This window comes from Salvia splendens, chromosome 9 (genome assembly GCF_004379255.2).
Source record: "Salvia splendens isolate huo1 chromosome 9, SspV2, whole genome shotgun sequence".
Classification (NCBI taxonomy): domain Eukaryota; kingdom Viridiplantae; phylum Streptophyta; class Magnoliopsida; order Lamiales; family Lamiaceae; genus Salvia; species Salvia splendens.
Window position 1 is genome coordinate 7,421,457 of NC_056040.1, and position 122,056 is coordinate 7,543,512.

Here is a 122,056-nt window from a genome sequence, read left to right on the forward strand (position 1 = left end):
AAGGGTTTCTCCGTGTAAACACGGAGAGCCTCCCCCTGGGCAGCCACGGCGGCAGCATCCCTCCGTTTCGTCTGCTCTCGCTGGATGACGAGCTGGTTTTTGGCAAACTGAGCTTCATCCTGGGCCGAAATCCTAGCAGCTCTGGCCTTCTCAAAGTTAGCCTCAGCCTGTTCGGCCCGATGACAAGCAGCCGCCAACTTCCTCTGCATCTCAGCATAGTCATTGGACGCTTTGGAGAGTTCGACGGCGACGAGCTTGGAGAGCATATCGTTCCTCTGAAAATGGATAAAGAAAAAAGTCAACAAAGGGGCCACAAAAAATACAGGAAAAAAGCAAGGCCATAAAATCAAGAAGAGAATTCACCTCGGCGAAGTCCGTGGGCCATAAAAACGGCTCACAGATATGTTCCGAAGGAGGCGCCAAGACCACGTCTTTCTCTGGCGCTCTCGGGGGCTTCTGGGCCTTCCCCTTCCCCTTTGCCGAAGTCGACTCCGGCTCCTTCGGATCCGAAGAGGTTTTTTGCCTTTTCGGAGTCCTCTCGGCATCAGACGCCGAGCTGGTGGTTTTCGGCCTCTCCGGCTCCTTGGACTCCGAAGATTTGCGGCTAGCCTTATTCAGCATGTACACTGCCGAAAAGCAAGGAAACAAGGTTAGTTTTCGCTGCTAAAGCAGTAAAGCATAAAAAAGAAATCCTCACCCTCAGTTTCTTCGTCCGAAGACGAGATATTGAACACGAGGTCGCCCTTGACGAGCTCAGTTTCCGAGTATTGTTTCCTAATCATAGGAATCTTATTGAGCTCGCCCTCGAGCTCGGCCAACGGTTCTAACCGAGGATGAGGAATCACGGACTTCGGCCCTCTCCAGGGAAAGCCCGGAGCCGCTGTCCTATTATAAAAAAAGAAGCGGTTTTGCCATTTCGGCCACTTGGTTTTGCAGAATGCCCTAAAAGGCTGTAAGGGGATCAAGTAAAACCAAGATCCCTTCCTTTTAAATTGGAAAAAATTAAGGATTGCCCGCAGAGACAGATCCTTATCTAGCCTACGGAGTTCGGCAGCAAAAGCCGACAAGTGCCTCCAAGAATTCGGAGTCACCTGACCTAAAGGGAGTTGAAAAAAATCAAGAAGCTCTACAAAAGGTGGGGGAAGAGGGAAACGAAGCCCGCATTCTAAGCAGGCTTCGTAAACGGTGGCATAACCCTCCGGCGGGTCGTTAGCCCTATGATCATCGTCGGGAACCACCGCCTTCCCCCCGGGAAGAAGAGTATTTTTCGTGTAGAGATATCACGGTGTCCTTACTCAAGACGCTGTGAAAGTATTCTACAGTCTTCTCTCCGGACTCTTTCCGGCTAGAAGACCCCTTGCCCCCTTTCCTACCGCTACCTAACTCGGAAGAAGAAGAAGAAGAAGACATGGTTCTTACTCTTTGCAAAATCTGAAGAAATTCTGAAGAAATTCTTGAAAGCGGAAGGAAATTTTTACGCAAAGGAGATAGAGTGCAGAAGAAGCAGTCGCAAAAGTGCTTCAATGATGAAGAAAGGAGGTATTTATCAGATTCGGCGAAGATTTCAAAATCGTCGCACCGTTTCGAATCCCACCTTTTCGGGATTCAACGGCCGGATTTTACTGTCGCATTTAATGCAGTCACGTGCAAGGCACGTCCCCTGACGTCAGCCTCCCCCGTACCTTTATCCAGAATGCCGAAGTGACTCGCTTCGCCGAAGTGATTCACTTCGTCTTTCGGGGGGGGTAGTGATGGGGTACGGACTAAACAAGCCCAACAGCAGTGACGGCCCATCAGCCCAAGGAAGAGTATGAGTTCGGCATTACCAAAGAGTTCGGCCTCAGCCTACAACTCGGTAAAAGCCAACCAACCATCACGCTCTCAGGTCGGCATCAAGCTCTACTCTCAGATCGGCAACCAAAGCAGTTCGGTCTCAGTAAGAGTTCGGCCTCAGCCTACAGCTCGGCAAAAGCCAACCAATCAAGCTCTGCTCTCAGGTCGGCATCAAGCTCTACTCTCAGATCGGCAACCAAAGCAGTTCGGTCTCAGTATTCGACCGAACAAGGAGTTAGTGGACCCATTCAGGATTTCCACAACTTCCAACACACCCACTACCACGTGGTGTCAGCTCAGGCCACGATCGTAGGCCATGACCTACGCTACATGCAGGACCTCCACGACATCCACAACCATCATTAGTGGTGATGCAAGCCACGATCTTAGTTCAATGTATAAATAGAACTTAGATCAGATAGAAAAAGGTTAAGCTCTCTAGAGATAAAATATCATATAGCAAGTCTGTATTGTAAGCTGTAGAAAAACAGATCAAGCAATACAACTCTGCCCTCTTTTCTTCCCGTGGACGTAGATTTACCTCAGTAAATCGAACCACGTAAATTCTCTGTGTCGTGATCTGCATTCTCCAGCATTTACTAACATCAGAAATTCGCCCATCCATCACATTGGGATAAAAAAAATATGAAAAACATTATCCTTTTTGGTGTTAAAGAGCTCTAAATTATATTCTAATTATACGCATATTTATTTTGTACGTATTAATTAAAAAACTGAAAAATAACAATTTTCGTTTTTGTAGTAAAAGAATGTATCTGATCTCAAATTCAACGTTGTTATTCAAAGAATTCTTGAATCCCCTGTTTTCTTGTGTCATTCCAAGATTTCTTGATTTTTAGCTTTTGTGAATTTTCCTTTCTCACTTGACTTTCATTACTAGCAATGCTTTGACTTAGCATATTTTTGCAATTCTGTCGATCACCAACAATATTCAGTATATTGAAGAAGATATTTTCACTTGATGGTGTGAAAGTTTGAAACGAAGGCCTTTACCGTTGGAGTGAGGTCTTTGTAATTTACAGTAGACGGTGAAATTATAATTTAAATCTAATTAATCATAAGGTCGCGATCCCTCATTTCACAAAGCATCTTTATTTTGAAGCAAATATATTACTCTAATCACCACACTAGGTTTGAGATTTAATGAGCAATTATATCAAATTTACAGATCAATTATTACTGGGGAACATCATTTTTGGTCCACGAACTTTGCCAAAGTATCATTTTAGGTCTGTGAACTTTGAAAATATCATTTTAGGTCCGTGAACTTTGAGTTAGTATCATTTGAGGTACTTTTTACTATTTCCAAGTTTTTTTGGACGAAAATACCCTCGATACCTTAAAGTGTATATATTTTTAATAAATTTATCATATACTCATATTTTTTTTATAAATATCTTTATAATATATTTTTGACAAATTTTCTAAATATAATTTTACCTTAAATATTATCACTTAATTTTGTGACATGCAAGTAAAATTGCTTCTTCAATTTTTATATTAATTTTTTTTAAATTAAATAAAAAACTTTCTTTAATAATAAAAAATTGAATAAAGATCTTTTTATAAATATCTTTACAATATATTTTTGACAAATTTTCTAAATATAATTTGACCTTCAATATTATCATTTAATTTTATGACATGCAAGAAAATATCTTTATTCAATTTTTTATTATTAAAGAAAAGTTCTTTATTCAATTTAAAAAAAAATTAATATAAAAAATTGAAGAAGCAATTTTACTTGTATGTCACAAAATTAAGTGATAATATTTAATGTCAAATTATATTTAGAAAATTTGTCAAAAATATATTGTAAAGATATTTATAAAAAAATATGAGTATATGATAAATTTATTAAAAATATATACAATTTAAGGTATTGAGGGTATTTTCGTCCAAAAAAACTTAGAAATAGTAAAAAGTACATCAAATGATACTAATTCAAAGTTCACGGACCTAAAATGATATTTTCAAAGTTTACGGACCTAAAATGATACTTTGGCAAAGTTCGTGGACCAAAAATGATGTTCCCACATTATTATTATTATTAAGTCCTTTACTTCCAACACAATTGTGCCTTTGATTTTTTAAGACTAAACTTACCCACATCGAAGATATAACACAAGTAGTGAATGAAATAATTTACAGCCCACTTCTACACTCTTTATACTTTCAATGCCCTATAAAATACATTTTTCATGTCCAATAAAAACATGTCAAATGTCAAAAAAGCGATTGGTTATTCAACTCTGGTTACAACCAAAGTAAGAAACTTTGGTGTAACACTCACTTTATAATGTACTACTACTACTATGCTATTTCAGTAATATTTCTTTTATGAAAGGCTTTAAAATTGAAGAAAGGTGTGTTAGAGAGAGAGAGAGAGAGAGAGAGAGCAGTGAATTAGTGCCTAAAAATGAATATCTCCTTTTAACTTTATCAGCAGTGCAATTCACACGCGTCCCCTTTCCTCTTCCTTCTCCGCTGCCGTTTCACCATTCCGCCACATCGCCTCTCCACAGTCCACGCAGAGCTCCGATTTCCAAAATATTCTGGTTAAGCGATGAGGTTCGGGTAGTCTATTTTCACAAATTTCCGCCCAAACTCTAAGATCTGAGAAGGTTCGATTTTTTTAGACTTCTTCTTCACACTGACGTTGCTGCTTGCAATTGATGACTTGCTTCTATGTTATGTGCTGAAAAGGCTAGGTTTTGGCTGATTTCACATTGTTGCTTTTGCTAGTTAATTTTATTGTCCAAACTTTGAACTTGGTTATTTAAGTTATTTTTAATAATACATGTTTCCGGAACTACTTTTTGGTAAAATAATGAACTGCAATTTATTCATTACATTCGGTTCATCGATGACTAGATTTTTAGTTTATTCAGTGCAACAGGTAAGTAGGAATGCATTTATCACATCACATTTGGACACAATTTGTCAATGTAGTTTCATAAAATTCAAAACAGCTATAAATATAGAAGAAGTAACAGAAATACCTGACACTCTTCCAGATACCCGAGCCAAACTACCCAACATTTCCATTAATGGGTTGGAGCTAGGCTAATATTCTTGTGCATTATAAACAGAGTCAAAATTTGATCCCCCTCTATCTCCAGAGAAATATTAAAACTATATTGTATGGTGTTTATGTTTATCCTATGCTGTAGACAATGGATGAAGTAATTTACATTTATATGGACAATGTTCTTCTTGCCATTACGTGTGGCACACTGACCACATTTCCTTCACTGATTATCTCATTAAATGAAGTTTGTTCTTTTGCAACCTTTTGCATGTATTTAGATAAGGATTGGGATCATGACAAGGAGTGCTGCATCCTAAAATATTGGAGAGGTTGTTCATCACTCATGGAATCTGCTGGCCTAGGACATGGAGGAGCTCGAAGTTCAAGATGTGCTAATAATGGCTCCAAAGTATCTTCTAGTTCAGTTGACTGGCTGGGAAGAGAAATGCTTGAAATGAGACTGAGGGATCGAGTGGACCCTGATGATGATAGGGTAAGTGTGTGGCATCTTCATTGCCAACACTTATTGATTTGTTTAGCCTTGTGTTTGTACTTTTAGTAGCTTAACCTTGATTACCTGCTTCGGTATCTAGTTTGTTTTAAAACTCATGACATATATCCCTTGTTAAGCAGGACAGTGAACCTGATGTAATTGATGGTGTGGGTGCTGAAACAGGGCATGTGATAAGGACCACCATTGGTGGCCGGAATGGTCAATCCAAGCAGGTTGGTTGAAATTACTTTTAGAAGTATCACATTAGGTGCTGAATATAATCCTAGAAGATAATGATGGATTATTTGGGTTGACAGGTGGTAAGCTACATAGCAGAACACGTTGTTGGAACTGGTTCATTTGGGGTGGTCTTTCAAGTATGCCATTTTGCAATAATTCTGAATATTAAGTCTGCAGTGTTTGTGTCATGATACTATGGCCTATGCTTCAGTGTCATGTCTTAGTTGGAACTGTTTTTGACAGGCAAAATGCAGAGAGACTGGAGAAATAGTTGCTATCAAGAAGGTTCTTCAGGACAAACGCTACAAAAATAGAGAGTTGCAGATTATGCAAATGTTGGACCATCCCAATATTGTAGCTCTAAAACATTCGTTTTTTGCCAAATCTGAGAAGGAAGAGCTTTACCTAAATCTCGTTTTGGAATATGTACCTGAAACTGTTAACCGGATTGCACGACAGTACATCAGGATGAACCAGAGAATGCCTTTGATATACGTCAAACTTTACACATATCAGGCATGCAGAAACTATTTGTATTGTGCATTTTTGTGTTTGATTTTATTCCGTTCACTTGGGATATTGATTTAACTTTTTAGGATCTCTTTGTCACAAGCTCTATCTCTTTCTGCAGATATGTCGAGCCCTTGCCTACATACATAATTGCATTGGCATTTGTCACCGTGATATCAAGCCTCAAAATTTACTTGTAAGTATATTCCTTATGGATGACGGGTTGATTATAGCCCTACCACCTTCATTTACGAACAAATTATCAGATTGTTTCTTCAATAATATCCCAGGTTATTAAATATGCTTTTTCGTTAACTGGGACTGTTTTCGAATACAATAACCTTTCTGGAACATTCCCTATGTGCATAAATATTTCTTTAGTTGTGGTCTTATCCATGGTTAGGCAGTTATCTTTATGATTAGAAGATTGAAAATAAGAACATGCAAGATATTAATGATTTAGATGACTTTAAGTTAAAAGACAATAAAGGTTAGGTACTTGTTTGCCAAAAGTCTGGTCAAAATTGCAAATTGGGTTAAAGTTCGTGATTTAAGTAATATATCAATTATCCCTATAGATAGAGTTGTATTGATAATGTTGGTTTCAATAGTTTTGTTTCTCATTCATCACATCGTAATTTACACAATTATATTAAAATAGTATAAGAACTGTGCAAGTGCTTTGAATATCAATTTTAATTAAGATCACCATAAGGTGGTCTAAGTCGAGCTCCATCTTAATTAGCTAACCCACTTTTGTCAAAGCAGTGTCCATTATCCATGATTGTCATGCGTAATGGGATTCTGGATGCACTATAACCATTAAATATGATGTCAAAGATAATTTATTTTGATGTGGATCAAACGGTCAACTCTAAGTTAAACTTTGTTTTCTTTTATGTTCCTTATAGTTGAAAATGCAGTGCTGGGAGTTGATGAAGATTATGAGAAACTAAAAATGTAAATAAGTCTTACCTTATTTATTAATGTAGAAGCAAGCATGGCTTGTTTCCGAGATAATTAATTACTACTGATTTACAATGTAGAGTCTCGTGACTCCTTTGGTTATGGAATGTGAGCTGTATATTCCATATGATTCCATATATCTATAGGACAGGTTTACTCGGGTTCTCTTATATGTAAATGAGTAACTATAAGTTGAGATGTGATCTGATGTGTTAATAATAGCCCCTTGGTCTTGAAAAGAAAAACGATTTACACACCTTTCATATGTTTTGGTGACTGTCAACTCAATTGATCAATAGTGTTTTCTTCAAGAAGCTGAAACTTTTACTGTTTATTTTCAGGTGAATCCGCATACGCATCAACTAAAACTTTGTGACTTTGGAAGTGCCAAAGTTCTGGTAAGCTTTTGTGCAACATCAGTAAAAAGCTATAGTGTGTTATTGTTCATTCCTTTGATCTGCTCATCAGGTTAAAGGAGAACCAAATGTTTCCTATATATGTTCAAGATATTACCGTGCTCCTGAACTCATTTTTGGCGCCACTGAATATACAACTGCAATCGATATATGGTCAACTGGTTGTGTTATGGCTGAACTACTTCTTGGGCAGGTTATACAATTTTGGATAGTTCTTTTCCAAAATTTTGTGTTTCTACAGATGCTCATTAGATATCTCTCTGATAATTAATTCTCAGCCTTTATTTCCTGGAGAGAGTGGAGTTGATCAACTTGTTGAAGTAATTAAGGTAATACAAGTCCTGCTAGAGGTTAAAAGTGAATATTTTGTGTCAGGTTCTTGTAATGGTATATGTAGTAGCATACATGGCAAATGGCTCTATGTTAATTTTGATTTGTAACCTTTAATCTAATTGACCAGAGATGCAAAGACAAATTATGTATTTCCAAACTAGACATCTTTGCTTCAATTGTTTCTTGTAATCTGAATTGTGGTAGGTTTTGGGAACACCTACAAGAGAGGAGATAAAGTGCATGAACCCAAACTACACCAAGTTCAAGTTTCCACAGATCAAGCCCCATCCTTGGCATAAGGTATGCAATCTGTCATTGACACATTGTAAAGATAAATCTTCTAAATCTACTCTTTCTGTTGAAAACCTAAGTACAGTTCAGTTCATACTTCATACATGCTTGTTCCTTTGGTTACGCCAAACGACTTATGCTTCAAATTTACTTTTTGATGTATTTGTATATTGCCATGGAAATCTATTGTAGACAGCTCTTAACTTTTGATTGGAAACTTCTTTCTTACTACTTCCCATGTCTCCCTCTGGCGCTTTGAGAGTTTTTATTTAAATGTAAAACCTATAATTTAATTCAATTTGTTTGTGGGTCACATGACATTATAAATAAACTGCAAAGACTTGCTCCATATTAAGTAATCTGTTTGTGGCTGCACTTTATTTTTTAAGCATGCTGGTTGAAGCTGCATATGTGAAAATTGAATACCATCTCAATGCTCATTCAACTTTGAAGTACAAATATAGCGTGGTTATGTGTTGTCGTATCAGGTCTTCCAGAAGCGTCTGCCTCCAGAGGCAGTGGACCTTGTATGTCGGTTTTTCCAGTACTCACCAAATCTAAGATGCACAGCTGTAAGTTTCACTTTACCTTCAAACCTGCAGTTTGGAAATCAAAAGTGAATTCACCACTGCCTCTTTTGTGGTGCTGCAGTTGGAAGCTTGTATTCATCCTTTCTTTGACGAACTGAGGGATCCCAACACTCGACTTCCAAATGGTCGCCCGCTTCCTCCTCTCTTCAATTTTAAACCTCAAGGTAACTTTTTGCAAAGTAACACAAGTCATAAATAAGTGCATGTTTTGGCTTTGCCTTTTTGAGCTGTTTGTTCAAAATACATGCATACAATGCTGCCATAATGTGGAAGAATACTACTAAGACAGTGAAACCTTGCATTGCAGTAGAATATTTGAGCTTCCAGTTCACTATTTCCTGATCTTATCTAGTTGATTGGATAGTAATTGTTTTCTCGTCCGTTAATGAAATTTGTAACTCCCATGAGTCCAGTTGAAGCATTTGCTAAATGCTTTCCTCCTTAACACCTTTTCTTCTCATACTTGGCTTGGAATCATCATAACACAACTCTTTCCGGTGACAGAGCTTTCTGGTATTCCTCCTGAAACTGTTCACCGCCTCATTCCAGAGCATGCCAGGGGCCAGAACTTGTTCATGGCTTTCAACTCATAGTCAGTGTATCCTGCTGCTATCTGCTTTGGTCTTATTGCACCATATTGCTACTTACATTCATGTACTTGTCTGTTAAGTTTCACCAACTACTTGTTGAGGGAAAGAGTTTTTTTGGTTTGATGAAACTTGTGCGACAGCAATATGGTCTGCAAACTCTTTGCAACCGCCTGCGTAGCAGTCGGACTACATACAAAGAGACTAGAGAATATGTCTATTGTAACAGTGAAAAATGAAGATGCTTATAGGTCTATCAGTTTTGTGTCGCTTGCCTATGTATATGGGTTGTTTATGTTGCCAAAAGCCCTTCTTATTCGACTGTGGTAATATGTATATTGTAAGTTACCACTCGTTTGTGATACACTCAGATTATTTCCAATTGCCATATGCATTCGTCAACCTTATTTCTGGAGAATAGGAAAATTAAGTTTTTTTTTAAGTGCTAATAGCTCTCTATTTTAGCCTAAAATACAGGCAGGTAACAGTAGTAGTAGACTCGCATCCTCAGTTTTCCTTTCTTGTTTTTGTTTTATATTCATTTGTTTTGTTTTGAGTTGGGATGGAGAAGATTAAGATATCTTTCAGTCTTACTAAGAGAATACCAGTAAGCTACACGACTCTTCACTTAATTAAAAGAATAAACTGATGAAATTTGAAGAAGTGAGATCTCTTAAGTCTACATAGAATGAAATGGGTGGAATTTGTAGGCACAACCCAACTTTGAGGACTGAATGTGCAAATTAACACTCTGATGTTATGCGCATAATATAGGCTACATGGTAATCAATATTCCTCATCAGGTTTAGCACTTGAGAGTTAAGACCTTGATCTTATGTTCTAAATGTCTCGACCTTGAATATAGGTTGATATCACACCGATATACCTGCACCATAGTTGTCAATCTTTGATATTGCAACATCACACAACCCCATCCAACACTGGTCGTAGTTCGAGTATCACCTGTTATGTTAACTGAAGTGTCAAAGTACAGAAGGAAATGAACTTTTTCTTCTTTTTGCACAGTCGAATTATTATTACATTTGGAAGTTACATCGTCGGGGACATGTATGATGCTACATTACTAAAGGCATTGTTGCACTTGGGATTATCTCTTAGTGGCGCATGTATCTGCCGCATGAGTTCAATGGTGCTCCAAAAAGAGATATATAGAACAGATGCTGCTATCAAAATGCAAGAGCAAGTTACTAAATCGATTACTCCAGAAATACTTGGATTCTATCCCCCATTGTATCATTGAAGTCAAGTAACTGCTTGCCTCCCTCTTCTAGAGCGGTGGCATCATCTAACAACTCCTTGATGTTTATGCCTCCCAAGGCTGTGAACCAACAGAACACGTAAACATAAGATTCAAACTATTGAAATATTGTACAATTTCATTAGTGTTAACAGTACCTGGAACTACATTTGTTATGCCATCCAGAAAACCAGCCTGAGAAATAAAATACTTTATTGGTTATTTAGAGATACTGAAAACGCTCATTAGAGATTAATAGTAGTTTCTAAAAGCACTGAAGATGCATATAATTGTAATAATATAACATTCATTCTTGTTGAGTATTTGTCTACTTCAAATACAACTATTTGTACTACTTAGGGTTTAGAGTATGAAGCATGTTGAAATTGAAACTAACCAAAACAAGAATGAAAGTGGTCAAACATTTCATAATGTATTACTACTATTATCCATCAGTAATAGAGCAAGTGGGAATCAGAGTTTAATATACATTTCCATATTTAAATCCAAAAACGGATGACGAATTCAAACTTGAAAAGATCAAACCAGCTTCTACCATGATAAAACATCATCAACTACTAAATATATTTAGTCAGGAGGCCAGAAATATATATTCTAGTCTGTATCAGATTCTCTCAAGTTTGAATGTGGCCATAGACATAATCAAGGGCAGCAACTACATCTTTCATGATTCATTTTTTGAAGAGTCAGTTCCAGGGACTTGATGTAGGTGAAACAATCCACCATTGATTTTTCAACTTTTATGGGCACTAGCGTACACAAAAGCAAAATACTCACATATTCATATGATATTTTGTGGAAAGAGAACATAGAACTTACAGGCACTCGGACATCTAGTCTTTCAAACCCATCTCGGCCAGTTATTTTGATTCTCAGTTTTCGTGACCAAATGCCAGAGAATGAACCTTTTGAACTGAATATCTCAGGGATCACTACTTCCACATTGGGATTTTGGGCACCCTGATTATTTTTTTCTGGGTCAATTTGGGTACTCTGTTGTATGCTGTAAGAAGATTTGCTTGCAGAGGAATAACCTGGAATATTATAAAGTTTAGCAATCACAAGTTTCTCCATGTCACCAGGGTTATATGCATCCATTAATAAATGAATGAGAAAAGAACTGTTAAGTTGAATTGGAATATGGTAAACTGCCAATTGAAATCATTTCACAGGTTTAATTGCAGATCATAAAGATATTGATATCACAGTCTCATCAGCTCTTTTGGTAAACTTCTGAAACCTTGTAATAATATAAAAAGGTTCAAGGGATAAGTTTCCCCAAACCATTCTTTGTCTAATTAGAAATAAGTTCAAATTTCAAACACTGGAATGCAAAAGTAAGTTAACCAAATCACCATGCACCACCAGTTATTAGATTTACAGTAGGAGAGATAGTTTTGGCAGACTGAATATCAATGCTTACCCTTTTGTGAGTTAGGTTTGTTAGACTTGGTGCTGTACCGCATCTCTTCTTCATAATATGCATTAAAGCCCAAGATTTCCTTAAGTTCTTCAAAAGAAGGCATACTTCCCGGAGGGGGCATCCGACCTCCTTTGATAGCCAACAAAGCATCCTAAACGCCAATTAAACCACAAGTACACACAAATTTGTTAAATCAAATAAAATAGCCAGTGAAATGAAATGAAACGAAACTCAGGCTAGATTATAACCAAACAAATTGTACCAAACAAATCGTGTTAACAGAGAAAACTAGGAAATAATATTTTACTAGAATATGGATGTTTAAATCTGCCACATCTTGTGAGAAAACTGTGAAATACTGAGTAAATATCATTCATAAATGACAACCATCTAACTCTAAGTCAACTGTGTTCAAAGCTAAGGGAAATGAATCCTTATAACTGGCATATACAGAAGCTATTAGAAGATCCTAAGCTGCCAGAGCAAGAAAAAAAATTATGACTAAAGAATGACCTGGCAACAAGATTGATATTTTCCTAAATGATGTGAAGAGGAGTTTTCAGTTTGCAATTTAGTTCCGTCACATCACAGATACACGGATAAAGTTATAGTAGCATCATTTCAGATCAAGATTTTACAACTAAAATTGAATTAAATATAAATATTACCTGCATTGCACGGATGGAAACACCCATCAGAGACAAAGGATATGCCACAAGTTTGTATCCTATATCAGCCAGCTCATTAGGACTGAGTATAGGTGTCTTCCCACCCCCTTCAAGCATATTGGCCTGAGGATGATATATTACAAAAGAGAGTGCAATTTCATAGCCATTCAAAACTCACTCATTTACTAAAAGAAATGATAAATCTGAACAATAACCAGAGATCAATAATTATACATTGATATGCTTGTTAGGAGAAAAATGGTACAAGTAAGACGGGGTCGCTGAAGTGTGGAAATATTTTAACTTTTAACTGTGTGACCTCTTGATAAATTGGGACTGGGAGGATATAAATAGCAACAGAAAGTTGTACCTAAAAACACATGCCGTAATAAACACTAACTTCAGCACCCCAGAATTTCACAAGAATGTGTGGATGAAGATGAAGAATTCTCCATTACTGATTATGGAACTATGGAAGTCTTCATCATTGTTGATTTTTTGATACGATAGCATTTGAATGTAAAGCAAATTACCATCTTTGGGACTTGGGGACACACTTCACAGAAGGCCTCCATCTCTTCCTTTGAAGCAAGTGCGTCAATAAACAACACATCAGCTCCCGCATTACCAAGAGCACGTGCCCTCCAAAGAGACTCTTCTAAAGACACAGCTTGACGAGAATCCGTTCGTGCCACTATGACAATGTCAGAACCACTCTCCTTTCGAGCATCCACAGCTGCTTTTATTCTCATTATTGCCTCCTCTCTGGATACAACTTGGCGCCCTTGTGTATGACCACATGCTTTTGGAGAAACCTTGAGAACAACAGATAATTCACAGTAAAGGGGGATCTCAGATGAACTCATATAAGAGTATGTAATTATATATCATTGATGCAAAACTATACAAATGAAACATCTATATTAACAAATGCATATGGCACTGGTTATAGATAATATAGTTAATAAATTAATATCAAGCTAAATGTGAAGATGCTCCAAAAGGGGCAACATTACAGTCAGCCCATCAGACAACCACTATTCAGAGACCACCCAGACGGTCAGGCGCCTGTACAAGAATATGCAATAGATAACATGTGAAAAATGAATTTCTTAAGCAATACAAACCTGATCTTCAAGAATTAATCCAGCAAAACCAGCTCGAATGTACCCTCTTACAGTCCTTTTAACATTCATAGGATTACCGTATCCATTGTCTGCATCACCAATGACGGGGATGGGCACAGCCCCAGTTATTTGTTGTCCTTGATCCACCATCTCTCCATAAGACATAAGCCCAGTGTCTGGTAATCCTAACCGAGAAGCTGATATTCCAAACCCTAAGGATTGTTGAAATTGTTACAGAACTTTCTGCTAGTACTAAGAAGGTTACTATAAGTTACTATAATAGAGAAACCAAGCTTGTAAAGTTAAAGGATCAGATAAACAGGAGACTAATTTGTTTATATAAAAAGTAGTGTTAGTTGTTACACGGAAAGATGCAGCCAAATAAGTTTTTATATATCAAGAGTTGTTCTTTCAAATTGTTGATAATAGTAACTACTAAGAAAGATGCAACAACAACAAACAAACAAACAAAATCTCAGAAATGGAAATGTGCAGTGCATACATTACTTTTTTTTATTTTCTTTGATTTTGTCAAAAGAGTGATTATGAGACTAGCATCAGCGCAATGCAGATTTTTAGACAGATGTACAAGATTAGATGAAGTATAAGGCAATCAGCAGCAGACGAGGTTCAATTTGGAATTGGCAACCAATATTTTTGGTGAAGATCATGGTTTTTCCATAAAGATGTCATTTCTCAATGAAGATAAGCACACGCACAGCCAATCCAGATGCAAGAGAAGAGGCATCTTCCTCGCAACCAATCTTCTTGATACGAGTTAACGGCTTACATCAATATCAAGTTCAAATGAAGCTACTGCAGTTAGAGGACAAAAGCCACAAACCACAAGTATGTTTGAACGAATTAAACATGACCGTCAGCATCAAGCCCCAATTTCAGATTCCAGTCACACTGCCATTGTACTAACGAAGCATGATCAAAGGATACTCACCCCACCAATCTACCAACGGTCTATATTAATTATCCTTACTTCCAATCAGTAATAGTCCGAAACAGAGAGAGTATGGTGTATGTACCAGTAGTGAAGCAGAAATCGAAACCAGCACGATGGACGAGCTTTGCGCTCAATGCGTCGAAACAAGCTGGGCCGAGGTGAGCTCCCGGAGCACGAAGAAGTCGCCTGAGGGACTCTGCGGGGGTGGCGCCGTCGTCTCCGGCTGAATTGGGATATGAGAAGGTGATGATTGAGCGAGGATTTGTTGAACAAATTTTAGGATGAAAATTTGTAGATGTGAAATGTAAGGAATGTAGATTGGGGGAAATAGAGAAACTCGTCATATCTCCGGCAGAGTCCTTCTTAGGGCTCGTTTGGTTTCCTTGATAGCCATAGATAGTCATTTGTATCCACCCTCTATTCCATGTTTGGTTGGCATGATAGCAATCACTCTGACCCGCATCTTCAATCTAACGACCCGGCTCGGATTGAGTTATGGATCTCCAAAAAACCGATAACTCCATCGGTGCTTCGACGTGCGATTGTACGCAATCAACAAAGTGAAGATTTCAAATTTTGCATCAATTGACTCCAATACCCCTTCATTTACTCCATCTCCATCTACCTCTTCCACATTTGAGCAACAATTTCCAGAGGTCGCCGAAATCGGTGAGAGGCTGTAAGTGAAGAGTTCACGGTAAGCCTGTTTTTCATATGTTGGTTCCCGAATTGAGATGGTTGAACTACTATTCGAATTTCTCACCGCGCCTGCGTGTATTTGCAGGTTGCAAGTGAGGGTTCGGGCTACATCGGACGACGAAGAGCCATGGCCGACCAAGACGTTGTTCAGAAGGTAAGTTCTTAAAAAATCCGATCCCGAAAAATGTGTACCCAGCCGAGATTGAAATTACTCCAGCCAATTCGGTTAATGATGAGATTGAGTTGAATGTGTTCATTCCCATGGCCTTCTCAATGTGAGCATAAACTGCCGAACGTGTGCTGTTAAATAATTTTGGGTGTTATTGTATTAATTTTGTTGCATAAACTGAATGGAATTTGTTTTGTTCTTAAACGATAATGGAGTTCTGCGTAGACAGATCGGCCTTCACAAATACAGCCTATTATGTTTTGCAGATTTGTTTGTGATAGGGGGTTATTGTATGTTTTTTGTTGCATAAACTTTCATGAATTTGAGGCCAAGTCAAATAGGTTTATGCAATTGATTTATGATTCAATGTTAATGTTTATGTGATGCTTCAGCAGTGATTATTATGTCCAATGTCATGGTGTTGTGGTGTGTATTTCAATCTGAGGAATCTTGTGCATATTGTTCGTGTAGATTGCAAGAACAGAACCAACAGAGCTATTGATCTTACTTGAGGAAATACTGAGAAATCATCGGATGAACATGCTTCTAATCACCATGTTTATCAATTTGGCCAGATCCAAATCACAAAAAAGGAAACGGAGGGTGGGGGGATTAATTACCGAGGCTATGATTGAAGCCATTCCCGCACATGTAAAGCAGGTGGATAGGCTTGTCCGGGTTTCTGATCGTTCCTGCGTGGACAATTTGCGTATGGATAGAAACACTTTCGGTAGATTGTGTCGCATTCTACGGGACCGGGTAGGATTATTCGACCAAAAATTTGTCACCGTTGAGGAACAAGTTGCTATGTTTTTGTCCATTTTGTCCCACCACAAAAAGACACGGGTTGTAGGACACGATTTCATGCGTTCTTCTGAAACAGTTTCTAAGTACACTCATGTTGTGCTACGTGGGGTGCTTACTTTGCATGACATTTTTTTGGTTAAACCGGAACCGGTTGGGGATGACTGCACGGACTCACGATGGAAGTGTTTTAAGGTATGTGTAATCTCGTTGTTGGGTGTATTATACGGTATACTAATGCTATTCCAACTGTTGACATTGTAGGGTTGTCTAGGAGCTTTAGATGGAACATACATACACGTGCGCGTGCCCATAGCTGACGCACCACGTTATCGTAACAGGAAGGGGCAAATATCAACAAATACACTTGCAGTGTGTGATCGCTACCTTCGGTTCGTTTACGTGCTGCCAGGATGGGAAGGTTCAGCTGGTGATTCCCGAATATTACGCGATGCCATTAGCCGGCCCCTCGGGCTTAAAATACCTAAAGGTCAAACTCTTTTTCATTGTTGTATAGTTGGTTGGCTGCTTAATCACCTTTTGACATTTGTTCTCATCGGTAGATTGCTATTACCTCTGCGACAATGCATACGCCAACAGTGAGGGATTCATCACACCGTACAAAGGCGTCCGGTACCATTTGAAGGAGTGGGGTAATGGCGCTCAGGCACCTCAATCGCCCGAGGAATTGTTCAACTTGAAGCACTCTAAAGCTCGGAATGTTATTGAGCGCTCATTTGCAGTACTGAAGATGCGTTGGGGAATACTCCGCAGTCCAAGCTTCTATCCTATTGATGTCCAAACTGGATTGATCATTGCCTGTTTCTTGCTCCACAATTTCATCCGCACGCAGATGGAGGTGGATCCGTATGATGCATTGGTTGGAGAACATTATGAAGATGGGTATGGAAGTGATAGTGATGATCCTGTTGTTCCCACTATAAGTTCGGTCGCACCAACACCGGCGTGGATGAAGAAACGAGACGACTTTGCTTCTACAATGTAGAATGATAGGACAAACATGTGATCGTCGCCGCTGATCTCACCCGTTACCTAACATGTGGCTATGTATCCAGACATTGATTCGTAATGTATCATACTCTTTAACATTATTTAGTTGACTTTGCATTTGTGTTGCGCCATTATATCAAATTCTAGAGCTATCACGTTTTTATTGTTGCTATGTGACTTTGTCCAACTAGCTTGGGTTTTCATTACGGAATTACGGAAGTTTAATACAATACCTACTAGACCAGTCTCAATCTTGTACATCCCAAAATAGATAAAACATGCTAAACCTACATTCAAGTGTAGGCTACTAATTACACGTACACAACAACATATTACTACATCGGCAAAAGTGATCGAGACCGGTCGGGGGCAAGACTTAGGTACTTATGGGGTGGATTTGCGCCCTGGGGCTGCAGGACTCCAAGACGCGCACGAGGAACCTTTCGGCGATGAGTACAATGGCATCAGTGGAAACAACTTAGGAGGATCCATTCGTCTCCCAATGGGGGCAATTCAAGCGGGTGTGCATCTGGTAACGGAAGGGGGGACGTGGCTATGTACACTCAAACACAACTCGAGGAAGATATGGGTTAAGCATGGATGGGGTCGATTCAAACAAGAGAACAATCTGGTTGAAGGGGTTCGTTGCCATTTCAAGCTCGTTGATAACTTTGTGGTCCAATTTGAAGTGTGGTTTGATCGGCCTTAAGGTCGTTGGAATGAAGTACGTAGCTATATGCAGTTGTAGTAACTTCCGTGGCGTAATGTATGTGACAATGTCAGTTGATCGTTTTTAATGGTTGATGTAAGTGCTACGTGGGCTTTAGATGTGGTTAATGTTTCGTATCAATGTCATAATCACTCGTATTTGTATTGCTTTGATGACAACATTCCTACAACATTATGCCACAATATCAACTCGGTAGAGGCCAAAAAAATGCAGTTACAATTGACAGACCTCATCGGGTGATTGCCTGATCCAATATGTAATGGAATATTAGAATAACTTCTCTCCAGCTTTGACAACGGCCGTTCACTTCGATGCATCATTGATTTATTGAATTATAAGTATAATAAACGCGTGTTGTGTTGGAAGTGAAAAAACAAAGGCCAAAAAATGATTCGAAGCAGCTAACATGAACAAGTGCGCCTTATATACGAAATACCTTCTCAACTGCTGGAGTGATAACAGTCATAATCCATAATACAAAATATGGCTATGCATCCCAAAGTAACAAGCCAAAAAAATTAGTTGCCATATTGCAAACTGATGCATGCGCCGTAATAAACATACACAGGCATAAAGTTATAACCCCGATAGTTAACAAAATACATACAAAAGCCACATACTTCACCAATTTCAAATCATTCCATCCGTCTCCAAGAGATCAAGCACAAACGCCGGCCGTGCCCATTCATCCAATCCCCTGAACAGATCCATTAGCTCTGGCTCCTTTACTAACTTCTTTGCCGCATAAAACTGTTGTTTGATGGTGAGCCCGGCCATGCCTTTCAGCTGGTTGAAGACCTCGGTTCTCTTTGTGCTTAAATCAAACTCATAACCAATTCGGTTAGATATGTCCTTCAGCCGCTCATTGGTGTCTTCATGGATGCGATTCATCATAGCAAGGACACTGTCCATCTTGTCCTCGGCCTTCCTCTTTTTTGGATACAATTTGGTTGGTACCCTCGCAGGTAGTCTCGCTGGTGCCGGGGCCGAGGTGCTCTCATCTACCATCTCAGGCACTACACCTCCAGTAAAAACTTCATCTGGGAATAGTTCATCTAAGGTCATCGGTGAAGATTTGGCTGAACTTGAACCAGCATCAGCCTTAGAACCATATATCTTTTGAACAGCCTCCCCGGTGTCCATTACATTAAGCCCATCCGCACGGTCCTTGCCGAAAATCTCCTTCCAGTCATTGAACATTGGCCACGACTTATTCCTCATGTACTTGGCATTAATGTCTTTCTGAAGACACATTCAACAAAAGACACCATAACCATGTGTACAACCAACTGAAAATAAGACTTCAAATACTAATAAAGTTAAAGTTGCAACTTTAACAGGCAGCCACAATTACCAAACTCACTTACTCATGGTATTAATGCGTGAATCATTCAAACGGAAGCTAACCGTGGATAATCAAACACCATAATAACAGATATAGGGGGGGAAAAGTAAAACACACTTGCATAAGCACATACTACTATATCCAAACACAAAATTTGACTAGTTATACCGCCACAACTTGTGTCCATTGTTCATCATCGATGTCTATCTTGAAGTCACCATCCGCATTGAAACCAACTCCACTACGGTCAAGTATTTGCATTAGAGAGTAGTAATTCTTTTTCCAGGTGGTGATTTTTGACTTGATGTGAGGGTGAACACAAATATCAGTTTTTGGAAATTCACGTTTAAGTGCCTCCAGAGCACGAGTCAGATAACCTGAACGAAACCCATTATCGGACTTCCAACCGGTTGCAGCCAACTCTTTCATGGCTGACATAAGAATAGTCTCCTCGCGTTCTGTCCAACAACGTCTTGCACCTGCACCTGCAGCTGCTATTACCCCTTTGTTGGGCACCATATCTGAGCTACCTGCACCGAAAAAAGCAGGGCACTATCACGTCCATAACTCCTACGCACAAGAACGGAGCTTAGATGAAGACATTACCATCTGGTAATGGACTCCCGTCATTGTCATTAGCGCTTCGGTGTTGAGATGCCATAGGATGAAGCAATTGTGATACTTATTTCCTGGTTTTATATGCAACAAAGAAAGCAAATAACAAACACAATAAATGTATGGATGTAGGTTGACACAATACCGAAACCATGAATAAGCTTTCGCCGCCATCGGCTTTCATCAAATATTACGTAACACAGATTGGTAGCAACAGTCACATTGGCAAAACAACCTAACTACTTCTGATAACCGAATAATAGACCTGTGGTGGAGCTTCAACCTTCGTTCGCCGTCGTCGATTCCACAAGGTGATTGAGAAGTCCTTCGGAATCAATTGCGTGGGCGGGAGCTAGGGTATACCGCGTATTAAATTGGCAGTCCCAATTTAGGGATGAAGAGGGCAAATTGGGATTTTAACAAATATTTGAGGACAACACCGTCATTCCGTATTGCCTATCTATACTTTATGCAACCCAAACCAAACAGAGGTGTTACAATCTCGGGATATGAATTTCTTCAACCAAACACGAGGGTGTGATTGTTAACTCCATCCTCCAACATGCTTTTGGAGTCTACTATCTTCAAACCCATGTTTGGCTATCAACGAAACCAAACGAGCCCTTAGTTAAACCTACTCTCGTTTTTGGCTTTCAAACAAGCCAGTTTCACTCCCTATGCTGGAAATATCCAGCTTTCGTCTGCGAAAGTGACAACTTCTTCTCCCTCCGTACAAAATTTAAATTTAAATAAAAATAAAAATATAAATAATAATACTCCTATAACTCATATCCTCCCTCCATTCCACTTTATAGTCTCAGTTGATTAAATATAAATAATAATACTCCTATAACTCATTTCCTCCCTTCGTCCCACTTTAGATTCTCAGTTGATTTCAGCGCGAGTTTTAAGAAATGCAAAAGAAAGTTAATGAAAAAAGATAGTGGAACGTGGGTTCTACTTTTTTATATTAGTTTTATAATAAAATGTTAGTAGAATGTGAGATCTAATATCATTTATGAAATATTTCAATTGAAACTTCTAAAATGAGACACCAAAAAATGGTAAATTGGGACTCCTAAAATGGGGTGGAGAGAGTATGAAAAGAGAAAAAAATAGTACTATGTAGTACAAAGTTTTTACTTGTTTGTGCTCTTACTTTATTTCGATTTTTTTAATTTTAATTTGTTTTACAGTATACTACTCCCTCTATCTCGATTAATTATCACTCTTTGACCGGACACGGATTTTAAGAAATGTAAAGAAAAGTTGGTTGAAAAAGATAGTGGAATGTGAAATCCACTTTTTTATATTGATTTTATAATAAAATGTGAGTGAAGTGAGTTAGAGGAATGTGGGGTCTACTTACCATTTATGGTAAAAATAAAGCATGACAATTATTGAGGGACGGACTGAAATAGAAAAGAGTAACAATTAATTAGGGACGGATGGAGTATTATTTTTCTTTGTTTATCTTTTCTAATAATATGGTTATATTTTTTTTATTATGTGAATAGTATATGAATATTTTATTTTAATTATATAAAAACTAATTTAATTAGATATTTCATATTTTAATTAAATAAAAAAATCAATTTAATTAGAAACACTACACTAAATTTTTTAAAAAAAGATATGAATATAGAATAAAAAAAAGTGGTAAGAAATTTTTATAAAAAGAAATGAACATAGTTTTAATAGATATATCAAAATGAAAAAAATGATACTACTAATTTTTGTGATGAAGATTAATTAATGGAGTATTTGCTGATGCATTGAATGGTTTGACCAATTAAAATTTGTAATTTACAAATGAATCCTTTGAATTTAAAACTACCAGAAATCGGACACACGTCGCGGCACGTGCATACGTCAAGGCAAGCAAAACAAAAAACGTCTCTTTCCACTCACTAGCAGTCTAGCACCACCTTTGATCCAAAGCGGTTCTCTTCATACTATACTATACTATACTATACTATACTATACTCGTATCGCCTGCATCTCTACGTCTGTACGATAACTCAAATTAAAGTTCAAACCTTTGTTTGAAGGCAGCGGTGTGTATGGTGGGGTACTAAGCAAAGGAATTAAACAAGATACCTTTTTTTGCCTTGCTTCTGTAAGTTCTGTTGCCTTTCTCTTTATTTATTCCTTTCTTTTTTTGGAACGAAATCTTTAGTTCAAAAGTCCTAACAAAAGTGGGGAGCAAAAGGCCTTTCCTAATCCTTTTCTGCCTCTTTATCTTCTTCAGCAATACCAGCGAATTTTTGAGGTTTCAGAAAGTTGTTGATTGCGATGCGACATGAAGTCTTCCTGTGTATCTTCTCTCTCTTTCTCTCTCCACAAATACTACAATTTTTTTTTGTTATATTTGAGAAATTTGTTTGAATTTGTGCTGTAAAAGAACCGAAGAAGATAGCTTCCCCCCTTTTTTTTGTTGAACTTTTTGAAAAGGTTTTCTGAAATTTGAGTTGAAACAGTGATTGTAATTTGTGGTCAAAGAGATCTGTAATTTATTAGGTGAAGGAGCTATCTTGGTTTCTTTTGTAGGTTTGTCTCATTGCCTGATAACGACGGCAGTGCTGTCCTAAATTAAATGTGATTTACATTAACATTGACTATTTGTTTCTTTTCCACTACTATTTTTTCTGTTTCATTCAGGTGTTTCTCTTAAATTGGATATCTAATTTATACATTTGCATATACAAATGGACTAGTCATTAATAAGCATTTGAAAATTCATCTTGACCATCATCAATCGTCTACATGGCTATTTAATGCTATTCAATGCTAAGAGAATACTCGTAGTATTATGTATATCCAATATTTTAACAAAGAAAATGTTGTTGTATTGTTGTATTTTCCTGATGGTCGTCTTAGTTGGTTGGGTGTTTTCCCTCCTACTATTAGGTTGGGGTTTCGAGTCACCTAGTGTGCGTGAGGTGTGTATGAATTGTATTTTCCCACAATCTTTAGTTCAATCACAGGTTTGGGAATATTGCCAGTTTTCACACTGACTTGGGATTTTTATTGTTCTCAGACACTTCCCTTATCAGATCCTAAAAGCAGATGGCTAAGCAGCCTTATCATAAGCATCTCTTTGGTTTGTGGTGTTTACTTGGTTAGAAGTGCATGGCTGAGGAAAGATTTCATCAAGGTATACTAAAGAACCTTCATAGCTTCATAAGCCAAAAGTGGTTGGTAAAGACTGTGTTTCAAGATGTTGTAGATAGTGTAGTTTTGGTGTTTTGAGTTTAGAGTTTTTAGTACTCGCGTTAAAATTTAGTCAACAAAACGAGCTTTAGTTAAAAATGTTACGAGAAAGAGCACAAGTTTCAATCAGATTACACTTTGGCAATACTTTAGCTTCTGTGCCAGCCTTATTGGGCTGTAGTGCTATTTGGTTCTGGCCAGTCAGGTGGGATTATTGACATCCCTCATCCGAGTTCTAGTATTGCATTTTTTAAGCCAATGTGGTGCATACTTAAGCTGTATCTAAGTAACCTTGCCGATTAAGTAATCAGTGATTCCCAATTGTTTCAATATCATGTTTTTTACTTCAAATTTTTGCTAATATAGTATATGATCAATGCAGTTTTCACCTGTATTTGGGCAGAAGACAGCAGATCAAGATACAATTTCTCATGAATGCAAGGTAGATCTTTGTGTGATTGGAATGTTTATGAAGGCATCTAAACAGCATGCCAATTGCAAATAACAACTTTAGAAAATAGGAGTAGAAGCATATGCCTTTTTTGCCTGGTATAGCGAGGTGTATGCTTGCAAGCCCTTTAAAGCGGAAACGAAATTCTAGAGAATATGAGTAATGAGTTTATGCAATAATATGTATCTATAATGCCACAAAAATTTTTTGATGCACACCACTCATTGAGATTATAATTTTTATGGTTTTTCCATGTGCTCATTTTCAGTTCCATTCTGAAGAATCTTACCTGACTTTTATTTTCCAACTGTTAGGATAATTGGCGACCCATGGGCACTGAAGCTTTGCCAAAAGGAATTGTTTCAGTTTCGTCAAACTTGGAAATGCATCCGTTGTGGGGACCTGTTTCTGAGAATGTGTGTTGAACTGGCATTACTAATTTTTTTCCTAATATATATAAATGACAGATACCACTAGATTATTGATAACTGAAGTTACAAATCAATAAGAGAGAGTGATGAACTCTTTGTCGGAAGTATACTTGCATGGTTAATTCTTTTGTTAAATTTCGTTTTGATTTTTTGTACAATTTTATTGACTATACATTGTATACTCGTGGCAGAACAAATCACATCAGCCAACAGGTTTGCTGGCCATGGCAGTTGGGATAGATCAAAAGGGAGTAGTAAACCAAATAGTTAAAAAGGTACATATTCTTAAGCTCTTATTAACCCTGATTGAAGTTCATCAGCCGTTCACTTCTTTTTCTTTTAATTTCCTTTTATTATTTTATTTTGAGTATTTGACATGGCATTGGCATCTTGTTATTGGGTTTCTTGCAGTTTCTGGAAAATGATTTTGTTGTGATGCTTTTTCATTACGATGGGGTTGTGGAAAAATGGAATGATTTGGAATGGAGTGACAGGGCCATTCATGTCTCTGTTGTAAACCAAACAAAATGGTATTGGTCTTGGTGCTTTTCCTTACCGAGTAACTCTTCAAGTTGATGAAAATGTGTCCATAATGTATTATGAGTCATTTGATATCCTTTACGTTCTCTTGCAAATAGAGTTAACTCAGGCCTGTCCATTGCTTTAATGAAATAGGTGGTTTGCCAAGCGGTTCCTACATCCGGATATTGTTGATGATTATGAGTATATATTTCTGTGGGATGAGGACCTCAAACTTGACAATTTTCATCCAGCAAGGTATATCCCAATTTCCATTTTCTTTTTATAATTTGGATAAGAATGAGAAAACATATAAAATATTATAGAGATATAAGTACAAGTGTACAAGGAAAATCTCAAATGAAGCAAGAAAGACAACCTATATAACACACCACTTGGAAGTCTAATAGTTTTCTAAATGAAGTGCAGAATTATTGGTCTGAGCTGCATTTGGCAATAAGGGTGTAAAAGTTGATCTTTAGCATGTGTTTTTGATGAAAAATAATACCTCCGTCCCATTTTAGGAGTCCCAGTTGAGTTCGGCACGAGTTTTAAGAAATGTAAAGGAAAGTTGGTGAAAAAAGATTGTGGAATGTGGGTCCTACTTTTTTATATTAGTTTTATAATAAAATGTGAGTGGAAAAAAGTTAGTGGAATGTGGGGCCTAATACCATTTATGGAATATTCCAATCGGGACTCCTAAAGTGGGACACCCAAAAATGGTAAACCGGGACTCCTAAAGTGGGACGGAGGGAGTATGTTTATGAGAGCTGGATTATGTAGGCATATTTTTCCACATGTGGAATGATGCTTAAGTTCTGCAAAGACAACATTTCTGATTGTGATTGATCTCCTAACTTTTTTTTACTGTGCAAAAGAGTGATCTAATTGTTGTACCTGATTTAACAGTTCCATCCCAGATTTACAAAGTAATACAAACAGTTGACGTATGGATCAAATCTTCACATTTAAAATGTCATCCTCATTTGTACTTCCACAGGTATCTATCTATAGTCAAGGAAGAAGGTCTCGAAATATCCCAGCCTGCCCTTGATCCTGGTAAATCTGAGGTGCATCATCCGATTACCGTACGCAGACAGAGGTCAAGGTGTCACAGGTTAGATAAAAGACCTCATGTATAAAATTAAAGAATGAAAAGCTTTCCACACTGTACTCTTCTAATGAAGTAGAGAAAAGGGGGGCATTAGTGCAACTGAACCTTAAATGTTTCGATGAATATATGACAGCCGATGGTCTTAATGATATTTTTAACCATTAACCATAAAATTGCCATGGATGTGGTCATGTATGAAGTTGCTAATCTTTTTAGGGGCGTTAACTTTACATGATTGAGAAGAGGCACAATTGAGTACTCAGTGCTAGGATTTCTCCAATCCTATCCTTTCAATGGGATATGAATCAAGCAATATTAACTTCACTGATCAAATTCATCTTAGTAAACAATGGATTGACCTTTACTGTCATTATCTATCTGGTTAAATCCAAAAAAGTAAATGGGTTCTAGTATTTGAAGAAGGATGTAACTTTGGTTGTGTACTTTTAGATAAAAAAAATGCTCTTGTTTAATGAGACTCTTAAGAGCTCCATCTTTCTGCATGAATAACAGTGATCTAAATTTCTGTATTTGTGTCATGAGTAGGAGATACTATAAGTTTAAAGGTGGTGGAAGGTGTGATGAAAACAGTACAGCTCCCCCGTGTGTTGGGTAAGCTTGAAACACTTATCATTCATTCCTCACACCAAATCACAGGTTCTTTATTTCTATATTCCAATCAGGATTACATATGTGGATGTCGACTTTTGTAGTCTTGGAAGATCATCATTGCTGTCTTGCATCTTGATATTTGCTAGTCAAAATCTTATTTAAATTGTGTTTAATATTCTTAGCTTCAAACATACATGTAGCATTAGCTGTTAATGTCTTGGATGAACACTAATGCTGATAGTGTCGATTAATATATACGATGCAGCTGGGTGGAATTGATGGCACCTGTGTTCTCGAGAGCGGCCTGGCGTTGTGTTTGGCATTTAATACAAGTATTGAATATTTGCCCTTACCATTTTTCAGTAACCTTGTTAGACTAGTCTATTTAGCTTTTTGGCTTACAGGACACAATGAGTTTTTCTCAAATATCTGACCACTTATATACTTTGTTTATTATGGAATACGAGTTAGGAACTGAGTCTTGGATAAGCTATATTAGTCTTAGCCAAATAATGCATTTTCTTAGGCTGCTGATGTGCAGAAGAAATTTACCAAGTTTCTGTTACTTACTCGCATATGATTTTTTACAAATATTTGCTAGTTCATTGTTTGTACGATACTGTTAGTCTGTTGGTCTTAATGTTTTCTAATTGCAGAATGACTTAATCCATGCTTGGGGCCTGGATAGGCAACTTGGTTATTGTGCGCAGGCGAGTTCTTGACTAGGATGTTACTCCGTCTGTTTTTCTACTCACCTCGGTCATATATTGATATTGATGATCTAAATTACAGGGTGATCGGACTGCTAAAGTTGGTGTGGTTGATGAGGAGTATATTGTTCATCTCGGTCTCCCTACTCTTGGTGGCTTTTTGGATAGAAGTAAGGTACGCAAATAACTGCCTCTTCTCAGAGAAAATTTGCTGTGGAACTCACTCAGAATTTAAAAGACTATCTCAAATAACAGTGCCTTTGTTCATTATAAATGCAGGAAAAGGCCGAGTTGGGTGATCAATCTTCTCGTTCTAAGAGTTTGTCAGATTCAGAGTCATTGGTATGAATTGCAATGCTACTTTTATTAAAGTTGTTATATAAGGAGAGAGTTTGTAACAAGTGATTCCTTGTGCCACAAATTGCAGGAAGGTGATATGTACAAATTTGATAACCGGTCTGCAGTAAGTTTTCTTGACACCATACATCCACATATATACAACTCAGGTGATGAGAATTCTTGATTATTCGATTGAAATGCATGCAGGTGCGGCTACGATCCTATATTGAAATGGGTTTGTTTAGGGATAGGTGGAATAAAGCTGTTAATGAAGACGAATGCTGGGTCGACCCGATAAAACAGCCAGCCTGCACAACAAAATGTTAGTTTTGTACAGACCTAGAGTAGAATCATTTTGTGAACATGATTGAACTTTTTCTCCTTGTTTGGTGAGTTGAAAAGAAGTGGTTTTTCCAGCATGTGTTTGTGGTTTTGATTCTGAATGAATGCAAAATCCAAATTACATATAAAAGCGTTGAGTAGCAAGTGGGTGGGAAATTACATCCCAAGGTAGAAGTTGTTTTGCAGTAGGCCTATTTGCAGGATCCATATTGAAACAACTAGCCTAGTCTACATTGACAAATCCATCACTATATTGCCTGCCTGACAGATTCTCCTTGACACCGAAGTATCCAAGAGGAAACTTCCTGTGAGTTAGGATAGTGGCAACCAAATCATCAAATTCCTCTCTCCAAACCAAAATAGATGAGCTCCAAAGCAACCACTCCAACCATCCAAATATCGGACTCGAAGCTCTTGCGACCCTCTGGTGCAGCAGCTAGATGATATATGGCCGACACACGGGGCTGAGCTTCTTGCTAGGGTATAGGTGCTCGTTGTAGTAGTCGAAGACACGCTGAACATTTCGTTTGGCGTCATAGTAGATGTGGGCGGCGCACACCCTCCCGTGGGTGTGGCCTAGCTCGTGAATAGAGGCAAACACGCTGATCAGGCGCTGGAGGATAGCGAGCATTAGTCCCTCTGGCATCATATCGATGTAGTACCTGGCCATGAGCTCGTAAAGTGAATTTCTCCACCTCCGGCATAATGGCGTAGAGATATGGCCCGTCCACGAAATGGTGCGAGTATATGTGGTTGCTCATTGAGTTGGATGCTCATACTTATTTCCCGCTCCAGTGTGGCGGCATCGTCGGGATCCAGGTTCCGGTGAAGCCGTTTAACCAGGAAACGTTTCCTTTCACCTCCCACCATCCTCTACGCTTTGGTCACCGTTGCACTGCCGTCCAGGCTACACCCCACTGCTTGCTTTAATACAAAACCTTGCTTTATCATCTTCCTACAAGTATAAAAATGTATATACTACACTACACATATAAGATTGAATTTTGCAGGTTGGCTGAAGACTAGGTAGGTAGGTTGAGAATAACAAGGATCACCACATATATGTATGCCACCTATAAATATAAAAGTTTTAAACAATGCAATGAATCTAAAATTAATTAAGATGGATGAGGATGACAAGGTCACATTAGACCCCAACATCCTTAAACGAGTTCAGTACAGACGTTCATCCCTGAAATGTTATTTCTTTGATTGGATTTCTCTCGAACTCTACTGGTGCAAATACTACCCAAAGCCGATACACTCTAGGAAAGAAGATAATAACTCCATACCCCGTCTCCTTGTTCACCAAGGAGTGGACGCCTTCCAGCTGATCCATTTCATACCAATCACCTCCTCCGCCTACGTCGCTCGGCTCTGGCTCTGGCTCTGGCTCTGGCTCAGCTCCTCAGTCAGGTAACACAATTAGTATTTAATCTATTTTTATTCTTTTATAAAGGGTTGTTGGTTAATAAGATTAAATCACATGATTAAATATGTATGATTAAATTCACAACTTAATCTTAGAGGGAGGGATATTCCGATAATTAGGCGTTGTATATTCGTGATTAAGTGTGTGAACAGGGAAAAAGACCCTGAGGGCGAGCGACGACTGAAGGCGGATGTGTGGTTGCTAGGAATTACTGCCTTGGAATTGGCTTATGGTGGCCTCAGGATTACCAGCAGGAGAGAGCTAGAATCAATTGTGACAAAGTTAAATGTGGAGGATTATCCACACTTATATAGGCGAGTTAGTATCGTTACCAAGTCAATGTGGGGACAAGAATTATGAATTTTAACACGCCCCTCACGTGTGGGCCGGAATGACACATCGGTCGATGTGGGGACAAGAATTATGAATTTTAACACGCCCCCTCACGTGTGGGCCGGAATGACACATCGGACTTCCATCACGTGGGTAGGCGCCCTCACGTGTGGGCCGGAATGACACATCGGACTTCCATCACGTGGGTAGGCAAGAGAAGAGATAAAGAGATATAATCCATCATCGACTTGGACTCGCTCTGATACCATATTAGAAATAGGTCACTCACCCCTTAAAAGACATTATAAGGGAAGAGTTATCTACACTTATATAGGTGAGTTAGGATCGTTACTAAGTTAATGTGGGACAAGAATTATGAATTTTAACATAGGCTCCCCAAGAAGATTAATGAAACCGACACGAACGCGACATTTTCCTTTGTGCTGCCGTGTGTTACCGGAGCATGTTTCCGGCCAGAAAAGGGTGTTTTCTAAGGGCTTTATGGATTTGGTGGTGAGTTGTCCGGATTTCCGACCGGAAAAAAGGCCTACATCAGCTCAATTATTATGCCACCACGCCTTCAAAAGGGTCCAATCTTGGCACGTTCTACCAGAGGGCCTCTTTCCTGATGATGAGTTTTATTGAACGCCACGGCAAATAGTTAGTAGTAATATTTTCACTTGCTACTGATTAATAACAATTTGTCAAATGCTTCTTCAACAAGCCGAATTGGTTCATCATTCTTCATATTCAGTCATATCCAAATCATACCCAAATCCCTTAGATTATTCACTATAGATATTTTGTATATACTCTATATTTTTTTTTGAGTCATTCTAAAAATGGATTGGAGTTCAGTGAATTAGTGAATTTCTATCTACCAAATAACTTCTACTACTACTTGATAGTCTAAATAAAGATATGAAGATCCTATTTTAAAACCTTTTCACCCTGTAAAACTTTTCATTTGCTCAAATTTATAACACTAAATTCGTTTTTTTATATGTCAGGGATCTTTTTTTGGGTTGACCCACCTAAAAAAGTTTGACTACTTACAAACTTTACTTACAAATGAAATGTAAAAGAAGTTCGAATAGTTGTACCTTGTAGTGGATAAAATTTAAATTGAAGAAAAGTTTGAATTTTTATTTTAGATAGATAGATGACTGTTTTAGCTAACAAATTTACCAGCCAAGGGTCCTCCTCTTCATGTATTTTACAAATGGCTACAAAAACTATGCAGTTGTACAAAATTGTAGAATGTAACAAAATCATAACAAGTATAATCTGACTTCAAAATCCCAATACTTGGGAGGTCAGATTCAGCAAAGGCTCTAAAGAGCTGGGATCAAACTTCCTAGCAAAGAGATGGCAGAGTGACGTATTTCTTGAGTTGTAGGAGCACTGTGTAACGTTGTTCCTAAGTGAGTGTATGAATCCTACAGTTATGTTAGCAGCCACGAAGGTTGCCGGATGCGGGCCCATTTGCGACCAGTCCACATATGTTATTGTTCGGTTTGCATTGAGGGCGCCATAAAACTTGCGTAAATAGGTTGGAATATAATGCTCATCTGGGTAGCAAGAAGGTTTGCAGTACTTCTTGAAGAGCAAGTAATACTTGCTGTCTGCGACTACTCTCACAGCCAAATTACGACGAATCTCAAACCATTGAGACCCTTTCCTCCATTCAGCAAGTCTAATATCTGGTTTCATCCAACGGCTGTAGCGGCCTCGTCCATAACGAGAAGGGTCATCGTATGACTCCACAAAACTATGGTCAGATCCCATGAGATATGAGTAGATTGTGGAGAAGTTGTAAATGGGTATACAACTCTCAGATATAAGCACAAACCGCTCATTTGAGAAGTCAAGAAGGGCATTGGCTAAGAGCCGTTTCTCTGCATCAACCAGCGACACTGATCCCCATTGAACATGCTGCAATATATTAGGGAAACATATATCATCTATCTACATGGATAAATATGAAGACAAATGCCGTATACTAAATCACTGCACAACCCCGGCCACCACCCTTCAATTAGTTTCGAGAGAGCAAATCAACGATGTGGTTCTGAAGAAGTGGAATAACAGTGCCTTACCCTCAAGAGCAGTGCAAATCCAGATGTTCATTAAAAACAATCTAGGGCCTAGCATAAAGATCACAAATATAATGAAATATTTTCCGCCTGAAGACAATTCCATAAAGAACATAAGTTTTAACGCTCATGCGGATCTGGTTTTTAGGCCATCTAACAAATCACGGTCTTAAATGAGAGAACAAGGGAGAGATTCATATCAAGATATTTCACTTAACTATAGGGTAAACTATTATCTGCATTGATACATTTACTGCCAAGAATCTAAAGTGCTCAGACATCGAAGGCCGAAATCAACATAATAACTTCTATTCTCATCTATCTGTCATTATAATTTGACCTTCAACACTTGATAGTCAATTTTGTATGCCCTTTGAAGCATAAAGTCATAGGCTTTCCTTGTAGATTAAAGCCATCATGCAATATGTCTGGTGAAAAACAGCTATGAACTACGAAACAACTCCTAATTATCCAAATGAAATTAACATGAAAAGAAACATCAGTGAAAACAGAACATCTTCCCTAAGTACCACCAAGAAATTATTACTACAAAAAAACAAAAAATCAACACAGAGAGGCATCATCTCAGAATTTATACCTGACTAGGGATCTGGCGCCTGTAAAAGACAGATGAGTTGGACACTTGTAGCTCAAATCCAGGAAGAGCATGCACATATATAGAGTATTTTTCCACATCCTGGCCACTAAAGAACCTCTCCCACAATGGCAACATGGGCAATGGCCCACGGGTCAAGAACATGAACGCCACCCTCGGTGCTCTCCTGAATGGAAACTCTTTCTTTTGGGGCACTAGTGAGGCCCTCCAAAACAACTCCTTATCTGTCATTTGATGGATCAAATTCCCCTGCCTGAGGAATCTGTCCATGCTCAGGCAATCATCTCTTTCGCCATTTACCAACATCATCTCATTATCACGGCTGCTAAATTGCTCAGTTTCAAAGTAAATACTTTTGAAACTAAACTGATCACCCTCAAAACTGAAGTACTTACGGAGATGAAAGCTAGAAACTAGTCCTATAACTATACCCAAAACAAAAATAATCAAAGTAGAGATAACTTTTATAAGGCTAATTGATGTTGAATCCGCAACTGATATCGATACAGGAGGAATCAGTCGAGACTCTGATTCTTCTTTCTCCCTATTCCGCACCATCTCTCTATCCCTCTGCCTTTCCCCTACACCACTACAGCATATAGAAGGTCCTCCAAAATGTGAAAAATCAACCTACCACTTGAGAAACCAAGACTGAATCTTTATATTCTGATTTGCTGGGATATTTTCAAGAACCTTTTATCAGCCTCAAACAAAATTAGAAAACCCCATGAGCAGAAAAGCAATACCCCTCAAATATAACTTTAAAACTTTTTTTTGAAATGCTGAATATCAACCTCGGCCATTCGGGAAATCGAAACCGGATCTTAGTCAATCTACAGCAACTATCTAAAAAAGGTAAATCGGAAAAACACCAAAAAAAGAGGAGTCGACGAAATAACTAAGGAATAAAATAAATAAAATTGTGCGACAGAAAGCAGAAAGAACGATAGGGCAAAACAGCATTAACCAGAATTGCGTTTCGGTTAGGGATCATCCAGCAGCAGCAACGAGAATTTCGATCATTAGATTTTGTTTCTGTTTTTTTTTTGCCTGTATTTCGGCGATCACTGAGGGGGATCGATCAGATTTTGAAGGCGGCAATTATAAAGTTCGGGGAAACGGTGGTTTTACTTTTTAGTTTACACCTTCAGATTAAAGTATTTAAGATTATTTAATTTTATAGGGGCAATCCTATAATATCAAATATTTGTAAATAAATATAAAATATTTTAATTTTCGCAAATGATGCGTAGATTGGACAATAATGAGAATATAATCAACCCACACGATCTTTAAATTCAAAGTAAAGATCATAGTCAAATCCACCAACAAACTCAATCATATTTCTTTTGAAATTCTATTACTACTATATATTAGTTCTAGACGTAAGCACACCCAATTCTAAGCCCATAGGGATTAGGGGGGCGTTTTGATTAAAAAAAAAACAATTCTAAGTTTCTTTTTTCTCTTCGATTTTCGGTTAGTAGTTATGTTATTATTCCTAAGAAATAAAATTATATATATACTGTATTTTATATATAAAGGGATTGTAAAATTTTAAATAAAAAACTGCTAAATCGAATTTAAGCGGGCTGCCTCATAACTCAAAAAATAGGCACCACCAATACGTCGTCGTAACCTCGTTTCCTTCTCCAACAGCGGAGGGCAAAAACCAACCAATTAAACGAATTTATCCTCCGCCGCCCGTCGCTGAGAATTTCTCGCGTTCAAACCTATTGGCTTCCGTCGTCGGCTGCTTGGTGGAGGCCTTTTTTCTCGTTTAGTCATGGTTTCAGTCAAGAGAAAGCCGTTGGGAGATGCGACGGAGGGCTGCGAGTCTCCGCCGATGAAGCAGCGGAGAGAGCACGGGAATGATAATGAGAATGGTTTAATAGATGAAGCGGTAACTTGCCTTCACCAAGTATCGTATCCAGAGGGGTACCAGCCGTCCGCTTCGAGTAATCAGCAACGTGAGGCAAAGCCTGCCAAGGAATTCCCCTTTTCTCTTGATCCTTTTCAGCAGGAAGCTATTAAGTGTCTCGAAAATGGCGAATCCGTCATGGTATGTGTGTGTTGGTACTTCACTTTATGATTGGTTGTTTTAGTTTAATTGAAGAGCTTCAAGTAGTTGGAGCTTATTTTGCAAAACACTTATCTATAATTTATAAGCTTCTACTTAAACAGCATATAAGCTGTTTTAAGGTGCTTATAAGCTTAGCCAAATGCCCCCTCATATATATTGTAGAGACAGCATGTTTGTAATTGTCTGAGAGGTGAGTTTTTGATGGGCACAGAATTTGGTTGTGACATGTTTGTAGGTCTCTGCGCATACATCTGCAGGAAAGACAGTTGTGGGCTTGTATGCCATTGCAATGTCGCTGCTCAACAAGCAACGTGTGATATATACATCTCCAATTAAAGCTCTTAGCAACCAGAAATATAGAGAGTTCAAAGAAGAATTTTCGGATGTTGGGTTGATGACAGGTGATGTAACTATTGATCCCAATGCGTCTTGCTTGGTAAGTTTGCTGATAATTACATGTGCCGATATGCTCAATTTTCGATATGTTCTTTCTTTTAGTTTATTTTGGAATGTCGTTTCAGGTTATGACCACTGAGATTTGGCGAAGCATGCAATACAAAGGGTCAGAAATTACTAGGGAGGTAGCCTGGATTATTTTTGATGAAGTGCATTACATGAGAGACAGAGAGAGAGGGGTCGTGTGGGAAGAGAGCATTGTTATGGCCCCGAGGAACTCCCGATTTGTGTTTCTCTCTGCTACAGTGCCTAACGCAAAGGAGTTTGCTGATTGGGTTGCAAAGGTACTTGACTTGATTCCCCATTTCACTTGATTTTTAATCAATGCTGTTTAAAATGGCTATACATCCTTATGCTTTGCAATATAGTATATGATCATTATCAGGTTAATGTTTAGGCTTATCATGTCATGTTGTGTTTTGTGTCAACCTGTTGAAAATAATAAAACGATAACATGCTAACAACTTAATGCTTAGTATTGTGTGATAACCAGCTAACAATCCTATAATTTTGATAACCACTTGTTAGTGAGTCAGTGAGGCGATAATATGTGGGTTGGTGGGACGGAGGGAGTATATCATTAGAAAACTTTAACTTTAACTATTTTTTGTTAATGTTGTGTTGTGTCGGTGCAAAAAAAATGCTTGTAGTTGCTATTATGCGTATTGTGTTAGCACGAAATTCTGTATTTATGTGAGTGAAGATGTATGCCTTGTTGTGTTTGTGTCGCGATTCGGGGCTTATTGTGTTAAAGCTGCACCAGCATAACAGGAAGTGTGAGACGGCTGGGGTAGCTGGGTTATTTAAATGTCTTATTCCTTTTATTATTTTCTGTAATTGATGTTTCTATTGTAATTTGTTTTGGGCTCTGATTGAATTTGAACCCTTGCACGGACCTAGACCATACTTAGGGTATCAATATGTTATTGAAGGAGTTGGGTAGGTCTAGGTATAATCTCATAATGAGTTACCAGCAAGTAACTGTGGGCAGACAATAGTCATTCATTTATTCCTGAATGTGTTTTGTTTGTGCAATATGTGTGCTCGTGTCAACATGACACATGACATGATTGCACAAATTCCTCAAAACTATAAGAAAATTATGAGTGGATTTAATGATTTCCAATTATATTTGCTTGATGATGAAAGGTTCTTACTTTGGGAATCCTTTGAGAACTTATGCATATGATAGAGATAGCTAAAGACCTTTTTCAACTCTTTGTTTCAAGTTTTTCTCTCTTGCACTGGTGTGCTAATATCATCTTTGTAATGCAGGTGCTTCAGCAACCATGTCATATTGTTTATACCGATTATCGACCAACACCCCTTCAGCATTACATCTTCCCTTGTGGAGGTGATGGCCTTTACTTAGTGGTTGATGAAAAGGGTAAGTTTCGTGAGGATAGCTTTCAGAAAGCTCTAAATGCTCTGATTCCAACCAGTGAAGACAAAAGGAAAGAAAATGGAAAAGTGCCGAAAGGTGTACTTGTTGGTAAATCTGGTGAAGATAGTGATATATTTAAGATGGTGAAAATGATCATTTTGCGACAGTATGATCCTGTCATATGTTTCAGTTTTAGCAAAAGAGAATGTGAATTTCTTGCTATACAGGTACCATTCTTTCTTTACACCTTTTAAGAGCGACTGTTATCCTTTATAATTTCATGAATTGCATGTTTCTCTTAAATATGCAATTGTAATTTCTGGTCATTTTATTGTAAATAGCTGAAACCTAGCAAATCCCGACTTAGATTAAGCCTGGAATTTGTTGTCTTTGTTGTTTAGAGTGCTATGTTTCTTGTAAGACTGCCAACTCTTTTATCTCAGCATTTAGAGGTATCATGCTAAAGCACCATTTTTTTGTGATTGTGTCTAGCCTGTAGCCAAGTGCTGTAAAGATACTCATAGTTATTATTTGGGTTTTTCTACTTAGTAGATAACATATTCTTTTCCCAACAGATGGCGAAAATGGATCTAAGTGACGACGATGAGAAAGTAAACATTGAAACTATCTTCTGGAGTGCTATGGATATGCTGTCTGATGATGATAAGAAGCTTCCACAGGTTAGAGTATTTCATATCACATCCAATATATCATGTAGTAGCTATTATCATGAACATACTTCTTACCATGTTTTATCCATGTCTATGTATGTTAACCAACCCTAGGTTTCAAATATGCTGCCCCTTTTGAAACGAGGCATAGGTGTACATCACTCTGGTTTGCTTCCCATACTGAAGGAAGTCATTGAAATATTGTTCCAGGAAGGATTTATCAAGGTCAGTGTGCATGAGGAGTTGATGAAACCTCATATTACTCATTTGTCGTGCTTCACTGCTCTGCCGCGCTTAAGCCTGCCCTAATATTCGCTCAAGTTTGTATTTTATTGGGTTTGGAAGTGAAAAGGAATTCTTAGCTCAATAAGTTATTTAATGCAGAATTTTATTGTGGTATAGTGACCTACCTTCTAGATATTGCATACTTCCTGTTACCTATATAGTTTTCCCCTGGTTTGGTGCTAATAATATCTATACGGAGTCATATGTATGTTATAAAGGTGCACTATTCTAGTTATGGCTAGGAGGTGCTGATAACCTTAGATCACTTTGGACTTTTGTGCCATCTAATGGTGAAGGCACCTGCATGGCTGCACCCTGCCCTTTTACCATGTCATTTCTCTTCCTCTTATTGTATGTATTGTGACAATAATTTGAACTGGAGCTGTATGTTCTTTTTCTGTCATCATCTCATGCATTTCTCTGATAAGGCTTTTCTACATTTTGTCTAGTGCTTGTTTGCCACAGAGACCTTTAGCATCGGGCTAAACATGCCCGCTAAAACTGTCGTCTTTACTAATGTTCGGAAATTTGACGGAGATAAGTTCAGATGGATATCCAGTGGGGAGTACATACAAATGAGTGGCCGAGCTGGTCGCCGAGGAATTGATGATCGGGGGATTTGTATCCTTATGGTTGATGAGAAGCTAGAGCCTTCAACAGTGAAATTTATGTTGAAAGGAAGTGCAGATTCTTTGAACAGGTTATTTGGCAGAATTGTTATTCAGTGTCATAGTAAAAAGCAAGACCGCATAGTTGTAGTATTGCTCGAAAAAGCTTCATTTTCAACCAGCGTCTTAAGGTTCTTTGTCGCATATTAGCATAAATCTCTTTCGAGAAACTGTTAAAATTTACCTGTCCCAAGTTCTCCCAGGCATGCTGATTGTCTATGAATTCTTGTAGTTAGGGATTATTCATGCTTATGTTTATAAATTAAAAGCATCGATGTATACCTATCACCCATACTGAGTTATTCTCCTGCAGTCCTGCCCAGTCTGAACATATTAGCTGCACCTTTAGGGTGCTTAACCACAGTTTAATAAGTATGGATCCATGTTATAAATGCGGATTTAGACAGGGCTGTAAATTAATGGCTTAAGACAAATTTGTTCTTTTGTATAGATGGATACAATATAGTTATTGCTTCGCCAAATTCAGATTGATTTGGAATTTAGAATGTTTTTACAGCGTGTGAAAAAGATGGAAATATAGACTCGTATCCACTACATCTGGATACTAATTAGTTGCTTCAATATTCATCACTGCAAATAATTGTTATGGAGAAAGACTTATAGATCTGATTGCATATATATGATGGCTTGCTTATCTTAATATCCAGTGCGTTTCACTTGAGCTACAATATGCTTTTAAATCAAATACGAGCTGCAGATGCAGACCCTGAGAATTTGCTTCGAAATTCTTTCTATCAGTTTCAGGCAGATCGTGCCATTCCTGATCTTGAGGTCAGTTGGTATATATGCTCTTTTGAAATGAGTCTAATATATGAGATTAACTATAAGCATATAATTTGAACTTTACAGAAACAAGCAAAGATCCTTGAAGCAGAGAGGGATTCTATTATCATAGAAGAAGAAGATAGCGTGGAAAATTATTACTCCCTTATAAAACAATACAAAACTCTGAAAAAGGAAATCCGTGATACAGTTTTTTCTCCAAAAAATTGTTTGCCTTTTCTACAGCCCGGAAGACTTGTTTCTATACAATGCACAAAGAGTGATGAGGATTCGCCATCATTCTCTCTGCAGGATGAGGTCACATGGGGAGTCATAATAAATTTTGAGAGGGTTAAAGTTGCCTCTGAAGGTGAGATGGGTTTTAAGTTATTTGTGAACTTTCTATGTGTATTTATTCACTAGCCTTAATCTTTTGACTCAGATGATGCAAACAAGAAGCCTGAAGAGGCAAGCTATACAGTGGATATTCTCACGAGGTGCAGAGTGCATAAGGATGAAATTGCTAAAAAAACAATTAGAATTGTTCCCTTAAAAGAGCCTGGAGAGCCTGCTGTTATTTCAGTCCCTATTTCACAGGTAAAATCTTTTCCATGATAACTCGTGGTGGGATTTGTTTTGACATTATGTGATGTGGTTTATTTTGGCATTTACGTTCTTCCTGATGCTGCTGAAATTAAACAAAGGGTGGTGCTACAGTGGAATTAGATCAGTTACCTTGTTGTGTCCTGGCTATGAAATAATTTGCATATTCCATGGCACTCCAATGTGCAGCTTGACTTTGAGCATTCGTAGCTTATGCTGTTAAAGAACAAGTACAATATTTTTTTAGTTTTCTTCTAGTTGTTATAATTGCTGTTGTTTTTTTGCATGTAATTTGCTCTTATCCTTGTGATGACGTTCCTTGTGATGTCATTTTAAGCAGATTGATAGCTTAAGTAGTGTCCGGCTAATAATACCAAAGGATCTTCTCCCATTAGAAGCTCGAGAAAATACTTTGAAGAAAGTGTCTGAAGTTTTGGTAAGATTTGCAAAAGAAGGTGTACCTATTCTAGACCCTGAAGATGACATGAGGGCAAGTTGGAATTCAGTTTTCCATTGTCGTTATGATACTCAAGTATTTTATAGGTTTTTAATTTATATTAACCTGGTTGAATAACGGTCTAAAACTCCAGGTTCAAAGCAGCTCTTACAGGAAGGCGACAAGGCGGATAGAAGCACTTGAGAATCTTTTTGAGAAGCACAAAGTTGCTAGATCTCCTCTGATTGAACAGAAGCTCAAATTCCTGCACACGAAGAAGGAACTTACCGCAAAAATTAGATCTCTTAAGAAAGCAATGAAGTCTTCATCAGTGTTGGCATTCAAAGATGAATTAAAAGCAAGGAAAAGGACTCTTAGGAGACTGGGGTAAGATTTTTTTCTGGTCAAATATGAGTAAACCCTTAAACCCTGCTATTTTCACCTTCATTGAAGGTCAGCCTAATATATCATTTGTTGTTTTTCAGCTAGATATTTATTATTCTTATACACTATTATATTGCCGTGCTGGCTAAAATACTTATTTTTTTAATATAGAATGTCTTCATGAGCATTTCCTAGAAATATTGTCATTCCTCTCTATCTACCTCTGTTAAATTGTTTCTCTGGAAACTGGCTTCAAAATTTATTTGTCTAATCATTGTATCCATTTGAGAACACGACAGCTTGAGAGTTTGTGTTAGATAACCATAATAATGATGGAAGGACAATACATTTGATCTTCAAGAGAACTTCACAAAGATACAGTTGTTTTACCGTGAAATAGTTTCATTAATACGCCTATTGAACATTGCTTTTCTCTATGCTGTTCAATGTCATTTATGGCGAAAAAGTTGGAGCCACATGTTACACTTCTTTTTACGCTCCTTGTGCATAATCTGAATTCTATAAGATTGCATTTGAATGTAACAGAAATTTTATTATTAGCTTGTTTTGGATTGAAAATCAACCACTCTCATTTGAACTATTTCTGAGTTATTTATGTGGGCGGTTTGAATTTCACTAACCGGGTGGAGCTAAGATCCGTTGCCAATTCTTTTGTTGAAGAATTTTTATATGCTATGGCTACTCTTGATTCTTTTTTAGTGATAATTTCTTCATCTACCAGTATTGCTGTATATAATTATCATCAGTCTTAATTCTAAACATCTTCAAAATATACAGATATATTACAAGTGATGATGTTGTTGAGCTGAAGGGAAAAGTTGCTTGTGAAATCAGCAGTGCAGAAGAGTTGACATTGACAGAACTCATGTTTAATGGGGTTCTAAAGGATATAAGGGTGGAGGAGATGATATCTCTTCTGTCATGTTTTGTTTGGCAAGAAAAACTACAGGAAGCCCAAAAGCCTCGTGATGAGCTTGGGTTGCTTTTTACACAAGTACAGGAAACAGCACGTAAGGTGGCTAAGGTTCAGCTTGAGTGCAAGGTACCTGTTCACTTTATTCTTAGTTCTCCTCGTGATTGATTCAAATATTGGTCTCTCTGGATGCTTTTAATGTCAATCTTTCTTTCATTGCTTGCTTATAGTTGTTCGTAAAAAGGATGGAGACTATAATTTATGTTAAAAATATAGTCTGTGACAATGTCCAGTATCCACAAGGAATAGAATTTTGATAGGAGTAGTCTTTATCAAAATTGCGGTTTAGTAGGTGACACGGAGTTAAACTCCGTATGCATAATCTCTAGATGCTAGGTCAATTTTTTCTAACAATAGCTTTACATTTTGAGGGCCTCTCTATTAGTGAAATGGTGGAAACATAATTTCAGTTTTATGCTGATATACACACCCTTTCTCGAGTCATCCATACATATATATTTTGTTATCTGCTTATAGCTTTGGTGGTTTCTGTCATTGTTCAAAATTAACTAAGACTACTTCCACATGTGTCATTTCAAAATTCTATTTACCCCAGGTACAGATAGATATTGATAATTTCGTGAGCTCTTTCAGACCAGATATCATGGAGGCTGTCTATGCTTGGGCTAGAGGATCTAAATTCTACGAAATTATGGAGATGACACCTGTTTTTGAGGGCAGCTTGATCCGAGCAATCAGGAGACTGGAAGAACTCCTCCAGCAGCTGATACAAGCTGCAAAATCAATCGGTGAGAAAGATCTTGAAGTTAAATTCGAGGAAGCTGTCACCAAGATCAAGAGAGATATTGTCTTTGCTGCATCATTGTACCTATAGACTATAGACGACTTGGAGAAATTTTTTTGCCAGCATCCAAGATAGACCGATGGCTCCAGTGTGTTAAAGGTCATGTGAGTAAGAGAAAGAATGCTAGTTCCTCAGCTCTGGACTGTATATCTACACCAGGAAAATTCATTATCTGATGGACCTAGTCCTTTCTCAAAACGATATAGGTTCTGTGGAGAATCTTGATTATAAGCATTGAGGACAACGACGTGAGTTCTGCATTCAAGAGGGAAGGTGCTATGACAGAGTATGCAAAAGGAAGAGAGAGAGTTTAACTTAACTGCTTGCTGCAAAGTTGGGAAGAAAACTGTTGCTTTAAAAGAGAAGCAAGTTATACTTAGTTTCCCTGTAGGTGTAAAAGTAGCTGCTCCCCGTTTCATGGATTATAATTAGTTTTATTTTTTTTGTTTACCTTTTCTTTACATCTTCTGTTGCCAGTTTCGTGATGTGAAACCCTGTTAGAACAGGAAATCAGCTATCGTGAATGACCAATTTTGATGCTATGTTTCCCCATTGTGCTAAACATAACACATACTGCGTATACGCATGCACTGATTATATGAAAAAAAGAAAAGATAAGAGATGGATTTGAAATACTCCTCCGTTCCTAAAAAGAAGAGAACATTTGAAATGGCATGGATTTTTATGCGTAATTAGTAAAATAAGAGAGATAGAACAGAAAGATATTAGAGTATTGCTATTGGAGAATGAAATTCATCTCATTAGAGATAAAAAAAAAAGGTTTATTTAAATAGAATTTGTCTATTTTGGCACGAATCTTGCACAAAGGTAAGTTTTTGTCTTTTGGCATGAGGTATCTTATTGTGAAGTTATGGTCTGTCATATTGCAATGTAGCAATATGCCCCCCACAGAGAAATCAAAATTTGAGAATTCATTTTCTTGGTATTTTTCAGTGTCTACTATTCAGTGTAGATCGAGCTTCCATAAATTATGTGGGATCACGATAGTTTAGGGCAAGTGTGCCGTTCATTGGATGGAAGAGATCAGGTATGAACTATTTGATCACAAGTTAATGCCATCTATAGAAAGTTCGAAACCATTTCAATCATGAACCAACATGGTCATATATGGCTCTGCTAGTGCAACCACAATTTGCACAGAAAACTCAGTTATCTTAAAAATTACACAACAGAGAGAGAGCCCTAACTGGTTTACATTACTCATCTGCACTTTCCATATTTGCTCCTTTGAGATGTAAATGTTTTTCTCTTTTCTGAAACTCAGTCAAACCCTTCCCACTTCCAGTCACTCCAACTTTCCCAAATGGATCATCAGGAGACTTGAATATGCTCTCGCGCTTTCGCCCGGAGAAGAAACCAACCTTTAGGATAAAGCCAAGTTTCAATATAGTACATGAAAAAAGAGAACCTTGTACTTGTTGAAAAGACACGACACGAGAAAAATGCTTGTCTTGTAGATTGCAAAGAAGCCTCATGCATTAGTAATACTTGGTCACTAAATTCCACTGAGTATGGCTTGGAAAGTAGAAAGCAAACAAAAGACGTAAATGGCAGGAAGAAGAAAGAAATAACAGAAATGAGATACATGAAGCTAGTAGGACAGTACACATCTTCCAAGCATCCACGTAACGTCTATACTCCTACTGCATTAGCCATCCAGTCACATGCTGATGTATCATAGAATGCATGTTTGGTGTAGCGCAAGTAGGATATCAAACTTCATTTCAACGATTGATGTGAACCCCACAACTATGATTGTAAGCTTTTTGAGGGAAACCAAAAGGTAAAAATAGTGGAAGACATGATATTACAGCACAAGTGGTGAACAATCCAGCAGGCAACCGAACATGAGGAAAAAGGATTTGATTAATTTTTAGCTCTCGTCAGTAAAAAAGAAGAGGATACTATTCCCAGTTGTAACAAAAAGGGGCTATGACAAGTGAGCAATTAAAGCAAGGTGGTTGAAGATTCTAGATTCCACATACAGTTCATAGCAAAGAATAGCATTGGATGCACTTGTAGGTTATGAGTTATGCACTTAAGCACATTGAGACACAAGGAGAAAAGCAAGAAAAGAAAAATACAAACACACATACCAGCATTGTGCACACAACAGAATGTGTGTGGGTGTGTGTGTGAAAGGCGGATCATGCTCTCTTAAAAAACACACAAAATGGGGGGGGGGCACTGCTTGCTTACAGCAGTATATGACTCAACATAAAGATGTGTGTAACACAAATACAAGCAGGCAGCAAACGTGAACACACCTTTTTAGCTTTGCCTTTCGTGGTCTGGAATTGCTGCCAGGCATTCTGCCTCTTGTTTTGTGTAACTTCTTTTTCTTCCATACGCATTTTGGACTTGAATGCATGTATCTTTTTACGCTTTGTAGCTTTCTGTGTAAAATAAATTTTAAAAAAAATGTAAAAGAACTCAGAATGGTATCCTCAAACCCCATCATTTTTACACAGAATGGCATCCTCAAACCCCATCATGGGTCCTGTCCTCAACCCCGATGGAGGGCATAGAGGGGGTTCCAGGATGCAATTAAACATCAGTAATCAGGTACGAATATTTTAAGATTAGGGGATGAGGCCAGTGCTCTGGAATGACCAATACCCTTCCCAATCTTAGCTCATCTAGTGGAAAATAAAATCAAACATCCCCTTCATATAACAGTTGGATTAAAATTAGCTGACAACTCAGCATATGAGCACTAATTCAATCATAATCACTATAAAATGAGCAGTAAATCCAAACATACCACATCTTCAGGATCATTACGATCAATTTGAAGTTTTGCAGGAACAGTCCAGGCCTCGAAGTCCTTGCTAGCGGATTGGGCAATCTTCCGTTTTAGGGCTTCTTTTGTAGCAACAGCAATCTTTTCAGCTTCCAGCAAAGGGTCTGCAGTGCCTTCTTGGATAGGTCTAACGTTATCGGGATCCACCTGGAATCACCAACCCCTTCTAAATGCAATCTCAAAAATCACATTACAATATGATGCTACATAAGGTTAGGCAGAGCCTTTGCGTGATAAATAAACCAGATTAGGTCAGATAGTAAACCAGGTTGTAAAAACAGTTTTTAAGTTTAACAAGTTCTATAGGGTCCTTTCCTATTTCTGCTATGTCACAGGGTTAAATATTACTAGTAATTTTTTTGTTTTCATTGACCGTTTGATGTTAGAAAAAAGCACTATGCAAGAAGGAAGATAAATTACCTCTTCCTTGTTACCCCATCCATCATAGGTGACATAATACCCATTTGGAGAATGAGACTCAATGGTTGCATCATACCTGAACATTCAATCTAAATCAGCCACATACAAGAGGGAGAAGAGATAAAGAAACTGAAGGCTAGAGACATCTTTACTAATTAATAGACACAAAACCAAGCAAAAACATATATTCACTATATATACCACTCTCCATCTTCGCTCCAGACAGCTTGGACTTTGGTTCCAAGAGGAAATTTATTACCATCAATAGCAGTAGTTCTTGGTTTCTGCATGGGATTACCAATAAAAGTAGTCAGATCAGCATGAGTGGCAGTGAAGCCCAGAACTGGGATTTGTTTAGAAATTAGTTCGATTTAAAACTTTGAATATGTGAGTATATATATATATATCAGTATATATATATGGGTTTTGATCTATGCAAAGCTCATTCTTAATACAAAAATGCAGAACCAAGCATACAAAGGTCATTTTTAAGTCTTCATAAGCTTATTTTTACGTTATTATAGTAATGATGACATAAAATGATCTTAACATGACCTCAAACCCGAATTTTATAATATGACCTAAAACTACTTTATAATGACCCTCCGTGTTTTTATTTAATTATTGACCATTAGATTGTCAAATCTCATGGTCAGGATTTGGTCTGGATTTTATATTGAAATCAATTTTTGTATTGATCATTTTCCTATATATATATATATATATATATAGTTCATCCGTCCCACAAAATAGTGCACGCAACAACACTAGGTTGTGACACAAGTTTTAATAAATATTAGATGGAATGTATTGTGAGTGGAAAAAGAACACACTTTATTAGTTAGAGTGTGTTGCGGCTTATGAGTGGAGAAATGGAGGGCCATGCATGGTAAATTTGTAGATAAATGAAGTTTGCATGGTAAAAAATAAGTACATTGGGTCCAAAATTAGCAAAGATATACTCCCTCCGTCCGCCATTAGGTGTCTCATTTAAGTTCGGCACGGGTTTTAAGAAATGTAAGAGAAAGTGGGTGAGAGAAGATAATGGAATATGGGCCCCATTTTTATATATTAGTTTTATAATAGAATGTGAGTGGAATGAGTTAGTGGAAAGTGATGTGTAACTACCATTTATAGTAAAAGTGAACCGGGACTCCTAATGGCGGACAGACTAAAATAGTAAACCGGGACTCCTAATGGCGGACGGAGGGAGTAAGTGTGAACTAAATTTGACGGGCACCCTAAAATGGCAAAGTGTTCCCTGCTTTGTGGGATGGAGAACTGGCACTAAAATTACGGTACAAAACCTAAGTTGGAAAACATGATTGTTTGAGAAACACAACTCTATATGAGTATTTTGCAAAAATAAACTAATAAAGGCACCTCTTTCAGCACCCCGTGACCCCTGGCCCACCACCCCCTAGTGGCAATCAAAAGTAGGCCAATCGGTGTTCTCTCCACAAAGCCTATTAAAAAAAGCAATGACCATGTGTTAAAGTGGTTTTGTTAGTCTAAGGAGCCCCTTTCCCCCCCAGATCCCTGGACTGCGTACCATAGCTTTTCTATTCACAAACATGGTGATGTTCATATTTCACCACAAAATGACTGATAGCTAAGAAGTTTCCATTATGAATGTACGATCTCCATGATTTCTAGTAACTTAAACATGGCTAAGGAGATGAAAATAATAAGGGACTGAAAAAAGTATATATCCCTTTACTTATTAAAGAAGGGCACTTTAAACTTGATCATGACTGGAGTTCAGAAAAGAATCATTGACAAAGAATATTATCAGATTATGACTCAAGACAACTCATGCACAATAAATACAATGCAGCATGACATCAAAGGCTAAACAACTTATCATGAACTTACTAAAGAAGGGCACTTTAAACTTATCATGAAAGGAGTTCAGAAAAGACTCATTGACAAAGAATATTATCAGATATGACTCAAGACAACTCATGCAAAATAAATACAATGCAGCATGACAACAAAGACTAAACAACTTAACCCTTTTTTACATGAAGAATCAAAATATGTTTTTACCAACATTATTTGCAACTATGCAGTTTCGTTGAATAAGTAGACATAACTCTATTTTGGGTACGTATAGAAGAATAGATAATAAGTAGGGACATGGCTTGGAGGACTACTATAATTCTATTCAATCCTGGAACTTAGTGCCAAAAATAAAGAACATGGGATCGATGCTCAGATATTACCCCAACCACTTATCCAAGATGAGTCCAAATCCCAATGTAAATTACCCAATATTTCCAAGCTAGAGTAACACTATTACACAAATTGAATACCAACTTACCAAGATGTAATGTGTCTTACAACTTACAAGAATATAAGGTCGTTATTCATTGTTAGCTCAAAATCTAAAGACTCGTCAAAAAAATCAAGTCAGAAAAGGACTAACATCAAAGGTGATCCCAGAAAGTTGCAGATCAGGAGATGCTTCACCACTAGTCCCATTAACAAGTTCAGAACTACCATCATTTTGTTTAGCAGTTGTCAGAAGCTCCTCTGTCAATGCAATCACCTTCAGCCACAAATAAATCCAAATTATAATCAGCCAATCATCATAATATAATTAGTGAAAAGATGAAAACATGAACTTCAATCCAGAGTGACAGCCAAAATTCACGAGACAGAGCAGGCCGGCCATCACCACATAGCACACCTGCAATGGAATCAAGACAGAAGTGATGGGCATCTTGACAAAGTCCTAGTGTCTTCTTTCTAAAACCCCGACACTTCTGCACACCATGTATGCTTATTTCTTTTAACAAGATAAGATATTCTCACCTTGACAAACGACAAGGGAAAAAACATCTTTCATCTGTCAGAGGTGGTTTCTTGAAACTGCTTGTTCGAGCAATAGTAATATTTGAGAGAGAGAGAGAGAAAGAGAGATTGAAATTAAACTATAAAGAAAGTAATGACCTTCTAACCTATTATACAACAATGATCGGTGTTCTTAAACATCTCTAACTACTAGCAACTATGATGATATATGTAATGTTAAGCAGAAAGAATAGGAGGATCTCATACTTAGAACTGTGGGATCCACCAGCAACGATGAGAGGAAGGAAGTTTGCAAAAATAAAAATAAAAAATCACCTCCGCAAGTTCTTTCTCCATGTCCAAAAATTCAGAATTCTTCGGATCATCTTTCAACAATTTGCGTACCTTGAATCATATTAAGACACAAATACAGTTGACATAAATACCAAATTTGGAATACTGAAGCAAATGAGTAATATTCAATTTTAAGAGAAACCAAAAATCCAAAAATTAAAAATAGTAGCAGTGAATAGTAAAACTGTACATTGGCCAGGCATCACCCCTTCAATAAGAACAAGATAGGGAATAGGTGAACAGAACACCAACATCTCACTCCTATACTGAAGTATTTGATTCCAAGAGCAATATCCCATTAAATTATACTCCCTCCGTCCCAAGGTAGATGTCACAATTTCCTTTTTAGTTTATCCCACAAAAGATGTCACATTTCTTCTTTTGAAAAAAGTTCCCTCTCACATCAATTATAAAATTATATTTTCTCTCACCACTTAACACACAAAATAACATCTCCTAAAATCTCGTGTCTTCTCCCAAGTGTGACATGAAATCTACCTTGGGCGGAGAGAGTATTTGGTTATAAAATATACAAAGATCATGGTTTAGACTTCACTGCCACAAAGTAAAGTGAATAGCATCAGAATGAGAATTTTGAAGTTGTCAACACACATCACAAATTCAAAAGCCTAACAGAAAGAGGCAAAGTTTAAACTTTAAAGCCTATTTCCTTCCCATACTCGGTAAATATTAGGATATCAAAGCAGCTCAGCACTTCTAGTTAGGTTTGAAGACTAAGGAGAACCTCCAATCTTCGCTGTCAACAATCAACACTAAAATGCGTCGAAGAAGAAACAATTCACACTAAAAAAGACCAAAATCCGTAGCAAAACAGCCAAAAAAGAAGTCTTTGAATCGCTGCGAGAATAATCTACACAAACAAAATCAATTCCCGCACGAAAACGGAAAAGGAAAAGTAAGCACCTGTTGAAGTTGCTCTTGGTAAGTAGAAAGGTTGGCAGCCAATTCTTCGATATTCACCTCTTCGTCTTCCATCTTTTTCTCTACAAATTGTACTCAAATTATTCAAACTGGATCGAAGCAATCCCCAATGATGCTAAGGAACAGGATATTAATAAATTCTAATCGAATATTGGAAAAATAACTTGAAACCCTCGTCTAGGAATGGAGACGTCTGCAGAATACATTTTATATGGGTTATAATATATTATTACCTAATTAAATATCACATTATGCCCCATTGCTTATTTAGTTCATTCAAACATGATTAAAATTATTTTTTATACTGAATATAAATGTTATAACTCATTTATCTACTATTATATTAACAAAATATAATATACATATATATTAAATATAAAATGAAAGATTAAATTATTATAAAATTATATATTATAAAAATTATTTGTATGAATTAATTGTCAAAGATCAGATCAACCCTACTTGGATTGCAGGCTGATCGGATCATAATTTTATTAGACAATAAATTTCCAATACCAACCCTTTGAATTTAATGAGTTTGTTCAGGTAATGTGATTGTGATTTTATCATTAAATTTCCAATCCTAACTCTTTTAATTTAATAGGTTATTCGGACTTATTCATGGATTACAGGCTTTACTGACCTTTCATACTTTGAACAATAATAAGAAAAAGTAGTAAACGCCACAATTGAATTCGATTTTCACATTAGTTCTGGTATGAGTACCAGCAATAAAGACTATAAGGATTTTTTTAAAATTTTAGAGTTCATATAAAATTCTTAATTGAAAAATAAATTTGAGGAACAACTAATAAAGTTATTCAATAACTGACTTAGGGCATTCACAGGCATTCACAATGGTAACCGATCGCGAAGGCCGAGCGATCGGGCACCCCATCGGCGCCGATCGACTCCCATTGTGGAGAGGGAGTCGATCGCCACTCACCAACACCTCTCCCCATGGCCGATCATACACCTCAACCGATCCGCCATCGGCTCTCAATCGGCCCCGAGATAGGCCCCCATTGGGGTGCCAGGCCTGATAATCAATTTTTTAAAAATTACTTTATTAAATTTCTTCTCCTATTATAAATACCTCACAATCATATTCATTTCACACACCCACATCCTTCTCTACTCACTATTTTTTTAATTTACTTTATTAATTTTTTCTCTAATTAAAATGTTTTATTGTAATTTTATTGAAATTTGCTTATCATTGTATTTTTTCCCAGTATTGTAATACACCGAAGAATTAATTTATTATATATTTTAATTTATAGTATTATTTAGATATTGACATTAAAATAAAAGAAAATAGTGATGATGTGGAAATGAGATATGCCCTGTGAGATGAGCTCTGAGATATGCTACTGGAGCGACGTGAGAAAATTGAGATAGACGCTCCGACTTTAAGGCCTCCATTATGAGTGCCAATGACTCGATTAATTCAATCTAATAAACATTTTGGCACATTTAGTAATCAACCAAATTCGATGTATGTCAATTGTGTTCAAGAAAAAGACCATCTTTCAACATTCAACCGTTGTCAAATCTAGGAAAAAAAATAGAATTTGGGGAATTAATTAAGAAAGAGAAGAAAGAAATGACTTGAAATACCTGAATGAGATGCTTAACGGCTCACGCCAATGCTTACATAATCAAGAATCGTCATCACACAGCTCTCTCTCGTTGCGAACAACAACAGCAGCACAGCCACAGTGTGTGTACCGCTATCTCCGCCTCTCTCCTGCCGCCGTTAAACAGTAATGTATTTTATGTTTCAAACATATCTAATTATTTATGTGCATTCAGATATACTGTGTTGTTAAAGTCTCAGTCCAACTTAATCTCACACCAAATCTTTGCTAAACCCTAAAATAAATTACTAAATTGTTTAATCCATCCCATGTAGCTCCGACTCAGCCGCCAACAATGTCTCTCTACGTTTCTCACCATTTCACCCTCAAATTCCGCGGACTCAATCAATCCAAGGTTTGCATTTCTATCCGTTCATTCAACTATACTTGTAATGATAGCTATAGGTTCCATGTCTCGTTAATTGATTATTTGCTTCTGCATTTATGATTTAATCAATAAATTAGAAAATATGCATTTGTGGATGGTAATCAGACCAGCTATTTTATTGCGCAGATATATTCACCAGCAGGTAGTTTGAGAATGAATAACTGCAGAGTTTTTGCGACAGTGTCGGTTGGAGAGGACGTGTCGAATTACATACCGGCAGCTCCTATTTTGTTGCCTGAAGGGCCATGGCATCAAGTTAATAATTAGCGTCAAGTTTTCATTTTTTTTTCTTCCAAGTATTTGGTGCTCTTTCAGTGAGAGGTGTATCTATAAAGGGCTAGCGCAGGGCTGAATCCCATTGCAAGCCCAAAACGTTTCCCTATACCCTATATATTTATGCTCTAAACACAACTAACCCAACCTAAAATGATTAAAACTAATACCTCAATATTTTGGCTTAAATTTTATGTATTGAAGTTTCTCAAACACATCTTATATGGACATTGATATTTTAGTAAAATTTGATGCATCATGCATCCAAGTGTTAAGTTTTTAGCTCACCATATTATCAAGCTATGGATTCGCCTTGTACATGTATGCAATGTACATGCGTGTATACAGTGTGGTATGTGAGTATGCATATTAGCTTCTGTTGTGTGCTCTCTTCTTTTTTCAAAAGCATTGTAGTGTTATCATGCTAGTCATTCATCACATGGGTGCAGTTTTAGTTGTCTACCCAAATGGGAGGACTTATGTGTGTCTGCTCCTTACAATCATGGGGAAAATGAATACTTGTGTTTGATTTTTCAGAGTCTAATTCTTTGATTGGTTTGTAAATTTTACTATTTTATTTTATCAACTTTTTAGGGGAGCCACCGGGTTGGTTGGTTTGGGGTTTATTAATATGGAGATGCTTCTCCTTGAATGTTTCAGAATTCAGTCCGTATGTGATGCAATGATAGTAAGAATCACTTAATTTTTTATTTATGGCAATGCTGGTGTAGAATTTGAACTAGATAAAGTAGTGCGATATAGACAGATAGTTTGGATTTAGTCTATCAATTCTTAAATATTAAAAGGGGATGTTTTTTTTCTTTGCTTCCAAATTGATAATTCACTAAATGGATCTGCTAAGGTGTTTACGTGTCATTTTAGTTGACCACTAATATGGACTTCAATGTTCCAGATACTGGGTGGAGTTACAGCACCAAAGGGTTTCAAAGCTGCTGGGATATACGGTGGATTACGTGCAGTGGGAGAGAAGCCTGATCTTGCACTGGTCACTTGCGATGTAGATGCCGTATCTGCAGGTTTGATCTCCTCGTTACTTGTTGGAGATGTTAGCATTCTTCCATTTAGACTAGTAGACTGTGGTTCATATCATCAAACCAGCATCCCAGTGGGAACCTTGATATACTACAACCTTTTGCTACATCTTTAAAAAAATTTGGAGTTTGGTTCATTGGTTTCTTAAACATGTGCTTTGTTCTAATACACTACTTAATTATGTAGGCACATTTACAACTAATGTTGTTGCTGCTGCACCAGTACTATACTGCAAAAACGCACTTGAAAAGTCTGAAACCGTATGTTATTACAACCCTATTTATGTTGGTTGTAGGGGATCTCCAATCTTAGCCTACAGGCAACAATTTTCATACCTTCCTCTAAATTGTCTAATTCTATCTGTATTTTTCAACTTATGAAATCTTAAAATATAACAAAGGATTAGAAATGACGAGAAATTAAGACACCAGGAAGAAAACATATCTCCAGATAACTGATGTGTGCCTTCACTTCTTAGGGCCGTGCGGTACTGATAAATGCTGGTCAAGCGAATGCAGCGACGGTAATTTTCCTTTCACTACTGCTGTTATACATTAAAACAACATGGTTAAATTTTGGTAAAAGAAAAGGAAATACTCAGCCAGGAAATTTCTCTATGAGACTTTCAGAAGTTAGATCATTTAGCATAGCAGTGGCTATCTGTACCAATATATGATGGAACTAGTTTTCTTTAAACTTGTTTATAGGGTGATGCTGGTTATCAGGATGTACTAGACTGTTCTCATGCCCTTGCTGAGGTATCTGTATTTGAGTTTGCCATTCCTCTTATATTTTAATTTTAAAATTAGTCTTTATGTATCTAACTTGCAAGAATACAGTTACTGCAACTGAAGCCCGACCAAGTTTTGATTGAATCCACTGGGGTGATTGGTAAACGTATCAAGAAGGTAGAAACAATAGTCATGATTATTGGTTATGCTCAATGCATGCATGTATTCACAAATTGTTCAAGATTATAATTAACAATCCAGGTAGCTGCAATTTAGCCACTGGCCTGGCTAAATGCTATTCTTTCTCACATGCAGGATGCACTTCTTAAGTCACTTCCAGATTTAGTAAATCGTCTGTCGTCAACTATTCAAAGGTAATTCATCAGAATAGACCTAATGATAAATGTTAGACTCATAGATATTGTTCCATTTATGCCTCCAGCTCCAGCTACTTTTCTTGACTTGGATGTGAAGATGAGCTTTCTTTTCATTTCTTCTATCAAAATGCATAGTTGAATCCATTTCATCCTATTTCCTTTGTTTTTAAACTCGATTCCTTTTCCCACATTAAAGTTTCTGCTTTATTGTGTGTTTACAGTGCAGATTCTGCTGCTGTAGCAATAACTACCACAGATCTTGTGAGCAAAAGTGTTGCAATAGAATCGAAGGTGTGGAACTCTTTGTTCATTCATGTGTATACATTGAAGATGTCTTCTTTATTATCTAATCATGATTTATATTGAACTGCTGTTACTGCTCTAGAGTTGAAGTTGACATCTTGAGTTGGGGCATTTTGTAGCAATACTAGTGTTGTTAATTTCAATAGTTTGATAGTTTTGAATTTGATGGTTGAGATTTATGATGACGTGTTTCATTACAATCATTGTTAGCTTTCCTGTTATTTATTGAAATAGGTTGGAGGAAAACAAGTAAGAATTGGTGGTATGGCAAAAGGTTCTGGGATGATTCATCCTAACATGGCCACAATGCTTGGGGTATGTACTTCAGATGTCTTTTTTTTTGTCCTACAAAATTTATAACAAATAATTAATTTACTTATTAGGTTATAACAACCGATGCCTCAGTTTCAAGTGATGTGTGGCGAAAAATGGTGCGAGTTGCTGTCGGCCGTAGTTTCAATCAAATTACCGTAAGTGTCAAAGTTCGTCCTATATCTTGCTTTCAGAAGGATTTATCTGCTTGGAATTATGAAGCAATACATGCACTTCTAATATGCACACTAACATATTGTTCATTATGGACGATTCTACATGTATAGTGTTCACTAACCTATGTAGTCCCTCCATTTCTTGATTCACAGTTGACACATTTGTCTGACAATCGACACATGTGTAGTCTGACAGTTTAACATGTATACTAGTGTCCATTGTATTGATTAATTAATGCATTGCTTGATGATTTAATGATCTTAAATGAGCTAATGCAATCTACTTAACAGACACACAGACAATCTATTTAATCATAACAAGTTAAGACATCTTCTTTTATGTATTAATCAGTACATAACTCTGGAATAAAGTTTAGTTTCTTTTTTCCTAACACTAGTAACTATTGATTGAGAAAAGCTTGTATTCACTTTTATCCTGCTCGATGCTTTTTGGCAGGTAGATGGAGATACCAGTACTAACGATTGTGTCATTGCTTTGGCTAGTGGCCTTTCAAGGGCAAGTAAAATATTTTCTCTTGATGATTCTGATGCACAACATTTGCAAGCCTGTCTTGATGTTGTACGTATCTCAATCTTAGTTGGTATCAAATAATCTCTCTGACTCTCTATTACTATCCAGACTGGGCATATAATGCATCTGAAATTTGTCTGTTATTGTTTCTATCATTAAAAAAATGTGTAAAACTGCAATTAGATTAAGGCGCTTGCTTTTTGTAGCTGGGGAAGTTCAGTTTCTATGAATTTCCTGCGCTTATTTGCCAGGGAGGACAAAGCAAAACGGAAGTACCATAGGTTTGGGGGTCTGTGATGTTTATTTCATGGAACTGGTTTGAACAAAACAGTTCAAATCTATTTACCTAGTTGACATTGCAGTTGACTGATATGAGATCCATTAGTAGATATGTAATATGTGCTTAATTCTCTAGGTGTGGAACGGTGGATAGTATACACGGTTGATTATTTTATCTCATACATACATTCAAAGATGATCTCACTTCCACGTGACATTTTCTAATATCAATTTTGTCAGGTAATGCAAGGTCTTGCTAAGTCAATAGCCTCGGATGGCGAAGGAGCAACGTGTTTGATTGAGGTGTGCATATTTTCCCAAAACATGTATTCCATCTGCTTCGAAAACCCTTTCCTTGTTACATATGTAGCAGCTAAAAATGAGTATTCTAGTATGAAAGTATACTGCTAAGTACTTTGCTAAGAAGAAATAAGGTCTTACCCATTACCCAAGAAGGAATAAGCTCTTACCCATGGGCATAAACTCTTTCGGCTACTGGGCATCAATCATATGATATAATTTTATAATTAAGATTTTGGAACGGCATCTGCTTCACAAGGCATCAGCAATCTTAAATATAAAATGCTTAGTATCTCATTGAAAGGTAAAAACACCATTGAAGGCCGAGTCAACTATGTATAATGTCACTGTGGTGCCCTCCTAATATTTTTACACGGGGAGCTATTTGCTTTCTTATGCTTGAAGTTGGTGTTGACTGACCGAAGTTATGAGAGTCTATAGTCTGTAGATAGCTTCACCGGATTTAACTGAATACAATTTCCAGGTCCAAGTATCAGGGGCGTGTACAGAAGCCGACGCGGCAAAAGTTGCACGATCTGTGGCTTCTTCTTCATTAACCAAGGCATGATAATATATCTTTCGATGAACTGATTGGAAAATTCTGATTAGACTTGGTCAGATGTTAATTTCATTATCCATGTTGTAGGCTGCAGTATATGGCAGGGATCCAAATTGGGGGCGCATAGCTTGTGCTGCTGGTTATGCTGGAATCCCTTTTGATCAAAATAACCTTCGAATATCACTTGGTGATACTAAATTGATGGAGAAAGGCCAGCCACTGTCATTTGATAGGTAACTTTAAATTACCAGAAATTAGGTGGAATTAGAGCCAATCGGCATGTTTTGGACCTTATCTTACAAGCCTCTTCATTTGTGCTCATAAAGAAGCCCCCTTCAAACTGAAATTTCTGCTTACTCTGCATGCATATATGTATAGGCTCACAAAAGTTCATCATATTATATAAGCTGATAGGAGTCCTTAAGCAGTCAAGTTTCTTTCCTTTTTTTGTGATAATAAGCAAAAAAATGTTTCAGGGCCGCTGCTAGTAATTACCTCCAAGAAGCGGGAGAAAGACACGGGACAGTCATAATTCAGATATCTATTGGTAACTTTGAGAAATCTGTTTTCTAATTGTTGACGCCATGTTTGGGCATATCAACTATACTATATCATGACCTTGGAACTTTTTTCATTTTCCTTACACCATTGTTGCCGTCTAAAATAGGTGATGGTCCGGGTGCTGGACAAGCATGGGGCTGCGATCTCAGCTATGACTACGTGAAGATAAACGCTGAGTACACAACTTGAGCAGATATACTTTGCGGCTATATTATGGAACAATTTTTCACTCATCAGTTATTCAACTGTAAGATTGGTCTTCCACTCTCTACACAATCACTTTTCGGGCTCCAGCACTCTGCAACAGTTGGTCGATGGATCATATTGTAATCTGATATTTTTAGCCTGTTGATTTTAGACAATAATTATTTACTAAGTCGTGTATTACGGTCTTAATCAGCAACCTCGAAACAAGCAAATTGTAGAAGCAAGTATTTGAATTGTATGTTAGTTTGTTTACTAAATCAGCAGGATCGAATACCTCCAACTTGGGAGGCAAAACCTACCAATCTTGAAAGTTCAAAACTTCAAACTCAGCCCAATCAGCTGTGGGGAAAAAGACATTATACAACAAATCTTGAAAAATCAATCCATGAAATAGGCCACCAAACATATCTCATGCATCTGGGTAGCCAACATCAAAATCTACAGGTATTTTGTTTCAATTTCCCCTCACTTGTATTTTCTCTGTCGAATTCACAATTCTCTTTTTACCTTATAAGCTCAAGTATTCAACCACTTTTACAATTTACAAGCGTTACATGATATGCAAATATACAATGATTTGTTTAATTTAAAGCTGTGGAGTCAGAAGATGAGGTGATATATTAAAAGTTTGAGAGGTGTGTGTGGAGAATAGAATCTGCTTTTAAGTACAGTCTAAACACAATGCGAAAAGAAAGGTGATCTACCCCATATATGCTCTCCTCACATATTCCCTTCTCTTTTTCTTTTTCTTTTTTTTTTCAATATTTCAATAGTAATTTCTCTTTTTCCTTTACATTTTCCTCCTTTTAAGACAAAGCTGATATATGCAGTGGGAATGTTCTCCATACTGCACACCACCACACTGGTTTCCTGATGAGCTCTTTGTGTGTCTGTAAGTATACACACACACATATATAAACATGAAGAGAGAGAGAGAGAACAAGATCCAATTGATTTCAGGAGATCTCCTGGAAGGGGTGGGGTGGTCCCATCTCTTGATGCCAGAACCCCAATAATATGTCCTTTTTTTGACCTGCATTGACTGTGTAATTTTATTCTCCACTAACCAACCAGAGACCAAGAAATGGAGAGAGAGAGAGAGATTGAAAATTTGAAATTCTCTTTCCCCTTTTCTTGTGTTTTAGATGGGTGCATGTGGTCCATTCCCCATTCCCTCTCTAGAGTAAATGTATGAATCAATGGGGGATCCCACAAGCCCAGCAAAAGCAGCCATCATATGATAAAAAATCTTCTTTTTACTACTCATAGAATCCCATTACTCCCCTGCCCACATACCCTAGCTCCCTCCCCACTCTCTCTCACATACACTCACATTACATTTATATGGAAACACACATGTGAATGTACATTGTTGTATGTGTGTCTTCAATTAACCAACCACACACACACTCTAAACCTGCAAAATGAAATAAAATGATGTTTCTTCATATCATCTCATCTCATCTCATCTTATCACACACACAGTGGTAACCCCACATTAGGGTCTATGCAGATGGACCTAAAAAACCCTAAGCACTCAAACACATTGCATACATCCATCTGTTTCACTTTCCTATATACAATACCCTTTAAAGTGACCACAACCCTTAGCCTCATGTCCCTTGCGTATAACTCATTACAATTTTCAGCTAGCATCATCACATTCTCCACTCAATTTTGTATCTATCCACAATTAGCTATATATCTAGCATCCACCTCCCATCAAAATCTTGCAAGAAATTGTAAAGTTTTTGTGTTTCTTGATCTTTGATTGATTAAGTGGAGTACTATGTATAAATAATGTACCTCACCAAGATATCTCCAATCTTGATACTCTTACATTGTTGCATGTAGTATCTGCAAAACTAAATGAATTGAGTTAACTAAAACCATTTTAGTAAAGGTGTAATTAAGTGGCCACCACTATTAGTTAATCAAGAATTATACTAATGGAACAGGTAGATGTGGGGTTCTCTCAAATTGATGTAATTGTAAGGTGTCAAAAAAGATTAATTACAGAAACACACACAAATTTTTATATATAGGGGTTGAAGTTGATTGGGCAATACATAGGTTGTAACTTTCATGTTGTCGGTTTATAGAGAGTGTTGATGCCTTATCGGAAAACGAATAATTGCAATAGCTCTCTTTAATTTATTCCACCTGAAACACCTCATCGATCTCTGACAAATACTAGTAAAACATATAAGAAATAAGTATATGTGTTCATGTGTTTGATTAATTACTAATTAATCTTTTTTTCAATTCTGATGAAAAATTTAGAAGAAATAAGAAATTAAAGAGATATATATGTACCTGGCAAGAGAAATTGAAATTGAAATTGGAATTTGAAGTAAATCAAACACATATACGATGTGTGGATATGCTTGGCTCCTCATACGCCATCCACGGAGGGCCATCGATTTTTTCGGTGAGCTCCACAGATGGCATACAGGGAGCCAGGCATATACGTATATGTGTTCATGTGTATTCCATGCACTTCAATTCCTCAAAACTGATTAAACCCAAAAATATGATGAAACAGTGGAAGACAAATGAAGCTGAAAATAGGGCTCAAGTGGCGCATACACAACACATATATGATAAACATATATATTAAAGAAAGGAAAGATGGATTAAAGAAGAGATTTTGAGAATCAAAATGGGTCCAAACCAAAGCAAAGATTGATAAACAAATCAAACCCACAAAACCCTTTTCAACAATGAAGCAAAAGCAAAAGAAAACCACACACAAACATTGACAGTAGAGAAGAGATATAATTAAGAGACATAAGCCCTTTAAAAATGGCAAGAAACAAGCATGGCCAAATAACTCAACACAAGAAAAATGGCGCTCCTGATTTCTTGTGGGGGTTGTAATATTCAATCACAAAAATTTGCCCACTAAATATAGAGATAGATAGGGTGGTGTGGGGTGGGTATGAAGATGAAAAAATAGGGTTATGTTAGTGTCGACCCAATTTCCTAAGCTCACTCTTTTGTAGGTTTGAAATTTCCTTTTTCTGGGTCGTAAAGTAAAGCTTGCTTTTCTCTTCTGAATCTACTTTGTCTCGGAGTGTTTGGACGACATGGATTCCTCATCTATATACTTTTTTTTTAATTTAGATTTATAGGAGTAGTATATATGATTAGAACATATTTGGGAATAAATAAACGATAAATGAAAGTGGGATTAGGTACCAATACCATATATATTTCTGCCTTTATTTTGTTTCCCGAAATAATATAAATACTTTTGTCTTAAATAAATATCGTTTTATAAACCCTTTTTGCCATTTTTATGTCTCGTTTCAATTTTTTTTTTCAATTAGGGTTTCTATTATATCTTTGATTTTATTCCCATTTTTGTGTGTTGATATGTTGTCCTAAACACGCAGTGGCTAAATCTATGTTTTAGGGTTTGTGATAAATCTATGCCACTTTGGTGTAACTGATTTATAACTGTACTTGGATTCACCTAACTAATCCGTTTTACATGGAAAGAGCAAAGACCAAATGAGAGTTTGGTTTTGCAACTTTCATTTTCCCCTACCTTTGATGCTATTTAATTCCCACTTGTCCTGCTCATTCCCAACCTACATCTAGTATAACAAATTTAATTAATTAATTTCATAAATCCATGTCATGTGGATGTAGCTAGCTATTAGTGATATCTAATGTCTTGTTACATGTTCACTACTTATTTTTTATTAGCACAATATTTGGAAATTAAGTTTTGGAAAGAAGAGAACATTGACATAATTTAATTACAAGGTAATTTCGAATGCCTAATTTAACTCGAAAGAAATCTGTCATCATATGGAGATGGTTTGTTTCCCACCAAATACACACAATGGGATCCATAAGAAGAAGATTGCAAACCCTATCTTTGTCCCCACCTAATCCTATCATCTTCAACATCAAGTCAAGGTGAGATTAACTAGAACTTTAATTTTTTCCAACCATATATTACAAGTTTACAACTAAATAAAGATGAAGATTATGTGGGTAGATAACTCATTTTGTCTCTTTGAAATAAATCTACACGTGAGACTCATCATCCCACATCAACCAGCAATCATTAGTTTTATAGGTTACCAATTTTTTCCTGAAAAAAGACTATAATTTTGAGCAAACATGTAACAATTGAAAGGTCATATTATATTTATGTAAGTGTTGAGTTATTTTATAGAGTAGCCACAAGGTGTAAACAATAATAATTTGACATAATGTTTCAAGTGGCCAAAAAACAAAAAATAAGATTGAGCACTATGGAGAAACCGAAAAATCTAGAAGAAAAATTAGACTACCAATTTTTATTGTTTTTTTGGTTGGTATTTGTTTAGGGACCTAGAAATGGAATGTTATCTATATTCACTACCAAGTTCCACGTGTGCAATGATGGGATGCATTGTCATCATGCAAGCTTAATTCATGTTAGTAATTTTCACCTCTTTTTCTCACATCTAATAAATTGTGATTGGACCAAAATTAAATTATTAGTATGATTTTTTTTGGTTTGATCACATGTGTATCGAATCCGGCTTTGACGAAATCCAACTAATCCTACTCGACCGAGTTTGCGGATTAAGACCGAAAGTTTCTCAACAGGTGGCGAGGTTTGAACTCGTGACCTCAAGGTCACCACAACTCCTTGCTGCCAACTGCGCTACGACCCATTGGTGCTAGTATGATTTATTATATAACAAGTGGGTGTGTGGGTGTTTTGTGCATCTATTTTTAGAGTGGTTAATATTTGAATGTTAATTTTTTTTTACTGAGGAAACTGAATTAGAATGATGGGATAGTGAGTATATAGAAGTCAGCTTCATATTGCCTCATATATGTGCATGGCAAATTGGCAACCATAACACGTCTAACCTTATTTGATGTTCCTTTGAATGGTCAATATCTTATGAGAATCTTTTTGCTGTCAATATTAAAAATTTCACCAAATCCAATCCTAGGGTTGACATCAACTGCAGATAGCTAGCCCTCTCACTGTGTGTACAAATTTATATCAAATGAACCATGCCCATTATTTGTTTAATTTCATCCTATATCTTTTCAATATTTTAATAATAACAAAGTGTGTGGTTTAAATTTGTTTCTCGAAATCCACAAGGAGAAAAGAAAGGTTAACTAATTTGAGATTAATTTATAGTACAAGAAATATTATGCACCATGTCTTATTTAAACGCTATTTATAAGCATTAGCTCTCGTTTAATTCACATTAGAGTATTATTTATATCTAGTATTTTAAATATTTAATTAAATTTGATTCTAAGGTACTCACACCATTAATGTATACATGAGAGGTTCAAATGACTATCAGACTATGCATCCCTTCTTTTCATGATATATAACCATTTTTAGCCATTAAATTGTGAATAAAAAGGATATATATCTTCCTTAGATGAATGCAATTTTAGATTCGAATCATGAAAATTGAAAGGGGGATAGAAATTTTATTTTTATAAATGTAGTTAATTATCTCTACAAATGCAATTATTTTATGTGATAAATGCAAATACTCTCACATTCTCCCAATAACAAAATTTGCAGTATGGCAATCCCTATACATATAAATAGAGCCTATGCCACTTGCCACCGGATTAATTCAGCGAATTATTCTTTTTATTTGATAATTGTAATTATCATTAAAACGTATAAATATTTTGAAATTTTAAATATCACGTCCAAACATCATGCGTGTGTGCGTGCTAGTTAATTTAATTAATTTAGAAATTAAAAGTGTCATTTCTAATCCAAAATGTAAACATTAATTTATTGATCAAAGTAAGGAAACAAAAATTACATCAGCTTCAACGTGGTCAAGCCCTCATCCCCCCACCCAGTATTAAATATCAAATTGTGCTGATTAAATTAATAAAAAATGGCGATTGTACGTGTAAAAATTGTTCATTATACAAAAAATTGACATATTATTTAATTCAGAAAGAATTATAGAACGACGACCATACATATGAATTATTGAACCCTAGCTCCAAAATTGTTAGCTCTGCTACAATTTGAATGCGACCAAATTGAGAAACCTGGCACAATAACAGTTCGATAGAGGAAAGACATGAATAAATTCAGAACCATTTATTTATACACGAGACAATCAATTTAATTAGTCGAGGAAAAATGATAACTGATAGACCAATGAGAAATTGAATTTATTTTCCAACAACTACACAGATTCACAGTCCCATATTGTGTCTTTTCATACAATAATTTGAAGTACTATAATTAATCAGCATGATTGTGGAATAAATACTAACTGACGTATCCACAATTAGTTATAACTTAAGTGACTCAATTGTGTAATCAACTAATTAATCCTTCTAATTCAATAAAGAGTAGTGCTAAATGGCCATATTATAGCCAGCCACACAAGGTTATAACAGTAAATTATAGTATTAGTTATATATTAAAATATAAATTGTAGTTAGTGGATAACTTAAAATGAATCATTGACCCTCCACTATACTTTCGGTTATATTAGAATCTCCCCTTTAAGTTTTGAAAATTTAAATTAACGTTATGCATTAATTACACATTATAGAGTTTCAAAGTTAAAAATCAATACAAAATCTTTTACATTCAAGACGATAATATTTATTGACATTAAAATTTTACAAAACAAATTACATTACAGTAGCTATTAGTGTACTTCATTTCCTAAAATATAATCATCATTTAATACAAGAGGTGGCGTATACTTCTTTTTCATTGGCATATTTCATTTTATTACTACTATTATATATATCTATATTCATAGAGATTCAATCATATTAAAAAAATCAACTTAATCAATATTAATGATATTAGAATTTCTTTTAATAATTCATTAACTGTTCTATTTATCTTGTGATAGTATATCTTAATCAAATAAAATAATTATTTAATCAAATACTAATGTCAATAAAACTTCTTTTACCAATCAAATAATTGAATGAAAATAATTCATTACTTTATATATCTATGTTTTGATAGTATTAAATTTGACCACAATAAAGGATATAGAAGTAAAATCAATTCCTAACTAAACCGGATATTCTAAGTAAACTGGTTTTTTTGCTATTAAACCAGTTTATGGTTGTCCATAATGTGGCCACGTAGCATTTCCCTTCAATAAATAAAACGGAGCGTTTGCAAATTAACATTTTGTTAGATTTATGTATAGGTTTACGTAACTCTCATCAAAATCATCTCAAAACTTTAAATTTACGTAACTCTCTGGATTTAAATTATTTTTTCGTAAAAAATATATCAAATTAAAGATAATTTTATAAGGATTCCAACGAGATCTCAATTGCATATGTTCCGACGATGTTCGGATGATGAAATTTGATATATTAGATTTTAATTTTCGCACATATTGATAAACAGATTTTATCAACAAATGCAAAAAAAATCTCAATATAGTGTATGCAAAATTTTAATATAAATAGGTAAAATATCAATAAAACTGTGTTGATATTCTCATGTCATATTGTTGATATTTGTAATACACTATGTTGATATAAATAAAACCCACGAAAATTATCATATGATAACATATTACCCATTTGTTGATATTTTGTCTACTATTTATTGAAATTTGCGAGCTTTAATTTCATCCACTCATTTCAAAATTCAATGGTGTAAATTTAGTCTTAATTTTAGATTATGGTATTATAAGTATTAGAAGATTTGAAAAGAAGATTTGTTTTTGTGCACTTTCAAATTTGAAAAGAGTCAAGAGAATTATGTGTCAAATCACGACTTTTACAACTTATTGCTCGTTGTGTAATTGACTAAAAGGAGAAAGAAGAACAAACGAAAGCGCAGATGGTTTCCTTTTGTGGGCACAACAAAAAATATTTCTTTATTTGACAAAATTTAATTTAATTAATTACTTTTAATTTGAATGAATTAAAATCATGTCAGTCGACCACATATAGTGATGCTTTAAGTACAAGACTTGAAAGTGGAGCTGTCTAGTAATTTCGAGATCAATTATAACTAGTAAATATAGTTTATTTTATAAGCTAACTAGGACAAACACCAAAATCCCAACAACAAAGACATAAATAGACTAGAGTATATTGAAAACATATGAAAGCTCAAAGAAAACCAGACTCTACCAACAACTACGAGAAAAAAGAAAAACCACATGGACAAGCAAGATCTGCCAAAGTAGCGGTTTCTTTGGGTGGCTTATACTGTTGGAATGCTACTTTCTTTCGATTTTCTAATCACACCTATAAAAATTAAGGCAATCCAAAATTTTCTTGTCCAATCTTCGGAATTGGAATCCCAACCAATGATGTAGGCAATACCATCATTGTCGTGCTGCTCAGCGGTGGCGTCCGTCGCCACCGCCGTCCGCGCCGCTGGCACGGACGCCATCTGCCGCCGCTGGCACGGCGCTGCTCGATGTATCGAGCACGTCCGTGCCAGCGGACGCACACGTGGCGGCACGGGATTGGGCAACCCGTTGCATTCAAACTTTTTTTTAAAAAAAAATCGGTATTTAATTATAAATAATGCTAAAAAATAAAAAAAAATATTTTCCAAATCCCAAAAATATGGCCGTTTTTTCCCGTTTTTTCTGAATTTTTTTTATTTTTTTTAATTTTTTTTCCCAAAATCATCTATAAATACACACATTCATCACTCATTTATCACATCAATTCATCTCTCATTCATCTCTCATTCATAATTCTTATACAAACTATCAACACATTCAACCTTCACTCAAAACATCAAATGGATTTCACTTATCTCATGGCGGAAGCGGAGCGCGAAGAACAAGAATACTACGAACAACATCGTGTCGCTTACGAAGCATATGTCGCGGCGAATACCCCCGCTCATCCTCCTCAACGCACTAGATCAAATCGCCGCTACATCCATCGTGACCGGGAGGGAGCCCACGAAAGGCTCGTTGCCGACTATCGCCTATGGATTTGGCATGCATATTTCGGTGTTGCCGGATCCAACAACGACTTGAACGTGGTACGTGAATAATATCGCCGACATCATGTTCACGTGTATTATATTACACAACATGATTATAGCCGACGAAGGGCCGAGGGCGGCTAGCTTCTACGACGAGGACGAAGCCGGAAGCTCAACAACGAGGTCTCCCCCACGCCGAGGCGAGCATACGACGGTTGGCCAGAGGATCGAGACAAGACACACAATGCGCGATACTCGAATCCACAATCAACTACAAGAAGACCTAATCAACCACATGTGGGCGAAATTCGGCAACGAGTAGTGGTTTTTTTAATTTTTAGGATTTTAATTATGTAATTTTTAATTTTTAGGATTTTAATTATGTAATTTTTCATTTTTAGGATTTTAATTATGTAATGTTTAATTTTATTTGTCATTTGTAATATTTATTGTGGTTTTTAAATGAATTTTAATATTATGGAAATGTTATTGTTTAATTGAATTTTAAATTAATTGTGCTCGTCCTTGCGGAAGAGCACAGTTGTGGGTGTTGTGCTCTTGCCAGAGAGCAGGCATGAATAGTACCGCCCGGGCCCACAACCGTGCCGCTGGCAAGAGCACGGTTGTGGATGCTCTTAGGGTGTCCACAATGGTGGCCCTTGAAGGCCACCAAATGTGGCCCGGCCACCATTCGTGGCTCTCATGTGGCCCTCCGCAATGGTAAAGTAACAAAATTAACAAAATTAACAAGGGCCACCAAATGTGGCCCTCTATAAAAAAAATTTAATTTGTTTTCTTTTTTAATGTTATTTTTAATTTAACTATATTAAATTTTATTAGACTTTAAATTTATGATATTTATAAATTTAATTAAAATAAAATAATTTGGATTGTAAATAAAAAAATTCACAACCTAAAACCAAAATGTAACAAGAACTCCGTTGTATTATATTAAAATAGAAAAATTATACAACGAAAGTTTTCTAATTTAAAAACAACAACCCGAAAACCCATATCACTCTGCGGCGCCCCTTCTACGGTTCCAGACCTCTTCAACCATATCAGCCTGCAGTGATGTATGCGATATTTGGCTCCGCATATCGGTGTACCGCTGGATCAAGTATTCATTACTACGTGGTACACCCATCTGCAGGGCTCCATTGCAATACCCGAGCTCGAACTAGCACCATCTTCCGGTGTCCATCGCTCTGCAGCAACTCCTTCGTCATCTATTATCATATTGTGCAATATGATACATGCAGTCATGATGTCTGCGACATCATTTTCGTGCCATTGTTGAGCCGGGCACCGTATAATGGCCCATCGCGCTTGGAGTACACCAAAAGCTCGCTCAACATCCTTCCTAGCACCCTCTTGTTTTTTCGCGAAGTAGGTTTGCTTCGGCCCAACGGGTTGTCGGATCGTCTTCACAAACACGGGCCAGCGAGGGTATATCCCATCGGCCAAATAGTACCCCATGTTGTACTGAGTGCCGTTGGCCATGAATCTAACTTGCGGACCCTCACCCCGGCTCTCATCATTGAACAGGTGTGACGATCGTAGAACGTTGATGTCGTTGTTCGATCCAGCGACCCCAAAATACGCATGCCAGATTCGCAAGCGGTAATCAGCAATGGCTTCCAGAATCATCGTGGGATGTCTGCCTTTGAAACCAGAAGTGAACTGTCTCTTCCAAGCCACCGGACAGTTCCTCCACTCCCAGTGCATGCAATCGATGCTCCCCAACATCCCTGGAAAATGATGTGCAGTCCCGTGCATATCAATCAATCTCTGGCAATCATCGGCCGATGGCTTCCGTAGATACTCCCCTTTGAAGATATCCTTAATGCCCCTGCAAAACTGCCTCAACGTCTGTAGGGCAGTCGTTTCGCCCATCTGTAGGTATTCGTCGAACATGTCAGCGGGCTCGGCACAGGCAAGCTGCCTAATTGCCATCGTACATTTCTGGTATGTCGACAAGCCGAGTCGACCGGTGGCATCATATCGCAAGTTGAAGCACTTGAACCGCTGCGCCAAACACGGCGCTATATGGATGAAGAGATTTTGCGACATTCTGAATCGCCTACGGAAAACCTCTGGCGGATAACGGGCGTTCTCGTTGAAGTAGTCTTCCATCAACCGGCGGTCAGCCCCGGCATGATCGCGGTCGAAATACCGCCGATGATAGAATGGCCGAGGGACTGCCACCGCCGCCGCCGCCGCATCTTCCGCCTCGTCGGCTTCATGTTGCACCGCTGCAACAAGGTTTTGGAACTCCAGATCTACCGTTTGTTGGAATTGTTCATCGTCTGAATCCATAGTTGCAAGGTTGAATCGAAATTAGAAGGAAATATTGGAAAGATTGGAGGAAAATGGAAGTAAAATGGAGCTGGAAAAATGGAATGGAAGTGTAGTATTTTATAAATAATTTTCAAAATTAAAAAAATTAATTAAATTCCGCGGCCCAGCCGCGAATGGCGGCCCGCTGCAGTGGAGGGCCGCGGCTCACACGGCTCAGCCGCGTGAAGGTCGCGGCCGCGGCTCGCCCTCGGCTCTCGGCCCTGCGCCCCGCCTCTCGGCTCTCTACAATGGGGGGCCGCGCACCGAGCCGCGGGCCGCTGCTCCCCCATTGTGGACACTCTTATTCACAACACAACACAACCAAAATTTTCTCAATATAGCTAAAAATAATATAGATTCTTGTTCATATACATTTACTGAAATATTGATACTCATGCTATAATTAAGCTAGAGAATGAGACTGAATTCGACCACATTATATTCATGTAAGGACTTTCAAATCTTTCTTCATTCTATTTTTCCGTCGATGACTAAAAAAGTTAATATAAACGAATTTTACGGAAAACAATATTGGTGGATTAACAAAATTATTGAGTAATTAAAACAAAAAAAATTAAAACATTCAATGTTATGTTTTTTATTTCTTTTTTACAGGTACTAATGTAAATATCCCAAGGTAATCATAAATATCAAGTGTAATACGATGATGTTGTAATACGATGGTGTAAAGATAGTAGCTAGACTCATAGTCTATAAAGGCTACAATAAACAGGCAAAACTGAGTTAAAGCATGAACTTGGATAGCGACATATATATGATCACGTAAAACAAGGTTTTATGATCATATTCTTGTCTAATTATTAGGCCATCCTATACCGTTCCTATACCGTTCCTATACCGTTCCTTAAACCACTATTTGAGGGTCCCACTGTACTTTTTTACTCCATTCCTTAACTAAGGAACGGAACCTGCAACCCTCCGTTCCTTAACCGTTCCTTAAATTACTATTCATTCAATTTCATTTTTTTTAATTTCCAACCCAATTCAATTTAAATAAACACACTTTATTAAAAAACACACAACATTAAAAAAAAAAATTAAACTTTTAGAAAAATAAAAAGCACACAATTAAAATCCTAAAAAAATAAAAAGCACACAATTAAAATCCTAAAAAAATAAAAGTACACAATTTTAATAATTTCATCCGCCAAAATTTGCCCAAATGTGCTCAATTAGATCCTGTTGGAGTTGGGTGTGGGCACTAGAGTCGCGTGTCCTTGCACGAATAGATAACCGTTCTTGTATAGACGGATGCGCTCCACTTCGAGGCGGACTACTTGCGGTTGAGCTTCCGGGGGATTCGTCGTCGAACCAATTTCCCGCCTCGGGTCCTTCGTCTTGGACAATCATGTTGTGCAAGATTATGCACGTATACATGATGCCGACCATGTTTTCCATGAACCACGTACGAGACGGGGCTTTGATGATGTTGAAGCGCGCTTGGAGAACCCGAACGCCCTCTCCACATCCTTGCGAGCAGCCTCCTGCTTCTGTTGCAATATTTGACGCATTTGTTCAAAAGGATCCATTAGTTTGATTAAATTTGGGAGAAGGAAAGCAGAGTTGATTTGAGATAAAAATTGGGGTGGAAATAGAGAGGAATAGATGTGTGTTTGTGATTGAAATGAGTATGAAATAGGAGTATTTATAGAGTAAATAAATAAATAAAAAATAAAAAAATACAAAACGGATATAAAAAAACGGTCACATTACCGTTGCAATTTTTTTTTTTTATTAAATTCGAATTTTTTTTAAAAAAATTGAATTATTGCGTCACCGGGACGAAGCCCACTCGCGGGGCAGCGAGTGGGCTTCACGCGTCGAATGGGAGGCCGCCACGTCGCCTCGGCGCGTGGCGGAACGTTTCGTTCCGCGTTCCTCCGGAACGGAACGCGGCACGGTATGGGAACGACATGGGAACGGAATGGCGACGGAACGAGGCCTGCAACGCGTGCCGCCGCGGAACCGTTCCGCCGGAACGGCATAGGAACCGCAATGGCACAGCGTTGCGGGTACCCTTATGTTCTCTGGAATTTGTAGTGTTCTCATATGGAATTTACATAAGACTGAAACTAGGGTTTTAGCCCTTCCAAATAGATTTTGCATCCTCAAATTTTGTCCACTAAATATTCAAAGCAAATTATAATGAGATCGAAATTAATATCAATAGATATAAGGTCTTTTTTGCATACTTTACCGAACATATTTAGATTAAATTTGAAATATCAAAATGAAATGATATTGGGATCATTAAACAATTGGGGAATGTGAAAATTAAAATTTATATAAAACAAAAGAAAAAAAAGAAAAAGACATTCCATTATAGAAGTAGGTGTGACAAGAGAGGGGGACAAGGGCATCTCAGTCCCAACATGAAAGTCATAGACACATCAACATTGGGATTCTTAAATGCAAAAATATTTCCTATTTAATAATTTTGCTAGCTTACTGTTCATTAATTAATTTTAATTGTGAAAATAGTTTACCGTTTTGAGAATTTCAGTTTTATAACAAACTTTTATAATGAATATAGTATGCGAAATTTATTCAATTATATATACTGATTCTCTCTTTTATAAGGATATGTATATATTTTTTGATTAAGTTATGTAGTATATATTATATATGTTCTATTTTGGATCGTCTGTTAAATTAGTCTCTATTTATTTTTTTGTAAGTTTTTCTTTCTACTGGAGTGAGTCATATTTCCACTAACAATTATTTTTCTATTTTTCTTTAATTTTAATAATTTTATACTAAAACTCTATTTTTCACTATTAAGATTTTTTGTCTATTTTTCTTTTATTTTAAAAATTTTATACTACTAAAACTCTATTTTACACTATTAAGATTTTTTTTTGTTGGACTGAAATAGTAACAAAACTAATGAAGGAATATTTACCATTTTTTCGGGAATGTGTTGTGAATAAAGTAGCACAACAACTTAAGAGCATCCGCAACGCGGTGCCGTCGCCGTTCCTATGCCGTTCCGGAGGAACGGTTTCGCGGCGGCACGCGTTGCAGCGTGCGTTCCGTCGCCATTCCGTGCCGCCACCGTTCCCATGCCGTGCCGCGTTTCGTTCCTCCGGAACGCGGAACGAAACGTTCCGCCACGCGCCGAGGCGACGTGGCGGACTCCCATTCGACGCGTGAAGCCCACTCGCTGCCCCGCGAGTGGGCTTCGTCCCGATGACGCAATAATTCATTTTTTTTTAAAAAAAATTCGAATTTAATAAAAAAAAAAATTTTTTTTTTTATTAACGGTAATGAGACCGTTAATTTTATAGCCGTTTTTTTTTTTTAATTTATTTATTTACTCTATAAATACTCCTATTTCATACTCATTTCAATCACAAACACACATCTATTTCTCTCTATTTCCACCCCAATTTTCATCTCAAATCAACTCTATTTTCCTTCTCCCAAATTTAATCAAACTAATGGATCCTTATGAACAAATGCGTCAAATATTGGAACAATCACTTGAAGAAGATCGACGACGGGAGGCGGAAGAAGCCGCTCCGCCCCAACGTCGCTCCCGTACGTACATCCATCGTAACCGGGAGGAAGCCGCCGCAAGGTTAGTACGCGACTACTTCTGCGATAACCCGGTTTGGGGAGATACGTACTTCCGTCGCCGTTTCCGCATGGGGAAACCGTTATTTCTCCACATCGCGAATACTTTGGCAGCCCGGGAAGAGTTCTTCCAGGAAGGGTTCGACGCGGTCGGACGTCCCAGCCACACGACGCTGCAGAAATGTACTGCAGCAATCCGCCAGCTTGCGACTGGACAAACGGCCGACATGTTCGACGAATACCTCCACATCGGAGATAGCACTGGGCGAATGTGCTTGCTCAAATTCTGCAAAGGCATCCGGGCAGCCTTCACCGACGAATTTCTCCGGAGGCCAAGCACGGCCGATTGTCAGTTCCTTCTCGACCTTCACGAAACAGTGCACGGATTCCCAGGGATGCTCGGCAGCGTCGATTGCATGCACTGGCAATGGAAGAATTGCCCGGTGGCGTGGAAGGGGTCCTACACGAGCGGCCACAAAGGTACCCACCCAACCGTTATACTCGAGGCTGTTGCCGACTACCGCCTTTGGATCTGGCACGCGTACTTCGGGGTCCCCGGGTCGAACAACGACGTAAACGTGCTCAACCAGTCCGACCTCTTGACCGAAGTTTTGGATGGTAAAGCGCCGGCCATCAACTTCGTCGCCAACAATCGGCTTTATAAAATGGGGTACTATCTCGCCGATGGCATCTACCCGAAGTGGCCTACCTTCGTGAAGACGTGCAGTGGGTCTGCGAACCCAAAGCAGGCTCTTTTTGCGCAGAAGCAGGAGGCTGCTCGCAAGGATGTGGAGAGGGCGTTCGGGGTTCTCCAAGCGCGCTTCAACATCATCAAAGCCCCGGCTCGTACGTGGTTCATGGAGAACATGGTCGACATCATGTATACGTGCATAATCTTGCACAACATGATTGTCCAAGACGAAGGACCCGAGGCGGGAAATTGGTTCGACCCCGAATCCCCCGGAAGCTCAACCGCAAGTAGTCCGCCTCGAAGTGGAGCGCATCCGTCTATACAAGAACGGTTATCTATTCGTGCAAGGACACGCGACTCTAGCGCCCACACCCAACTCCAACATGATCTAATTGAGCACATTTGGGCAAACTTTGGCGGATGAAATTATTAAAATTGTGTACTTTTATTTTTTTATGATTTTAATTGTGTGCTTTTTATTTTTTTAAGTTTAAGTTGTAACTTTGTTTTAATGTTGTGTGTTTTTTAATAAAATGTGTTTGTTTTTTTAATTGAATTGAGTTGAAATTAAAAAAAAATGAAATTGAATGAATAGTAATTTAAGGAACGGTTAAGGAACGGTTAAGGAACGAGGGTTGCAGGTTCCGTTCCTTAGTTAAGGAATGGAGTAAAAAAGTACAGTGGGGCCCTCAAATAGTGGTTTAAGGAACGGTTTAGGAACGGTATAGGAACAGCGTTGTGGATGGCCTAAAAGTTATGGGTTGAAGACATGGTTAAGATGATTTGACAGCATGATGGAAAATTTTGTCATTTGCTAAGTTATGAAATGTTAGTAGTACTACATATATTGAGAAACTTTAAATGTAAAAATGATTTAATTTCCGACTCAATAAAAATGAATTCATTTACATGTACTAAGGTTTTGGTGGCCATTGGCTAGGTCTACCTTCTAAAGTTGTTTAAAATTTAATGTGAAAATAAAACTGATTAGTTAATTCATAATTGGTACCAATATATGACCACTAAAAAAATCGTTAGGGACATTTTTAATACAATTAAGGGCGCTATTTATATTTCTATAAGTTTTGTGGGTCCAAAATATACTTTTATTACGATTATCTAATACTTTTAGTTTGATGTGATTCTTAATAGTGGACAAATTAAACTATTCAAGGCTGGGAAGTTAAACTATAGTGTATTACAAGGGGAAAGCTATCAAAATCGACGATGCCAGAAAAAAAAATGGAATTTAAAGTAACTATTACTAGAAATATGTAGGCCTGAAAAAAATTCTATTAGAAATATTTCCTCTGACATAAAAAAATGTTTCATGTTTTTATATTGGTATGTCCACTAAAATTAGTCTCATTTTCGTTAATTTTTTTTTACTAACTCATATCTTTAACTCTTTTTATTTTATCCACTTTTTATCATTCTTTTCTTTATTTTACCAATTTTAAAACTCGTGTACCAATAAAACTGATTTTTATAGACGGATAAATTAAAAAACGGAGACTTTCGGCATGCCCAGTACCTTAGACCGATTGCTTTAGCTAGGCTTGAAAGAAGCTCCATAGAATAACGAAATATCCACAAACTCGACTTGTTTGTTTGATCAACTAATTTTGTCTACCTTGTTGGACTCTTAATTTACATAAATTCAAAAGTATATGACCAAACAAAAGAAGCCATCTCAAAAAATTAGTCTACTAAAATATAGAGTTCATTTGATCTATAAACCTCACACTTCCTCCGTTCCACAATAATAGAAGCATTTCATTTTCTGCACTAGTTTTGAAAAAAATGATATTAAATAGTTAAAGTGGAGATAGAGTAAAGTAAGAGAGAGAATAATGTAGAGAAGAGTCTTATCTACAATATTCTCTCTCTTACTTTACTTTTTCTCCACTTTAACTATTTATAATTATTTTTTCAAAATGAGTGCGCAAAATGAAATACCTCTATTACTGTGGAACGAGGGGAGTATTTGATACTATCATTATAAAACAATCAAACTCGATTAAATTTAAATCACAGATGAAAATAAAAGAAAACAATTTGAAAAACACAGGGTTGTGGGAAATGATAATGTCCAGATAGAGTAAAACAGCACTGTAATAATGTACTTACTAGTTTTGCACATAAGGCTAGCAGAAAAGTTAAAATTCTCCGGGGGATATATTGATGAATGCTACATGACATATGAGAAACTATTACAAAGAAAAGACAGGCAATTCATTTAAATTATGTTATTATATTCACAATAAAGTGAGGAAACAACACTTCTGTCCTACTCTGATGCACCCCATTACGATGCACTATATTTTCACCTAAAAACAACTATTTGCTCACATGGAAACCATCTTACTTTTCTGCATTCCCTAATTATACACATCATGCATATCTACCTTTAATTAATTTATATTTAATAGATATTGTAAAAAAACATTTAATTAATTTATTTTATGAGCTTAATTAGCGTTGGAAATATGAGTTAACATCGTTTATTTATACTAGCTCTAGCTAGCATTAGGTACTCGTTCAAATCTCTCTCATATTTAATTCTAGTTTTATTTGGAGAAATCTTACATATTAGGTCAGTTAGTTTGATGGGACACAATCCTCACTGTCTTCATCTAAAACATGATACATGTAATTCCAAAAGAATCCAGTGCATTTCATGATCTGGAATGAAAGAACTTCTTGTTTTAGAATTAGGTCAAATAAAAATAAAATTTTGGGGATTATGATTCGAGGGCATAAATTTTCAAGTATTATACTCCTACATATTTATACGTCAAACTCTAGTCCCTATTCATAGTTCCATTCCAATTAATGTGCAAATAACAAAGGAATGGAGTTAAGAAGATAAATTAATTTTAACTTGTACATGGTCTATAACGAAATTAATTTCATCCACTTTCTTTAACAATTTTAAAATCTACACCAAATCAAAGTAGGGAATTTAATCCCGGACGAAGGGAGTACTATATATTAAGTTTTTAGTTCCCTTATGGGTTGTACTAGGGTATTCAGATTTGAATTTATAAGATCTCAACTTAATATCAATATCTCATATCATACCAAGAAAATGAGAAAATTCTTAGAAATGAACACATCAAATGATTTCAATTAATTTTCATTTTAACAACATTACACCAACTTCCCCTCTGGGACACCAAACAGACCTCTTACTTAAAAATAAAAGGTAAAAATGGCACAAAAGTGGAAAATGGTAACCAAAAATGGCAGAAAGGAAAAGAGAGTGGGAATCCTTCCTGCCAAGTTTGAGACAAAGAGAGGGAATTCCACACACAAATATATATGGAGACAGCTATCTGATCAGAATATATGGAGTATTGGTTATAATTAATAGGCACATATTGGTAATTCAAGAATTATACATATAGTAATGAATAAAATAATAAACTCAAATTAGTGCAATAATTATTTCAGTTAAATAGTAGTTGCAGTACCTAACATCCTCTTCATATACTTTATATACAGTCACAATATATATTAATGTTCTACTAGTATTATACTAGACTTGATTATATTTATATAGGAGGAGTATAGGAGTTTGTGGGAATTATGGGAGAGTGAGTTTTATTTTAATTTGATGCTTGTTTGACGCCTTTAAGCTTGAATTGCTTCTATGCACCTCGAAACATGAAAATGTTTTCACGCACGAAGATGACAAACATGTATGATCATCATCCATCACATTTTGCTGCAACTATGCTGACATATTTATATATATATATATGCTCTCTCTCTCTCTCTTGATGTGTATATATATGTATGTATATTATATCGATGCGTAACTATTTGAAATATAATCATTAGATGGTATACGCCTCGAATTTATAATCATAAGATGAAGCATGAGAATATATATGTGGAGAAATTGAGTGAGCATGCTTTGATTATGTTGGTTTGTCTCAATTCGGTATTATTGATAGTGTATTTAATTAGTGGTTCTCATAGTCAGGTTTTCTTTTGTCCTGGAGTGAATCGAGTAATCAATTAGTGGAATAGTATTTGTTTTGTTGAGAAAGAAACCCTAATTTTTTCATTAATTTTATGTTGTAAGATCATGCTTTCTTTAATGTTATGTTTAATGGTACTATATATTATATTACTATTGTCTATTGATACGCGTGTGTATAGTTATAACCTTATTTAATTTAAATTGGAGTAAAGAAATTAAGTGGAGAAGTTAAATAAATATCTTGAAAAAATAAAATACTTATGGTTCACAAGTGTGATGTATACATATGCAAAGTGGTGTGTATATGCTATGATAATAAATTATTGGTACAAAATGCTAGTATTTACTAGTATAATAATAATAATTTAATAATGCATAGGTAAGTTTTATATAATCTTTGTGTAACTTATAAGTTCTACTCCTTTTCATTGTCTTAAAGTCTAGCAAGTAACTCGGAAAAGAGCAATCTCATTGATGACATATAAAGATCCAAGGGCATGTTATGTTTGTTTTTTTGATTTTTTTAAGGGCATTCAGAGTGTCGAAAATTTAGCAAGTGCTCGATTCCCAAAATAATTGACATTAAGTTTGAAGCAATAAGATGAAGGACCTTTTATTTCGACAACACCTATATGGTGTAGTAATAATTTATGAACTATCTTGCCGGTAATGTGTAGAAGTGTAGAACAATATTTGTTCAATGTATTCGTAGTAGGGGAGTGTTATATTACTAACTCAATACTTAATTACTAACTATAATTAAATAATAGTCATTAGATATTCAAATCAAGGGCATAGATCATCAATCTCGGAAGGTCAATACGATCAATAAAAAATGTCAATAAGGATATTAAGGTCAATTTACAACAAATTAGTTGTAACTAACTTTTGAAAAATATCTATAAACTTTAAATGATTATAACTATCTCAATTTAAATTATTTTTTCACACAACATATATCAAATTAAAGGTAATTTAATAAGGATTCCAACGAGATCTCAATTGCATATGTTTCGAGATCAAAATCTGATTTTTTTTAATGAATTTTTGTATTTTTTATCAAGCAGATAATGTCAATATAACTAACAAAATATGTCAACTTAATACATGCAAAATGTCAATATGAAATTGTGTTGACATATTCAAAACATAGTGTTGATATATTCAATTCAATGTGTTGACATTTTGATCTGAAACCCTAAATTTAGAGTTTTTAATATTAAAAAAAATAAAAAAACGAATTTACATGTGGCAATTTATAGACAATTAGATCTTTTAAATCTTATGGTGTTAAATTAGTTGTAGTTAGCAATTAAGGGGTGAGTTAGCAATTGATCACACCCCTGTATATGTATATGGATTATAATAAGAAAAAAATAAACAACTTATTGCATTACTAAAATAAACAGCACATTTTATTCGATGTTAATTAACCGCATATGGTTATTATAGCTTTTGATCATGAGCTGTTATAGTACTTAGGTCTACAATTTACTAACTTATAATGATATATATTGAATTTTTATTATTTTATAAATTTAATATTATAATAATTTTGGTTCAGTATTATATACTACTACAGATTTTTGAATTTTTATTAACACACGTCATTTTCAATGATAGTTCACCATCCTAAAATATCTCTAGTTATATTCAAAGATTTGAGATTAGCTCATTAATAGATGATCATATGGAAGAGGGTAAGCAAATAGTATATATAAACCTTACTGGCCCAATAGATAAATTCTGAGCTTGTTTGGTGGGCTCATCATTTTCTTATTTAAGCATATTCAGCCCATTCTGAATTGTAGGCTAAATAACCATCAAATTTAAAAATACTGTACATAATTTTTTCTCCCCAATTTATTTTCCCTTTTCCATAATAGTTTAGTACACTCATAAGTCATATCTATCTCGTTCATTACCCGATAAAACGGTAATCAAATAAATAAATAAAATTAAATAATTATTTTCTTCTTTTTCTTTTGAAATTTTAGATTCAAAATGACATCATTCAATCATCGAATTTATCAAATTTATTTCAACCTTTAGCGAGTATATGATCTCAACCTTTCTAATTTTTAATCTTATCAATTTTTGGATAGTTGTTTTAAAATTTAAAAACTAAAGTAAAATGCTAATATCATCCTATACTTTCGAACTTATGTCTAAGAACAAAATAATAAACCATCACTGGACAAGCTATGACTGATCGTTTTAGTGAATTTTTTATGAGAAAATTGACATGTCAAGTTGAAAAGATAGCTATTTAGTAGTAGTAGCAATTGACAATTTAAAAGGATTGGAATATAATTGATGCATATAGAGATAAAATTGACAAATTTCAAGTTGAGATACTCCATTAGTCCATTGACTTAAGTTTGCTATAGATTTGATCATGAATCCATTGCCACTTCAACTTTAATTTTACTATGTCTATTTTGATTTGATCAGAATTGTTAAACATGAGAATTAACTACAATTTGACGTTCATGTTTTTTTCATTTACATTCGAATTTCTGAACAGCCAGAAAAACAAACTAGATTTTGTCCTAAACATTCAAATTGCAAATTTTTTGGGTAGAGATGGTGTATCCAACAATAACAAATACTTTCAATTTATTTACTTTGACAAAACTTCAATCATAATAAACCCAGTTAATTAAGATACCATATCTGATAAATTTGAAAATAGAAAAGCATGCTGGTTTAGGGATGCTGAAGTTGAGAAGGATGGCATTGTCTTTTCATTGAACTCTTCAAATTTATACACAAATTAATCAGCAACCAACCACTACACAATATCCATACACGCCACAAAACAGAAAATTGCAGAATTGGTGTGACTGTGAGTGTGTTTGAGAGTAAATTTAGGAGATGGGGGGAATGAGAACGTCGCCAATGTTGTTGTGCCACGGGTCAGCCAGATGCGACGCCAGATTCTCCAACGGCCCTGTTCCCGGGTATGCTGATTGCTGAACGCAGAATCCCACAAACGCCAACAGCGCTAGACGACCTTCAACCACATCATCAATCACACACACTTCAGAATTCAGACTCATCTTCATATTTATATATATATATATATGTATAGATAGATAGATAGATAAACAGAGAGATGTTATATACTCCTACCATTCTTGATCTCCTTGACCTTGAGCTCTTGCAACTTCGTAGGGTCCTTGGAGTAGCCGAGAGGGTCGAATGCCCCACCTGGGTACTTCTTCTTCTCCGGGTCCTTCTCCATGCTCCTTTGGTGCTCTACAAAGGCTATGGCCAAGAACTCGATCGCCAAGATTGTGGGAAGGGTGCCCCATGGAACCGGGTTGCCCAAATACGTCGCTTGTCCACCTGGGACCGCCGCCCATTCTTGTGCCTTCACCCAGTTGCCCAACCCCAGAGCCTCCGGGACCAGGATTCCGGGCTGCATATAAACTAGTATTATAAGGGGCAGTTTGGTAGGGAAGATAAATAAACAACACCGATAATCTAAATATCAACATACCACGGCTAGCATAGCCCATCTGCAGTGGATGAGCTCCGACTCCTTATATCTCTCTAGGTTTTCCGGGACTTCCCCTAGCCGAAGTGGGTCGAATCCGAAATCTCTGCACCCCAACAATTATGGAGTATTACTTATATTAGATTGAATAACATGCATGTGTGTGTAACAACTTAAAAATAATTCAAAACACGAAAACTTGAATTTGAGAGTGATTACCCGGGAGCGGAGCCGTCGAGGTAGGGTGGGCGGGGCTCGCCCGGCATCCACTCAGCTGACATGGTGAACCTCGAGGTGGTGGCATTGGTGCCAAACGACACGGAGGCTGCGAATTTCGACTTGGAGGAGGAGAGGACGGAGGGGCAGACGGCTGCGGCTGCAACGCCGTAGCTCATCACGGTGTTGGCTGCCATTCTTGAGTGAGGATTGGGATTGGGATTGGGATTGGCTAGGCAATGAAGAAAATTGTTGGAGGGAAGCACTAATAAGTATATGGGAATGGAGGAGGATATAGGCAAATCCAAATGGTGATTGTTATTGGCTACATGGTTCTGGTATCTGTCAGGCTATTGGTCCACGTGTACTAACCTATCAGATGTTGATTTGGATATTGTGAAGGTGTTTCCATGGTGGAGGTGCACTATCAAGTGTCAAAAAATCAGAGACAATATCTTAAATGGATTTATTTTGTGAAAAATCATGAAATTTGATAACTTACTTCTGCTATCCTCAATCTACCCAAACATTTAAATCATAATATTAAGAACAATTAGTCCCTATGATGGTCACAAAAGTTTTGATATCCACAGTAAAATATCCATTTCGCTTATGTCTTAAACAAATTTGTTAAATCAGTAAAATTCTCATCCAATTTCAAATAAGAAATTACCCCCAGAAATCTGAATAACAGATTAATAGTGATGATATATGCTTTCTCTGTCTCTCTCTCAGAATGATGACAATGGACATGTAGATAAGCTCCAAAAGGGATTGAAATAGAATATATTCCATCAACATGTCTTAGTATTATGTGATCAAGAACACCAAAACCTGGGAACTGCTGAAACATCCAGCAAATGTGATTTATTCAATCCAAGCAGCAAAGAGCAGTGACGAATTTGTTCCACCGAAGCCAAAAGAGTTTGTCATGGCCGCTCTAATGCTCGTCTTCTTTGAAGCACTCAAAGGCATAAAATCAACATTAAAAAGGGGATCTGGTATAGTGAGGTTAAATACAAATCATGCACACATTAGCAAAGCAAATGCCGAACTTAGATGCAGAAGATATTAGAACTTCCTCTGCGCATCTTTTTTCTTTGAAAACAAGAACCAATTTAGTATTCGACATAATGCATTGGATCAGGAAGAGTTTGAATATGAGATTGTTACCTATTCTATTCGCATGCACTTGGAGATTTAAAATATTGAGCCATTCGGTTTAAGTCTGCGCCTCAAATTTTTATTTACCTAATTGTCCTTTTAAATACTGGAAAAGTTGGAAAACTGGTGCTTTGTGGAAAAAAGCATTCATTTTCCATTTTTGAATCTCGTTCTTCTTGTTTTGCTTTTGATGATTACATTTTTGCAATTTATTAATACTCTGCTCTTTTCTTATTTGCAACATGGATCATGTAATTACAATAAGGTGTTTGTCAATCCTTTGTTGGAAAAGAGAATTCAGTTGAAGTAGAGTTAACTTCTGTAGGAGAAGGGTTTTCCACATCCCTAGCTATCTCAGACAACCCATCTATTTTATTCAAATCTTGAATGTTGTAGTGGCGGCTGGGGGAGGCTGATGCCCTCTCACCACCCCGCCCTTCGCTGTCCAAGCCCGATGACCTCTTCCGGCTATGCCGCAGATAGGCTGGCGACGTGCGCATTGGCGAGGGAGCCCTGCTGGAGAATGTGGTGGCGATGGCTGACGGCCGCCCTTCATTCACGTGCTTCTTGGCTGTGGCCTGCCAGCTGCGCAGCGCCAATGCCACGTCATCACTAAAAATGACTGGCTTCATGTTTGATCCCATCTGAGTAACCAAGGCGTAGAGAGGGAGTGTCACATAACTGCAGACCACCTGTATCACAACACTGCCAAAACCAAGCACTTAACAAAATGATTCTTTTTTCTTTCATGAAATGAATGAAACATATACCCACCCCATCACGATTCGTATGATCATATCTTCAAGATGCTCATGGTAGCAAGATGGATATCCAAATTTAAGCTGAAAAAATAAAATACTATAAAACATTTTGGTTGAAATTAAATTAATGTTGGAGGTAAAGATGATCATACCCAACTCCAAGCAAAGAAAGCAAGCTGAAAAGCATTCTGCAAATAAAGAAATGATAAGGCTAGGTTGCATTACTCTGTTTTATCATGATGAAGAAATGAAGAAGAGAAGGGGTACCTCAAAGAGAGCAAAGTGAATGAGGAAGAGGATGAAGCTGGGACGACGAAACCAGAAAAGATCATCGTTGGGGTGGACTAGAGGACTACCCCTCACCACATCTCCTCTGTCAAGAACCCTCGTTCCCATTTTTGTGATGATCACTTGCAATTTTGCTCCCACTAAAAGTACTATCTGAGAATTATTCTTCATGTTAGAGGTGAGGTGTTTTAGGTTGGAATAGAAGGTATTTAGTATTTACTCACAATTAGAGGGATGAATGGCAGCCAAAAATCAGAGTACCAGCCTGTTTCCGGATGCATGAATAGCTCGATCAATTAGTGTTCAAGAAGGATGAAATCCTCAGCTGATGGAAACTTGTGAGTGAAAAGGGATATGAGAAACTCACCATTGGTGTTGGTCAGGAGGAACAAAACAGCACAGAACCACAATGCAGGGCTGCATATCAACAATCAGTCTCACTACAAAAAGAAGGAAGACAAAGAATCATTATTATTTACCTGATTCCAACAATGACTTTGAAATCTTCTTCCAGTGCTTTGTTTATATATACTTGGAAGTTGAATGTTGCCCCGATTTGAGGTGGTAGATGTTCCTGTATATCAGAAAAGGAATCAGTTTGTAGATTTTAAAAAATCATGTAAAAATATTTAGGTGCAATTACTAACTGATACAAAGCCATGTCTAAGTGTTAAGTAATCCACTTTTGCTACTGATGGGAAGAATTGCCTGAAGAAACACACCTGCATCATGTGCACACATTGTACAAAATATATGTTGGTTACAACTATAGGACGTGATCATATCAATAAGTGAAATTCTCTCAAAAATCAAAGCAAATCTCAGTCATTGGCTCTAGTGATATAACCGTTAGATTAATGTCACGTGTCATCTAATAATGTAGATTATTAGTTTAATAATGTAACTTGGCTAATAATGTACTCCCTCCGTTCCATAATAGATGTCATACTTTCCTTTTTAGTTTGTCCCACAAAAGATATCACATTTCCTCTTTTAGAAAAAGCTCTCTCTCACATTAATATAAATATACTATTTTCTCTCTCCACCTAACACAGAAAACAACATCTCCTAAAATCTCGTGTCATTTCTCAAATGTGCCATCTACTTTGGGACGGAGGGAGTACTATTTTAGTAAAATAATGTAGCATTTTTGTCTAATAATGTAACATCTTAGTTTAATAATGTAGCATTTTTGTCTAATAATGTAACATCTTAGTTTAATAATGTAGCATTTTTGTCTAATAATGTAACATCTTAGTTTAATAATGTAGCTTATCACAACCATCCAATCTAAGGATCTAAGGGCTAAGATTTACTTTGATTTTTGACAGAATTTCACTTATTGATCATAGTGCGCCCCTACAACTATAATTAATAAAGAAGAAGAATAGTAATGATAAAAAAAAGTACAATCCATAGAAGAAGAGATGAGCGGCTCCAAAATTGCAAATGTCTGCGTCCAAATGAAGTCTCCCTCGCAAATCTGAATCTCTCTGGATCTACTTACACCACATATATATAGTTGAATAAATAATTAAATGCTGATAAAAAAAAAGGAGTACTATTAATGTGGAATTACAGCATACTGACCGTGATAAAATTTATATTCATTTGTCTGTGTTTCATCCTCCCATGCTTTCCATTTCCTCATCTGCTTCAACAATTAATAATTGTATGAGTTTGTGTAAATAGACAAGTCAACTACTCATTCACTATTTATATACTACTAACCTAACCAATGTATAACTATTAATTAATTACCTTTAGTTTTCCCAAGATGTAAGTGACAACACAATAGACTACATGAAAAAATGCCAATACAAAGATGAAGATATGGAGCTGGTGAATTCCGTATGCTGAAACAAGTTGCACCTTGCCCTGCAAAACTTGTACACGACACACATGTATCTTTTCTCTTGCATATCCACACAAATAATTAACAATTTCCATACCTTTTCAAGACATGGATCATGATATTTCTTTTTACTATATACATCCTCTTTACAAGGGTGCCAAGAATCCCCAACACTTTTCGGAACGCAAATATCTAAAAGAGCAGTCTCCTGCGTCATCGTCAGCAGCAACGATATGAACCCTAACAGCATAAGCTCTGTTCTTCCAACAAAAAACAAATTTTATGAAAAAAAAAAGATATACTTTCTCAATGAGACAAATATTATTGATAAAAATTTACCGGCTTTAATCTTCCCTAGAGCTTCATGTAACGCTACCTTCCTCTTTTTCTTCAACCACTGCATTCAATCAAATAGAGGATTGGAATATTTCTAAATAGTGGACTATGGCTAATTAAATTGGTACGTACCAATTCGGCATGATGAAGGATTTGTTCGATAACGATGGAGATAGCAACGATCACGAAGAAGAAGGCGGCCACCGCCCACGTCGGCGTTGCCGCCAACGTCTTCTCCTTAGGCAACTCATCAGCCATTTAGGGATATGAGAAGTTCAGTATATTTATGGATTCAATAAATAAAGTGGTATTTTAGAGTAATCACATGACTTTTGTTTGCTGTAATATTAATATGCATGGTTGTGGAACACTACTTAATTCAGTTTATATATGGTTAGGTCACTTAGGTGGCTTGTTTGCTGAGAAATGTAAGAAATCTTCGTTGTTGTATTTCAATTTATAGACCTCAATCAGTGAAGGTTTCTTTTATTTTTAAAAAAACTTAAAATATCAGTTGAGTTTGGATTTAAAATGTTGAAATTGAAGAGATAAAGAAAAAACAAGGGTCAGTAGTTTACTTTTGATGGGTGTTCTTTTTCTACGTACTAATCTAACTCTACTTTTCGATATATTTCTAAATATGCCAATGTTTTCTCTATATATATTAATATCTCATAAATTATAAGAATAGTTTATTATCAATAAGACAAGAATGGCGTAGTATAAAAATTGACGTGATAATTATATATATTAATATACACAATCATACAAACCAAACATTGATAATTTTTTAATTGATTAGTTGACTAAGTAGCCTCAATAAAATAAAATTTTTTAATTGATTAGTTGGTAGAGTAACAAAGATATCATGTTACTGGTCCAATAATACTTGACGTGTTGATTGCATGAAAGATCATTGAAGTATCGTCGCCTCAAGAAGCTAAGGATTAATTCTAATCAATAAATAATTTAATGTTTTTGGATATGACTTATGAGTATGATCAAGACTACATTAAAAAGAGTATAGTTTTACATTACTACAAGTATGTTGAAAAAAATGGTTCTTCTAGAAGACTAAAAAAGATATGAAAAAAAAACATAACTATTTTACTTTGGAGCAGTGGAATTATCATTTTTCCCAAAAGAAAAATGATTTGAGCTAATGTCTTCTTCTTGTTGGCCTATGTAGCCCAACTCAATAGAGGAAGGCTCTCCAACATCTCTCTTTATCTCAATAACCGAAGTTCGGGGTGATCGATCATTTCTCTCACGATAGTTGTGGTGAGTGGGAGAGGCATACGACCTCTCCCCGCCATCACGCAGGTCCTCAGTGGACTTTATGTGGACATTCCGCAAGTAGGCAGGCGACATGCTACCACGCAACGGAGAGGCGGGCACACCGGTCAATGGGGTGACTTTGACCATCGGCAGCCCTTCTTTTGCCGGTTTCTTGGCGGCCGCCTGCCAGCCGCGCAGCCCTGTTGCCACGTCATCCCCGAAAATGACTGGCTTCATGCTTGATCCCATCTGAGTAACTAAGGCGTAGAGAGGAAGTGTGACATAACTGCACAAAACCTGTATCACAACACTGCAACAAACACAAACACAACATTAGTAAATAGTATTACTAACATGCTTTTTTGATGAATCAAGGCAGTTTTTTTCGATTTGAAAACATAAGAAACACATACCCCATCATGATTCGTATGAGCAATTCCTCAAGATTCTCATGGTAGCAAGATGGATATCCAAATTTAAGCTGAAAAACCAAAATCATGAACACAATTTACTTTTTTTGTGAATAAATGCTGGAAATTAAATGAGCACAAACATTTTTATGCTTGATCAGTTCGAGACTTTGAAGCAAACTAACAACTTACCCAACTCCAAGCAAAGAGAGCAATCTGAAATGCATTCTGCAAAAGAATAAATCAAGAGACATAAACACAAGTACACAAAAAATAGGCATAAGTAGATGAAATGATAAGGTTTGTTTGTTATGAAGAAAGAATACCTCAAAAAGAACGAAATGAATGAGGGAGAGGATGAGTCGAGGGCGACGAAACCAGAAAAGATCGTCGCTGGGATGAACTAAAGGGCTGCCCATCACCACATCTCCTCTCTCAAGAATCCTTGTTCCCATTTTAGTGATGATCACTTGCAATTTTGCTCCTACTAATAGTATGATCTGAGAATTTCATCACTTGTACATACATGTTAGAGATTGGTTGTATTATCTCAAAATTTTAAATACTAGATGGAATATGATGGTAGGGTCTTTACTCACAGCTAGGGGGATAAATGGTAGCCAAAAGTGAGAGTACCACCCTGTTTTAAGCAAACATGAACAACTGAATTAAATTTTTGATAATACTACAATTTAGAATTACTCGGATTTCATGATCTGTTTCACTAAAATTCACAATATATGTATGTGTGTAAATAAATATTGACTCACCATTGGTGTTTGTGAGGAGAAGCAGGACAGCACAGAACCATAATGCAGGGCTGCAAAAACATGAATCAGTTGTGAATGTTGCAATAATTTATTTATAAATGATGCAATAAAAAAAGAAGAGAATGAATTCTTCATGTTTTTTGCAAACCTTATTCCAACAATGACTTTGAAATCTTCTTCAAGTGCTCTGTTTATGTATATCTGAAAGTCGAATGAATCCTGGACTTGAGGGGGTAGATGTTCCTAAATTTCAACAATTTTATTGTTGGTGATATACACTTACTACTTTATTAAGATGTTAGAGCTCATATATGAAAACAACTTACTGTTACAAAGCCATGCCTAAGAGTAAGGTAGTCCACTTTTGCTACTGATGGGAAGAACTGCCTGAAGAAACACACCTGCCAATAAAAGATAAATTAATCCCTTTAAATTAAAATACAAAAAATATAATATTTTGCTAGAAAATAAATGTCTTACAATCCATAGAAGAATAGGCGAGCGGCTCCAGAAATGCAAATGTCTACGACCAAACGATGTCTCTCTAGCAAATCTGAATCTATCTGGATCTACAATCAACAAACTCAAAATAAGTATACATATTCTCAAGTAATTATGCTACTTTATTTTCACAATGAATTTAAAATTACACTCACCATTATAGTATTGTGATGGGGTACGTACTAAACAAGCCCAATAGCAGTGACGGCCCATCAGCCCAAAGCCCAAGGAAGAGTATCAGTTCGGCATTACCAAAGAGTTCGGCCCCAGCCTACAGCTCGGTAAAAGCCGACCAATCAAGCTCTACTCTCAGATCGGCAAAAGCTGCTCGGCAATAGTTCAGCAGTTCGGTCTCAGTGTTCGACCGAACTGGGAGATAGTGGACTCATGCAGAACCTCCACGACCTCCACTACACGATCTATTTAGTGGTGTCAACTCATGCAGGATCTCATGCAGGATAGCGGACCAAACAAAGAGATAGTGGACCCATGCAGGATCTCATGACCTCCACGACATCCACAACCTAGTTAGTGGTGATGTAAGCCACGACCTAGTTAGTGGTGATGCAAGCCACGATCTTAGTTCAATGTATAAATAGAACTTAGATCAGATAGACCAGGAGAGAGAGCTCTCTAGACATCAAATATCATATAGCAAGTCTGTATTTGTAAGCTGTAAACCAGATCAAGCAATACAATCTTGCCCTCCTTTCTTCCCGTGGATGTAGATTTACCTCAGTAAATCGAACCACGTAATTCCTTGTGTCGTGATCTATATTTTCTTTTACCTGCATTTACTACCATCAAAAATTCGCCCAATCATCACTGGCGCCGTCTGTGGGAAACAGAGAACCAAATCTGTGATAAAAGCGAGTTTTTGATCCTCTTCCACCAAAAAAATGCATACCAGATCACGTAACACCCATAATACCGTTCGTGATAACTATGAGGAAGCTAGTCCAGCCCGCAGGTCTGGAAAACAGCCTCGGGAGAAATCTACTTCCAGTTCTCACGGAGAAGGAACAAACCGCTCAAAGACTCATCGCACCGAGTCTTCCCAGCAGCCCGATTTGAACGAGGCTGTCAAGTTGTTTTTGGCCGAGAAGCAGGAAGAGTTCTTAATTTTCCTGCAAAAGGGCCAAAAGCCGGAGACGAAAACGGTGGATTCTCCCTCCTCATCCAGACATGAAAGTCACTACCGCAGTAGTGCCGTGTCTTCCAGGAAGAAGAATCCTCAACCCCGACATGTTCCTGTTCCTCCTCGGTACCGGAATCACAGGAGAACTCCATCTCCTCCATACCGAAGAGATGTCGGGTTCGCCATGTACGGAGCATTGAAGACTCCGTTCTCGGACGATATCACCCGAACTCCCTTACCACAGAACTACCGAACTCCGTCAATGACTTATGACGGGTTAGTGAATCCTCATGACTTCCTGGGACGCTATCAGTATAACATGGCGAACCAGGGTCTCAATGAGGTCCATATGTGCAAGCTGTTTCCCGAGCTGCTTATCGGGAACGCAAGAAGGTGGTTCGATAGCCTCCCCCAAGGCAGCATTAGATCTTACCGAGATCTAATGGATGCTTTCCACAGGAGGTTCTTTCAGAAAGCGGAAGCCCGAATCACTTCGGCTCAGCTGCTTTCTACACGTCAAGGTCGCGACGAAAAGATCAGCGACTTTATGACGAGGTTCCACAAGGAATGCCTACAAGTAGATGATCTCAATGATCTACTTGTCATTTCGGCATTCCAAAATGGAATCCTGCCCGGAGCTCTCTACAGAAAGCTCGTGGAATGCAGTCCGCAAACAGCTCAAGAGATGTGGGACATTGCGGACCAGTTCTCCCGTGCCGATGAGGCAGACCGTCGCAAACGGCCTTTAGACAGCTCATCCCGAGGAGACGGGAGGAAGCCCGATCATAGCGATCAGGGACATCCTCGCCGAACTCCTTTTGGCGATCAGGGACATCCTCGCCGAACTCCTTTTGAAAGGATTCAAAGGACTCCGGTGCAAGACCGATTGGGGCCACGTCTCAATCCTGAGAAGCCGCCCGCCCGCCGTGATTCCGGTTGAGATCGGCGTACCCAGTCCCCGAACTCTAAATTTCTCCTCAGAAATGAATGATGACGGACTGAGAGCCGAACTAGATCTGGCCGAAGAAAGAAGAGAATTGGCCTGCATAAAAGCAGCCAAGTACAAGGAGCAAGTAGCCCGGTATTATAACCAAAAGGTGAAAAAGCTGCAATTTCAAGTGGGAGATCTCGTCTTGAGAAACAACGAAGTAAGCCGAGCAGAAAAGCTGGGCAAACTCGAACCCACATGGGAAGGTCCATATCGGGTGTCAGAAGTCCTCGGCAAAGGGTCTTATAAATTGACTCACATGTCAGGAGAACAAGTACCCCGAACATGGTACATTTCCAACCTCAAGAAGTTCCATTTGTAAGAGACAGTCCGGTCAGTCAGTCTTGTGTCTAGTTCGGTCCTAGGGGTATGTGCTTTCTTTGTTTTTTACTTGTTTTTCATGTTTGTCTATGTGCGTTTTGTTTGTCTATGTGCGTTTTGTCTGTCTATGTGCGTGTCGTCTCTTACAAATGTTACTGAGGTATCTTGTTCTTCGAAGGCTGATCCCCTTTTTAGAACATATATAAGCCAACGATTGTGAGTCCAAGCTTCTAAGGAGGATACAAGACCACAATTCAGCTTAAGAAACAAGCAGTTCGTCTGAAACGAACTGCAACAAAGGGAAAGTCCGATCCACGCGATAAAACTCGCCGAATTAGGACAAGGGAAAGTCCGATCCACGTGATAAAACTCGCCGAATTAGGACAAGGGAAAGTCCGATCCCCAAATTAGGACAAGGGAAAGTCCGATCCGAGCGATAAAACTCGCCAAATTAGGACACAAGCTTAGTCCGGTCAAAGAAATTTACTTCATAAGACCAAAGACGAGTCCGGTCAAAGAAATTTACTTCATAAGACCAAAGACGAGTCCGGTCAAAGAAGTTTATTTCATAAGACCGAGGACCAAGTCCGGTCAAAGAAGTTTACTTCATAAGACCAAAGACGAGTCCGGTCAAAGAAGCTTACTTCATAAGACCGAGGACGAGTCCGGTCAAAGAAGTTTACTTCATAAGACCGAGGACGAGCACGATGAAATTTTTTCGCTAAGCTGTAAATACGCAGTGATAGAAGCGAAATGAAGATTTCATTTATTAAAACTTGTTCGGCATACAACTCCGCTGCCCTACGAGAAGGCGTTACGCTATTACAAAGGACTATTCTACTGTCCACGGTTGCTAAAGTTGAGCCACCTATTCAAAAAATCCTCGTGAAGCCGAGTTCGGGCGTTCCGGGCAGCTGAAGAATAAGCAGGTCGACGAGATGCTCTGATCGACCTACCGCCTCTTCCCTGAGTCCGGGAAGTTCTGGCACCTCGGCGGCGAAGAGTCTCTTCACGAAGCATTTGTTGATCTTGCTCACTCATAATCACAGCTCCTCTACGAACTTCAGTCCGTCCTCGTCTTGACGTTTCCGGTTGCTCCTGAGTCCGTTCTCGTCTTGACGTTTCCGGTTGCTCCTGAGTTCGTTGCTGATTTGGAGTAGGATTTTGAGCAAGTGAATCAGAGGTTTGAGCTGGAGTGCGAGCATCTGTTGGCGGGAAATGCCTAAGGAATCTCTCGATTGAGGGACGCCGGGAAAGAATGATGTCGTACCGAGAAGCCCAGCGCCGCAATGATTTCACGACTTGTTGGCAAGCCGAGCTCTCCAGCGCATTGTTCCTCCGGAGTACATGATATTCCTCCCACAGTTCGTCAACTCGTTCCTGAACTTCAGAGATGGTCATTCCCCCGCGCCTGCAGATGAAATCCTCATACGCAGTCCTCTCAGCGACGGCAGTATTCAGCTCGGCCTCCAGATCTTTCTTTTCGGACTCTAAGTCCTTATTGTCGGCCTCCAGCTTCACTAAACAAGCCAAGAGTTCGTCATTCTTCATCTGGTCAGCTATGGCTTTTTTCTCAGCTTCGTCTAAAGCGGAAGAGTACAGCCGCTTCCAGTGAAGTACCTCCAGCTCCTTAAGAGTTAAGAATACAAAGCAGCTATGTCAGTTCGGCATTTCAGTTTACTGAGCAGGTAGTAAACCACAACAGGAGTAAAAGAGAGTACGAAAAGCTATACAAGACACAAGTGTAGAAAGAAGAATTTTTTCATTCATAAGAAAAAAAATTTTTTTACACAAGGAGGGCTTCAAGGCCATTTTACAACAAGAAAGAAACTAAACTAAGAGAAGGGAGACGAAATCATACTCCGCCAGCTTCGTCTCCGGCTCCTCGGTGAGGTTCAGCTTCCTTCTCCTTGTCTGCCTCAGCTTCAGCCTCGGCCTCCTTGCTCCCCCCAGCCTGCTCGGTGCCCCCATCACCGATCAGCAGCACCTCTTGCTCGGCCTGCCTGTCTCCGGTCTGCTGATCAAGCTGCTCGGTCTCACCCTCTCCGTGGAAAATTGGAGCGGGTGAAACTGGCCCTAAGGAGGCAAAGATAGCCTCCATATTCTCGTCCCGGTCAGCTCGGCAACTACGAACTCGGTCAGCAGAAAGCAGGACCGAGGACGAAGCAAACTCCTCAAGGAGCGGCAGACTCTGGAGACGAGCTGCTATCTCTCGGCCGTACAGCGGCAGGACGACTTCGGGCCCCTGCTCGGCATTATCGGTCATCAGTTTCAGCAGATCACCGACAAAGGCCGAAAATTGATGGCTCAGAAAGAGTTTCTCCGCGAAAGCACGGAGAACCTCCCCTTGGGCAACCACGGCGGCAGCATCCCTCCGTTTCGTCTGCTCTCGCTGGATGATGAGCTCGTTTTTTGCCCGCTGTGCTTCATCCTGAGCCGAGATCCTAGCGGCCCTTGCCTTCTCAAAGTCCGCCCGAGCCTGTTCGGCCTGGTGACGAGCAACATTCAACTTCCTCTGCATCTCAGCATAATCGTTGGACGCTTTGGAGAGTTCAACGGCGACGAGCTTGGAGAGCATATCGTTCCTCTGAAAATGGAAAAAGGAAAAAGTCAACCGAGGGGCCACAAAAAATACAGGAAAAAAGCAAGGCCAGAAAATCAAGAAGAGAATTCACCTCGGCGAAGTCCGTGGGCCATAAAAAGGGCTCACAGATATGTTCCGAAGGAGGCGCCAAGACCACGTCTTTCTCCGGCGCTCTTGGGGGCTTCTGGGTCTTCCCCTTCCTATTTGCCGAAGTCGACTCCGGCTTCTTTGGATCCGAAGAGGTCTTTTGCCTCTTCGGATTCTTCTCGGCATCAGACGCCGAGCTGGTGGTTTTCGGCCTCTCCGGTTCCTTAGATTCGGAGGATTTGCGACCGAGCTTGTTTAGCAAGTTCACTGCCAAAAAGCAAGAAAACAAGGTTAGTTTTCGTCGTCAAGGCAGTAATGCATAAAAAAGAATTCCTCACCCTCAATCTCTTCGTCCGAAGACGAGGAGTCGAACACGAAGTCGCCCTTGACGAGCTCAGACTCCAGGTACTGCTTCCTAATCATAGGAATCTTATTGAGCTCGGCCTCGAGCTCGTCCAACGGTTCTACCCGAGGATGAGGAATAACGGACTTCGGCCCTCTCCAGGAAAAGTCCGAAGCCGAAGTCCTATTATAAAAAAAGAAACGATTTTGCCATTTCGGCCATTTGGTTTTACAAAAGGCTCTAAAGGGCTGTAAAGGGATCAGGTAAAACCAAGATCCCTTCCTCTTAAACTGAAAGAAATTAAGGATTGCCCTCAGAGACACATCCTTATCTAGCCTACGCAGTTCGGCAGCAAAGGCCGATAAGTGCCTCCAAGAATTCGGAGTCACCTGACCTAAAGGGAGTTGGAAAAAATCAAGAAGCTCTACAAAAGGTGGGGGAAGAGGGAAACGAAGCCCGCATTCTAAGCAGGCTTCGTAAACGGTGGCGTAACCCTCCGGCGGCGAGTCAGCCCTATGAAGGTCGTCGGGAATCGCAACCTTCCCCCCAGGAAAAAAATATTTTTCGTGTAGGGATATCACAGTATCCTTACTCAAGATGCTGTGAAAATACTCTACGGTCTTCTCCCCGGATTCTTTCCGGATAGAAGACCCCTTATCCCCTTTCCTACCGCTACCTGACTCAGAAGAAGAAGAAGAAGACATAGTTCTTACTCTTTGAAAGTCTGAAGAAATTCTGAAGAAATTCTTGAAAGCGGAAGGAAATTTTTACGCAAAAGAGAGAGAATGCAGAAGAAGCAATAGCAAAAGTGTTTAAATGATGAAGAAAGGACGTATTTATCAGATTCGGAGAAGATTTCAAAATCATCGCACCGTTTCGAATCCCACCTTTTCAGGATTCAACGGCCGGATTTTACTGTCGCATTTAATGCAGTCACGCGCAAGGCACGTCCCCTAACGTCAGCCTCCCCCGTACCTTTATCCAGAATGCCGAAGTGACTCGCTTCGCCGAAGTGATTCACTTCGCTTTTCGGGGGGGGGTAGTGATGGGGTACGTACTAAACAAGCCCAATAGCAGTGACGGCCCATCAGCCCAAAGCCCAAGGAAGAGTATCAGTTCGGCATTACCAAAGAGTTCGGCCCCAGCCTACAGCTCGGTAAAAGCCGACCAATCAAGCTCTACTCTCAGATCGGCAAAAGCTGCTCGGCAATAGTTCAGCAGTTCGGTCTCAGTGTTCGACCGAACTGGGAGATAGTGGACTCATGCAGAACCTCCACGACCTCCACTACACGATCTATTTAGTGGTGTCAACTCATGCAGGATCTCATGCAGGATAGCGGACCAAACAAAGAGATAGTGGACCCATGCAGGATCTCATGACCTCCACGACATCCACAACCTAGTTAGTGGTGATGTAAGCCACGACCTAGTTAGTGGTGATGCAAGCCACGATCTTAGTTCAATGTATAAATAGAACTTAGATCAGATAGACCAGGAGAGAGAGCTCTCTAGACATCAAATATCATATAGCAAGTCTGTATTTGTAAGCTGTAAACCAGATCAAGCAATACAATCTTGCCCTCCTTTCTTCCCGTGGATGTAGATTTACCTCAGTAAATCGAACCACGTAATTCCTTGTGTCGTGATCTATATTTTCTTTTACCTGCATTTACTACCATCAAAAATTCGCCCAATCATCATTATTCAAATTAAGACACTAATTATTAAAACTAACCGTAAATTACCTTTAGCTTTCCAAAGGCGTAAGTGACGACACAGTAGATAACATGAGCAAGTGCCAATACAAAAATGAAGATATGGAGCTGGTGTATCCCATATGCTGAAACCAGTTGTGCCTTGCCCTAAAATACTTGTACGTAAGTAAGTCACCAAATACTATTAGTTTGTATCTATAAACATTAATTATAAGATTGAATATAAATTAGCCAATTATACCTTTGCCAGGCATGGATCATAGTATGTTTTATTGTATTTTTCATTACAAGGATGCCAAGAACTTGCAACACTTTTGGGGACACAAATATCAGAAAGACTTTCTTGTGTCACTGTTAGTAGCAACGATATGAACCCCAGCAGCATAAGCTCTATAACAAGGTGAAAAAATATGTTTAATTAATCATGTATTCAAAAAATCAATTTTGATTCAACTATGTATTGAAATATTTGATGGACAATGATTACCTGCTTTAATCTTTTCCAGAGCTTCACATAAAGCTAACTTTCTCTTTTTCTTTAACCACTGCGATCAAATTAATGGATCAAGCCTATATAATAAGTCCACACCAGATAAAAAAATATATATATACACTCTCCCTCAAACTGTCTTTAAATATCTCATTTTTCATTTTTTCTGTCCTCCGGTCAATAAATTCTTATTTCATTTTTACTATATTTGATAAATGAACTTCTCATTCCACTAACCCGCTCCACTCATATTTTATTATAAAATCAATATATAAAAAATGAACTCACATTTCTCTAATCTTTTTAAAACTATTTCTTAACATCCGAGTCGGACAAAAATGGGACATCTAATGGTAGACAAAGAGAGTAATATAGAATACTAAGCTTGATTGTACCAGTTCAGTATGATGAAGGAGTTGTTCGATGACGACGGAGATCGCAACCAACACAAAGCAAACGACGGCCACCGCCCACGTCGCTGTCGACTCCAATGACTTCTCCTTTGGCGGCGGCGGCAGTGGCAGTGGCGATGCCATTTATTTCGGGTACGAGGAAAGGTTGTAGTGGACAACTATATATGTATATATGGTCGGTGCAACAATACTAAAACAGAATTTATCATTTATGCAAGTGATGTGGAAGATCTTCGATTATGTATTTATAGAGTGAGGGAAGAGTCATTCAGTTGAGAAGTGTCGATACTCAATGGGTGTGAATTTTCCAACTTACAATGTTGTCAGTTAATGAGTCAGAGATATATGAACTTCATAGAAGATTAGATAGAGCCATAGAGGAATTCCACTTGGGATAACATGTGTTTGGACTATTGAATTTTGAAAATTCAAATTTGTTTTTTTGAAGAGTCAAGATGAAGTTTCTTGCCATAAACGTAATCTGGAGTTTGGATCTCAATGTTTATGTTTGGATAAGAATAAGATAACACGTACAGCTTGGTGATAATTTTTTTATGTCTATTATTTAATGCGGTGTTATTATCTTTCATGCTGTTTGGTTAGTCATTTGAATCTTAATTGATGTGTTATACTAGTATATATAGTATTAATTAATATCCCTTGTCATATAATTATACCTGCTTTTCGACCGCGAAATATTTTGGGGTATCGGAATTGCCAAAAAATTGAAAGGTGTCACGTCACCCAACGATATATAAACGATGACAAAATAGCTATTTGAATAATGACAGTGGTTTCAAAATGATCCATGTGTATATTAATCATTTTACTGACTAAATTTGATGTGTCTGTAAATCAAATTCTACTTATGTAATGTGTCATTTCATAATAAATTCAGTAGTATTTCGTCGAGATTTATTTTAAATCTGGACTCACAGAACCACTTCTTTTAAACTACACTCATCCTTTGAAACAATAGAAATTTAATAAACAATTTATAAAATAAGAATGATAGAAAAAAAAGTGAAGGAAGTGTTTTTTATTTTAGTAATATAATTAAAGTATTATTAATAGAGGATGAATTTTATAAGAAAAATAATAATTCCTAAAATCGAAATTGCATACTTTTAATAGTGAATCGTAACTATTTTTAAAAGACGATTAAAGTGGAGTATAAAAAAGAGATCAATATTCAATTAAATTTTTACATATATACCGAGTTAAAGTGGGATATGTATTTTCTGACGAATAAAGAGATGTGATAACTCTGCTAACTCATCAATATAGTGTATTAAAAATGTCAACACGATGACATTGAAATGTCAACATAAACTTAGTTGATATTTGGGTAAACTGTGTTGACATTGATATTTAAAATGTCAACATAAATTTGTATTTACAATTTTAATGTGATAGTGTTGACATTTTTAATAGACTGCGTTGATGATTTAACAATTTAAGAAAAGTTAGTATTACAACGCACCCCTCGTTTCCATTTAATACCATAATTATATTTATACATTTCGCTACATTAATTAACTCGAACCATCATATCATTATTTTTTGACTTATTTGTATTTTAGATACATGAACTTTGTGTAAATATTAGATACACGAACTTTCTGTGTTTTTTCATATTCGTAACTTAACACAATATTAATAATTATTTAATTACATACTATCGATTTTCTGTTTACGAGATTGGAACGTGTTATACGCACCGCTGATGATTTTGGACCGAAACTGAAGTTAAAGAGTTCTTTTTCGATTAAATAGTCGCGTTTACTAAATTATTTGTGTTACAATTACATTGACGTGGTTATATCGGAGAAAAATCAAATTATACGAAACTATTCAATGTTTTATAGTTAGGTGTACATTTTTACTTTGATTTCGGCAATAAAAGTCCTACCGAGTTCAAGTCATCTTGACCGATTTCACTTTCAAGATTTTTAGATTATTTTTCTTGTATAAAATTAAAATAAAAAATTATCACTACCTTAAACTTTCGACTTGGATGGTTTTAACATTGTTTGGATTTGGGCCTTTGGGGGCCCACGAACTTCAAACAATTTTAATTTTGATTATGTCTCCAACATTAGTGAGACAGAACCTTCTAATTAAGTTGATTTAAATTTAATTAAAGTTGAAAAATCACCAATACTCGTTTTTATCAACACCACAATTTCCAAATCATCAAAATTCTGTGGACTGAGTTATATTTCATCCGGACGATAGAATTCTCAACTTCATATTATTCGTACTTCAAAATCATAGCAAGATATCGGTAACTTGTATACAAGTAAACGAGTATTTTGCACAAGGAAAATTCTTAATGAGGGAAAATTAATTATATTAATGTAAAATATTTGAAGTTTATAGTGTTAATGAAATTCTCTGCAGTCTGCAAGTCAAGTGCACACACACATGAGAAACATGCATAAACATAGTAAAATTTATGATTATAGTTGATGCACGAATAAATCTTCGTGATTGTATGGTTAATTAACAATAATACAAAATATTTCTCAACAATATTTATCTTTTACAGTGGATCGCTTCGCTGTGTGGATTTGTTTTTCCAAAAAGTTGGATATTTAAATTGTTTGCATGAAATATATCACACGATCGAGATACAAATTTTGGTTTTTTTATTTTCACGTTCTCTATAATGCTTAAATTATAACATGAGAATATGAGATCACAATTGATTTATTCTAAAGAATAAAAATATGAATAAAATGAATCAAAATTTTAAGATATTATTAGTAAGTATGAGTATCATCAATAAAAAACATGGAAAAAAATATATCACTTATTACTATTAAAAAAAAGGCAAAAATCACGTTTGGGTGTCCTTGTTTGGAAAGGAGAAATCATTTTGGTATGGAGGTCTGCTCCCTGCACTAGGAGAAGGGGGATTTTCAACATCCCTCTCAGTCTCTATCTCAACAATTGAATTTTCTGCATACTTAAAATCATGGCCATCATCCTGATCATGTCCCTCCTCATAATTAGACTTGTTGTATCCCTGCAGCAGATACAGAGGCGACGTGCTCCCGTGCAACGGTGAGGCCGGCCGGCTGGAAAAGGGCGTGCTGCTACCCGACGCCCGCCCCTGCTTCACGTGCTTCTTCGCCGTCTGATGCCATCCGCGCAGCGCTGTGGCTACGTTATTGCTGAATATCACCGGCCTCATTTTCGACCCCATCTTCACAGAAAAATTAATTTTAGGGGAAAATCAGAAAATTTCAAAATTCATATATTAAAAGTTCACGTATTTACATACAAATAACCATTCTTTATCGTACCTGATTCACCAAGGCGTAGAGAGGGAGAGTGACGTAGCTGCATAGGAACTGAATTATGGCACTACACAAAAAAAAAGTACAAGAATTAGGGTTTGGAAAATAATTTGAATTTAGTAGTAACATAAAATATTGTTTCTCTTTACCCCATTGAGACTCGGATGATTATATCTTCAATATTTTCGTGGTAGCACGACGGATACCCAAATTCGTACTGGAAAAAAAATCATGTTAATTAGTTATATATGTTGAAATAAGTATACATCATTTGCAGCAGATCTAGACTTACATAACTCCATGCTAAGAAAGCTATTTGAAATGCATTCTGCAAATCACAACAAATAGTAATTAGGTTTTGCTAAATCAATATTTTTCTTTCTTTTTATTTAGTAGAGAAAAAAGTTACCAAGAAAAGAACAAAATGGATGAGGAAGAGCAGGAAACGGGGGCTACCAAACCAGAAAAGGTCGTCACTAGGCTGAACAACGGGGCTGCCTTTGATCACATCTCCTCTATCTAGAACTCTCATTCCCATTTTTGTTATGATCACTTGCAATTTTGCTCCCACCAATAGTATTATCTATATATTCGAAAAAAATGTTAGATATTTAAATTTTCAGGCTTACATTGATGAAATGAAATACGAGATTGGAAAGGATTCACCCACGATTAAAGGAATAAACGGTAGCCAGAAGTATGAGTACCACCCTGTTTAAGGAAACATGAACAATTGCATTAGTCTTAGTTAAATTAGTTTGGATTCACAAAAGTATATTTTTTTATTCGTGATGAAGAAATTATTGTTTGTTGGACTCACCATTGGTGTTGGTGAGCAGGAACACAACGGCACAGAACCATATTACTGGGCTGCATTTCAAGAATTAGCTAATTTTATTAATATCAAATGTTGCAATGGGACTAGGATTTTTGTAATAAAAATGAATAAAGTTAATCAAACCTTATTCCCACAATCACTTTGAAATCTTCTTCTAGTGATCTGTTAATATATTTCTGGAAATTGAATGATGCTTGGCTTTGAGGTGTTAGATGTTCCTGAAAATTGTGACATGTTTAATTTGTAGGTAATTAATTATATATATTTGCAATTCATATGAGTACTATTACAAATTGGAATCTATATATATTGCTGCAATGAATGACTTACTGTTATAAAACCATGTCTAAGTGTGAAGTAATCAACTTTTGCAACGGATCTGACGAATTGCCTGAAGAAACATACCTAAAATACAGATACGTACAGATTATTATATAAGTCTCTGTCTATTTATTTTTAAAAGTTTAATGGAGAAGCAAAATTAATTAATTAAAAGTAAATGATAATAATTTAATTGAGAAGTGTTATTACAATCCAGAGAAGAAGAGGCCAGCGGCTCCAGAAATTCAAATGTCTACGCCCAAACGATGTCTCCCTCGCAAATCTGAATCTTTCTGGATCTGCAACACACAATTAGTCAAGAAATTATTTTTTTTAATAAATGTAAGAATTCAGTATATCAATCTAAATAAACAAACACACATGTATCTCATTGGTCAATTATTTGACTGCAGTGAATAACCATTTGATCATCAATTTTATTTATTTAGTGGGAATTTAGAAAGAAGCAATGTCATGAGTCATGACTATTGACCTATTTAGTGGTTGTGATTTCTCCTTATAAAAAAATACTAATAATCAGAGTATATATATGGGTCGCTATTAACCAGTCTCCGACGAAACGTGTCGATTATTAATTATTGAACCAATATTCCATCTTATTTGCCGACATCTTATTAGTACTTACCAAATTAAAATGTACTGCTACAATTTTAGTAATCGTGGAGAAATTGATTTGTAATTATAATTATTGTATTGTTATTTGTTACACGGAAAATTGGCTTTCCTAACTATCCATACATAGATCTAGATAAATAAATAAATAAATAAATAAATAAAAATGGATGTTGTGTTTTATTTAAAAAGTTATACAAGAAAAAAAATACTATGAGTGATTTGATAGGTACGTATGAACAAACGAATTAATAGCAATCAATTTGATACTTGCCATTATAATATTGGTACTCATCTGTCTTGGTTTCATCCTCCCATGATTTCCATTTCCTCATCTAATATACAGGAAAAAATGGGTTAATTTACCTTAATATACACATATCAGGATTTAATGGATTTTTTTATATAGATGCATAAGATGTTTATAATTAATGATTTTGAAGATAATTATATTTAAATATTTAAGTAGGCCAAATTTATATTACAAAGTTTCGGAAAGTAGATTACCTTAAGTTTTCCGAGGCCATAAGTGAGAATACAATAAATTATGTGACAAATTGCCAATATAAAGATGAAGATGTGGAGTTGGTGTATGCCATATGCTGAAACCAACTGAATTTTTCCCTGAAATTTATGTAAAATAAACCAAATTCATCATAAATAGTGAAACAATAAACAAAGCATATATAAATAATACTACCAAAAGGAAGGACATATATAATTTATAGATAAATTAAATAATTACCTTTTTTATACATGGATCATAATATTTGCCACTATCTGTGTACTTGCAAGGATGCCAAGAATGTCCAACTTTTCTTGGAACACAAATATTTGAAAGATGTTCTTGCAATACTGTCAGCAGCAATGATATGAACCCTAGCAACATAAGCTCTTTTTCACCAAAATACAAAAGTGTTAGAAAAAGAAACAATAATTTATAAACATTGAAACTAATTTTAATATTGATTTAATTTGCACCTGCTTTAACTTTTTCAAGTGATTCACGTAGAGGTTCCTTTTTTCTTTTCTTTAACCACTGCAACATAAAAGGCACAATACATTATAAGAGGAGGCAAATGAAAGTTAATTTTTTACATACTAATAGATTAAATGATATAATCTCATAAAGTCGAACTATTTAGAAAATTAAAATAAAATTATCTATGAATATTACTATACCGACTCAGTATGATGAATGATTTGTTCAATGAGAATGGAGATAGCAACCAACACAAAGCAAACAACGGCGACCGCCCACGTTGGCGTCGCCTCCAACGTCTTCTCCTTAGGTAACTCATCCATTTCTTCTCCGATTCAAGTAATAATTAAACAAACAAAAGATTTCTAGCAATATATGTAAGAGTTTTGTTTGTGTAGTTTATTCTATTATTGGTTTGTGTTTGTATATATATAGGATAAGAGTTCCATTTTTTCAAGTTGCAAAAGCGTTGAATTTTGCCGCTTTATGATTTTGTATAAGTCAAGAAAAAAATTTAAGAGAAAGAGAGTGAAGTCGTTACCGTAACTGGTGATTAAGAAATGATTAGACTTAGTCATAGTCTTAATTAATTGAGTTTGAACTTTTTTAATAGTATAAAATATTCACTGATGTTATTTGTAACCTAGGTGTATTTTGGGTATGATAAGATTGGTGGCGCGTCATCTATAGATACTATATTGACTTATTTGTTATAAATATGGAGGGAAAAGTTTAGAAATTTAAATCAAATAATGACACAAGAATATAATTTTTTATTAAAATCATATTTAAATAACTCCTAAAATTTGGGCATAGATAGACCTTTCATATCCACACTATGTTAGGGACCACTTCATTTGAAGTCTTGACCAGCGGACCTATTCAGATTTATATTATATTTAATTTTATTAAGTGTTTCACATCTCAAAGTTATCAATTCCATAAAGTTCTAAAATAGAAAATATGCACATTACGTGGGATTAATGTGAAAATTAGTACTACTATTTTTTTTAATCTTGAAAACTAAAATTATTGAATTAAAAAATATAAAGTCAGTTTAATGATAGTGAAATCAATTAATTGCATTCAAACAAAATGTACTCATATTTTTCACATTTATGAAATTCGAATCGTGTTGTGTTGCATAATTGCATTCATCCAGCAAAGAAGAATTCCATCCATGATAAATCTTTGAGATTAAATAAATGAATGAAAATTAGATCTTAATTTATTTGAACATGTATATATGTATTTGTAGAACATTCTTTCAAAAGATTATAAAAAGTAAAAACTGTTAGAATAGATTTCCTGTGGTCTTTTCTCTGAAAAAGTTGGGTGAATAGGTCTTTGGGGGGTTTCCTTGTATGATTGAATTAGTGTCGATGTGGTTGGAATTTCAGTTTCCAAATCTGACTATATATTGAATCATGTGCTAAGATTAATTAAAGTCACTTTGACTAATTTGGCGTATTCGTGTATTCATTTGATTTACTATACAAAAAGTCAATTTAGAATAGTCGTATATTTAAATTTTTTTTTCTAACACATTTAATTACTCTGTGATTCACATTGATAATTCATCGAATTTGGAATTTTATTTCCTTTATCATAACAAATACAATAGGGATTGGTTCATGTATATAAAACTCATCGTGGATTCTATGAACTAGGAACCAGCATGATGACTTTGACAAAATTAATTTTCACACAGAATAATATTTTTTATAGAAAATAATTCCATCGTTGTATATTATGATAATGAGTAATGACATGCATTAGTGATATAATATGAGATATGATTGAAAAATATAAAACGTAAAATTTATGTTTTATAAATTTAAATAATGTTATATAGTCTATTTAGAGCATCCACATCCGTGTTCTTGTCAACGAGCACGGATGTGGGCCCGGCCCCACTTTTTCTGTCTGCTCTTAGGCAAGAGCAAAACACTCACATCCGTGCTCTTCCGCAAGGGCAAGCACAAGGGTCCCACCATTCCATTATTCAATTTAAATAAAAACATTTCCATAAAATTAAAATGCATTAAAAATACCCGGAATAATATTACAAATACATTAAAAATAAAAAATTACATAATTAAAATCCTAAAAAATAAAAATTTAAATCCTAAAAATTAAAAATTACATAATTAAACTCCTAAAAATTAAAAATTATATAATTAAATTCATAAAATTTAAAAACCCACTACTCGTGGCCGAATTTCGCCCACATGTGTTTGATTAGGTCTTCTTGTAGCTCAACGTGGATTCGGGTATCGCGCATTGTGTGTCTTGTTTCGATCCTCTCACCCACCGTCTATGCACACCTCGGCGTGGGGGAGACCTCGCGCTTGAGCTTCCAGCTTCATCAAAGCTAGCCGCCCTCGGTCCTTCGTCGGCTATAATCATGTTGTGTAAGATAATACACGTGTACATGATGTCGGCGATATTTTTTACGTACCACAGCGGAGATGGGGCCTTCACAATGTTGAATCGGGCTTGAAGGACCCCAAAGGCTCGTTCGACGTCTTTACGCGCGGACTCTTGACGCTGCGCAAAAAGAACCCGTCTCAGGTCTTGCGGGTTGCTGAGCGTCTTCACGAAAGTCGACCACCTTGGGTAGATACCATCGCCGAGATAGTAACCCATGTGGTATACATTTCCGTTGACGGTGAAGTCGATCGCCGGTGCTACACCATTCAACACATCATTGAAGAGGGGTGAAGAATAGAGACGTTCAAGTCGTTGTTGGATCCGGCAACATCGAAATATGCATGCCAAATCCATAGGCGGTAGTCGGCGACTGCTTCAAGGATAAGTGTTAGGCCGCCGCCTTTGTGGCCGCTTAAGTGTTGCCCCATCCAAGCAGTCGGGCAATTCTTCCACCTCCAATGCATGCAGTCAATGCTGCCAAGCATACCGGAAAAGCCATGGACTGTTTTCTGAAGACGAAGCAACTGTTGGCAATCATCGGTGGTGGGTGCCCGAAGGAATTCATCACCGAAAGCTGAACGAAGGCCCTCGCAAAAATTTTTAAGACAAAGGATTCCAGTGGACTCACCGACATGCAAATACTCGTCGAAGAGGTCGGCCGTTTGCCCAGTAGCGAGTTGTCGGATGGCACACGTACACTTCTGCAACGCCGAGAGACTTTGCCGACCGGCTGCATCTGGACCTGTTTGGAAGAATTCAACACGGGCGGACATTGTGTTGACAATACGCATAAACAAGCGCTTTGACATGCGAAAACGGCCCCTAAAGTAATCTTCCAAAAACCGCGGCGGGTCGACAAAATAGTCGGCAACGAGCCTTTCGTGGGCTCCCTCCCGGTCACGATGGATGTAGCGGCGAGTTGATCTAGTTGGTTGAGGAGGAGGGGCGGGGGTATTCGCTGTGACATATGCTTCGTAAGCGGCACGATGTTCTTCGTAGTATTCTTGTTCTTCGCGCTCCGCTTCCGCAATGAGATGGGTGAAATCCATTTGAGATTTTGAGTGAGAGATGAAGGTGTAGATAAGTTGTATGAAAAATATGAATGAGAGATGAATGAGAGAGATGATTTAATGTGAAAAATAAATGATGAATGTGTGTATTTATAGATGATTTTGGAGGGAAAAAATAAAAAAAAAATACTGAAAAACGGGCAAAAAACGACCATTTTTTGGGATTGAGATTTTTTTTTTGGTATTATTTTTTATTTTTAAAAAAATTAAAAAAATGATTTTCCAACGGATATGCCGTTGGCCAATCACACGCTGCCACGTACGTTGCTCACTGGCACGGACGTGCTCGATGCATCGAGCAGCGCCGTGCCGCACTGTTGGTACGGACGGACGAGCGCGTGCTCTCCGTTGTGGATGCTCTTAAAACATGGGGACTTGTAACCCTGCCGCGTAAAATGTCCAACTGTGAATAAAGCGTTTTTGGCTTATTTAAAATCAAGAAATTGACATATTTTGAGGCTCTATGAATGAAATGAATATAAGTATTTGATTGCTACAACACTGACATTTGTGCATTGTTTGTCAATGCTTATCCAAACAATATAGTTATAATATACGAAAATTAATTTGCAGCGCGAACAAAGAAAGTGACAAATCATAAATGTATTGTTTCCACCAAAAATGTCTAAAAAACGAAAAATCAATTGAAATTGATACTCCCTCCGTCCCTGAAAATTTGTCACCTATTTCCTTTTTCGTCCGTCCCTAAAAATTTATCACCTTTCACTTTTACCATTTTTGGTAGTGGACCCTACATTCCACTAACTCATTCACACTCACATTTTATTATAAAACTAATATATAAAAGTAGGACCCACATGCCACCAACTTTTTCAACTCACTTTCTATTATATTTCTTAAAACCCGTGCGGGGTCAAATGGTGACGAATTTTGGGGGACGGAGGGAGTAGAATGAAAAGGAGAGAATATAAACATTCTAGATAAAAGGTCCATGTGGTTATAAACAATATAGTTTAAATTAATTCTACTTAATTAAAAATATATTAGTGAATCTTTTTAACACTTAGTCAAAATTGTACCGTGACAAATATGGACAGCAATTTCCAGCATTCTATCCCCTATTGAGAAATATACTTGAGTATGTCAACTCTGTCAGAAAATTCTGTGCAAATTTGTCTTCTGTAATCATTAATAATCCATGCTTTTATTTATTACTATTTGGTGATCCATTTTGTCTATCTATCTATCATCGAGTTAGGAGGAAAAAGTCAACCTATTAAATTAAAGGTTGATTAACACTTCTTGAATAATTATTTACTTAATTAATTAAGAATCAGAGTATCATATTTGCTTAGCCACATTGTAAAATGATTATTTAGTTCTTGTAACACTTTTAATTCTCCTACTAACCATGCTAAGGTCCTCTTCTAATGCTTATAACACCATATTCCAAAGTGTTGGCCATTTACCCAGTAGCGAGTTGTCGGACGGCACACGTACACTTCTGCAACGCCGAGAGACTTTACCGACCGGCTGCATCTAGACCTGTTTGGAAGTATTCAACACGGGCGGACAATGTGTTGACAATACGCATGAACAAACGCTTTGACATGCGAAAACGACGCCTAAAGTAATCTTCCAAAAACCGCGGTTGGTCGGAAAAATAGTCGGCAACGAGCCTTTCGTGGGCTCCCTCCCGGTCACGATGGATGTAGCGGCGAGTTGATCTAGTTGGTTGAGGAGGAGGGGCGGGGGTATTCGCTGCGACAAATGCTTCATAAGCGGCACGATGTTGTTCGTAGTATTAATGTTTTTCGCGCTCCGCTTCTGCAATGAGATGGGTGAAATCCATTTGAGGTTTTGAGTGAGAGATGAATGTGTAGATAAGTTGTATGAAAAATATGAATGAGAGATGAATGAGAGATGATTTGATGTGAAAAATGGATGATGAATGTGTGTATTCATAGCTGATTTTGGGGGAAAAATTTTAAAAAAAATTCAAAAAATTACAGAAAAACGGGCAAGAAAACGGCCATTTTTTTGGGATTGTGAAAATATATTTTTTAATTTTTTGGTATTATTTTTGATTTTTTTTAAAAAATGATTTTCCAACGGATATTCCGTTGGCCAATCAGAACGCGCCACATCGCCTGATCGTTAGCACGGACGTGCTCGATGCATCGAGCAGTGCCGTGCCAGCGGTGGACAGCATCTCCGTGCCGCTGACACGGACGGACAGACGACTGCATGCTCGCCGATGTGGATGCTCTTATCGGTGGATATAACACACACAACATATGCGTAATAGTATTACTATGCTTTTAAGATTCAATAAATCTATGTGACCAAACTTTGTACAACCAAAAACTGATTTATTTGAGAAAAAACTGATTTATTAATGTATTTAATTAAAATATATGGGCACATGTATAGTACATGGTACGTGCATAATATTGTGCTCATATATTAATGATTTGTGTATAAATTTTTTACTTTTTCGGATCCATAAAATATATTTAATGCATACTTTAATTCAAATTTAAAAATTAATAAAGAGGTAATTCAAATATTAAAAAAAATGAAAATGAGGCTGAAGACTAATCAAGTCTTTTTAACTTGTCCACTAACTATATTTATTATTTTAATATATAACTAATACGCCAAATTACTAATAGTATAACCTTTTTTGGTTGTACAAAATTTGGTTGTTTATCATCACTCTTAAATATTACAGCCTAATTTTATAAGACTGATTAATAATTTAAGCGGTTGTTTAGTTTGTTAGACAAAATAATACTACTCCCGTTGTTCCATAGTAATAGAGGCATTTCATTTTGCGCACTCATTTTGATAAATAATTATAAATAGTTAAAGTGGAGAAAAAGTAAAGTAAAAGAAAGAATATTGTAGATAAGACTCTTCTCTATATTATTTTTCTCTCTTACTTTACTCTCTTTCCACTTTAACTTAATATTATCATTTTTTCAAAACGACTACAGAAAATGGCATGCCTCTATTACTGTGGAACGAATGAAGTATTAATCATGAGATGTAGTCAATGATTGAATTTTGAGATTCAATCTCATAAATCAAACACAATACATATTTAATCTCAATATATCTAACAAACCTAACAGTCCCAAATAATTAATTACAATGCATCATATTCACATGGCTTATAATGGTCACAACTAGAAAATTAAGAGCATCCACAACCGTGCTCTTGCCAGCGGCACGGTTGTGGGCCCGGGCGGTACTATTCATGCCTGCTCTCTGGCAAGAGCACAACACCCACAACTGTGCTCTTCCGCAAGGACGAGCACAATTAATATAAAATTCAATTACACAACAACATTTTCATAATACTAAAATTCATTAAAAAAACCACAATAAAAATTACAAATTACAAATAAAATAAAAAGACATAATTAAAATCCTAAAAATTAAAAATTACATAATTAAAATACTAAAAATTAAAAATTACATAATTAAACTCCTAAAAATTAAAAATTACATAATTATTGGCTAATATAACCCGAGGAAGACTACGCATCCGGCGGCACCAACCCCAATTGTTTTTGGAGACCCAATATCATGGACTCGTGCGTTTGAAGTTGCGTGGGGGTCATAGTTGACCTATCGGCCATATTGAGTTGGGCCAAAAGGGCCCACAACGAGTTGTTCGGGGGTGGAGGTGGAACATAGGGTGCGGGTTCGGGAGCAGGGGCAGATGGAGTCGCGGCGCGACGTCGTTCGGCCGCCGCCTTCTTCCTACCTTGCGGTCGGCGTCGGGAACCGCTTGGTCCGGCATCGGGGCTACCCAAGTTAGCTCCGGCGAGTTGGCTAGCCACTTCTTCCGAGCCGGAGTCGGATAGTGCTACCGACCGTGAGCGTTTGGAGGAGCCGCTAGAGGAGGATGTTATGCCTCCCTTATACTTCGGGTGCGTCCGCGTCTCCTGCCAAACGTTAAGATATTTGAACGACTTACCGTTCATGGATTGGTAGGTGCTCAGCGAGGCGGTGATGATGTCGACCTCGCTTTGGCCGCTCCCGGCATTCCGGGACTCCTGGATGAAATAGCCGTTGAACTTGCCAATTTCTTCGTTGGCTCGGCCGATGCAGTTGCGCACCATACTCTCGTTGCGCTCGATCGTTCCCGGCGGCCGGTGTGCATTGTACCGGCTAGAGACGCGCCACCAAAAGTGATCGCCGGATTGGTTCGTTCCAACCACCGCATCTTCGGAGATTTCCAAGTACGCCTTGAACAATCTTTCCATCTCCGCCGGTGAGTACGGTGTGCGGACACCGGCGCGAGATGGAGGATTCGGCATTTGGGAAGGGGCGCGAGGCCTAGGCTCCGGTGTCCACCCGTAGCGCCCATCGGAGGCACCTTGATCGTCGATTGGGTATGGCCGGTAGCCACTCGGAACGCCCGAATCTTGGGTGAGAGGAGGGGCCGAATATTCCGTTTCCGGACTAGGAAACGGTTGCGAACCGAACCATTCGGGGTTCCAACCGTGAGAGCCGCTTGGGTTGTCGTCGTTACCGGACATAGTGGTGTTGTAGGGTGTGAGAGGAAGATGAAAATGGATATGAGAGATTGAAGATGAGAATGGAGATGAGAGAATGATGATGAGAATTGTGTAGTGAAAGTGTGAATTTTTGGGAGTGAAATTGAGGGTATTTATAGATGAAAGTGTGTATTTTTGGGGTAAAAAAAATAAAAAAAAAATTAAAAAGTGGGGAAAAACGGTTATAAACGGATATAATTTTTTGGGGAAGTGAAATTTTTTTTTTTTTTATTTTTTATCGGTTTTTTTAATAAAAAACCGATTTTTTAAAAAAAAAATAAAAAATTGTTTGAAACCAACGGCTATGCCGTTGGCGAATGGGAGAGTGACACGTGTGCGTCCGCTGGCACGGACGTGCTCGATACATCGAGCAGCGCCGTGCCAGCGGCGCGGTTGCAGCGGCGGCGGTTCTTCGCCTTGCCGCTGGCACGGACGGCGGTGGCGCCAACCGCCACCGCTGCGGATGCTCTAACATATTACCACACATAAAAATGACACCAGAAAATTATTACCATGACACTTTATGTATGTACTCGATGCAAGTGTGAGGAAAACTTGAAATAATCGGCCATGTGTTATACTCAAAAGTGTCATGGAAAGTGGAACACCTTGTAATGCCATAACGAAAGTGTCACAAAATGCCCTATTAAACTACACTAAAATTTAATTGCACTAAAATATACGTACTATAAAAAAAACCCATAAATATATTATTATGACTTCCCCTATATTTTATGTAATTTACACTTTTAACCCACAAGTTTCTTTAATTTGTGTTTTCATCCTTTAAATATTTATAAATTACATTTAGTCCTTCAACTTTATATTTACATTTTTAATATGTAACTACATTTCCACTTTCAATGTATAAATTCATATTAAATCGCTAATAATCATTCAACAAAATTTCATAAACAACTCAATATTCTCAGCTCCAAGTCAATAATTTCTTAAAATTCGTGCGCGTTAAAATGAGATTATACACGAACATATGCATGGGGGTAATGATTAAAATATATTTTCACAAGTATTTTAGTACCTCAACTTTTAATTTGTGGTGAAAATGACTTACGTACGATGAGAAAATCTGAAAAAATCAAGGAGGTTTCAACTTTTTAGGATCACTAATTACAATGAGATTTACTTATAATTTCTTGTAAAGACAAAATGGATTTTTATGATAGATAAAAAAGTTAATTTTAAAGGTCACCTAATAATGATTTTTAATATGATAATCCATTCTCACATATGAACTAAACCATTATTAGATTAGTGGAGTAGCATACACATACAACTTATTTTTCTAATTAAAAGCATATATCACCCAAACACTACAAAATATTTACCGGCTCAAGCTTCAAATTTTCACCAAAAATATCAATTTTCATCATATTGTATGCTATTATTCCTATATACGATTGGACATTAATTAGTGATTCCTGCTTCTAAGTTAATTCCCTCTCATTTTTATTTATAATGGAGTACATAATTTATTGATATGCCAATAGTAGAAGCAAGATCAAATAACAATTTCATTGTCTATGAGAATCGATTAGCACCAAATAAGATTAATTAGATCTTTAATATCTTGGTTAGTAATTAAATAGTAAAAGAATAAATTATATCAAATCAAAAGGCTTACTTCCACATTATACCTATTCACATAACACGATTTTGTTAGTTTTAAAAACCATACATCTTCATTTCTAAAATATGTACTACATAAATAAAGCAATGTATTATTTATTGATTTGGAAGATGAAATGAGTTACAATATTCACCAAGAAGCCTTTCTTTCCCCCATAATATAAACACCATCGTCTTTAACTATCCAAGTACACACATTGCTGGGACACTGCCTGTCCCTGTCAGCTGAGTCATAAGATTTAAAACTTGTAAATTTGAAATCATCTTTAATGTCACATGAGAATACAGTAGTTTGGAAGAAGGAATTACAGAAACTCCAACTATACTCCTCTCCTTTAGAGAGTGCATGATTTCCAAGATCATCGTCCGCAGATCGGCATCGCAGTTGCAAGACTGAAGATGAAGATGATAGGTTGTTATGTACTTTAACAATAATTTTAGGAGTGACGAAGGTGCAGCTCTTTGCAACCTCAATGCTTCCTATTATGAAAACAATTAATAGGATAGCTTTTTGGAATTTGGTATTGTAATCCATGGCTCACGCTATATATATGTATTATTGTAGATGATGATCGAATTAATGAGGTTATTGTAATTTTTTGTTTACATTGGGGTCTAATTTATAGTGGTCAAAGTAATGTATACTATCACCCATTTACAGAGGAAATCACATGAACATAATTTTAACAACTTAATAAGGGTGCATTTAGTGAATACATTGAGCTATAATTGGAAATTTGTATAAATATAGAAGGGTGAGTAACAATCAAGTGACCATTTTATGTACTATTGTCAATTAAATTCACAATGCATCTAAAAGTAGCTAGGCAGTTAGTTACATTGTTGGTCAAATTCAGCATGACATGTATAACTTCACGGATTCAAATTACTATTTAATTTACAGATGCATTAATTAACGGATGATTCAAGAAAAATAAGTACTAGTATTAGATTGGCGGTTGATGTCTACACTCATTCATGATCACACACACATTTAGCCTAACAATATGCATTAAGTAGTAATATGAGAATAACCGTAAGACTTCAAATCTCATCTTACATATACTATTAGGCTTAGGATAAGCCTAATAGTACTTGATTAAGCATATTGATACATATCCCAAGCTTCTTGCAAGTTGCATATTTTCTTTTTTTGGCAAAAATTTTTTCTCTTTAATTTATACCTTACTCTTTCTTTCATTCTCATACTTTATTTTATTTTTTTTACTTTATTTTCTCTTAATTTAACCTTTAAACATAATTTCTTAAAATTCAGACGATAACTAGATCAGTGGATAGATAGCCATCTCTAGAAATATAAATATATGTAACTAAAGTAGGAGTATATACAAACATTGTAGTCGAAAATTTGCATAAGTTGATGCATAAAGTACTATTAAAGTACTCAATCTGAAAACATGAGAGTTGTAGCTACACTTCTTCTTTAGCTAATAAAGCTGGTGCCTTCTGTCATCCAACCATCTCCACCTATATATTAAATAAATAAATAAACTCATTTTTGGCATATAATAGTGACTAATTAAAGATAGAAAAGCCCAGCATTTTTATAGTTTTTTCCTTTTTATTTGGGTCCACAATTTTTTTTCTAGAAAAGTTTGAATTACTACGGAGTAATATTTTGCTTATGAAAACTAAATCCGTGTAGTTTCATTATTATTAAATAAATAAAATCCTCACTTTAGTTGCAGCCTATCAAAGAGCTAAGCTTAACCTAAATTAAAAAGATTGGGACATTATAATTGAAAAATAGATAGTACCGTATAACAGAAGAAAGAATGAAAGAAAAAGTGATAAGAAATATTTTTTATAAAAAAAAATGAGACTAATTTTGGTGAACGGCTCAAAATTGAAAAATGAAAGTAATTTTGATGAGATTACCAGTGGAAGTCCCAGCGCGGGCGGACTTTGGACATGCGGTTGTGGCCGTAGGGGTAGTCGGTGTGGGCCCGCTTTGCGTTCTGGAAGGCGCAGCAGCCGATGGAGTAGATTCCGATGAGCACCACCACCATGACGATGTTGAGCACCGAGAGCTTGTGCCAGCTCCTCCTCACGTCCTCCAGCACCCCCGCCTTGCACGACTCGCACTCGTAGCACAGCACTGCCACCGCGTTGTTCCACCGGTAGCAGTCCGGATCCTGCGCCACCAGCGTCATCGCGTAGTTGCACGACGTTGGCGGCTTGCAACACCCCGACTACACCATGCACCACCTCCAAATTCTTAATTACATCATACTATTTTTTTATTTACTTAATTATATTAAATTAAGGCATGTTAAATTGGATGATTTGAACTTGATTTAATTCAACAATCGGCATATATGCTGTTGTTAGACAGAATTTTATCCTTTCTCTTTTTTTTTTCTTACTAACAAGTTGGGCAAAATGGTGCCTCAAAATTGCAGCGGGAATCATCTATCCTACATCATTTGAATTCCGAATTTACCAACATTGTGAAATTAAAATATATTGAAATTAATTAAAACAATAAAGGTAAGTGTGGGTTGTGATAAAGTTATTCTAATCGCCACTAAACTAAAGGATTGTGCTTTTCCACGCACGTATATTCATGCCATTGATCAAGATCGAATATAATATTGGGAAATTAGCTACTTTAAATAAGCACTCAACAAAAAAGCAGCTTCTCCTAGGTACATTCTTGAACACTTTTTTAATTCACAAATTAATTATCACATATTTAATCGAGTTTTTAACAATTGCATTCAAACAAAGTTCGATTTTCATTAAAGACTTACTATTAACAAACATATACTTATGAAGTGCTTCAATGAGTGAATTTGTTAATCATCCAACCAAAACTTATCAAGATGTTTCTATAATCTACACATCTTCCTATAATGTCTCAACAATACAAATCAATGGAAACCTAATTAATTAAAAAAAAGTAAATACCTGAATTGGAGTAAGATCTTTGGTCAAATAGTCAAAGGGTGTCCACAACACAATCTTGTCACAAGTCTTGGACCCCAAAATACAACTCCTAATCGTCATCCAATAATGAGGGTCCAAAACCCTCTTCTTCAACCATGGAGAGTAGCTATCCAAATGATATTCCCTATACATCCTCCCGGGAATCGCAGTCCCCCCTCCCGGGCTAGTCACCACGAACCCGAAAATGGTGAGCCCCATGAGGGCACCTATGAGCAAGAGCATGACGACCAGGTAAACCCACAACGCCCATGCAACGTGGAAACACGCGCCTATGAATCCGGCTAGCGATATGATTAGGACAATGAAACCTACCACCAAAAGGGGTGTTTGGAGGAAGCTCTCGCAGGTGGTACTACTCCTCGTCATCCACAGCCCGGCCCCTATTATTGGGATCGAGGCGAGGAGGGTGAACAGGTTCAGGAACCCTATAACTGAGTTGCTGAACCTGTACATAGTTTTTTTTTGTTCTAGTTAGTGTGATTTTGGAGAGTTGAGGTAGAGGATGGTGATTTGGTTCTAGTTGTTGTGGTGTTGGTTTTTGAACATGATCACTTTATCTTTCGTATTGTGTGTGAATTGTTTGGTGGAAAAGAAATATGAGTAGCTAAAGTGAGTAGCTTTAGTTCATTGGAATAAGGTATGAATAGGGAGAGTGCTTTTAATATAGTGATCAAGATCCCTATGCTTCATATATTGACCAATTTGCACTTCTTAGGCACTAAGGAATCACTTTTTTATTGGAAATCTTGAAGTTACCAAAGTGTGAAGTGATTGAACTTTGGTTGTGTTAATTAGGTCTTAAGAAATAAAATTATTGGGTTGTGCTTCAGTAGTAAATTTTAAATTTAAGCTAGCTTTCTTGTTCAATATGGTACTACATGCTAATTGCGTGTAGTCATCCAATAAATAAGTATGCTCTACATGTTATCTTGGTACATGTCACTTGTTTAGTTAATTTATATGAGTTCAATATAAAGGTGGCATGCACTAGTAATTATGTACGATAGAATTGAGTATTTATATAAAATGATTTAGTCATGTAATTGAATATGTATGAGGATATTGAGAAATGATGTGTCAAACTTGATTGAATACAACTTAAGAAATTACACCTATACTCTATAGTAGTTTTTTAGTCTAAGACTCTAAACCATAAATTTAGTAATATCTATAAGAAAATTTATAAATTTTGGATACGTCTTAATTATTTCACAGCAAAAAAAAAAGACTGGTGCTCACATGTACATATATAGTTGATATTTTTTAACTAAACAATCTTGTTCTTTTTAAGTTTGAATAGACAATATCGTTTATCGATGGTAATATTCATATATGATTTTCGGCACTTATAAAATATAATTTCACAAAAAAAAAATCATCGTCATGCGATAATTGCAAACAAATTCAAAATTTACTTATTTTTCCAATTAATTTTTAAAGATATGAGACAAACCATAGTTTGATCAATATTTATAATTATTCCAAAAATTTATCCTTTGTTAGTTACTCCATCCGTCCCCAAAGAATATTCACTTTGGATTCAACACGAGCTTTAGTTTAAAATTAATAAAGTAAGAGAGATAGAGAGAAAAAATAATTAAAGTATAGTTAGTGGAGAATGGATCTCACCTTATTAGAGAGGAAAAACTTTCCACTCTTAGAAAGTGCATATTTTTGTGGAACGGACTAGAAATGAAAGAGTATATATTTTTTAGGGACGGATGGAGTAATAATTATGATCCATACTACTATGAAACCACTATATTCATTACTTTTTCATATTTACGAATGCACAGACGGTGAGCTTTCTTTCCATCTAGAAGCATTGCAATTTAGTGTATTGTTGTTAAGGATGTACTCCTTAACCTCGCACGAATTCCTCCGTGAAGTCGCGGGAACCTTTGCCCGACGATCAACGACGATAGAAATTAGGGTTTGCTTGAGAAGAAAGGAAAAAAAACTAACGTAAATGATTTTATTTCATTGATTGTCAATTATGAAATATTCCCACATATTTATAATGTGGAATCCTCAAATAAATAAATCTAATCTAATCTTAACCAACTAAGCAAAATATACTATAAAGATATTAATTACTAAATTATGGGAGATATGGAAGATATGTCTCGTATCAATTCCGGAACGATATGAAGTCGCGTCGAACGTCGCGGGAGCTTTGCCCGTCGATCAATCCGGCGTCGAATTCTAGGGTTCGTGCTTTTTGCACGAGGAAAAAAAAACGATAAATTGCGTAAAAAAGGTATTTTTATTTCTTGAATGATGATTATGAATAACAATGTCCACTATTTATAATAGTGGATACTAACTTAATGAGCAAGACAAAAGATATGCAAATCCATATTTAACTAACTAAATAATAATAATAATAATAATAATAATAATAATAATAATAATAATAATAATAATAATAATAATAATCATCGTATCAACTCCCTCACGGTTGAAATCCACGTTGTCCTCAAGGTGGGAACCATGAAGCAACGATGAGCGTCGAGGAATCCTCCTGGATCAAACATACACCGAATAGTTGGGCGTCTCCCTGCATCATCTCCATCAAAAATCACAAAGGGATGACCCTTATGAACATGATAATTCAGTTCTAAAATCTTGTGAATGCGTCCATGAATGCTCAAGCATAGAGTGTCATTTTGCGGAGGAATCAAACGGGCATCGACATCGAGTGATGTTAATCGATGATTCATATTTGCAATATTCTTAACATGTGATGAATCACTCAATAATTCCATTGACACGTTGTACCTCATGGAATTACCCAAATCAACCTTAGCTTGAAGAACCTTGATTGGAAAATCATTCAGTTGCATCGAGCACTCAAACTGCCCTTGAACTTGTTCCTCCTCTCGCTTGTGATTCTGACTGGGTTTCGTCTCCTTCTCAGCCTTTTCAACTCCACAAAAACCAGCAGAAGAATCAAGAATCTTCTCGGTGGAATAATCAAATCCATCCTCAATGGAGCCATCCTCCTCGTCTATCACCTCAATCGGAGGCAATTCTTCTGTCCGAACCTCTTCCATGATCAACATCTCTACGTCACTGGAATCGGAAATAGGTTCAGCAAAAATATGAAATTGGGCATGCTCCAGCGGACGCGGCAAATGTTGGATTTCAACAAACCCATTGGCAGGGGTTGAGATCGGGACAGCAGCAGTGGGCAGCGGCGTGGCTGTCGGTGGACACCAGCAGGATGGTGAGTGTTGCGGGGGTGGTTGTGGCCGCTGAGGCGGTTGATAAGACTGATCATATGGTGAGTATCCCTGCTGCGTGCGCAACCTTGGCGGGTCCCAACAAGAGGGTGGTGGTGGCGAGTACAAATTTGGCTCGTAGGACGATGGTTGCTGATACGCAGTTTCCTGGCGCAGCCATGGCGGGTCCCAGGAAGTGGGCTGACGGGCTTGGTAGGGATGGTGTTGTGGGTGGAGGCGCCCATCCTTTAGATATGGATATGATGGCTGTTGATCTAACGCTCTGATCGGATGGTGCGATGGTTGATATACGGGCTGCAACGGTGGCTGGTAGGGCGCGTGAGGTGGCTGTGCGGCGGTGTACAGCTGGGGTTGGTCGGGTGGATCAGGTTCGGGTGGGAGCGGAGAGTGCGTTGCTGCTACCCTGCGCTTATGCTCAACCAATTGGGTTTCGAGCCGGGCGAGCCTATTCTCCCACGTTGCTGCTGTTGAATTCAATTGCAAGCCTTCAAATGCTTGCGATATCTCCCACCATGAACGAAAATTGACTTCGGCCATGAGTTCGAGAATGAAAGCACCACTTGTTATGATTAAAGTTCCGGAACGATATGAAGTCGCGTCAAACGTCGCGGGAGCTTTACCCGTCGATCAATCCGGCGTCGAATTCTAGGGTTCGTGCTTTTTGCACGAGGAAAAAAAACGATAAATTGCGTAAAAAAGGTATTTTTTATTTCTTGAATGATGATTATGAATAACAATGTCCACTATTTATAATAGTGGATACTAACTTAATGAGCAAGACAAAAGATATGCAAATCCATATTTAACTAACTAAATAATAATAATAATAATAATAATAATAATAATAATAATAATAATAATAATAATAATAATAATAATAATAATAATAATAATAATAGTATCAATTGTCATCTAATTATCGCATCTCTAGCTACTTCTATATACTTTTTCACATCAATTATAGTGTCAATTTGCAAAAGGAATCTTCTCCAAATCGATAAAGATGAAGGTAGATTAGAATAAAAGTATCAAGTTCTCAGTTTAGAGACCCAAGGCAAGTAAAGAACATGGGATAATTCTGTCATTTCACTCTCATTTGTGGAGCCCAATTTTGCTTCTTTACAAAGCATTTCCCCAACATGTATTAGGTCAGTCATTTTTAAAATTGTTTCTTATACTATTAACTATCAATTCTTATCTTCTATCAGGGTCATTATTTTGATTCTTGTACAATTTGAATGATTATCAACGTTCATAAAGTTCTTCAGGCTTTATCTTCCTTTAGAGAGTGCCTTTGATTAGTGTATAATTTATTCATTAAATTAAATAGTGCACACCTAATTAACTGGCTTTTTGTTTCCTTAAACTTGGTTTTGTTTAAGTCATGATGGTCCACAAGTGAGCTATAAACTATTCACTTGCATTTCATTTACTCCCCGTTTGATCCAATTTGAAGTTTAAACATTATTTCAAAAATGACACATCAATTGATCCTCTAAGAGGAGGTTCCGAAAGAAAGATGAGCCAAAATGGAGATATACAAAATTGGCACACCAGTATAAGATTGAACACAAATTTTATTTTATCCATGCGTTTACAACTATTATTTAGATTGAATATACTTGGTTCTGGCTCAAAATAATTATGAAATGTACTCGTTCCGTCCGCCATTAGGAGTCTCATTTTTTTGCGGCACGAGTTTTAAGAAATGTTAAGAAAAGCGGGTGGAAAAAAGTTAATGGAATATGGTTCTCACTTGTATATAGTTTTAAATAAAATGTGAGTCGAATGAGTTAGTGGAAGATGAGACCCTATTATCATTTATGGTGAGCCGGGACTCCTATTCGCGTAAAGAGGGAGTATATGATTATGATTTTTAGATACTAAATCTATGTTTGCAGAAATGAACTGTAATTATTTTGAGAAGCTTGGGCCTAAGCGTCACCCATTAATACAATGGGCCCATCCTCGAACAGCCCGTTAGTTTCGTCGCTCAGTTTTTTCGTAGTCAAACAGCCCGTTAACATTGCTGTTGCCGGAGAAAATTGTTGTTGTTTTGAAAAAAGTGTTATTTCTAGAAATTTTAGACGCATTAGAGCACCCACAATGGGGCGCCCGATGGCGCGCCTGATGCGTGCCATCGTCCTCGGGCTCACCCGATGTGTGTCATCGTCCTCGGGCTCGCCCGATGGCTCCATTGTGGGTGCCCGGACGATGGCACGCCCTACGCCCACGCCCTAAGCTTTGGGCGCGGAAGAAGCGCGGACGATAGGCCATCGTCCGCGCCATCGGGCACCATTGTGGGCTCCGCGGACGATAGGCACGGACGATGGCACGCGTTTTTGAATTTTTTTTTCCGAATCTTGTCTATTTAAACCTCGTTTCTCATTCACTTGTTCATACAAACATCTCGTCTCTCTCATTTCTCTCATCTCTCACATTTCTACCTCACTTACATACCAAAATGAACCACGACGACGACACCACTAGTTCCTCGGAGGAAGGTAGTCCGACCGGGGATACCTTAGATGCAGCCGTTGAAGAAGCCATGGCGGAATGCTTAGCCGAACTGCAGCGCGAGGAGGAGGCGGCGGAGAGGATCCACAGGCCTATTCGACGTCGGACGGTTGTCCGACGCGACCACGCTGCAGCTCACCAACGTCTGGTTGCAGACTATTTTACCGAGCAACCACGGTGGGGCCCGACTATTTTCCGCCGCCGGTTTAGAATGCCGCGTTACCTTTTTCTCAACATTGTCTGGACGTTGGAGTCACGTGATGAATACATGACGTATCGGGAAGATGGTGTCGGCAGACCCGGCCTTACACCGTTGCAAAAGTGCACGGCTGCACTCCGTCGGTTGGCCTAGGCACCACGGCGGACATTTTCGACGAGTACCTCCACGTCGGGGAGACAACAGGCCGGGAGTGCCTGAAGAGATTTTGTAGGGGAATTGTAGAGGCCTACGGGGACACATATTTGCGCAGGCCCACTACTGTTGATTGCCAGGGCCTGATGAATATGCACGAGATGGTGCACGGCTTTCTTGGGATGCTAGGGAGCATCGACTGTATGCACTGGGAGTGGAAGAATTGTCCAAAGGCGTGGAGAGACCAATTCACTAGTGGATACAAGGGCAGCCACCCGACGATGATCCTCGAAGCCGTCGCTGACTATCGGCTCTGGATCTGGCATGCTTACTTCGGTGTAGTGGGGTCGAACAACGACATCAACGTCCTCAACTCATCCACCCTCTTCACCGAGCAATGCAATGGCAACGGCCCGGCCATCGAGTTCACTGCCAACAGGCGCCAATACCACATGGGGTACTACTTGGTCGATGGCATATACCCACGGTGACCTGTTTTTGTGAAGACGATCAGCTGCCCAATTGGTGAGAAGAGGGTTTTATTTACGCACAAGCAGGAGGCGGCACGGAAGGATGCCGAGCTGGCATTTGGTGTGCTCCAAGCACGATGGGCAATAGTGAAAGGGCCGGCTCGTCTCTGGTTCAAGGAAGTCATCGCCGATGTCATGTATGCATGCATAATCATGCACAACATGATAGTCGAGCATGAATGTGGGAGCATCACCGACGGGAACGATGATGAAGGTGCATCTAGCTCGTCCGGTACAGCGACCGCGCCCACCGCTAGAGGATTACTGACGGGCTTCAATGAGGTTCTATCTAGACAGGCATCAATGCGCAACCAACAAGACCATGCTCAGCTCATGAACGACATGATTGAAGAAGTGTGGGCCTGTAACCGCCGTCGCTGAGTTTGCGTATTTTTTTAATTCGTATTGTAATGTATTAATTTTCATAAATGAAATGAAGTTTTTCCCCAATTTTTGTAGTTATTTAAATATTCAAATAAATGAAAATGCATAGGGCGCGCCTTAGGGCGCCTCATTGCAGGTGGGAGGGTAGGAGGATAAAAATGATGACGTAGCGGTGCATAGGGCGCGCCTAAGGGCGCCCCATTGCTAATGCTCTTAGAAACATGTGTTTCAACCTGTAGTCGTGCTTATTTAAAATTGTGTTAGTTTGTTATCTATCAAAGATGTTTTGGATTATGGGTTTGAAAGAGGGCTGTGTATGAAATATAGAATCTTCAAGATGATTAGGTTGTTGATGGAGATGCATTTTCTCGTGTTTAATTCCTAAAAAACTACGTCTTGGTTGGAGTGAAGGACTGGCAAAGTATGAGAAGAATTTCTGGTCTTTGAGAATCTCAAGTGTGTTTCATGCACGAATACTTGTTTCCAATGTTTAATTACTTGTCTGGCCATGTTTTGCAGCTGGAGGTTGTCCGACAGTTCATGGTAGAGGTGCACAAGGTTTACGGTTTCGGCGGCTAACCGTGAAATCATAACCGGCGGTAACAGTTCCGAATCGAAACCGTGAGAATTTACTCGAACCGA

The 122,056-nt window shown here is 37.3% G+C and overlaps 16 protein-coding genes and 1 long non-coding RNA gene across 24 annotated transcripts; 6 read left to right on the forward strand and 11 right to left on the reverse strand.

Moving 5' to 3' along the window:
* Nucleotides 1–4,217: 4,217 nt before the first annotated feature.
* LOC121748483 (shaggy-related protein kinase kappa-like) lies at nt 4,218–9,718 on the forward strand. The gene is made up of 13 exons (XM_042142871.1): nt 4,218–4,478; nt 5,164–5,378; nt 5,519–5,611; nt 5,696–5,755; nt 5,862–6,134; nt 6,250–6,324; nt 7,436–7,492; nt 7,563–7,703; nt 7,789–7,839; nt 8,048–8,143; nt 8,623–8,706; nt 8,786–8,888; nt 9,229–9,718. The coding sequence occupies exons 2-13, from the start codon at nt 5,229–5,231 to the stop codon at nt 9,315–9,317; spliced, it is 1,272 nt and encodes a 423-aa protein (XP_041998805.1). The 5' UTR covers nt 4,218–4,478; nt 5,164–5,228; the 3' UTR covers nt 9,318–9,718.
* A 589-nt stretch (nt 9,719–10,307) lies between these two features.
* LOC121747270 (2,3-dimethylmalate lyase-like) lies at nt 10,308–15,182 on the reverse strand. Its single transcript, XM_042141279.1, has 8 exons — nt 14,846–15,182; nt 13,809–14,020; nt 13,215–13,496; nt 12,682–12,804; nt 12,014–12,164; nt 11,410–11,624; nt 10,728–10,764; nt 10,308–10,650 (listed from the first exon to the last, which is right to left on the reverse strand). The coding sequence occupies exons 1-8, from the start codon at nt 15,165–15,167 to the stop codon at nt 10,529–10,531; spliced, it is 1,464 nt and encodes a 487-aa protein (XP_041997213.1). The 5' UTR covers nt 15,168–15,182; the 3' UTR covers nt 10,308–10,528.
* Nucleotides 15,183–15,212: 30 nt separating this feature from the next.
* On the forward strand, nt 15,213–17,441 carry LOC121749079. The gene is made up of 5 exons (XM_042143691.1): nt 15,213–15,460; nt 15,548–15,616; nt 16,103–16,630; nt 16,700–16,925; nt 16,999–17,441. Exons 2-5 carry the CDS (start codon nt 15,590–15,592, stop codon nt 17,439–17,441), a joined length of 1,224 nt encoding a protein of 407 aa, XP_041999625.1. The 5' UTR covers nt 15,213–15,460; nt 15,548–15,589.
* A 1,350-nt stretch (nt 17,442–18,791) lies between these two features.
* LOC121747310 lies at nt 18,792–20,663 on the reverse strand. The gene is made up of 4 exons (XM_042141326.1): nt 20,402–20,663; nt 20,128–20,210; nt 19,690–20,051; nt 18,792–19,418 (listed from the first exon to the last, which is right to left on the reverse strand). Exons 2-4 carry the CDS (start codon nt 20,180–20,182, stop codon nt 18,807–18,809), a joined length of 1,029 nt encoding a protein of 342 aa, XP_041997260.1. The 5' UTR covers nt 20,183–20,210; nt 20,402–20,663; the 3' UTR covers nt 18,792–18,806.
* Nucleotides 20,664–22,037: 1,374 nt separating this feature from the next.
* On the forward strand, nt 22,038–27,941 carry LOC121747044. Of its 3 annotated transcripts, XM_042141028.1 has the most exons (16): nt 22,038–22,255; nt 22,388–22,453; nt 23,177–23,293; nt 23,732–23,791; nt 24,115–24,216; nt 24,423–24,506; nt 24,643–24,761; nt 24,907–25,008; nt 25,751–25,867; nt 26,411–26,476; nt 26,742–26,808; nt 27,133–27,186; nt 27,269–27,361; nt 27,466–27,528; nt 27,614–27,649; nt 27,733–27,941. In XM_042141028.1, exons 2-16 carry the CDS (start codon nt 22,439–22,441, stop codon nt 27,850–27,852), a joined length of 1,215 nt encoding a protein of 404 aa, XP_041996962.1. In that variant the 5' UTR covers nt 22,038–22,255; nt 22,388–22,438; the 3' UTR covers nt 27,853–27,941. The 3 variants fall into 3 exon arrangements, 2 of the variants coding, with proteins under 2 accessions (XP_041996962.1, XP_041996960.1); XM_042141026.1 differs by lacking the exons at nt 22,038–22,255; nt 22,388–22,453 and adding an exon at nt 22,755–23,078; XR_006039111.1 differs by lacking the exons at nt 22,038–22,255; nt 22,388–22,453; nt 27,733–27,941 and adding an exon at nt 22,747–23,078 and having other exon boundaries at nt 27,442–27,528; nt 27,614–27,654.
* Nucleotides 27,930–29,736, forward strand: LOC121747045. Its single transcript, XM_042141029.1, has 2 exons — nt 27,930–29,283; nt 29,452–29,736. Exons 1-2 carry the CDS (start codon nt 28,934–28,936, stop codon nt 29,657–29,659), a joined length of 558 nt encoding a protein of 185 aa, XP_041996963.1. The 5' UTR covers nt 27,930–28,933; the 3' UTR covers nt 29,660–29,736.
* Nucleotides 29,737–30,757: 1,021 nt separating this feature from the next.
* LOC121748792 (glycosyltransferase BC10) lies at nt 30,758–33,476 on the reverse strand. The gene is made up of 2 exons (XM_042143312.1): nt 32,327–33,476; nt 30,758–31,567 (listed from the first exon to the last, which is right to left on the reverse strand). The coding sequence occupies exons 1-2, from the start codon at nt 32,900–32,902 to the stop codon at nt 30,926–30,928; spliced, it is 1,218 nt and encodes a 405-aa protein (XP_041999246.1). The 5' UTR covers nt 32,903–33,476; the 3' UTR covers nt 30,758–30,925.
* A 466-nt stretch (nt 33,477–33,942) lies between these two features.
* Nucleotides 33,943–42,438, forward strand: LOC121747982 (DExH-box ATP-dependent RNA helicase DExH9-like). 4 transcript variants are annotated; one of them, XR_006039391.1, is made up of 15 exons: nt 33,943–34,406; nt 34,663–34,863; nt 34,949–35,167; nt 36,159–36,494; nt 36,843–36,947; nt 37,053–37,163; nt 37,673–37,923; nt 38,560–38,683; nt 38,762–39,044; nt 39,117–39,271; nt 39,618–39,767; nt 39,868–40,100; nt 40,896–41,160; nt 41,648–42,000; nt 42,103–42,438. XR_006039391.1 is itself a non-coding variant. In XM_042142176.1 (14 exons), the coding sequence occupies exons 1-14, from the start codon at nt 34,131–34,133 to the stop codon at nt 41,924–41,926; spliced, it is 2,988 nt and encodes a 995-aa protein (XP_041998110.1). In that variant the 5' UTR covers nt 33,943–34,130; the 3' UTR covers nt 41,927–42,438. The 4 variants fall into 4 exon arrangements, 3 of the variants coding, with proteins under 3 accessions (XP_041998110.1, XP_041998111.1, XP_041998112.1); XM_042142176.1 differs by having other exon boundaries at nt 41,648–42,438; XM_042142177.1 differs by having other exon boundaries at nt 39,618–39,713; nt 41,648–42,438.
* Nucleotides 42,439–42,954: 516 nt separating this feature from the next.
* LOC121749516 (survival of motor neuron-related-splicing factor 30-like) lies at nt 42,955–49,430 on the reverse strand. The gene is made up of 8 exons (XM_042144087.1): nt 49,215–49,430; nt 48,273–48,341; nt 47,569–47,691; nt 45,342–45,424; nt 45,141–45,216; nt 44,682–44,867; nt 44,185–44,313; nt 42,955–43,278 (listed from the first exon to the last, which is right to left on the reverse strand). Exons 1-8 carry the CDS (start codon nt 49,284–49,286, stop codon nt 43,114–43,116), a joined length of 903 nt encoding a protein of 300 aa, XP_042000021.1. The 5' UTR covers nt 49,287–49,430; the 3' UTR covers nt 42,955–43,113.
* A 1,335-nt stretch (nt 49,431–50,765) lies between these two features.
* Nucleotides 50,766–57,221, forward strand: LOC121748911 (arginine biosynthesis bifunctional protein ArgJ, chloroplastic-like). Of its 2 annotated transcripts, none has more exons than XM_042143476.1 (18): nt 50,766–50,998; nt 51,148–51,227; nt 51,387–51,515; nt 52,447–52,570; nt 52,773–52,846; nt 53,065–53,109; nt 53,294–53,344; nt 53,426–53,494; nt 53,633–53,691; nt 53,916–53,985; nt 54,232–54,312; nt 54,381–54,467; nt 54,943–55,065; nt 55,537–55,599; nt 56,081–56,158; nt 56,243–56,388; nt 56,632–56,702; nt 56,823–57,221. In XM_042143476.1, the coding sequence occupies exons 1-18, from the start codon at nt 50,857–50,859 to the stop codon at nt 56,903–56,905; spliced, it is 1,575 nt and encodes a 524-aa protein (XP_041999410.1). In that variant the 5' UTR covers nt 50,766–50,856; the 3' UTR covers nt 56,906–57,221. The 2 variants fall into 2 exon arrangements, with proteins under 2 accessions (XP_041999410.1, XP_041999411.1); XM_042143477.1 differs by having other exon boundaries at nt 50,865–51,003.
* Nucleotides 57,222–57,523: 302 nt separating this feature from the next.
* LOC121748912 lies at nt 57,524–59,870 on the reverse strand. Of its 2 annotated transcripts, none has more exons than XR_006039547.1 (2): nt 59,240–59,870; nt 57,524–58,780 (listed from the first exon to the last, which is right to left on the reverse strand). It is a non-coding gene; the product is annotated as an uncharacterized LOC121748912 (long non-coding RNA). The 2 variants fall into 2 exon arrangements; XR_006039548.1 differs by having other exon boundaries at nt 57,524–58,788.
* Nucleotides 59,871–62,878: 3,008 nt separating this feature from the next.
* LOC121749080 lies at nt 62,879–68,195 on the reverse strand. Its single transcript, XM_042143692.1, has 2 exons — nt 67,470–68,195; nt 62,879–62,980 (listed from the first exon to the last, which is right to left on the reverse strand). Exons 1-2 carry the CDS (start codon nt 68,193–68,195, stop codon nt 62,879–62,881), a joined length of 828 nt encoding a protein of 275 aa, XP_041999626.1.
* Nucleotides 68,196–79,219: 11,024 nt separating this feature from the next.
* On the reverse strand, nt 79,220–80,476 carry LOC121747989 (chlorophyll a-b binding protein 6, chloroplastic-like). Its single transcript, XM_042142184.1, has 4 exons — nt 80,217–80,476; nt 80,001–80,103; nt 79,631–79,919; nt 79,220–79,511 (listed from the first exon to the last, which is right to left on the reverse strand). The coding sequence occupies exons 1-4, from the start codon at nt 80,408–80,410 to the stop codon at nt 79,366–79,368; spliced, it is 732 nt and encodes a 243-aa protein (XP_041998118.1). The 5' UTR covers nt 80,411–80,476; the 3' UTR covers nt 79,220–79,365.
* Nucleotides 80,477–81,585: 1,109 nt separating this feature from the next.
* Nucleotides 81,586–85,029, reverse strand: LOC121747987 (MLO-like protein 6). Its single transcript, XM_042142182.1, has 14 exons — nt 84,750–85,029; nt 84,621–84,678; nt 84,379–84,536; nt 84,188–84,304; nt 84,017–84,077; nt 83,837–83,925; nt 83,074–83,148; nt 82,906–83,000; nt 82,794–82,843; nt 82,651–82,691; nt 82,406–82,579; nt 82,291–82,326; nt 82,152–82,219; nt 81,586–82,082 (listed from the first exon to the last, which is right to left on the reverse strand). Exons 1-14 carry the CDS (start codon nt 84,873–84,875, stop codon nt 81,650–81,652), a joined length of 1,581 nt encoding a protein of 526 aa, XP_041998116.1. The 5' UTR covers nt 84,876–85,029; the 3' UTR covers nt 81,586–81,649.
* Nucleotides 85,030–85,686: 657 nt separating this feature from the next.
* LOC121749081 (MLO-like protein 6) lies at nt 85,687–95,778 on the reverse strand. Its single transcript, XM_042143694.1, has 16 exons — nt 95,638–95,778; nt 95,240–95,297; nt 94,994–95,142; nt 94,783–94,899; nt 94,303–94,322; nt 91,880–91,908; nt 87,732–87,743; nt 87,556–87,644; nt 87,402–87,476; nt 87,224–87,318; nt 87,076–87,125; nt 86,905–86,945; nt 86,632–86,805; nt 86,498–86,533; nt 86,309–86,376; nt 85,687–86,205 (listed from the first exon to the last, which is right to left on the reverse strand). The coding sequence occupies exons 1-16, from the start codon at nt 95,776–95,778 to the stop codon at nt 85,725–85,727; spliced, it is 1,635 nt and encodes a 544-aa protein (XP_041999628.1). The 3' UTR covers nt 85,687–85,724.
* Nucleotides 95,779–98,461: 2,683 nt separating this feature from the next.
* LOC121747988 (MLO-like protein 6) lies at nt 98,462–102,117 on the reverse strand. The gene is made up of 15 exons (XM_042142183.1): nt 101,935–102,117; nt 101,734–101,791; nt 101,498–101,646; nt 101,260–101,376; nt 101,027–101,087; nt 100,330–100,418; nt 100,129–100,203; nt 99,922–100,016; nt 99,781–99,830; nt 99,631–99,671; nt 99,370–99,543; nt 99,253–99,288; nt 99,110–99,177; nt 98,967–99,027; nt 98,462–98,866 (listed from the first exon to the last, which is right to left on the reverse strand). Exons 1-15 carry the CDS (start codon nt 102,055–102,057, stop codon nt 98,498–98,500), a joined length of 1,566 nt encoding a protein of 521 aa, XP_041998117.1. The 5' UTR covers nt 102,058–102,117; the 3' UTR covers nt 98,462–98,497.
* A 10,607-nt stretch (nt 102,118–112,724) lies between these two features.
* On the reverse strand, nt 112,725–115,041 carry LOC121747177 (tetraspanin-6-like). The gene is made up of 3 exons (XM_042141176.1): nt 114,348–115,041; nt 113,316–113,629; nt 112,725–112,904 (listed from the first exon to the last, which is right to left on the reverse strand). The coding sequence occupies exons 1-3, from the start codon at nt 114,837–114,839 to the stop codon at nt 112,865–112,867; spliced, it is 846 nt and encodes a 281-aa protein (XP_041997110.1). The 5' UTR covers nt 114,840–115,041; the 3' UTR covers nt 112,725–112,864.
* Between the last annotated feature and the right edge of the window lie 7,015 nt (nt 115,042–122,056).

What these genes read in the sequence shown, in the direction of transcription:
- LOC121748483 (XM_042142871.1), top strand. Translation starts at nt 5,229, where the DNA reads ATGGAATCTGCTGGCCTAGGACATGGAGGAGCTCGAAGTTCAAGATGT. An exon ending in AGCCCCATCCTTGGCATAAG is followed by an intron (nt 8,144 to 8,622) that starts GTATGCAATCTG and finishes TTGTCGTATCAG; the next exon opens with GTCTTCCAGAAGCGTCTGCC. An exon ending in CTTCAATTTTAAACCTCAAG is followed by an intron (nt 8,889 to 9,228) that starts GTAACTTTTTGC and finishes TTCCGGTGACAG; the next exon opens with AGCTTTCTGGTATTCCTCCT.
- LOC121747270 (XM_042141279.1), bottom strand. Translation starts at nt 15,167, where the DNA reads ATGACTATCTATGGCTATCAAGGAAACCAAACGAGCCCTAAGAAGGAC. An exon ending in CGATTTCTGCTTCACTACTG is followed by an intron (nt 14,021 to 14,845) that starts GTACATACACCA and finishes AACAATCCTTAG; the next exon opens with GGTTTGGAATATCAGCTTCT. An exon ending in GTCCCCAAGTCCCAAAGATG is followed by an intron (nt 12,805 to 13,214) that starts GTAATTTGCTTT and finishes TATCATCCTCAG; the next exon opens with GCCAATATGCTTGAAGGGGG.
- LOC121749079 (XM_042143691.1), top strand. Translation starts at nt 15,590, where the DNA reads ATGGCCGACCAAGACGTTGTTCAGAAG. An exon ending in ACCAAGACGTTGTTCAGAAG is followed by an intron (nt 15,617 to 16,102) that starts GTAAGTTCTTAA and finishes TTGTTCGTGTAG; the next exon opens with ATTGCAAGAACAGAACCAAC. An exon ending in CACGATGGAAGTGTTTTAAG is followed by an intron (nt 16,631 to 16,699) that starts GTATGTGTAATC and finishes TTGACATTGTAG; the next exon opens with GGTTGTCTAGGAGCTTTAGA.
- LOC121747310 (XM_042141326.1), bottom strand. Translation starts at nt 20,182, where the DNA reads ATGGCATCTCAACACCGAAGCGCTAATGACAATGACGGGAGTCCATTA. An exon ending in CGGGAGTCCATTACCAGATG is followed by an intron (nt 20,052 to 20,127) that starts GTAATGTCTTCA and finishes TTTTCGGTGCAG; the next exon opens with GTAGCTCAGATATGGTGCCC. An exon ending in AATGGACACAAGTTGTGGCG is followed by an intron (nt 19,419 to 19,689) that starts GTATAACTAGTC and finishes ATGTGTCTTCAG; the next exon opens with AAAGACATTAATGCCAAGTA.
- LOC121747044 (XM_042141026.1), top strand. Translation starts at nt 22,914, where the DNA reads ATGCTATTCAATGCTAAGAGAATACTCGTAGTATTATGTATATCCAAT. An exon ending in GCTTTTTGGATAGAAGTAAG is followed by an intron (nt 27,362 to 27,465) that starts GTACGCAAATAA and finishes TTATAAATGCAG; the next exon opens with GAAAAGGCCGAGTTGGGTGA. An exon ending in TGTCAGATTCAGAGTCATTG is followed by an intron (nt 27,529 to 27,613) that starts GTATGAATTGCA and finishes CACAAATTGCAG; the next exon opens with GAAGGTGATATGTACAAATT.
- LOC121747045 (XM_042141029.1), top strand. Translation starts at nt 28,934, where the DNA reads ATGCCACCTATAAATATAAAAGTTTTAAACAATGCAATGAATCTAAAA. An exon ending in TGGCTCAGCTCCTCAGTCAG is followed by an intron (nt 29,284 to 29,451) that starts GTAACACAATTA and finishes GTGTGTGAACAG; the next exon opens with GGAAAAAGACCCTGAGGGCG.
- LOC121748792 (XM_042143312.1), bottom strand. Translation starts at nt 32,902, where the DNA reads ATGGTGCGGAATAGGGAGAAAGAAGAATCAGAGTCTCGACTGATTCCT. An exon ending in GGCGCCAGATCCCTAGTCAG is followed by an intron (nt 31,568 to 32,326) that starts GTATAAATTCTG and finishes AATATATTGCAG; the next exon opens with CATGTTCAATGGGGATCAGT.
- LOC121747982 (XM_042142176.1), top strand. Translation starts at nt 34,131, where the DNA reads ATGGTTTCAGTCAAGAGAAAGCCGTTGGGAGATGCGACGGAGGGCTGC. An exon ending in TTGCTGATTGGGTTGCAAAG is followed by an intron (nt 35,168 to 36,158) that starts GTACTTGACTTG and finishes TTTGTAATGCAG; the next exon opens with GTGCTTCAGCAACCATGTCA. An exon ending in TCCAGGAAGGATTTATCAAG is followed by an intron (nt 37,164 to 37,672) that starts GTCAGTGTGCAT and finishes CATTTTGTCTAG; the next exon opens with TGCTTGTTTGCCACAGAGAC.
- LOC121749516 (XM_042144087.1), bottom strand. Translation starts at nt 49,286, where the DNA reads ATGGAAGACGAAGAGGTGAATATCGAAGAATTGGCTGCCAACCTTTCT. An exon ending in ACCAAGAGCAACTTCAACAG is followed by an intron (nt 48,342 to 49,214) that starts GTGCTTACTTTT and finishes ATATGATTCAAG; the next exon opens with GTACGCAAATTGTTGAAAGA. An exon ending in CGAAAGGCAAAGCTAAAAAG is followed by an intron (nt 43,279 to 44,184) that starts GTGTGTTCACGT and finishes TTTATCCTAAAG; the next exon opens with GTTGGTTTCTTCTCCGGGCG.
- LOC121748911 (XM_042143476.1), top strand. Translation starts at nt 50,857, where the DNA reads ATGAGATGCTTAACGGCTCACGCCAATGCTTACATAATCAAGAATCGT. An exon ending in GCGGACTCAATCAATCCAAG is followed by an intron (nt 51,228 to 51,386) that starts GTTTGCATTTCT and finishes TTTATTGCGCAG; the next exon opens with ATATATTCACCAGCAGGTAG. An exon ending in CAGCCACTGTCATTTGATAG is followed by an intron (nt 56,389 to 56,631) that starts GTAACTTTAAAT and finishes AAAATGTTTCAG; the next exon opens with GGCCGCTGCTAGTAATTACC.
- LOC121749080 (XM_042143692.1), bottom strand. Translation starts at nt 68,195, where the DNA reads ATGGATTCAGACGATGAACAATTCCAACAAACGGTAGATCTGGAGTTC. An exon ending in TCTGGCATGCGTATTTTGGG is followed by an intron (nt 62,981 to 67,469) that starts GTCGCTGGATCG and finishes TTATTGTGCCAG; the next exon opens with GTTTCTCAATTTGGTCGCAT.
- LOC121747989 (XM_042142184.1), bottom strand. Translation starts at nt 80,410, where the DNA reads ATGGCAGCCAACACCGTGATGAGCTACGGCGTTGCAGCCGCAGCCGTC. An exon ending in CTCGACGGCTCCGCTCCCGG is followed by an intron (nt 80,104 to 80,216) that starts GTAATCACTCTC and finishes GTTGGGGTGCAG; the next exon opens with AGATTTCGGATTCGACCCAC. An exon ending in GATGGGCTATGCTAGCCGTG is followed by an intron (nt 79,920 to 80,000) that starts GTATGTTGATAT and finishes GTTTATATGCAG; the next exon opens with CCCGGAATCCTGGTCCCGGA.
- LOC121747987 (XM_042142182.1), bottom strand. Translation starts at nt 84,875, where the DNA reads ATGGCTGATGAGTTGCCTAAGGAGAAGACGTTGGCGGCAACGCCGACG. An exon ending in TCTAGGGAAGATTAAAGCCG is followed by an intron (nt 84,537 to 84,620) that starts GTAAATTTTTAT and finishes TTGGAAGAACAG; the next exon opens with AGCTTATGCTGTTAGGGTTC. An exon ending in AAAGTCATTGTTGGAATCAG is followed by an intron (nt 82,844 to 82,905) that starts GTAAATAATAAT and finishes GTTGATATGCAG; the next exon opens with CCCTGCATTGTGGTTCTGTG.
- LOC121749081 (XM_042143694.1), bottom strand. Translation starts at nt 95,778, where the DNA reads ATGGCATCGCCACTGCCACTGCCGCCGCCGCCAAAGGAGAAGTCATTG. An exon ending in TCCTTCATCATACTGAACTG is followed by an intron (nt 95,298 to 95,637) that starts GTACAATCAAGC and finishes ATTTGATCGCAG; the next exon opens with TGGTTAAAGAAAAAGAGAAA. An exon ending in AAAGTCATTGTTGGAATAAG is followed by an intron (nt 87,126 to 87,223) that starts GTTTGCAAAAAA and finishes ATGTTTTTGCAG; the next exon opens with CCCTGCATTATGGTTCTGTG.
- LOC121747988 (XM_042142183.1), bottom strand. Translation starts at nt 102,057, where the DNA reads ATGGATGAGTTACCTAAGGAGAAGACGTTGGAGGCGACGCCAACGTGG. An exon ending in TCATTCATCATACTGAGTCG is followed by an intron (nt 101,792 to 101,934) that starts GTATAGTAATAT and finishes TTTATGTTGCAG; the next exon opens with TGGTTAAAGAAAAGAAAAAA. An exon ending in CCTGCTCACCAACACCAATG is followed by an intron (nt 99,672 to 99,780) that starts GTGAGTCCAACA and finishes TTCCTTAAACAG; the next exon opens with GGTGGTACTCATACTTCTGG.
- LOC121747177 (XM_042141176.1), bottom strand. Translation starts at nt 114,839, where the DNA reads ATGTACAGGTTCAGCAACTCAGTTATAGGGTTCCTGAACCTGTTCACC. An exon ending in AAGATCTTACTCCAATTCAG is followed by an intron (nt 113,630 to 114,347) that starts GTATTTACTTTT and finishes TGCATGGTGTAG; the next exon opens with TCGGGGTGTTGCAAGCCGCC. An exon ending in CCGCGCTGGGACTTCCACTG is followed by an intron (nt 112,905 to 113,315) that starts GTAATCTCATCA and finishes TTTAATATATAG; the next exon opens with GTGGAGATGGTTGGATGACA.